Here is a 144,179-nt window from a genome sequence, read left to right as displayed (position 1 = left end):
GGTATGTTCTTGATGGGGAACTATAGAAATTAGTTCACGGTCGAACAGTTATAGGGTAGAACTGTCCCAAAAGTGTTCAAGGTTAGAATTTACAAAACTGTTCTGGGGTAGCACTGCTTCGCTCAGAATATGTCTTAAGGTGTTAGAAGAACTTTTCTCCAAACAGTTTGTTACCTTGATGTGTCTCTTCCAAACAAATTTACGAAATTTTAACATCGGTAAATTACTGTCGCCTCAATTTGTAACGGTAACTAAGTATGAAAACCATTAAAATGCAAAATAAAATGCACTTTATATGAATTCATAATCTGACGTCTATTTTAGAAATCGTTGTAATTTAGGATGGCAATTTTAAGCAACACACAAGAAACTTCTTTTTCTAAAAGCTATTATTCATTTAGTAAGCAGGAACGATAAAAAAAGAAACATTTTGAAGGTGATTTATTACTTTAACAATGTAATTCCTTGATTTTGAAATGTTGGGGTACATTATTTACCTGAAGTAAAATAACATATCCTTTCTGTGCGTAACCTTTACTTTTACAAAACCTGGAACATTTCAGTACATTATTATCTGTATCATTCTGCCAATGGTCTAATTGATGGAGGGTCTGAGGTGGTACAGCTACTTTATAACAACCTAAAATATGTCGACGAGATTATTAAACAAGAATTATTTAACAACCAATATATAAAGGCAGACTATATTAAATGAAATTTGTTGCAATAGCAATATACAAATCTATGTAAAGGCGAGAATTGTAAAAAACTTATTAGAAATTATAGAATGTATAATAATATTAACGGTACAAATTTTATTGCACAAGATACGTATGAATATACAAATAAATAAAAGATTTCGGAAACTAAAATACGCTTTTATGATTTAACAATTTTGTTAAATGGTTATTGATCTTTTTTAATTGTTGTAAATTCTCCAAATCATGTAAAAAACAAAAGGATAACAAAAATTCTGAACTTCAAGACATTCAAAAAGGGGAAGTTCAGTAAAACCAAATCAAACGCTATTAATCAACGGAACAAGTGAAAAACAACTGCCATATTCCTCATTTGGTACAGGTATTTTCCGAAGAAAATGGTTGGTTGAACCTTGTTTTATAGCTAGCTCAATAGAAACTCCGTTTAATTGCCGATAAAATTTGACAACAAATATATGCCAGACAATTACGCCAGAGATATAAAAAAATTGAATTTTATGTGTATTTTTAGGGAAACATTGGCTACCACCCGATAATCGGAATGAACACTTTTGCTATTTTTGCTATAAATACACTTTGGGCCGATCTTTGATAATTGCATTTTAAGAAGAAGTCCTACATCCTAACTTTGGTTTATTTCATTTAGGTTTGCAACGTCGCTTGGCAGTGTAATATGTGTGGAGGGTGTAACAAAGGGTTTTCAATAAAACATAAATTAGGAAGACATTTGCCTAAGCATATCTCTGTTCATTACACAATGGTGCTGAACTACACGAAATAACGACGTTTAATTTGATAACAAAAAGGATTTGAAAGCAACATAAAGATTTGCATATGTATATATAGGGTTTAACTTGTAAACTAAATAAACAAAATTAAAAAACAACTGAATAACACAGTCATGACTGATAAATGAAAAGATACCAATTGTAAATGAAGCGAATATCTGCTCAATCACAGCCTAGTTGTCTGAACAATTTAAAGAACCTTTGCTGTCGGTTTTGTTAGTTTTATTTTCCTTGACTTTCTTTAAACAAAATCTAAAATATCCCATAGCTATAGTCTGTTGTGCTTTTGTCTGAGGAGAAAGGTTATATTATAACTCTGACGAAGTTATATGAGAATTGAAAAAAAAACTGCAGTCTCATTGATTTTCACCCAGATTTCCTCTCATGAACAGACCACCAGCGAAGTCCATTTGTCTCATTTGATAGATTAACATAGAAGACGTATGTTATGTTCAGATAGTCTGAGGTGAAATTTGCCGTCTTAACATTTTCTTGAAGAAGAGGGACGAAAGGTACCAGAGGGACAGTCAAACTCATAGATCGAAAACAAACTGACAACGCCATGGCCAAAAATAAAAAGACAAACAGACAAATAATAGTATAGATGACACAACATAGAAAACTAAAGACTAAGCAACACGAACCCCACTAAAAATTGGGGGTGATCTCAGGTGCTCCGGAAGGGTAATCAGATCCTGCACCATATGTGTCTCTTGGTTTAATAGCTTCCTTTTGAACAGCAATCCTCTATCAAGGAAATCATGTTAGGAAATACAAGCCCGGGAATGTCGTATAAATTTGATGAGTGAAACATCTTTTCGTTATTGTAAAAACAAAAAAGTATGTTTTTCTACCCCAGGCATCGATAGCCATAGCTGTATTTGGCACAACTCTCTATGCTCTTCAAAGTTGTATTTTTTGTATTTTATTTTGTCTTTTATTTCTATTCGTCCGCCACTGATGTGTCTGATGCTAGCTACCAAATTATATAGTATCTTTGATGACTTTTTGGTGAGGTCAATGTATGTAACATAGATTCTGGTAAATGAATACGCTCGACCTGTAAAAGATTATTTAAGGGCCAATTTGTTTCAAATATTTCTTCCTGAATTTGGCGAAATAACGTGGAGTTATGATAGAACTTGTATTCTCTCTTTAGAATCGTGTGAAAAATATAAAGTGCATGTTCCGTAATTGACTCACTACAGTGTTCGCAATTACATTTACCGTAATATTCCATAACTGGTGACCGTACCACGCATGCGTTAATCCATAAAATTTGTGTTGCGTCTTCAGACTTTGTGTTGTTAATTTCAAGTCCCTTTAAATCTTTTTTTCGGCAATTGTGAGGTTGGCAGCTGTTAAAAAGACCTTTATCTGCAAGTTGGTAGCCAGAAGAACACAACGTATTAGTATTCTTAAATTCAGCAACACCCTTTGATAATGCTATAGCTACAATTTATAAATTAAATGAAGAAGAATGTAGTTCACAATATCTCGAATATATATGTCAATTAAATATAAAATCATACATGTTCAGTAAGTCTAGCATTTATATTCAGGTTTATTTAAAAGAATATTTAAAGACGGCAATTTAATGAATAGTAGATGCTGGGTACCGTGATTTTATTGATAAATGCAAGAATATGTTATTGAAATTCAAAATGACAATATTTTATCTAAGAATAAAAGATAATATGTATAGCTGTAAAATCAATGAAAATGTAGACATGAAAAGTTAATTGGCCAGAAAAAATACGAAGTTGAAGTGCATTGCGGAACCAAATTTCTGAAAGGTTTTGTCACAAATGTCCATGTTGATTTGAGAAAATAGCATTTAGATATTAGCTTTTTTGGCAAGCATGTATGACTGTATGATTTCTAAAATGAAACGTAATACTAAATAAAAATTATGTAAGAGGTAACAAGGAGTTCAAAATATTGAAGGGAAAAAAGCCTCGAGATTTGCATTTTTATCAATTTTTAAAACCTCTCAGGGCAACAGCTTGTATGCATAGTATAAAAAGCAACGTATTATGTCATATTTAGAAGCAATATTATATCTCACCTACACACGACACTCCGCATGCATTGTCATGCAAATTCCATGTATATTGAATTAAAATCTGGATCCGATTTCTAATTTGTATACATAATTAAAAGTTCAATCTACAAACATGTTTACTAAGTTTCAATGTTACATGGCCACTACAGGGTATACTACATTAAACCTAATCATGATAGAGGATAGATGACTGGATGAACAAAGAGATAGATACAAAGACAATAAAACATAATATCCCCTCCATTATCTTGATTGAACTCACCATATATACCAGGATAAAAATTGTGTACACCAGACGCGCGTTTCGTGTACAAAAGACTCATCAGTGACGCTCGAATAAAAAAAAGTCATAAAGGCCAAATAAAGCATAAAGTTGAAGAGCATTGTTGATCCTGAATTCAGAAAGGTCTTGCCAAATACAGCTAAGGTAATCTATTCCTGGGGTAGAAAATCCGTAGTTTTGTAGACAGTCAATTAATAATTAAGCCCATATAAATGATAATTCATGTCAACACAAAAGTGCTGACAAAGTGGGACATAGAAATAAAAAACAAAATTGAAGCTAACATACTTTACGCAGACGACCATAGACCTGAAATCTACACCAAATACTATAGCTTTTGATACAGCTAAAATACAAGATCTGTTATCAGTTATATATATAAAACATATTGTTTTCTTTTAAATACTGACAATATTCCTTCTTTTTTTAATTTTTTAGCCTTGAATAATTTCGAAACTCCTTTTAAAATATTTGTGTTTCCAACGCTCTTCAATGATTTGGTCTTCCAATTGTTCGTTGATTCAAGGGCCACTTTAGAGTCTGGCGTATGTATAAAACTTGGCAATTGTTTTGAATAGGCTTTATGATACATGTACTTCAACTGACAAAAAATGGCGCCAATTTGTGATTCTTGAACAATATGCAAATATTTGAAACAAAGTGTGGTATGCTACGCACAAATGAAGTATACGGCTTAAAGCAGGCTAAACGATTGGATGTGGAAAAGTCAACCAAAAAACTAGCACCTTCTAATTTATTTATTTGTCTTTTGCAATCATTGTCAGATGATTTCACTTTTTATAGGCTTAAACTTGCAATTTTTCTATATCAGATCGACAGAAACTACAAAATAGTACTGCACGTTTGAGCTGATTGGTTTGTACGTGTTTTTTGGGGTTTTTTTTCGGCAAGTTAAGTACTTTGAGCGTGTTTGTACAAACGACAGTAAAGTATTGATGAAATTTTTAAACACAAACATATCATATATGTGAACCAGTGTGTGATTTTGACCGTAACACATGCAAGGTGTCGGAGAAAAAAGATATTGAATACTTACATTTTATTTTCACTGAGTACAGAACAACAGTAACCAGTGTTTGCATTATGACGAATTTTTCGAACATGTTCTTTTGACAAATAATGTAAAGAAGTTAATATGCGTGCACTAAAATCAAATTACATCCCACTTCCGAGACAATTATAAGTTATATCACATTACTCAGGAAATAAGATATCCTATGTCATAAATTATACTTAAGTATTTTGTTTGAATAAAAAAGTAAACACGAATACACAGGGAAATTTCACTCACGTGAGTTTCACTTAAATTGAGATTCACGTAAATCTCACGTGAAATTTTCACCTCAAACAAGCTTATACGTGAAGCTCACGTAAATTGATTCAATTAAAATCATGCAAGATATCATTTTTTTTGTGAAATACACGTGAAATTCATGTACAGACCAAATCATGTGAAATTCACGTGCAAATTTTCACGGGAGTTTCACGTAAAAGCTGGTTTGATGTGAGTTTCACCTGCGATTCATTTGAAATTAACCTAGAAATTGTTGCCTGTGTATACATCCATATTCAATAGTTGACATACTGTTAATACCTATATTTGAACTAGGTTTGTAAAGAGAATTACTGGTTTCGGAAACAATGACGATTACATTGCTGTTGACAAATTCGATTTTTTATGCCCTTGTGATTAAAGAACTATACTTATGTCGATAGATATAGAAGATGTTTCAGATATTATCTGGCATGCCATATTTAATTGTGGGTGCGTTCGATTCATATGTATAAGACGCTCTCAGACGGCATCAGACAAAAAAAAACATTTTTCTTTTACATTGACAAATACAGATTGCCCCTTTATTCTGTTTTTAACCTAAACTTAACTTCCTTCTTGCAGAGATATTTCAGTTTCCTTTGCTTTATCAACAACAACAAAAACTGTTCACTCCCATGCCTTGTGTTCAAAGGTTGTATATCAACCGGATATTTTAATCAATTCCGATATAACCATGATAAAGATGCCTAGCATGTTAAATTATTGCAAATTGGTTGGGGTGACGATTTTGCTATACAGAAATGTTATGTTCTGATTTCACAAAAGAGAATTAGCTGGAATGTTGAAATCTTGCAAATCATATCAATACTCTACATAACCGGCAGAGTAAAACTTGAGAACACAACCGTTGTGAAATAAAACTCGACAAGTGTATGCAACTCAAGATAATTGCTTTGAAAACTATGTCCAATCTTAATGTAGTTTGTAATAAAAGGTATTACATCGCATCTGTAACTTAGTACTGAAAGTGTTATGTAGTAGTCTTAGCCGCTTTAGGTCTCATTTGAGAGCACCTGCGATAACCTCCAGATTTTGGCGAGGTTCGTGTCTTAGTTAGTATTTCATCTTTTGTTTTGTAGGCTGTTATTTGTCTTTTCATCTTTTTGAGTTTATTTGCCTTGATGTTGTTAGTATGTCTTCGTTTCTATGATTAGTTTATTCGAATCATGAGTTTACATTTAACTCTCAGACTGGTATCTTCTTTTTGTCTGTGGTATTGACATAAACATAGGACGATAAAAATATTCCGTCTTTATATAGGATTCATAAACATCACAAAAAAAATCTTTATTAAGATTATTATTACTATGCATAGCTGGTGCGTCTAGATGTGTTTACAGTAAAAGATAGCCATCAGAAATATAGTGATGGTGTATATTCAACCAATGGTGTAAGTCAGATACACATTCTTAATTTTTTTTTAAATCTACTCAACTACTCACAATGCTTGATCGACAGCACTTTTGGTGAATTCGACTGATTAATATTCCATTAGGCAGTTGAAATGTAAAGTAATTGTGAACCCCTACAGGCCAATTTGTATTTTTGTACTTATATGAAGCAGAATCTGTAATGACTCCCATCTATTTTTTGCTGGGCATTAAATAATGGACTTCATTAAAGATAACCGTTATATTTATTGTCATATAATCCACTCTATTAACACAAGGTAGCATGAATAACAAAGGTATGCTGGTGTTCAATGAATGATTACAAATGATGACAGGTGAGTATAATTCCAAAGTGAACGGTAAAAAGCTGAAAGAACAAATGAAAACACAATATAAAACCTATCAATCAAAACAATTTGCCAAAACATACAAAAATACAAAGTTGACTTATGCCACTAATTGTGTTCCATACATTCACATAAAAAATAAAAGCAATAATAATATATCAAGTTTGGTAACATAACTGTGGGTCAAAATTGGTGTGTACAGCTTTTAATGTGTTGAAAACTCTACAAGTATCAAAAATTATGTATGCAAATTATGACACAAACTGCTTTCCATACTTTAAAAATATCGAAATGAGGGGGGTGCTATGAATCATACAAAAATTACCAAAATGGGTATTTGAATATTTATAGAACATTTTTATAGTGTAATCTTGTCTCTGTGTGTTTACAAGTAATAACAAACGGTTGTGAAACAATAAAACAAATAATCTGGTGACGTGGCATATTTTGTCATCATTGCCATTTACCCTACGTTTTATACGTCATCAAAACACAATACATGTTATGTATGTTTACAATAAACAGTTCTTCAAATTGTCAATATGCTATAAACTTACACTGTGCCGGAATCTGGCAGATATGTCAATAAATGATGCTGAATTATTAACGTGATCATGTAAATAAGGGGAAATTACAAAAGAGGGGAAAGTAACGAAGAAGATAATAAATGTAAGTCAACTTTCGGAAACATCATGAAATATTTACGGACAAGTCAGTACACTCCCCGTCTGGCATGTTATTTATGCCACTACACTATTCACCAGTTCTTAGACAATAGCACAAGTTCTGTCACTGGTCTAACAAAGAAAGCTGGTTTGACACAGTCTTTGTCCACAGTACGCACTATACGAATTTCTACCTTACGTACTAAATTGTCAGCGCTAGGGAATGTTTTAGTGACTATTCCCATTGGCCAACTTAAGCGATTAACTTGATTGTCCTTGAGCAACACGACATCTCCTTCTTGAATGTTTTCTCTTTCTTGAGTCCATTTCTGTCGAGCTTGTAAAGTTTGCAAGTATTCCACTCGCCAACGTTTCCAGAAAACGTCCGAAAGGTATTGTACACGCTTCCACTGTACATAGTACATGTCTTTACAATCGAATGACACATCCTTTGGAATCAATACACTAGGCTTTTGAGTGATGATAAGATTAGGTGTGAGAGGTAATGGCTCATTTGCGTCCGTAGGTACGCATGTTAAAGGCCTGGAGTTAATTATTGCCGACACTTCCGCTAACAATGTTACTAACACTTCATGCGATAGTTCTTTTCCGGGAAGTTTTGATAACATGGAGTCCAGGATTGATCGCGTTGTTCTAATCATTCTTTCCCATATACCTCCCATATGAGATGAATGAGGTGAATTGAAATGCCACTCTATGCCATTATCATATAAATGTTCCTTAATAGGTCCATCTTCTACATTGATACTATCGATACCTAGTTGGTCAGTGGCTCCAACGAAATTAGTACCTCTGTCAGACCTGATAAGTTTTACTTCTCCTCGAATAGCTATGAATCGCTTGAAGGCGTTAATAAACGACGAGGAACTCATTTCCTCAACAACTTCAAGATGTACACCTCTCGTGACCATGCAAGTAAAGATGATTGCCCAACGTTTTGCATTTGCGACTCCACCTCTCGTACGTCGGCTAATGACAGACCAGGGTCCAAAGGTATCGATACCAATTGACGTGAATGGTGTTTCTGGAATCACACGGTCCTTAGGCAAGTCAGCCATTTTTTGTTGTTCGGTAGGTCTGCGAAGCTTACGGCAAGTTATACATTTGTGAATTAGTGAAGAAACTAGACGTTTTTCACCTACTATCCAGTATCCTTCTGTTCGTATTGCTCCCGATGTAAATTGTCTGCCTTGATGCTGTATCTTTTGATGAAAGAAACGAATGATCAAAGTTGCTATCCAATGTCTACTTGGTATTATAATCGGATTCCTTTCGTCTGGTTGTACATTTGACATTTTGATACGCCCACCAACACGCAGAATGCCTTCATTGTCGATAAATGGACTTAACTGCAACAATGCACTATGTCCACCGAGCGGCCTGCCATTTTTAATACAATCGATTTCATCTGAAAAGATTTCGTTATGCACCACTCCAACGACGAACTTCTCCGCATCCCTGAACCGACACCTAGTGTCTTTTGAGATTCTATTGGCAAGAAAGTTTTTTATCAGTGTAATTGATCTAACGAGTGACTTCCAGTTTCCAAATCTTTCGAATCGTTGTGATCCTAAGGAGAACTCCTCGAGACTCGTTGTTTTTCTACTTGTAATTTCAGGACGTATTTCGTTATCGGTGTCAGGATTAATGAGAGAAAAGCTTTCAAGAGTTTGATCGACATCATTTTTTATCACCGGACCAGATAGCCATATACTATTTTCTAATTTCGAAGGAATTATTGATCGAGTCCCCAGATCGGCTGGGTTGCCATCTGTGTGTACATAAGACCATTGCTCGGAATTTGACACTGTGTGAATTTTTGCAACACGGTTTGAAACATAATTGTAAAATCGTCGTGATGAATTGAAGATGTACCCTAGTACAACTTTACTATCGGTATAATACTGACAAAGGTATATCTAACTGGTCGGATAGTGTTTGTCCTATCTCTGTTGCTAGCAATGCCCCACATAGTTCTAAGCGTGGAATCGAATGGCCGTGATTGGGTGCAACCTTGGCCTTCCCCATAACGAAACCAAAATTCTTATTGTCATCTAGTTGTAAGTAACCAACTGCGGCTATTGCCTTCTCGGATGCGTCGGAATAAATGTGGATCTTCCTTATTTTCGCTGAGCTAAATGAAGTTGGTACAAACATCCGTTTAAATTTTACTTTTTCCAAATCGAAGAGTGACGTTCTCCAAGATTCCCACTCGTTGTAAATCTCTTCCGGTAATGGTTCATCCCACATGATATGTCCTGTCATAACTGACCTGAGCAGTAATTTTCCTTTAATAGTTACTGGCGCTAAGTATCCAAGTGGATCAAATATACTGTTTATTGTGGATAATAATCCTCGACGAGTATATGGTTTGATATCTCTATCGATGCAGTACATAAAAGTATCAATTTTCAGGTCCCAGTTCATACCGAGGCTATGTTGTACTGGCAGAATATCGGAACTAAGGTCGAGATCCTTAAGACCATTTGCAAGATCGTCATTGTCAAATGAATGCATAACTTCCTCAACATTTGAAGATATATTGTGCAGTCGAATGTTACCAATAGACTTTAAAGCTGACTTGGTTCTCTTCATGAGATAAATTGCTTCGGCGGTAGAAGGTTTTGAAGTTAACCCATCGTCAACGTAGAAGTCTCTAGTGACAAAATCAAGCATATCGGAGCCAAACTCATTTTCTCCTTCCATGGCAGTTTTTCTAAGTCCGTATGATGCAATAGCAGGGCTAGGACTATTGCCGAATACGTGCACACACATGCGATACACTGTTAGAGGCTTGTCAAAATCATTGTCGGTGTACCAGAAAAATCGTAGATAGTCTCTGTGTTTTTCATCCACTTTGAAACTGTAAAACATTTGTTCTATATCGCCCATAATGGCCACTTGCTCCCTTCGGAAGCGGAGCAAAACACCGATTAAATTATTCGTCAAATCTGGTCCACTAAGCAACACATTGTTGAGAGACACGCCATCAAATTGTGCAGAGGAATCAAACACAGCACGAAGTTTTCCAGGTTTCTTGGGGTGATAAACCCCGAATATAGGCAAATACCATTGTTCCTGATCATCGTTGATATGTGGGGCCTTCTCAGCATGACCCTTTTCTAGAATTGTGTTCATAAACGTGAAGAAATGTTCACGCTTCTGAAGATCTTTGCGAAGATTTGCATCTAGGCCTTTGGCTCTTTTCCATGCTAGATTCCTGTTATTTGGTAGAACTTGATGATCTTGTCGAAACGGTAGTGGGGCGGACCAATTACCACTTGAGTCCTTCCAAAAGTTTGTATCCATAGATTCAATAAATTCTCTGTCATCACGTGATAGTCCAGGTTTATCATCATCAAGACGGCGAATAAACACATCTTTTCCAATGTTGTCGTATGCAGTTTCATTAACTTCAAGTGTACGCACTTCATCAATTTTAAGTTCATTTGTACACGGTGGAAATATTGATATCCTATCCGAAGAAAGTAAGTATGTCTTTTTAACACGAGTTTCGTCTGGATGGTGTAGTTTTCCGAGACAAGTCTCGCCAATAACTGTCCATCCCAGAGGGAGTTTCTGTGCGTAAGGCGCATTCTCAGAGCCAATTCTTTGATCAAGCACATGATGAGCAGAGACGAGATCGCGTCCAATTAAGAGCAAGATTTTAGACTCTTCGTCAAGAGGTTCGATAAAGTCCACGAGATCATTGAGATGATGGTGAAACAAAACAACTTCCCGAGTCGGTATTTCGTCTTGAGAATCTGGAATGAGGTTACACTCTAAAATGTCAGGCACATGTAATTGAGTTTGTTTATCTATTGACTCGACGACTAGACCACTAAGCTTTCGACCAGATGCTTGAGATTTTCCGGAACATGTTGACAAGATAAAATCAGAGACACTCGTAGAACCAAAGTAATCGAAGAGTTCTGATTTTCCTAAAGTCCTATTCGATTGATCGTCCATCAAAGCATATACTTTTAGCCTTCTATCCGGATTGTCACTAAGATACACTTCTACTGGTATGATCTTTGCGCAAGATTTGCCACCAAATTTATCCATGCAAATTTGTGTGCAGGCTGATTTTATAGGAGTTTGAACTTGGTGTTCCTCATCAAAAAGCTCCCCGCCATGACCTGATGGCTCTGTAGATTGTTGCTCTCGGTTTTTTATGTGCAGTGCTGTAGGGTGATCTGTTTTTCCACAATCCCCACATTTTAATGCGTTAGGACAGTTCCGTTTAAAATGTGATATCGACAAGCAACACCCGAAACATAATTTGTTCAACTTTAAAAATTGCCTACGTTCTTGTATTGGCTTTGCTTTAAATGTTCTACAATCATTAAGTGTATGGTTTGTCCCATGAATCAAACATTTCTCACTCGGATCCACACTTTGATGCCTTCTCTCATTTTTTGTTTCAGCAAAGTCTGTTTTCCTGCTACGAACATCATTAAGTTTCCCTTTTGTTGTTGGTAGTTTATCCTTAAAACCAGTGTTTGCCTGTTGACTTTCATATAAAAAACTCGGATTGTTCTTTACTTTGCTTTGTTGCTGAATAAACTGAGCAAATACATGAAATGGCGGATGTATTGTTTTGTGTTTATCGTTATAATTGACGGCCATAGTAGTCCATCGTTCCTGAAGCTGATATGGAAGCTTAGCGACGATTGGCGTTACACCAATTGACGAGTCAAAATAGGAAAATATAACCTTGTAATTGTCATTTTCTTTCACAGATGATATTTCTGACAAGATGTCTGACAGATCATACAACTTAAAATAATCCTTGTTTGTAATGCGAGGAAAAGCTGCTAGCTTTGTCTTGAGTGCACTGTCTATAAGCTCTGGGCTACCATACCTTTCATTCAATCTCTCCCAGATTAGCTTCAGAGCTCTTGACGGATTGTTAGTGTTCGCAGCTTTGATACTTTGAACTTGTGTTTTAGAATTAGGACCAGTCCACTTTAACAAGAGGTCTATTTCCTCACTTGAATCTGCATCAATCTCTTTAACTATTTTCTTGAAACTGTCCTTTAAGGATGGATAATACTCGGGTTTATCATTGAAAATATTGAACCTTGACATTAAGAGATCACGTTTTAACAAGAAACGTGTGAAATCAGTAGCAAGAGTTCTATCACTCGGATTATCTGACACATGTGTCTCTGCACTACCATTTTTCCTGGGAATGAACGAGTTGGCATGTGGGTCTAATGTTCCACTGACATGTGTGTTTTCTTTTTCGATATGAATTGAACTAACTTGTTGCTGAACATGATTAATATATGCGGCAGTTTTTGATTTCGAATCAAGCGGTGGTTGATCAGGCAACACCTGTGACATATTTTCATCGCATTCATTTTGCAAGGCTTCAGCCTCTGCTTCAACTGCTGCTGCTTCCTTCTGTCGAGAAAGCAGGTCTAAATCGGCTTCAATGTCGGCTTTCTTGCGTTCGACTTTTGCTGATTCTATTGATTTTTTCTCTTCAAGAAGTGCCTTCTCCTTCAATAACAAAGTTTCTTTCTCTGCAAATTGAACTTTCACCTTTGCAGCTTCAGCTTTGGCCCTTGCTCTTACAAGAACTGATGAAGAGGAGGAACTATGTGTTTTTCTGGATGAGTGGCTTCTCCTAGAACTTTTGCTAGCTAAGGAATTTTCTCTCTCTATGGCACGTAACTCATTAATGAATGTGTTCATTCGTCTACTTTCTGTTTCCACAAAGTGTGTAAAATCTTGCATTTCACCTGATAGTTTATGAACCTCATTCATGCCTTCAGCAGTGTTATTCCTCGAAAGAAAATCTAAGTATTCTTTACAAATTGTGTCATAACGGACAGTTCCACTCATAAATTCTGTTTTTAGCTCCTGTAATGATGTTAATTCATTAGAATATGGCTCGATGTTTCTTGCTAAAAGCTGAAGGTCACTTTTAACGATTTGCATTTTTAACAGAAATTTTCTTTGTTTGTTTTCAAAAAGTTCTTTACCACTCTCGGTAAGTGTGCGTAATCTTTTATCTGTATCCGCAGTGTTGATCATCTCGGATGTAGTACTTGATGCAGAGTCAATATTGTTTTCTATACCAGCCATCTTGAATGCCAGGTAAGTTACATCACTAGCCAGGTAAATCTCCTAAGTCTTTTTACTGTAATGACTCCCATCTATTTTTTGCTGGGCATTAAATAATGGACTTCATTAAAGATAACCGTTATATTTATTGTCATATAATTCACTCTATTAACACAAGGTAGCATGAATAACAAAGGTATGCTGGTGTTCAATGAATGATTACAAATGATGACAGGTGAGTATAATTCCAAAGTGAACGGTAAAAAGCTGAAAGAACAAATGAAAACACAATATAAAACCTATCAATCAAAACAATTTGCCAAAACATACAAAAATACAAAGTTGACTTATGACACTAATTGTGTTCCATACATTCACATAAAAAATAAAAGCAATAATAATATATCAAGTTTGGTAACATAACTGTGGGTCAAAATTGGTGTGTACAGCTTTTAATGTGTTGAAAACTCTACAAGTATCAAAAATTATGTATGCAAATTATGACACAAACTGCTTTCCATACTTTAAAAATATCGAAATGAGGGGGGTGCTATGAATCATACAAAAATTACCAAAATGGATATTTGAATATTTATAGAACATTTTTATAGTGTAATCTTGTCTCTGTGTGTTTACAAGTAATAACAAACGGTTGTGAAACAATAAAACAAATAATCTGGTGACGTGGCATATTTTGTCATCATTGCCATTTACCCTACGTTTTATACGTCATCAAAACACAATACATGTTATGTATGTTTACAATAAACAGTTCTTCAAATTGTCAATATGCTATAAACTTACACTGTGCCGGAATCTGGCAGATATGTCAATAAATGATGCTGAATTATTAACGTGATCATGTAAATAAGGGGAAATTACAAAAGAGGGGAAAGTAACGAAGAAGATAATAAATGTAAGTCAACTTTCGGAAACATCATGAAATATTTACGGACAAGTCAGTACAGAATCCATTCATAAACTTCTCGAAGACAAAAAAAATGCATCTTGAAAAGTTACTTAAATTAGATTTCGTATTAGTTTATAATGTCCTATAACTAAAAAGAAAATGCGTCTTGAAAAGTTACTTAATTTAGATTTCGTATAAGTTGATAATGTCCTGTAACTTAATACCCAAAATTTCAGTGAATGCTTGCATCTTATATATCCTAGTTAATTTGATATTTAAGTATACTACCGAAACTAGCAGGTGTGCTTCATACACAGGCAATTTTTTCCAACGTGATTTTAACATGGGAATCACGTGATATTCACGTTGTCCACACCACGTGAGTAGAACGTGAAACGAGCAGAAACCTAATATTCACGTAATGAGCACAAACGTGATATAAACATTCATCACACGTGATATTCACGTTGTGTATAAAGCCACATGATATCAACGTGATAATACAACGTGATATTCACGTTAAATATAAAGTCGCGTGATATAAACGTGATAATACAACAAGCCATTTGTGTGAAGCAACCACTTGAAAAAATGAAATATTGTCCTTGTTACACTCATTGACATGATTATCAGCTACCCAATCTCTTTGGTCGGGGTGTTGTTTCTTTGACACATATTCCCCATTTCCATTCTCAATTTTATGAAACATTTCAAACCTTGTGAAATTAACACTATATTTTCACGTCAAAATCACGTTAAAAATTTTACATGTGATAATAACGTTACATTGAAACGTGAATATCACGTGAGCAGATTAAAACGTGATTATCACGTCAGAATATCATGTTTGTAAAATACACGTGATATAAACGTTTAACCGGTGTGATACACACGTTGGAAAAACGTAGTTCTCACGTGATGAGCACAAACGTTGAACACACGTTGGAAAAAATTGCTTGTGTATCTCGATATTTTCCTTGATATTGACACAGATAGACGACTTCATACTAGAATCTTTGACAAAATTGTTGATTTAAATTTTCTAATGTTCAACTTCCCATTTCACAAAAGAAACATGCTCTGTCCCATCGTATGGCGTATATATATAACGTCACAGTACCCAAATTGCACCTATTCAACAAAAATAGCTGCGAAAATCTTACAAGTTTTCTTTGAGACTAAATAATTTGTATTTTTATGATTTGACATTTTAGACGTCATTTTACATACTAGGTAACTATATTCAAATATACAAAAAACGTTCACAGTATATATTTCAACAGATGAAGCACTCGGAAAAAGTAAAATCTACTGAACGTCGCCATGCGACGTTCACAAAAAGTCATCTTTTAAAAATGAGCAAATTAAATATGTTACAAGCATCTATTTCTTAAAAAATGAATACCAAGCATGGAATAATGTCAAATTGTTCTAAATATTTGAAGAAATAAAACAAAACAACTGTTTTTCGATTTTTAAGGATGTGAATCAATGCATGGTTGCAATCTGGGTACTCTTCATTACAGAATCATGGATCGTTTGGAGGTCGGTTCAAACACATTTTTCTATGATTCACTATCGATTCAAAATTAAATTAGTGTAACTATACAGAAAATAAGGATACATCTACAAAATAAAAACAGAATGGTAACTTTTGTCTGGATCGTTAAAAAACGTAGGTGAAAAAAATGTCAAAATAGGTGCAATTTGGGTACCCTCACGTTACATACATTAACATGTTACGCTCGTTCGAGTTCACACGTTTCAGGGATGTGCTTTTGACACAAAAACTGATCCAACAGCGCTATGAGGAAAAACGACTGACATCGAACTGGTTAACCGATACAATGTGTTTGTTCCACAATGTATCTGTTTTAAATTGCATAACTATATTCAAAAAGAAATATTAATTCGTTCGTTATAAAATATCAAAATTAAGCATTTTACGAGTTATTAATTCATCATATAGACCTTGTGATTTTTTTATTTTCATCTTTCGTTAAGGTTATTTGCCGAATGCCGACATTTTAATTTTTTTTATATATTTTAGCGTTGGAATATGAATTCTCAGAAAAACTGCAAAATGATATTTCAGAAAACTTTCAAAGATGGAACCAATGAGAGTTGATACAATTCAAAATATTTCTGTTCCATTGAATTGTAATGTATTGCTCATGATATTCATTCATGTATGATGTTATCTACAGTTGTCATATTTTCATTTAAAATTAAAACATCTGTTATTTATAGTTCTTATATTTATTGTATAAGCTGTATCTGGCATGGATGTAAAATATCTGTTATCTTTTGTTACGCCTCATCAACACACATTTAAGTTTAACTGATATTATATTGAAATTTTAAATTGAGCAGTTTATTTCATATATTATAGTTACATAAGTTGTGATACCACCATTGATTTTCCCCTATTAGTATTTGTTAAATTTACACTTTTCAAAAAATTGTGCAGAATTTATCTTTGTTTCAAATTAAAAAATACTTGGCATGAGTAAAGTTTTTTCCTATCCAGTACTATAGACAAAATTTCACACAACATTTCATTGCATATAAGAAAATAACCATCACTGGAAGTTAACCAATCAAATTTTCACTCCTTACTTTCCTGTGTACAAGCTTTAATAATCATGTAACCTCAAGTTCCCAAAATATTCTATAGAAACACCAAATAAAAAATAATGGTGCTTTGAAACACCTAAGATATATGTTGATTACTCAGAAAGTTTTCACTGCAATGAAATGTAGGATTAATTTCCTACAACTGTAAAATTGAAGGGAATATTTTTTTCGACCCTTTTTCGTTTGCAACCGTATGTGACGTACTATGATTTGGTGGTATTACACCTAAAGAAAACTTTTTTGTTGAATAAACTGAATGTGATTTTTTTCCTTTGTAATACTGGTTATTTCAAGCATTACTGTCAAGTTTTGTCATAATCAGTTCAATAGTTTGAGAAAATTTTAGTATAATGTAAGACATCTACAGCGATTCGATCAAAACTTCGAAAAATCCAAATCAAGCCGCATCATGATAGAATATAGTGTGGACCAATAAATGATCAGATATTTATCTCATCTGCCTATAAACAGTTGAATATGATACAAAAGATGACTCTAGGATGATAAATACCACTAATGGACCTTTTTATCTTCATTATAAGGTCACTTTTGGTCCATTTATACCTCTCATTTCCTCAAAATTTCAACTTTTTAGGCCAATAAATCAAAATTTTGGGGTAAGTTTCTCTCATTTATGAAAGAAATGTGATAATAAATGATTAATTGAAGTATTCAAGCTGAAAGAACTATCCATATAAAAGTTTACTGACTCCACGGAGGTTTCAATAAGTCCTTACGTAAAACTTAAATTTACGCCGCGTTCCAGAGAGTGACATAAAAAGCTTCCCTTTTAGTGAATAATTTGTTGTTACTGCTTCAAAAATAATTTCCTTTAGTTATAACTATATATTTATTAAATATTACTTAGGAAAAAGTTTTCTATTATATCAAAATATAAGAAATAAGGAGAAAAAGTCAGAAAAAGCTCCCCAAAACACTGAGTATGACTTGCTCTGTCTACTGATATTCATGGTAGATTTTTGGCTTTTAACTATTAATGTAGTTGTCAGTAACTGCGAGTACTCTCAAATCGTACTTTCTTGTTGATTTGACCTGTTGATACTAATTGTAATGTTTTTTGTTATTTAATGTTTACTTATTCAGGGTTATATCTGGTCTATATACCAGCTTTGATAAGTGTTTGGTATTACTATAAATTTTCACTTCTTCGTACTTTGAACATCAAAATTATTTATTTTGTAAAAATATTTCCTTTCTCCATTTGAACTGTACACGTATACCTAACAACAAAATTATTTTCATTTACCTGTGTTTAAAGTTATTGCAAATGGCTGATATTTTTGTTCAAGCATATTATTTTTCTTAAATTGTTTAACATCTCACATCGGTATAACATGTTACTTTAATTATTCTTCCCTTAGTTTATTTATTTTGTATTTGCATTGTATCATAGATCAAATTTATTTGTTCAGTGTATGTTCACTGGTGTTAATATTCTTTTGATTGAGTTAAGCAATTTCAATTGATATTTTATAGTGTGTCTTTCTATGTTGTGATGTTACACTATTGTTTTAGATAAGGGTGATTGTTTGGTACCATTAAAACGTTTAAACCGGATGCAATTGTTTGCACCTGCCCTTAGTCAGGAATCTGATGTTCAGTAGTTGTCGTTTGTTTATGTGGTTCATAAGTGTTTTTCGTTTCTCGTTTTTTATATAGATTAGACCGTTGGTTTTCCCGTTTAAATGGTTTTACACTAGTAATTTTTGGAGCTCTTTATATCTTGCTGTTCGGTGTGAGCCAATGCTCCGTGTTGAAGACCGTACTTTGACCTATAATGGTTTACTTTTATAAATTTTGACTTGGATGGAGAGTTGTCTCATTGGCACTCATACCACATCTTCTTATATCTATATAGAGTCCTTTTTCTAGGCAATTTTCTCATAAAATGTGTTTTTGAGACTCAATCAACTCATTTTTGTATTATTTCACTTAAATAGCATGGAATTTTAACAAATGAGATAACACACATGGTCAAAGGTGCATGTGCAGCTTCCCATAAAAAATTGTGCAGAATTTATCTTTGTTTAAAATAAAGATATACTTGACATGAGTAAAGTTTTATCCGGTCCAGTACTATAGACAAAATTTCCCATCACATTTCATTTCATATATTAAGAAAATAATTATCACTGGAAGTTAACCAAAAATTTTCACCACTTATTTTCCTGGGTACAAACTTTAGTAAATCATGTAACCTCAAGTTTCCAAAATATTCTATAGAAACACCAAATAAAAAAATAATAGTGCTTTGAAACACCCAAGATATATGTTTATGACTCAAAAATGTTTTACTGCAATGAAATGTAGGATGAATTTCCTACAACTGTCAAATTCAAGGGAATATTTTTTCGACCCTTTTTCGTATTCAACCGGATGTGACGTACTATGATTTGGTGGTATTACATCATAAATTATTATCACGCAATTGCTTTTTCAGAGTTTTCCGTCCAATTGATAAATGTTGACCACTTATAACCAGGTTCTATTGATATATCACTAGTGATAAGATACATGTATGTCAGAATTAAATCAGTCCTAACACGACTTAAAATATTTTACTTAGTACAGGATATTCTCTTGAACTTCTACTAATCAAAAGTACTAAATAATGCTCATAAACATAAGAATGATATGCCATACTTATGAATGACTTTATCTTCATTGATTATTTTTAGTTTTGTTTGTCATATATTCTAATGTATTTATCTTTTATTTTTATTTTTTTGTGCAATCTTTCTTTGTGGTTTCAAGGATAGTACATACAAGCAATTAAAATCATTGATATTTGATGAGTAATGTTCTATATAATCAGGGTTTTCACTAGACGAGTGCGTGAGTTAAGATCTCCCATTATCAGTGTTTAACTACTGTTTAACTACTGTTCATCTTTGCCCTCTGTTTTTTTAACTTATGGGAAAGAAGATTTGTTATTGATATCAAATCAAAAACATGAAATATTAGTTTTAAGTAAGACAAAGGCGCATATCTTCAGTTTGATGTCTTAAGAGAGGGTCCGGTAAAACCAAGGTAAGTCTTGAGAGTGAAGATTAACGAGTTATTTCACACGTGAGATTATCACAATGCATTTCAATGGGAAATTCATTTATATCACCATCATCTATATAATAAAAGATTGTAAAAAACTTTAAACTGAATTGTTCAATTAGCCCATATGTGATTGTGTGTTTATAACTAAAATCATACAAACTCAGTCGTCAAAAATTGAGTTGACAACCCTTAATCAAAGTACTGAAGTACTGAACATCGGATGACCGCAGGTTCTTGTGGATGGTCAAAAGCACATGTCACAGAAACAGATCACATCTCTATACCTGAAACTGAGGTTAATTTACAGAGATTTTTTTTTCTTATACAAGTTCGTGCTTGGATGATGAATAAATGACAGGAAATTCAACCTCACCGTAATAACTATTATATTGTAGAGATACAAATCAGTATACCTTAGACTATTATACTAATATATTAATAGTTCCAGAGAATACACTGGTTTGTTGTTATATATTATATTAATATTACGGTTGCATGTCTATTTGTATATCATACTATTCTACTATTATTATAGTGTAATGCAAGTGCATGGTGGACACTCTTCTGTAAAAAAAATCAAAGTCTTAAAGGCTGTAAAAGCAATAGCTGCCATGTTAATGTTTTGTGGACTTTTATTTTTCATCCATATATATAAGAATTAAACCTGACAGGACAGGAGTGTTGACTAGTGAGAAGCAAGACGGTTTTAACTTTATATCAATATCAGACTTTAGCAGGAAATCATTTTAAATATGCTTTATATTTTACAAGGAGACATAAACATGTAAAAAATAAATATATATTTCAGCTTACTAAAAATATTTTCATAATGTTACTTTGACATCATTTCTTAAAACTAAGTCCCAAACATAATTGCTCAGTTGACATGTGTCATCCTCATGCAATACGAGATAACTATAATGCTGATGCAATCCCGAAAAGGGGGGTCATCACAAACAACATGACATTAAATTGTCATTATACGAACTAGAACAAACAGCTCTATGTTGCTTTGATATTTATCAATTTTTAGGAAACATGTGAAATAAATTTCAGGTCCATTTCATTATAGTGCCTAACAAGATTGTGTGAGGTAGACGAAATTGACCTTAAAACGATCGTATTGTCTTTTGAATGCCAAATATAGGCAGATCGGACATATAATGACTTTATCTAATGACTACATAAATTTGGGATATTATTATAATATTCTAATGAAACTGAAAATTGTATTTTTTTTTTAGGATAAACAACAATTTTACCTGGCGTAGCCGTTCATAAATGTTTTTCTGCATTTATCTTCGAAAAATGGCGTATTTAATGGAATAGAACGTTAATACAGTAAACTTTCTCTTTTTTCTCCGCAATAGGCTATCAAAAATAATTTATCTAATGTGTATGTGGAAAATTATGTAAAAAGATAAAAAGTGGCAATTGTTACCTTTCATACCTTAAGTTTCGTTCATCTGATTCTGACCAATGCTTATATACTAAATATCTATTTATATGCCGCTATTATTGTTGTTGTTACCAATTATGTAAATCAATTGTATCTGATTTTATGCCCTTTATGGGCCCTGTAATTTGGGAAATAAAAAAAAAATCTATTCATTGATAAAACGTAATATGGACTGGCCCAGTGTCCAGTTTGCAGGTCATTTAATTTTCTGTACACATTCATGCACGCTCTGATTTAATCAATATACTCGTACGAAAAAGCATGAACAGTTTGAAGGTAATCGAATAATAACTTAATCCAATCAAATTGCATAAGATTCAATAACAATGTCAAGTCCACATCATAATGAGTAATAGAGGTAAACTGGGTAGGGAGAAAATGACAGATATTTCAAGTTAATATTTATGCAATAACGAATTAAAATTTGTCAACCAAAAGTTTTGCTACAATTTCAAAAACATGTCGTTCTGTATGGGTATAGTTTTCGGATCTTTCATTAGCGTATTTAAGGCTATAAAAAGTTTGGGCTTCAAAAGTTCACACAATTATTGACTTTATACAGAAAATTCGTCCTTGTAAAACATTTAATAGTTCACAAATGATACGCGATTTTAAAGTAAAATTATTTCTTAAAACACTGCAAAAAATTTCATTCATATTGATAAAGTGGTATCGTCATAAAGTGCGTTGAAATGAACAGTGGTATAGCAAACATCGAATTCCCTCACAAAATGTTATCACACACTACAGTAAGGGGAGTCAGTTAAGTTTGTCTATTTTTAGATACTAGTATTGCTATATAATTTTAACATTTGCCTTGGCAGGGCACCTATTGACTAGAAATCGTTAGGTTGTAAAATTTTTATTTATTCATATTGGTGAATCAAAGTGCCGTAATTTGTAACGTGTGAATAATATTATTTTTTTTTTTGTATTAATATCTTTTAAAATATCATCAAAGACATTATAAACTTTTATTATATTCACTTTAACTAACTAATTTAATTTTAAAATTATATTTTTCATATCGTAAATATAAAAATATCCGCTTTTTCGGTTAAGTATTTAAAATTTTAATACTCATTCGATAAGTGGAGTGCTCCGATAAAACGGAGGAATATACCAGAACAGAACAGATACTATACAGGTAATCTTTTGACACTACGTATACAACCTGTGTGACCTGTGTAGTGATTTTGATTTTACGATAAATTCATGAATGAACGATAATTTTATGAATGAACATGAGCACCTGACATCTTTCTTAAACACCTATTAAACATATAAAACCGTATTTAGTAAGGAGATAATTCAGTCAAATTTTCAGTACTAAATCAACAACTGAAATGATTCCATTTTTTGATGAAACATCGTACGAACGGAGAACGGAATCGCAGGTATAAAAATGCACTTTTTTCCCTTGTAATGACCGCGGATCTATAATTTTTATAGATCGGTTGAAATCCCAAAACTAATTTGCATAATGGAAATTTAGGCGATAGCAATACATCGGAGTTACCTCAAGGTCATCCTCTGTAAAAATTCATTAAAATTCAAAACTGGATTCCAACAGGCCGAATTAGGAATCTAGCAAAGTGGTTACTTCAACAAAATCCTCTTGGTATTTCCTTCTATCGCAATACGTTTATATATTTGATTTTAAAACAAAAATGCTGCTTTTTTCATCTTTAAACACACAATGTCTCTGAAAACACATCATACAAAATCGGTTTCTTTTAACAAAAAGCTGTTAAAGCAAATAACAAATTCATATATTGCATGGTATATTCCCATTTCTAATTTGACGTTCTTCAATCGCGTTGAGTACACTGCCATGGTAAAATACGAATATATTGTATGTTAGCTGATTGGCAACGTCATAATTTGTTTGAGCTGTTCCGATAATACTCCCACATCATATGTTTTATTATGAATAAGCTACCCGAGGTAAGTCGGTGTAAATGACGTCATTGAACGATGGCGTAAGAATATATACATCTTACGGGAAAATAGAAATAAGAAGATGTGGTATGAGTGCCAATGATACAATGCACGATTGTGAAACTGAAAGTCATCAAAGCAAGGAAACATTAACAAACAATGATAACATTTGTTAAAAACCATTTTTTTTATAATAAAAGTCAGATAATCATTTAATTTTGTCCAAACATATCTAAGTATGTTACTGTAAATAGTTTAATAATGTGACTAGTGTAGTTTTGTTTGTCATTTACGTCAATATTAATAATGTATTTAATTATGGAAACGGTAAATGTTTCCCTTCACCTAGAGCGCTTCGATCCAAAAGAATTGCCGTACTTGTCCTATTAGAATAGAAATTATTCATGGAGGCTTTAATTTATCTTGATTTTACCACGGTTTTGTCCTTTATATCGATATTTTACCACTCGCTTTCGCTCGCGGTAAAATATTTAGCACAATGGGCCAACTTGTGGTAAAATCAGTATAAATTTAAGGCCACATGAATTATTTCTTAAATTCAGAAGATGAAGGTGCTTTGTATTAAACTGATTGTTAGAAAAAAACCTAAAATGGCAATATTCATAACTTTAACAAAATTGTCTTGGTATCTCAATAAGTTTATACTTGTTACTAATATTAAAATGATTATGGTCTAATTATTAAAACACCTTTTTTCTTTGAATGTATCAGATACGACATTTTTCTTATTCAAAGCAAGCTAGTAGAATAATTACCACCTTGACATATTTCATCGTATATATGCATCTGATCGCTGTCATTTAAGATAAATCGTCACTTTCACTCCTATATGAATTAAATTTCTAAAGAAACTTGTTTAAAATTCAATTAATAATTATTCATTTAAATCACCGTGTGCTAACTATGTTATATGTGTCTGATTCGGGCCGTTTTTTAATCTCTTGGTCGTGTGTTGTATCATACACATCGACAGCACGCGAGGAGTCATAGAGATTTCCAATGTTTTCCTGACGCCTGTCATTTGTTATGCTGACGTCATATTCAACATCCGCATGACCAAACACGTCATACACAGGGCTTGAAGTCTTCGAGGCAAATTTCTCATGTGTATCACCTAAGTGGTTATAAACACCCTCTTCGGTGACGTTAACTAATGAATGTGTCTCTTTAGAAGTAGTCGGCACAGTTGGTTCTGAATAGTACCCGGGTCGTTTCTGTGAAGTCTTTGGTATCTTTGATTTACTGAAAACAAAATAAAATATCTGATTGTTAACTAATAATAAAAAATGTTGGGTTCATGTTGCTCAGTCTTTAGTTTTCTTAACTTGGATGTGTTTTGTATATTGTTGTTTATTTTTTTTTTTTTTTTTTTTTTTTTTTCGTTTTCGCTTTTTGCCATGGCGTTGTGAGTTTATTTTCGCCTTATTAGTTTGATTGTCCCCTTGTTTTCTTTCGCTTCTCAGATCCTGCTCCATATGTGGCACCCGTTTCTCATAAACCGAGATAAAATGACAATGCCATTGCATATATTGAAACATGACGAAAATACTAACAAGTTCAAAATAGTACTTAGAAAACTAATGACTGAGCAACATGAACCCCACACAAACATGGGGGTGAACTAAGGTTATATTAGAATATTCAAATCATGAAGATGTAAAATTGAAAGATTTATTTTCTTAATGTCATTAGAAGAGTAAGAAGACACGATTTCCCATCGTAAACTAAATACCACTAAATGTACAAGTCTCTCTTGGTTATAATAACTCACTGATATATACATATGGGTTTAGCCTTTTTCAACTGATTTTTATAGCTTGTTTTTATGTTGTGCTGTTACACCACTGTCCCAGGTTAGGGGAAGGTTGAGCGCTCACAAACATGTTTAACCCCGCCACATTCTTTATGTGCCTGTCCCAAGTCAGGAGCCTGCAGATCAGTAGTTGTCGTTGGTTCATGTCTGTCATATTTGTTCATCGTAAAAAAAATTTTTTTATAGATTAGATTGTTGGTTTTCTCAATTGAATTGTTTCAAATTTTTCATGTCGGGGCCTTTTATAGCCGACTATACGGTATGGTTGCCTATAATTGCTTACATCCACTTTATTTAAACTTTGGTGGATAGTTGTCTCATTGGCAATCATACCTCATCTCCTTATTCTTACATGATTTAGTTCAGCCATTTTAAGATAAAACACTTTCCACAAAAGGTTTTTTAGAAAAGAGAAGACACTGCATGTGCATCTAATATTTTAAATTGACGGGGGAAAAACAATGTCGATACTGTTTGTTTAACATTGAATTACTTGAAATACTAAGGTTCTTCTTTGTCCATACTCTTCAACTTCGTCTTGCGTCACATATTACAATAGAAAATTAAAGGAGGTCTGGTATGATAGCCAATGAGACACTAACCACCAGAGTATAAATGAAATGGATGTAAGCAGTTATAGGCAACTGTACAGCCTTCATCAATGAAAGAAAAACCAATACCGGCTATAGAAGGCCCCGACATGACAAATGTGTAACAATCCAAAAAAGAAAAACAAGTCTAATCTATAAAAAAATCATTTTACGATGAGCAAATATGACAGACATGTTGTCTGTTCTATGGTCGGGTTGTTGTCTCTTTGACACATTCCCCATTTCCATTCTCAATTTTATGAAACAATGACATTTACTGAACTACAGGCTCCAAACTCTGGACAGGCACATACAGAATGTGGTGGGGTTACATTGTAATCATGTTTGTGAGCGCCCAACCCTACCCTAACCTTGGACAGTGTTGAAACAGGACAACATCAGAACAAACTGTTAAAATAATATGCAATTGGCTAAACTAAAAAAATCTGAACAAGACACAAAATATACAAACCAAAATAGTAGGGTGCCCAATGTCCAAAAAGTCCTCTAGTTAACGAGTTTAAGTTAACGGATAACACACAGCTGATTTTTTTGCACATTATAGGAAAATCATTATATTTTACAATCATGATTGTCGTCGTAAGTTCCCGTGGTCACGATTTTCTAAATTTCGTGTTTTTACAGGGTACCACCAGATACCGTATTGTACGGGGAATCTTCAACATGAAAAATAAAATTATTGCCTTCTTTGTTGATACTTAAAACAATACCTATAATATAGTTTATATATTATTTATATCATTCAACGAAATCGGAAAGTATTTAAGTGATTTTGATATAAGTATTTCAGCATTTTAGTAAGAGTAAAATTTTACCCGAAATTTACCCTATTTTCATCGAAAGCAAAATTATTACGTGTATCATCACAATATTTTTTACTCTGATTTAAGCAATAAGGCACAGTGCATGTGTGTGCCAAATTGCATCCGTGAAATAAAAATCGTTTTGAAGAAATTAGCAATTAAAACCACAAATTAAGTCAACATTTTGGTATTGATTAAACACGGATTATCTCGTGCCATTAATCATTTTGTTGCTTACACTATTGGGTCGTTAACAAGGACAGAGGTCACTCAAAACATTTGTCTCTTTTGCTTGTTGTGTGGTTGATTTATTTGTTGTGAATAGCCAGCTAACTTTGTAGATTGCCACTTTGTTCGGAGAAATCTGTTTTGTGTCTGTTTTTCAAAACTTTAAACTTTTTACTGAATAAATTTTTTGTTATAATTGTAGTATAAGAATCAAATCGGTCGGTTTTGCTTCACACCCGGAATATGGCACATCAAAACTCTTGCATGATTTTTTCGACCTAAATCCCTCTCGGTGGGAACGACAACAAATATATACCACCGTTCGTGCAACAACAAAAAACCAGATACAACAGACAGCAACCAACGACAACCACCTAATTGCAGGCTCCTGATTTTGGACAGACATATACAGAATTTGGAGGGGTTAAACATGTTTGTGATCCTTCAACCCTCCCCTGACCTAGACAATGGTATAACAGCACAGCATAAGAAAAATCTGCTGAAAAACAGTTTGAAATGGCTTGACTTATCAAATCGGCATGAAGCACAAAAACAACTAACATGAAGACAAAAAACACAAAGTTCCGATATAATAGTACTCGCCGTTAGGGTAGAACATTTTATATTCTGAAGAAAGAGATGGGGCTGGCGGCACGAAAATTTATTTTCACTTTTGTACACATTCATAATTTATTCTCAACTATACTGCATTTCATGTTGAAGAGTGTTCATTCTCATCCTGTCTTGTGCAAAGTCAATTATTTCAGTCCATACTAGGCCAAGTAATTCATTTTCAAAATCCTCATTCCCTCCCTGTTTTCGAAATCAAATGGGTGTTCCCTTACTGAAAACAAATGAAAGGACGTCATCAATAGTCTGAGAAAAGTATGATCATAAACATCATTACCGTAAAAACTAGCTTTTGTTATAAATCAGACCGTTAGTTTTTTTTTCAAATGAATTCTTTCATTTTTTTTCATAACTGGCCTTTTTATAGCCGACCATACGGTATGAGTTTTTCACATTGTCGAAGGTCGTACGGTTGCCTATAATTGTTTGCTTCCACATCTCCTATTTTTTATATTATACAAAAAGTATTACATAAAATTAACACTATCAATGCTCCATGTAAAGGAGGTAAGGTCAGATGAACTCTCCCACAAAATCATGTACATCTTGTAACCATTCCATACACCAAATATATTTAACCCACTACTATCTAAGACTGTACTTAACCTTATTCACTGATCCGTGAAATAAGGTCGAGGTCAGGTGAATCATGTCTGACGGTCATGTCGACCTTGCAAGGATACCGTATATTAGTAACCAAATATAGTTATCCTAGAACTCATGATAATTGAGACATTCACATGACGAAAAAAGCTATACAGTTTTTTAGCAGTCACTTAACCATGAATATGAGGTCAAGGATAATGATTATATGACGAAAACTTCGTAACACAATGTATCTATATACAAAGTATGAATCATCCAGTTCCTCTGCCCTCTGAAATATAAAGCTATACAAATAGTTTACGGTGTTGCCGCCACAACCATCAGATTGTATTCTGTATGCCTCGTATTCTGCTACTTGCGTGCGATTTATAAAAGAACAACTGAAATTAGCTCTCTTACCTAAACCTAGTCGGTGGGCTTTTAACTTAACAGTAGACAATGAAACGTAATAGCTACTACTAGCTTCGGCAATTTTTCTATGTTGTTTCGCTCTTATTAAAATTCTGATCTTTATTAACTCGCGTGCTCTTTTATATAAGCTCAAATGAGGATAACGAAATCAGTGATCAATATTTTGATTAGATTGATGTTGTTTACAAGTGTTTGTAAAATACATCGATGCTGTACAAAACTTTCTTTTTGTAGATAATCTTTAACTGAATGTCAATTATAGGCCAATTTATGTTCGATAAGTCATGTACATTACACTTGATATAAGTGTGTAAGATGGAGTGATTAGCCTGCTGTTTCTAATTCTCATTTTGTTTTCATAACTTGTAACATAAACCCTCCCCCTTTTTCACCGTTTGCATTTTTTTTTATTTCTGTAAAGCAAATATATACTCAGACCTGCTAATTCAATCAATTCTGCGTTAATATACATCAGTTTTGGAACTATATACTATTTGATGAGCTTCCACGTTCACCAAAAGAAAATTGGATATTTACCCAGAAAATCATGACGAATACCTTCTATCAAAAGACGAAAAAAATAACATTTTTTTTTTACATTTTGGGGGAGCAACTTATAAATGTTAATATCTAAAAAACATCTCTAAAGATCACTTGTATCGAATCTTATGTAAAAATTCCGATTTTGGAACTTTTAAAAGGTCAAGGTCACTGTTATTTAACAGCTGAATGAAAATTGTAAATGTGCACCCTATAAGTACAAATGTCAATCTCGAACCAATTTTGGCAATAAAATTATCAAATTAGTCCTAAATATAGAAACTATAGTTATAATCCTTTGAATTTTTTGAATTTATTTTGCTATAAACGCAAATATGTAGGGGTGGCCAGCTGTCTATACGTGACTCTACGTTTTCCTTGAAATTTTAGATTTGACCTTTGACCCAAATTTAAGAAAATCGTGACCATTGTAGACAACGACGACATTAATATTTCGACGAGGCTTGTTCTCCTCTTTCTAATGATATAAAATATAGCCGTGTGTTATTCCGTTAACCCAAATCGATCAAATTTGTTGACTGGACACCCTACTATCATTAGTTACATGTAATTATACATAATTTTTCTGTTAACATGAGTTTCATCTATTCATTCATAGTTTCATCTTTACATGTATTTTAATGTTATATTGATAAAATAATCAGCATCTTATTTAATATGATATAATGCTAACTGTACTGCCAGACATTCATCAAATAATACTTACTGTCGTAGTATAGCCACTATAACAATAATTGCAAATACAACTAATAATCCTAGAATACCACCAACTGATCCATATAAAATATCATCTGGAATGCACAAATGATTGTTTTTGGTACAAAATTTAAACATTGTGCGCATTATAGAATGAATATTCGATATACAAAAATCACAAAAGAAATATGATCATTTAACACAAATAAAGACAGACGCTACTTTTGTGAATAATAAGTGAAGGAACAAAAATTGTAATGGATTCATCATTTTTTCTAATAAAAATCTTATTTGTATATGACGTAAATCGATTGCGCAATTTTATGTCACAATATAAATTATTTGTTGATGAAAAATAGCAGTAGTGCCTGGTTAGTTCAATACTTACTTGTATTGCTAGCTTCGTCTTTGAGCACTGAAAAATGTAATATTAAGAATGCAATCTAGGATAATGACGATGTAATATGCTATATGAACAATTGTCAATATGTTGCTCTTCCTGTCAATTTCAATATAATATTGTTAATTTAGAGAAGCTGGTTCAGTAACTATGGTGAGGCAAGCAGTTTCTAATCTTCTACAATAATTAGTTGTTTGTCTTTGTTATAATTAGATCTTAAAATTCGAAAACAACACAAACCAAGGAAAACATTTAATGAAAATTGAGACTTTTTTCATACACACACTTTAGTTAATGCATTTACCATATCCTTCTTAGATGAAAATATTATAGAGTACAAATAAATTTCCAACCAACAAGAACTTGTCATATACTATATTGCATATAAGGCTTTTGTTTTACTAAATAACATGTCATGATCATCTTCCTATTCGATTCCATGATGTCTTCTTATATAGATTTATTCAGAAACATTCAGACAGGTACATTTATATTTGTAAAAACATACAATATAACTAATTATGACAGACTTTAGGCTAAGCACAGTAGGTATAGTGTCCGACTGGGATCCTGTTTTTTCGAGTGATTAGATCAACTTTTTCGAATGTGAAAAATCTAAACAAACAGACTTCTTTTCTTTGCAAGACCTGAAATAGATGCTTAAACTTAATACTGTAAACCAACTTATTTTCGCGAGCGATTTATTTTCGCGACTTTCGCGATAAGAAAAATAACGCAAATATAAATAGTCGCGAATATGTAAAACTTGGATTTTTCCTTATTTATCTGCAACTAGTAAATTTCAGAATCGCGAAATTAAATCGCCGCGAAATGGCTAGAAAGGGCTAAACGCGAAATAAGTTATCCGCGAAAAAAAGTTGGTTTACAGTATACAAGATCATACAAGATAAGTTGGTATTGATGATGAAAAGAAATCATCACCCATACATTATTTTGTGTTCTAAAAGTTTAATTTAGCTGTACAATGCTTTTATTCCAAAATATAGAATAAAGCTATTTTTATACACGTACCAAATGAATGCAAATGTCATTGGAAATGTATATTTGGAATCTAAATATCCTTAGATATACAGACATTTTACAATAATTCTTGTTATTTGATTGAGAAGGACATTTTTAGTATACATTCATTTCTATATGTCTGTGTTTTTTCGAGAGCAGGATTTTGAGTGCGGTCCAGGTTTTGATCGAGTGATTAAACAAAATTACAATGGCTTAAAATTTTATATGTCAGTGCGATTACGTTTTAAAAAACAATGAAAAGGTTCAAATAAAGTTCTTTTCAAAGCACGAAACCAATGCATTTAACTAGTTTGGTAATACTGTAGTACGTAACACGTACAATTGTAAAAAGCATCGTATATTTGTATTATTGTTTGCCACATCTTATAAATTTCATGGACACCGGCATTGTTATATTTGGGTAGATCAAACATGTTCAAGCCCATGTAAATATGGTGGAACTATCCAACAAGTCAACGCCTAGGTACACATGTTGTATCGATCCAAACATACGTATATCGATGTCAATTCAACCAAATATAGATATCATACAGTAAATATACGTGTTGTAAACAATATAAATGTGAGCACAGACATATATATAATGAAAAGGAGACGTGAGACAACTATCCACAAGAGTTCAAATGACGAAGATAAAAGTAGATATAAGTTACTGTGAACCAACGACAACCACTGAATTACAGGCGCTTGACTTGGGACAGGCATATAAAGATTGTTACGGGGTTTAACATGTGTATAAGCCCTTAACCCTCCCCCATAACTTTGGACAGTGGTGTTACAGCACAAAATAAGAACAAACTGTAAAATTCAGTTACAAATGGCTTTACTCAATAGATCGGTACGAAGCACAAACAAAACAACTAACATAAAAACAATAGATACAAAGTATCGATATAAGAGTACTCGCAGTTACTGAAAGGTAGTTCAAAGCCAGTCACAACTAATAAATAAATCATGTTTTCCAAGACTAAAGTATCAAGCAGTACAATGTTGGATTGACAAGAACGTACATTGGATGTGATATATGGGTGTCTGTATTTTTTAACAGAAAATACATTCTAAATGTTTCATTTATTATTTGTCTTGATGATAAATTTTTGTATCGTTCTATGAATGGAAAACAAGAACAATTTTCAAATGCTACCACTGTGATGAGCAGTACGACTAAGCGTATGTTGATATACTTGGTAACTCAGCAATAAAACACCATGATAGCTTCCTTTCAATCAGTTAGCAGATGAGTGCTTTTAAAAATGAAAAATACGGATCTCTATCTAGACATAACAATTACCAATGTATGTCTACGGAACTCTGCGAAAGACATGAATCAGATACACGAGTTTTACGTTATTGTATACAAATTTGTCTTATAATTATTTCAAAAAGGATCATATTAAAGCTTATAGATTATTTATTTCATTGTTTATTATATATTCCATTCAATTAAAAATTTATTCAATTGGGGTGGGGGTGGGGGGTATGGCGAATTTATTCAATCGGAAATAGTACAGGGGCGGATTAAGTGAATTTTTGGGGGAAGGGGCTCTTGGCCTGTCCCAGGCCTCTCTTAGTAGAATATTTGTGGTATATTGCATTTTACTGAATTTATAACTTATGTCCATTTGTTTTCTTAACCCTATTTTTAAAACTGCAGGTTTCGCCACTGTAATATATATAAATCATAAACTATTATTTACTGTAAAAAATATAAAGATTATGAGTCCCCTGTTCTCGGTTCTAAAGACAGTTTTACAAATAATCCAGAAATTTCTAATATATCTAAGTACTGCAAGGTTATGGTTAAACGTTTTCAGAACAGAAAATTATCATTAAATTGAAAAGGGTTAAATTTGATCAACATAGTAATATGTTTTGTTACTTATTAGAAATATATAGTATTGCCCTTCAATAAATTACAGTTACAAACTAGAAAAAGTTAGTTTTCAAGCTCAAGAATGCCTTCTTTCTTATTCACATTTTCTCTGAAAAACCTGGACCATTTGTTTAAAACCCGGACGTTTTAAATGTTGTTCTCGAAAAAACACGGACAATGTAAAGCACTGAATGTTTAGTGAACTACAAGGAAATTGTGCGTCCTTTGTGCTCAAAACATGTTTAGTATTTTGAATAAGATGAACAGTCATGAATAAAACTATTATATACGCGCAAATAGGAGTAAATTGATCTGATCGCATGTAATATCAGTCGAAATAAGTTGACTGATTCACTCGAAAAAAAACACGATCTCCGCTGGACACTATACCTACAGTGTAAGGTTGCAATCATTTAAGCCCTATCCTTCTTTCAACGATTTTTTTTACATGTATATTCTGAGAAATATCTACTATAGTAATTTTATTTCTACTATCAGACACTGTAATTCTATTTGTCCCACTAGTAATTAATGTTGAAATGAGATGAAACAAAGGCGTTGGTGAGATTTCCTGATATGGTAAGGGGATAGTTAATCTTTGACTCTTCACACTTGACTTCGTTGTGTAAATAGTTTTTTTTCGCATGTTATGAAGTGGAGACACATTTTTTGTCGGAATTTTTTTTTTAAATTCGATAATAACCTCTTCATAGATATCAGACTTGACATTGAGTACGCCATACGTGCGTTCGTCTACAAAAGACACACCAGTGAAGCTCGAATATAAAATTCGTTAAATGTATGCACATTCTTTATCTCATAAGGTTAGCGAATTAATCTTACCACATATAGGTTGCAGTTTGTCAGTACAATTACCAGCTTTAAGTTTATATACAGTTCCCCACACCTCTATTCTTAGACAGAGTTCTGGATTGGACTTTTTATTAACTGAAGTATATGATAATAGCATTTTATAATTGTGACCGCAATTACTGAAGTCAAGTACTTAACCTACATATATGAAACCATACTATAATATATGTGGTTGGACTTTTTATACTGCAGCGCCGTAAGCAAGAGTTTGAGCAAGACTATCACAGACTATCGAATTTGTTGAAGACATACAAAAAATGCATACATATGCAGAGTATTTTTTACACTGTTAAACTAAATAAGAAAGTATGGTAACTGATCGTTTTCAGTTATCTTAACAATTTGAGATTCATTTAGTAAAATGGAATTATCTCCATCTCTTGATATGTTTTAAAATTAGGGTCTCTCGCATGAATGGCTCTGTTTTCGTGATTAATAGATATAAGAAGATGTGGTATGAGTGCCAATGAGACAACTCTCCATCCAAGTCAACATTTATAAAAGTAAACCAATATAGGTCAAAGTACCGTCTTCAACACGGAGCCTTGGCTCACACCGAACAGCAAGCTATAAAGGGCCCCCAAAATTACTAGTGTAAAACCATTCAAACGGGAAAACCAACGGTCTAATCTATATAAAAACGAGAAACGAGAAACACTTATGAACCACATCAACAAACGACAACTACTGAACATCAGATTCCTAAGCTTAGGTTTTCCTAATGTTATTTTTTTTTTTAATTTTTACTTTTAATTTTGTTTGGTGTTTTTGGGCACTTTGCATTTGGCTTTCGATTTTTAAATGTATTGGCCTAGAAAATCACCGAAGAGACATCAATCATCGAATGCTTATCTGATAAAGTAAAATTGGTACTGTTTATCTTATTGTCCATTGAAAATGATGTGCTATCGTTTAATATCTGATTAACTCTCTGATTGTCATGTGACAATATGATTGAATATCTCTTTTGGTTTACATGGCTTATTTTTATCAGTGCCTTATGGCCGTCCTTTTATTTTGAAGTTAAGCATTTCTATTTCTGTATATGAACGCTATCGTTTCGCAACATAAAAAAAGGATTCGTTCTTTTAATTTCTTAATCATGTTCATGGTCTTACGACATATTTTTTTTCTCTGTTTCATTTGTTATTATAATAATTAACACTGTTGTCATTATCATATATTTATTAAAAGTATAAATTCATTAGTCATTCGTGAAAAGGATATTTAGGTGGATTAGTTTATCTAATAAGATGTTATTTTTTCAAACGTATTTTGGGCCCGGTTGCTTGTAAAATAACAGAATTATAGATATCTGCATCGATATGTTTTACTAACCCGATAAAAAGCTAAAACTAGCAATTTTAAAAAAAGACTCGAGGATCTTCATAAAATATTTTACTTGAGGAATGTCTTTCCAGAAAAACTGTTTAAATTTAAAATGAAGTATATTTGATATTTATACATGTTATAAGAAACTTTGTTTTCAAATGTCAATTTATATTATTGCTGGTCAAATAATGTAATTAGTGTTATCTATCTTATCAAAGGTAACTACTCGAGTCCTCGCAAACTCAACCGAGCTGAGTAATTACCTGGAAACAGTAAATAGACATCAGTTCAGCTTAGTATAGATTAGATCATACTTGGTCATGTTTTAAGAATATTTGAAGCCCGAGGCGTAGCCGAGGGTATTAAGTGTTCATAAAACATGACCAGGTATTGTCTGACCAATTTAGAACATATTCACACTTTCGAGTGACATAACAGCCTCTCTCATTTGTAATAATCAAACCTTAATATAAGTTCCACTTTAAGTGTTAACATGAATAGTAAAAGGGATGTAAATCATATTCCATGGTCAGATGGAATATATAACTATGATATAGCTTTGTGATAACAACAAAGGATAAATTATTCAAAATTGAGATTTCTTCTGTTTCAGGTACAAGTTAATACTTATATATCTAAATATATAAGTTAATACTTATAAAATTGAGAATGGAAATGGGGAATGTGTCAAAGAGACAACAACCCGACCACAGAACAGACAACAGCAGAAGGCCACCAACAGGTCTTCAATGCAGCGAGAAATTCCCGCACCCGGAGGCGTCCTTCAGCTGGCCCCTAAACAAATATATATACTAGTTCAGTGATAATGAACGCCATACTAAACTCCAAATTGTACACAAGAAACTAAAATTAAAAATAATACAAGACTAACAAAGGCTAGAGGCTCCTGACTTGGGACAGGCGCAAAAATGCGGCGGGGTTAAACATGTTTATGAGATCTCAACCCTCCCCCTATACCTCTAGCCAATGTAGAAAAGTAAACGCATAACAATACGCACATTAAAATTCAGTTCAAGAGAAGTCCGAGTCTGATGTCAGAAGATGTAACCAAAGAAAATAAACAAAATGACAATAATACATAAATAACAACAGACTACTAGCAGTTAACTGACATGCCAGCTCCAGACTTCAATTAAACTGATTGAAAGATTATGTCTTCATCATATGAATATCAGGCCCAATCCTTCCCGTTAGGGGTTTAGTATCATACCATCATAACATATATGAGAAGAACATAACCCGTGTCATGCCAACAACTGGTTTTTAAATAAATGTGTTTAGTGCCGATGCAAAGATATATATCTAAACTTCCTTCATTTTAAAAATCACACAATGTCATATAAATCAGCTTTTTTAAATTTTTATAGTTTTTGATAATGACAAAACTTCATCAAACAGTGCATGGAAGGCCATGTACTATAAAAAATAGAAGGGAAAATACTGATTTTCCCTTGGACGAGAAAGGGTGAGTATGTTCGTTCTAACATAAATAGTATTATAAGTTTCATTAATGACAAGCCTTCCCAAGTTAAAAAAAAATATATTTTTTGAATTATCAACATGATCAAAGTAGTAAGTGTAAGAATATTAGATTTATTGATTTGGTATAAAGACCGACGAGTGCACATCTAAAAGTTAAGAGAATAAATCATGTAACATTATTTCGGTAATATGACAAACCAATATAACAATTATAGATTGTTTCTGCTGTGAAAATAGTTAATATTTTGTTGTAATAATATTGTGTTTGAAATGAGATGTATGTGCGAAAATGCTAAATGTCATGTCAACTGAATAAAGTTTCACACTAACAAATGTCATTTGGTGAGGGCTTGCGTTTTAATATAATGCAGACAAAATAATTCTTTGAAACTCACACATTGTTCTTCAAAAAAATTTAATGAGCATTCCATGGTACATGTAGTTATAAATAATATTTACGTAAATAAAGTCAATTAACAGTTTAAACATATTTTAATGGTGACGATCAATTTGATGGCATGACTAAAATTTATTGACACTCACAATTTTCCCATGTGATAACCTCTGCTGAATGATACCCATTCCAATAACCATCTGTCGTACAAGCATGTGTTCCTATGGTTGATGAAAGAACTTTATCTTCATTTATACAGGCGATCTGGGAATCAAACCAAGAATACTCACAGCTAGTGCAATTTAGGTCTACAAATAAACGATTCTAAAACTGATAACATTCGACAAAAAGAGATAGAAGATTACAAGAGGCAATACAAATGTATAAGTTCAATAAAACAGACAACACAATTAATTAAAAGAAAAAATAGCGAAAATACAAACAACATAAACAAAACACTACACGGAAACCTGTAGACTGAGCAACACGAACCCCAACAAAACACTACACGGAAACCTGTAGACTGAGCAACACGAACCCAACAAAAAACAAGACAAACAACATAAACAAAACACTACACGGAAACCTGTAGACTGAGCAACACGAACCCCAACAAAACACTACACGGAAACCTGTAGACTGAGCAACACGAACCCAACAAAAAACAAGACAAACAACATAAACAAAACACTACACGGAAACCTGTAGACTGAGCAACACGAACCCAACAAAAAACAAGAAAACAACATAAACAAAACACTACACGGAAACCTGTAGACTGAGCAACACGAACCCAACAAAAAACAAGACAAACAACATAAACAAAACACTACACGGAAACCTGTAGACTGAGCAACACGAACACCAACAAAAAACAAGACAAACAACATAAACAAAACACTACACGCAAACCTGTAGACTGAGCAACACGAACACCAACAAAAAACAAGACAAACAACATAAACAAAACACTACACGGAAACCTGTAGACTGAGCAACACGAACATAACAAAAAACAAGACAAACAACATAAACAAAACACTACACGGAAACCTGTAGACTGAGCAACACAAACCCCAACCACTACACGGAAACCTGTAAACTGAGCAACACGAACCCCAACAAAAAACAAGACAAACAACATAAACAAAACACTACACGGAAACCTGAAGACTGAGCAACACGAACCCAACAAAAAACAAGACAAACAATATAAACAAAACACTACACGGAAACCTGTAGACTGAGCAACACGAACCCAACAAAAAACAAGACAAACAACATAAACAAAACACTACACGGAAACCTGTAGACTGAGCAACACGAACCCCAACAAAAAAAAAGACAAACAACATAAACAAAACACTACACGGAAACCTGTAGACTGAGCAACACGAACACCAACAAAAAACAAGACAAACAACATTAACAAAAAACTACACGGAAACCTGTAGACTGAGCAACACGAACCCCAACCACTACATGGAAACCTGTAGACTGAGCAACACGAACCCCAACCACTACACGGAAACCTGTAGACTGAGCAACACGAACCCCAACAAAAAACAAGACAAACAACATAAACAAAACACTACAAGGAAACCTATAGACTGAGCAACACGAACCCAACAAAAAACAAGACAAACAACATAAACAAAACACTACACGGAAACCTGTAGACTGAGCAACACGAACCCAACAAAAAACAAGACAAACAACATAAACAAAACACTACACGGAAACCTGTAGACTGAGCAACACGAACCCCAACAAAACACTACACGGAAACCTGTAGACTGAGCAACGCGAACCCCATCAAAAAACAAGACAAACAACATAAACAAAACACTACACGGAAACCTGTAGACTGAGCAACACGAACACCAACAAAAAACAAGACAAACAACATAAACAAAACACTACACGGAAACCTGTAGACTGAGCACATGAACCCCAACAAAACACTACACGGAAACCTGTAGACTGAGCAACACGAACACCAACAAAAAACAAGACAAACAACATAAACAAAACACTACACGGAAACCTGTAGACTGAGCAACACGAACCCAACAAAAAACAAGACAAACAACATAAACAAAACACTACACGGAAACCTGTAGACTGAGCAACACGAACACCAACAAAAAACAAGACAAACAACTTAAACAAAACACTACACGGAAACCTGTAGACTGAGCAACACGAACCCAACAAAAAACAAGAAAACAACATAAACAAAACACTACACGGAAACCTGTAGACTGAGCAACACGAACACCAACAAAAAACAAGACAAACAACATAAACAAAACACTACACGAAAACCTGTAGACTGAGCAACACGAATCCCAACAAAACACTACACGGAAACCTGTAGACTGAGCAACACGAACCCAACAAAAAACAAGACAAACAACATAAACAAAACACTACACGGAAACCTGTAGACTGAGCAACACGAACCCCAACAAAACACTACACGGAAACCTGTAGACTGAGCAACACGAACCCCAACAAAACACTACACGGAAACCTGTAGACTGAGCAACACGAACCCCAACAAAACACTACACGGAAACCTGTAGACTGAGCAACACGAACCCAACAAAAAACGGGGGTGGACTCAGGTGATCGAAACGAAAACGAAAGTAGTTCTTATGCAACTGGTGTCATCCGTGTTATTACTTATATCAAGTGAGTAGTCGCATTCGACAATCGGTGAAAAGAAAACAGGATATAAATATAACATAGAATATAACTGTATATTTTACATTCATTGGATACACATTTTAATTGAAATTGATTAACATTTAAATGCATGATCTCAGAAAGTAGTGTAAAGTCAAAATCAAAACAATATCGGGTAAACATAATAATAGGGAAAAAAGTAGTAGTAGATTTTCCCGGCTTTAGGTTTGTCCTTTTGTGTACTCAAGGCAGATGAAGAACTTTGGAGCGCTGTGATTGGATGTAATGGTATAAAGAATAATACAGTGCTAATACCACACATAACTGATTTGTCCAGGTTTTTTGACGAGTGCAAGATATTCACCACTATGCATGCAATAACCCTTTTATTGAAAAGCGAAATTTAAAATATATTTTTGTCACTTATGATGTCAGTAATTGGAAGCTAAACGTGTTAATGCAATTTCAATATGATAGAATATTGTACCCTAATTTTTCGTTACGTTCTGTGTGAAATATAGTATAACGGTGTCTTTTTGTAATGTTAAGTTGTTTAGAAACATTTGTTTTTTTATGAAATAACTTCGCTTGAACTTTGAATCAAAGAAATAAATTTCCTGGCGATTTGCATTTCTCTAATTCTTAGCCGATTTATTCTTTCCCTGACCGGTTGATTATTTTTACTAGATCAACGTGTGGTTCGTTTAATCATCTCAGTTTTTCATTGGTCAAAATTGAATTCTGACGTCAAATTTTCTTGCTTTCTTCTGAATTTTCTATTGCGATGTCACGAAAAAAAGGCGACCATGTCTGATGACGTTACAAAGAAAGAACACAATCATCCTTTTGCAGATCATTGGAAAATAATTCACTTCAACATAGAACAACGACTACCAGAGATTCGCAAATAGTCAATACTGTAAGAAATTGTATCTTAAGGATGTTCGCTTCTTTTGTTTTTGAATTTTTGTCAGATATTCTGAATCCTCTGGTTTTATCCATGTAGTACCATTAGAACAATTTGCCCGCTAACTCTCTCTTTTCTTTACATATTATTACTACATATAGTTTAAAAAGCCATATTTGGAAATCCGATAAGATCCTTGTTATTTTTTCATAGTTTTTGAAAGAAACTGGTGACAATGTTAAATATATGAAAAATCTAGAGAGAATCATTTCCCGCCAAATTTTCAATGACTTAAATATCGAAAACAAGCACATGGACCCTTCATTTTTCTTTTCTTTTTTAGTTCTTTTATTTATATACTATCATTGTATAACATTTTTTTAAAAAGCTTGTTATTTTAAAAAAGAGAAGCGAACATCCTTAACCAAGAAAAAGTGATTTGCATCTTACAAATTTCGTATTTTCATGTAGATGATGTATGTATCATTATGTGGGCACTTTTTAAGCAGTTTCCTGCATTTGCGGAGAAATCCTTTTCGGTATTGTTTTTCTCTTCCGGTCTCATTTATCACGGGACGTTGCGTTAAATATAGAAAAGAGCATCATATTGATTCCCACAATTTGTTTTTGTTTTTGATTACAGAAAGAATATTAGCAGTTAAACAATTAAAATTAGTTCCTAACATTTTAAAATGAGTCTAGAGCTTATTCAATGGAGAGGCGAAAGATACCAAAGGGACATTCAAACTCATTAGTTGAAAATAAATTGACAACGCCATGGCTTAAAAATAAAAAGACCAACAGACAAACAATAGTACACAAAACACAACATAGAAAACTAAAGACTGAGCAACACGAACCCCAGCAAAAACTGGGGTGATCTCACTTTAGGACTATCTAAATCAGAAATACTTTGCATACGATTTTATAACAAACAAAATGTGTTCTCTTTGGAAACCAAATCAATCAGTCAGATTTCAGTATCTGATAAGAATAACAAGCCGACTTTGAATCTTCGTCAAATGATTACATTTTTATTTGAATAACATCTTAATAATATGAAGAAAAAAACCGTTACCTGATGATAGCGTTTCTTTGTTTGAATTGAAAATGACGTTATAACTTGATAACTTATTAAAAAGCCCTAAATACAGGACCGAAATCGGAAACGTTTCCGTATTTCCGTTTCTGTTTCAACAGAAGTGAAAATATGCTGGGATGCATTGTAATTATAATGTTGCGGACTTAATCGTTTTTCACAGATAACACCTGCCTCATATTATGATAAAACTGACTCACCTGTTTCATTGACGTCTGCACACACAGCCTTGTTTTCTTTATAGCAGAAATTGTAAACGAGGTTTCCATTCCTAGTTGTTCCACAAGTCTTTCCGATGTCATTTTTGAACTGGTCATTTGTCTTGTCAGCTGGACAACAAACATTAACATACTAGTATTGAAGCAATCTTATCTTAAAACAAACCGAATATTTAAACTTTTAGGATTATCTAAATCGGGGATACTTTGCATGACAGTTTCAAAGTAATATTAATGAATGAACACTAGAAAATACATACTGTTTTTCTTAACAATCTACGGCAAACTCCGAAACAGTGGTAACATTGCTTTGCTTAGTCAAAGTATCGTAGCAGAGACGACGTAACCACTGTTTCGGAGTTTGAAGATCAGGATTACAGTCTTAAGAAGTGGTTCACTATCAAATCGATTTTTAAAAAACCGACTATAGGTTGCAATTCTGTAAATACAGACAATGCAATTTCCCATAGGAACTCCCTTTGCGGCTAAAACTGTGACACTTTTACTATGAAGTTTCGTGAAAAATAATATTCCAGAACGGAAAGTTTATATGCACTACTATTTTATTCAAAGGTCAAAATATAGGGCTGTGCGGCATATTTTCAACATTTATATGCCCTGAACTTCTAAGAGTTTAAACTTATAATAAAATTCTATACTACCCTTACCTCCATTTTTGGACCTCCTAAGAATTAAAATTTAGCCGCTACCATGTTTTTCTATACTGGTTACATTCCCAAGTGATGTCTCTATGAGATGAAACACAGAGATCATCAATGGGAACCAGTACGTTAACAAATTAACATACCTATGAATATTAAATATCTCCCCAAAAGAGGCGTGGTTTGAGAAACAGCTGTATTTACAAAGTGCAACCTATACAAACATTTATTCAAATAGAAAACTCTCTAAAAACACTTTTTCTCACAACAATACTTATTTATCAGAATTATAGCCTTAAAGAAATCACTGCATATACTCTAAGTCTCCTTTTACAGTACATTTTATACCCCTACCCCTGTTTCAATTTTTTTAAGATTTTGAAAACAAGACTCTAATTATTGCCAGCTTACCCTATGTGCATGTTTTCTGACATGAACTGTCTAAAACCTGTTTGAAACTATTCTGATAACAAATTGAAAGCATTTTAGAATACTATAAATGTATTGTTTAGTAGTTAAGCATTCCAACATTCAAGATTATACAAAGTATCCAATCCTGCCTGTGTCTCCAGTCCACATCTTACTGTATGCCTATTTGTCAATGAAAGTTCACAATTTCTGCCTCAAATGGTCAGTTTAGAATTCTTGTCACAACAGTATCATCCCTAACCATATATCTAACATAAGTTAGTTAATATATGTCCTAGAAGTGTTTAAACAAAGCCATATTTGCAAAAGTTGTATTTATGAAGATATCAGTCTGGTGCATAAATTCACTAAAAGTTTGATTGAAATGACTGCTTACATCTGATTTTTGCATAACTTCCTAGCACAGTTATTGTTTACTTTATAAAAGACCTTTAAAATAAAAAAATCATAGCATTTACAAGTTAAATTATCTGTTTTATGACTCAGGGGTAGGCATTTTTCTCTGTGTTTTGCCCCTGGGGCCTCACATTTCCTAATTTTTTCCCCTGTTTCTAGCAATGTGGAATATTTACTACATATTTAGGATAGAACACACTATTGTAAGTTTTACTGAGGTCTTTTTGTTATTCTAGCTTGTACTTTTTTATGCCGCAGTCACAAAAAAGCACATTTAGGCGTTACGGCTTACTTTTGGGTTATCGACAGGACAAAAACACCCCACCAGAAATATTTAGGAAGGATCAATGAGTTGCAATTACTGCAAAGAGTAAATATAAGCACTTCTAAACAATTTAAATTACAAATAGGCATATATTATGAATTTATTTTGAATTCAGGGCTTTAAGTAAACCATGCATACTGTAAACTGTGAATTTATGCTGAGTCATCATAGTTAAGGCCCAGGATTTTCTCAATCTTCATGAAATATTTATAAAACTTCATATTTGAGTTAAATTCTTTAAAATCTCTGAGATAAACCAGATTTTGTGAAATTCTGTATGTTCTATTTTTTAACCCTATATACAAACATTTATTCAAATAGAAAACTCTCTAAAAACACTTTTTCTCACAACAATACTTATTTATCAGAATTATAGCCTTAAAGAAATCACTGCATATACTCTAAGTCTCCTTTTACAGTACATTTTATACCCCTACCCCTGTTTCAATTTTTTTAAGATTTTGAAAACAAGACTCTAATTATTGCCAGCTTACCCTATGTGCATGTTTTCTGACATGAACTGTCTAAAACCTGTTTGAAACTATTCTGATAACAAATTGAAAGCATTTTAGAATACTATAAATGTATTGTTTAGTAGTTAAGCATTCCAACATTCAAGATTACACAAAGTATCCAATCCTGCCTGTGTCTCCAGTCCACATCTTACTGTATGCCTATTTGTCAATGAAAGTTCACAATTTCTGCCTCAAATGGTCAGTTTAGAATTCTTGTCACAACAGTATCATCCCTAACCATATATCTAACATAAGTTAGTTAATATATGTCCTAGAAGTGTTTAAACAAAGCCATATTTGCAAAAGTTGTATTTATGAAGATATCAGTCTGGTGCATAAATTCACTAAAAGTTTGATTGAAATGACTGCTTACATCTGATTTTTGCATAACTTCCTAGCACAGTTATTGTTTACTTTATAAAAGACCTTTAAAATAAAAAAATCATAGCATTTACAAGTTAAATTATCTGTTTTATGACTCAGGGGTAGGCATTTTTCTCTGTGTTTTGCCCCTGGGGCCTCACATTTCCTAATTTTTTCCCCTGTTTCTAGCAATGTGGAATATTTACTACATATTTAGGATAGAACACACTATTGTAAGTTTTACTGAGGTCATTTTGTAATTCTAGCTTGTACTTTTTTATGCCGCAGTCACAAAAAAGCACATTTAGGCGTTACGGCTTACTTTTGGGTTATCGACAGGACAAAAACACCCCACCAGAAATATTTAGGAAGGATCAATGAGTTGCAATTACTGCAAAGAGTAAATATAAGCACTTCTAAACAATTTAAATTACAAATAGGCATATATTATGAATTTATTTTGAATTCAGGGCTTTAAGTTAACCATGCATACTGTAAACTGTGAATTTATGCTGAGTCATCATAGTTAAGGCCCAGGATTTTCTCAATCTTCATGAAATATTTATAAAACTTCATATTTGAGTTAAATTCTTTAAAATCTCTGAGATAAACCAGATTTTGTGAAATTCTGTATGTTCTATTTTTTAACCCTATATACAAACATTTATTCAAATAGAAAACTCTCTAAAAACACTTTTTCTCACAACAATACTTATTTATCAGAATTATAGCCTTAAAGAAATCACTGCATATACTCTAAGTCTCCTTTTACAGTACATTTTATACCCCTACCCCTGTTTCAATTTTTTTAAGATTTTGAAAACAAGACTCTAATTATTGCCAGCTTACCCTATGTGCATGTTTTCTGACATGAACTGTCTAAAACCTGTTTGAAACTATTCTGATAACAAATTGAAAGCATTTTAGAATACTATAAATGTATTGTTTAGTAGTTAAGCATTCCAACATTCAAGATTACACAAAGTATCCAATCCTGCCTGTGTCTCCAGTCCACATCTTACTGTATGCCTATTTGTCAATGAAAGTTCACAATTTCTGCCTCAAATGGTCAGTTTAGAATTCTTGTCACAACAGTATCATCCCTAACCATATATCTAACATAAGTTAGTTAATATATGTCCTAGAAGTGTTTAAACAAAGCCATATTTGCAAAAGTTGTATTTATGAAGATATCAGTCTGGTGCATAAATTCACTAAAAGTTTGATTGAAATGACTGCTTACATCTGATTTTTGCATAACTTCCTAGCACAGTTATTGTTTACTTTATAAAAGACCTTTAAAATAAAAAAATCATAGCATTTACAAGTTAAATTATCTGTTTTATGACTCAGGGGTAGGCATTTTTCTCTGTGTTTTGCCCCTGGGGCCTCACATTTCCTAATTTTTTCCCCTGTTTCTAGCAATGTGGAATATTTACTACATATTTAGGATAGAACACACTATTGTAAGTTTTACTGAGGTCTTTTTGTAATTCTAGCTTGTACTTTTTTATGCCGCAGTCACAAAAAAGCACATTTAGGCGTTACGGCTTACTTTTGGGTTATCGACAGGACAAAAACACCCCACCAGAAATATTTAGGAAGGATCAATGAGTTGCAATTACTGCAAAGAGTAAATATAAGCACTTCTAAACAATTTAAATTACAAATAGGCATATATTATGAATTTATTTTGAATTCAGGGCTTTAAGTAAACCATGCATACTGTAAACTGTGAATTTATGCTGAGTCATCATAGTTAAGGCCCAGGATTTTCTCAATCTTCATGAAATATTTATAAAACTTCATATTTGAGTTAAATTCTTTAAAATCTCTGAGATAAACCAGATTTTGTGAAATTCTGTATGTTCTATTTTTTAACCCTATATACAAACATTTATTCAAATAGAAAACTCTCTAAAAACACTTTTTCTCACAACAATACTTATTTATCAGAATTATAGCCTTAAAGAAATCACTGCATATACTCTAAGTCTCCTTTTACAGTACATTTTATACCCCTACCCCTGTTTCAATTTTTTTAAGATTTTGAAAACAAGACTCTAATTATTGCCAGCTTACCCTATGTGCATGTTTTCTGACATGAACTGTCTAAAACCTGTTTGAAACTATTCTGATAACAAATTGAAAGCATTTTAGAATACTATAAATGTATTGTTTAGTAGTTAAGCATTCCAACATTCAAGATTACACAAAGTATCCAATCCTGCCTGTGTCTCCAGTCCACATCTTACTGTATGCCTATTTGTCAATGAAAGTTCACAATTTCTGCCTCAAATGGTCAGTTTAGAATTCTTGTCACAACAGTATCATCCCTAACCATATATCTAACATAAGTTAGTTAATATATGTCCTAGAAGTGTTTAAACAAAGCCATATTTGCAAAAGTTGTATTTATGAAGATATCAGTCTGGTGCATAAATTCACTAAAAGTTTGATTGAAATGACTGCTTACATCTGATTTTTGCATAACTTCCTAGCACAGTTATTGTTTACTTTATAAAAGACCTTTAAAATAAAAAAATCATAGCATTTACAAGTTAAATTATCTGTTTTATGACTCAGGGGTAGGCATTTTTCTCTGTGTTTTGCCCCTGGGGCCTCACATTTCCTAATTTTTTCCCCTGTTTCTAGCAATGTGGAATATTTACTACATATTTAGGATAGAACACACTATTGTAAGTTTTACTGAGGTCATTTTGTAATTCTAGCTTGTACTTTTTTATGCCGCAGTCACAAAAAAGCACATTTAGGCGTTACGGCTTACTTTTGGGTTATCGACAGGACAAAAACACCCCACCAGAAATATTTAGGAAGGATCAATGAGTTGCAATTACTGCAAAGAGTAAATATAAGCACTTCTAAACAATTTAAATTACAAATAGGCATATATTATGAATTTATTTTGAATTCAGGGCTTTAAGTAAACCATGCATACTGTAAACTGTGAATTTATGCTGAGTCATCATAGTTAAGGCCCAGGATTTTCTCAATCTTCATGAAATATTTATAAAACTTCATATTTGAGTTAAATTCTTTAAAATCTCTGAGATAAACCAGATTTTGTGAAATTCTGTATGTTCTATTTTTTAACCCTATATACAAACATTTATTCAAATAGAAAACTCTCTAAAAACACTTTTTCTCACAACAATACTTATTTATCAGAATTATAGCCTTAAAGAAATCACTGCATATACTCTAAGTCTCCTTTTACAGTACATTTTATACCCCTACCCCTGTTTCAATTTTTTTAAGATTTTGAAAACAAGACTCTAATTATTGCCAGCTTACCCTATGTGCATGTTTTCTGACATGAACTGTCTAAAACCTGTTTGAAACTATTCTGATAACAAATTGAAAGCATTTTAGAATACTATAAATGTATTGTTTAGTAGTTAAGCATTCCAACATTCAAGATTACACAAAGTATCCAATCCTGCCTGTGTCTCCAGTCCACATCTTACTGTATGCCTATTTGTCAATGAAAGTTCACAATTTCTGCCTCAAATGGTCAGTTTAGAATTCTTGTCACAACAGTATCATCCCTAACCATATATCTAACATAAGTTAGTTAATATATGTCCTAGAAGTGTTTAAACAAAGCCATATTTGCAAAAGTTGTATTTATGAAGATATCAGTCTGGTGCATAAATTCACTAAAAGTTTGATTGAAATGACTGCTTACATCTGATTTTTGCATAACTTCCTAGCACAGTTATTGTTTACTTTATAAAAGACCTTTAAAATAAAAAAATCATAGCATTTACAAGTTAAATTATCTGTTTTATGACTCAGGGGTAGGCATTTTTCTCTGTGTTTTGCCCCTGGGGCCTCACATTTCCTAATTTTTTCCCCTGTTTCTAGCAATGTGGAATATTTACTACATATTTAGGATAGAACACACTATTGTAAGTTTTACTGAGGTCTTTTTGTAATTCTAGCTTGTACTTTTTTATGCCGCAGTCACAAAAAAGCACATTTAGGCGTTACGGCTTACTTTTGGGTTATCGACAGGACAAAAACACCCCACCAGAAATATTTAGGAAGGATCAATGAGTTGCAATTACTGCGAAGAGTAAATATAAGCACTTCTAAACAATTTAAATTACAAATAGGCATATATTATGAATTTATTTTGAATTCAGGGCTTTAAGTAAACCATGCATACTGTAAACTGTGAATTTATGCTGAGTCATCATAGTTAAGGCCCAGGATTTTCTCAATCTTCATGAAATATTTATAAAACTTCATATTTGAGTTAAATTCTTTAAAATCTCTGAGATAAACCAGATTTTGTGAAATTCTGTATGTTCTATTTTTTAACCCTATATACAAACATTTATTCAAATAGAAAACTCTCTAAAAACACTTTTTCTCACAACAATACTTATTTATCAGAATTATAGCCTTAAAGAAATCACTGCATATACTCTAAGTCTCCTTTTACAGTACATTTTATACCCCTACCCCTGTTTCAATTTTTTTAAGATTTTGAAAACAAGACTCTAATTATTGCCAGCTTACCCTATGTGCATGTTTTCTGACATGAACTGTCTAAAACCTGTTTGAAACTATTCTGATAACAAATTGAAAGCATTTTAGAATACTATAAATGTATTGTTTAGTAGTTAAGCATTCCAACATTCAAGATTACACAAAGTATCCAATCCTGCCTGTGTCTCCAGTCCACATCTTACTGTATGCCTATTTGTCAATGAAAGTTCACAATTTCTGCCTCAAATGGTCAGTTTAGAATTCTTGTCACAACAGTATCATCCCTAACCATATATCTAACATAAGTTAGTTAATATATGTCCTAGAAGTGTTTAAACAAAGCCATATTTGCAAAAGTTGTATTTATGAAGATATCAGTCTGGTGCATAAATTCACTAAAAGTTTGATTGAAATGACTGCTTACATCTGATTTTTGCATAACTTCCTAGCACAGTTATTGTTTACTTTATAAAAGACCTTTAAAATAAAAAAATCATAGCATTTACAAGTTAAATTATCTTTTTTATGACTCAGGGGTAGGCATTTTTCTCTGTGTTTTGCCCCTGGGGCCTCACATTTCCTAATTTTTTCCCCTGTTTCTAGCAATGTGGAATATTTACTACATATTTAGGATAGAACACACTATTGTAAGTTTTACTGAGGTCTTTTTGTAATTCTAGCTTGTACTTTTTTATGCCGCAGTCACAAAAAAGCACATTTAGGCGTTACGGCTTACTTTTGGGTTATCGACAGGACAAAAACACCCCACCAGAAATATTTAGGAAGGATCAATGAGTTGCAATTACTGCGAAGAGTAAATATAAGCACTTCTAAACAATTTAAATTACAAATAGGCATATATTATGAATTTATTTTGAATTCAGGGCTTTAAGTAAACCATGCATACTGTAAACTGTGAATTTATGCTGAGTCATCATAGTTAAGGCCCAGGATTTTCTCAATCTTCATGAAATATTTATAAAACTTCATATTTGAGTTAAATTCTTTAAAATCTCTGAGATAAACCAGATTTTGTGAAATTCTGTATGTTCTATTTTTTAACCCTATATACAAACATTTATTCAAATAGAAAACTCTCTAAAAACACTTTTTCTCACAACAATACTTATTTATCAGAATTATAGCCTTAAAGAAATCACTGCATATACTCTAAGTCTCCTTTTACAGTACATTTTATACCCCTACCCCTGTTTCAATTTTTTTAAGATTTTGAAAACAAGACTCTAATTATTGCCAGCTTACCCTATGTGCATGTTTTCTGACATGAACTGTCTAAAACCTGTTTGAAACTATTCTGATAACAAATTGAAAGCATTTTAGAATACTATAAATGTATTGTTTAGTAGTTAAGCATTCCAACATTCAAGATTACACAAAGTATCCAATCCTGCCTGTGTCTCCAGTCCACATCTTACTGTATGCCTATTTGTCAATGAAAGTTCACAATTTCTGCCTCAAATGGTCAGTTTAGAATTCTTGTCACAACAGTATCATCCCTAACCATATATCTAACATAAGTTAGTTAATATATGTCCTAGAAGTGTTTAAACAAAGCCATATTTGCAAAAGTTGTATTTATGAAGATATCAGTCTGGTGCATAAATTCACTAAAAGTTTGATTGAAATGACTGCTTACATCTGATTTTTGCATAACTTCCTAGCACAGTTATTGTTTACTTTATAAAAGACCTTTAAAATAAAAAAATCATAGCATTTACAAGTTAAATTATCTGTTTTATGACTCAGGGGTAGGCATTTTTCTCTGTGTTTTGCCCCTGGGGCCTCACATTTCCTAATTTTTTCCCCTGTTTCTAGCAATGTGGATTATTTACTACATATTTAGGATAGAACACACTATTGTAAGTTTTACTGAGGTCTTTTTGTAATTCTAGCTTGTACTTTTTTATGCCGCAGTCACAAAAAAGCACATTTAGGCGTTACGGCTTACTTTTGGGTTATCGACAGGACAAAAACACCCCACCAGAAATATTTAGGAAGGATCAATGAGTTGCAATTACTGCGAAGAGTAAATATAAGCACTTCTAAACAATTTAAATTACAAATAGGCATATATTATGAATTTATTTTGAATTCAGGGCTTTAAGTAAACCATGCATACTGTAAACTGTGAATTTATGCTGAGTCATCATAGTTAAGGCCCAGGATTTTCTCAATCTTCATGAAATATTTATAAAACTTCATATTTGAGTTAAATTCTTTAAAATCTCTGAGATAAACCAGATTTTGTGAAATTCTGTATGTTCTATTTTTTAACCCTATATACAAACATTTATTCAAATAGAAAACTCTCTAAAAACACTTTTTCTCACAACAATACTTATTTATCAGAATTATAGCCTTAAAGAAATCACTGCATATACTCTAAGTCTCCTTTTACAGTACATTTTATACCCCTACCCCTGTTTCAATTTTTTTAAGATTTTGAAAACAAGACTCTAATTATTGCCAGCTTACCCTATGTGCATGTTTTCTGACATGAACTGTCTAAAACCTGTTTGAAACTATTCTGATAACAAATTGAAAGCATTTTAGAATACTATAAATGTATTGTTTAGTAGTTAAGCATTCCAACATTCAAGATTACACAAAGTATCCAATCCTGCCTGTGTCTCCAGTCCACATCTTACTGTATGCCTATTTGTCAATGAAAGTTCACAATTTCTGCCTCAAATGGTCAGTTTAGAATTCTTGTCACAACAGTATCATCCCTAACCATATATCTAACATAAGTTAGTTAATATATGTCCTAGAAGTGTTTAAACAAAGCCATATTTGCAAAAGTTGTATTTATGAAGATATCAGTCTGGTGCATAAATTCACTAAAAGTTTGATTGAAATGACTGCTTACATCTGATTTTTGCATAACTTCCTAGCACAGTTATTGTTTACTTTATAAAAGACCTTTAAAATAAAAAAATCATAGCATTTACAAGTTAAATTATCTGTTTTATGACTCAGGGGTAGGCATTTTTCTCTGTGTTTTGCCCCTGGGGCCTCACATTTCCTAATTTTTTCCCCTGTTTCTAGCAATGTGGAATATTTACTACATATTTAGGATAGAACACACTATTGTAAGTTTTACTGAGGTCTTTTTGTAATTCTAGCTTGTACTTTTTTATGCCGCAGTCACAAAAAAGCACATTTAGGCGTTACGGCTTACTTTTGGGTTATCGACAGGACAAAAACACCCCACCAGAAATATTTAGGAAGGATCAATGAGTTGCAATTACTGCGAAGAGTAAATATAAGCACTTCTAAACAATTTAAATTACAAATAGGCATATATTATGAATTTATTTTGAATTCAGGGCTTTAAGTAAACCATGCATACTGTAAACTGTGAATTTATGCTGAGTCGTCATAGTTAAGGCCCAGGATTTTCTCAATCTTCATGAAATATTTATAAAACTTCATATTTGAGTTAAATTCTTTAAAATCTCTGAGATAAACCAGATTTTGTGAAATTCTGTATGTTCTATTTTTTAACCCTATATACAAACATTTATTCAAATAGAAAACTCTCTAAAAACACTTTTTCTCACAACAATACTTATTTATCAGAATTATAGCCTTAAAGAAATCACTGCATATACTCTAAGTCTCCTTTTACAGTACATTTTATACCCCTACCCCTGTTTCAATTTTTTTAAGATTTTGAAAACAAGACTCTAATTATTGCCAGCTTACCCTATGTGCATGTTTTCTGACATGAACTGTCTAAAACCTGTTTGAAACTATTCTGATAACAAATTGAAAGCATTTTAGAATACTATAAATGTATTGTTTAGTAGTTAAGCATTCCAACATTCAAGATTACACAAAGTATCCAATCCTGCCTGTGTCTCCAGTCCACATCTTACTGTATGCCTATTTGTCAATGAAAGTTCACAATTTCTGCCTAAAATGGTCAGTTTAGAATTCTTGTCACAACAGTATCATCCCTAACCATATATCTAACATAAGTTAGTTAATATATGTCCTAGAAGTGTTTAAACAAAGCCATATTTGCAAAAGTTGTATTTATGAAGATATCAGTCTGGTGCATAAATTCACTAAAAGTTTGATTGAAATGACTGCTTACATCTGATTTTTGCATAACTTCCTAGCACAGTTATTGTTTACTTTATAAAAGACCTTTAAAATAAAAAAATCATAGCATTTACAAGTTAAATTATCTGTTTTATGACTCAGGGGTAGGCATTTTTCTCTGTGTTTTGCCCCTGGGGCCTCACATTTCCTAATTTTTTCCCCTGTTTCTAGCAATGTGGAATATTTACTACATATTTAGGATAGAACACACTATTGTAAGTTTTACTGAGGTCTTTTTGTAATTCTAGCTTGTACTTTTTTATGCCGCAGTCACAAAAAAGCACATTTAGGCGTTACGGCTTACTTTTGGGTTATCGACAGGACAAAAACACCCCACCAGAAATATTTAGGAAGGATCAATGAGTTGCAATTACTGCGAAGAGTAAATATAAGCACTTCTAAACAATTTAAATTACAAATAGGCATATAATATGAATTTATTTTGAATTCAGGGCTTTAAGTAAACCATGCATACTGTAAACTGTGAATTTATGCTGAGTCATCATAGTTAAGGCCCAGGATTTTCTCAATCTTCATGAAATATTTATAAAACTTCATATTTGAGTTAAATTCTTTAAAATCTCTGAGATAAACCAGATTTTGTGAAATTCTGTATGTTCTATTTTTTAACCCTATATACAAACATTTATTCAAATAGAAAACTCTCTAAAAACACTTTTTCTCACAACAATACTTATTTATCAGAATTATAGCCTTAAAGAAATCACTGCATATACTCTAAGTCTCCTTTTACAGTACATTTTATACCCCTACCCCTGTTTCAATTTTTTTAAGATTTTGAAAACAAGACTCTAATTATTGCCAGCTTACCCTATGTGCATGTTTTCTGACATGAACTGTCTAAAACCTGTTTGAAACTATTCTGATAACAAATTGAAAGCATTTTAGAATACTATAAATGTATTGTTTAGTAGTTAAGCATTCCAACATTCAAGATTACACAAAGTATCCAATCCTGCCTGTGTCTCCAGTCCACATCTTACTGTATGCCTATTTGTCAATGAAAGTTCACAATTTCTGCCTCAAATGGTCAGTTTAGAATTCTTGTCACAACAGTATCATCCCTAACCATATATCTAACATAAGTTAGTTAATATATGTCCTAGAAGTGTTTAAACAAAGCCATATTTGCAAAAGTTGTATTTATGAAGATATCAGTCTGGTGCATAAATTCACTAAAAGTTTGATTGAAATGACTGCTTACATCTGATTTTTGCATAACTTCCTAGCACAGTTATTGTTTACTTTATAAAAGACCTTTAAAATAAAAAAATCATAGCATTTACAAGTTAAATTATCTGTTTTATGACTCAGGGGTAGGCATTTTTCTCTGTGTTTTGCCCCTGGGGCCTCACATTTCCTAATTTTTTCCCCTGTTTCTAGCAATGTGGAATATTTACTACATATTTAGGATAGAACACACTATTGTAAGTTTTACTGAGGTCTTTTTGTAATTCTAGCTTGTACTTTTTTATGCCGCAGTCACAAAAAACCACATTTAGGCGTTACGGCTTACTTTTGGGTTATCGACAGGACAAAAACACCCCACCAGAAATATTTAGGAAGGATCAATGAGTTGCAATTACTGCGAAGAGTAAATATAAGCACTTCTAAACAATTTAAATTACAAATAGGCATATATTATGAATTTATTTTGAATTCAGGGCTTTAAGTAAACCATGCATACTGTAAACTGTGAATTTATGCTGAGTCGTCATAGTTAAGACCCAGGATTTTCTCAATCTTCATGAAATATTTATAAAACTTCATATTTGAGTTAAATTCTTTAAAATCTCTGAGATAAACCAGATTTTGTGAAATTCTGTATGTTCTATTTTTTAACCCTATATACAAACATTTATTCAAATAGAAAACTCTCTAAAAACACTTTTTCTCACAACAATACTTGTTTATCAGAATTATAGCCTTAAAGAAATCACTGCATATACTCTAAGTCTCCTTTTACAGTACATTTTATACCCCTACCCCTGTTTCAATTTTTTTAAGATTTTGAAAACAAGACTCTAATTATTGCCAGCTTACCCTATGTGCATGTTTTCTGACATGAACTGTCTAAAACCTGTTTGAAACTATTCTGATAACAAATTGAAAGCATTTTAGAATACTATAAATGTATTGTTTAGTAGTTAAGCATTCCAACATTCAAGATTACACAAAGTATCCAATCCTGCCTGTGTCTCCAGTCCACATCTTACTGTATGCCTATTTGTCAATGAAAGTTCACAATTTCTGCCTCAAATGGTCAGTTTAGAATTCTTGTCACAACAGTATCATCCCTAACCATATATCTAACATAAGTTAGTTAATATATGTCCTAGAAGTGTTTAAACAAAGCCATATTTGCAAAAGTTGTATTTATGAAGATATCAGTCTGGTGCATAAATTCACTAAAAGTTTGATTGAAATGACTGCTTACATCTGATTTTTGCATAACTTCCTAGCACAGTTATTGTTTACTTTATAAAAGACCTTTAAAATAAAAAAATCATAGCATTTACAAGTTAAATTATCTGTTTTATGACTCAGGGGTAGGCATTTTTCTCTGTGTTTTGCCCCTGGGGCCTCACATTTCCTAATTTTTTCCCCTGTTTCTAGCAATGTGGAATATTTACTACATATTTAGGATAGAACACACTATTGTAAGTTTTACTGAGGTCTTTTTGTAATTCTAGCTTGTACTTTTTTATGCCGCAGTCACAAAAAAGCACATTTAGGCGTTACGGCTTACTTTTGGGTTATCGACAGGACAAAAACACCCCACCAGAAATATTTAGGAAGGATCAATGAGTTGCAATTACTGCGAAGAGTAAATATAAGCACTTCTAAACAATTTAAATTACAAATAGGCATATATTATGAATTTATTTTGAATTCAGGGCTTTAAGTAAACCATGCATACTGTAAACTGTGAATTTATGCTGAGTCATCATAGTTAAGGCCCAGGATTTTCTCAATCTTCATGAAATATTTATAAAACTTCATATTTGAGTTAAATTCTTTAAAATCTCTGAGATAAACCAGATTTTGTGAAATTCTGTATGTTCTATTTTTTAACCCTATATACAAACATTTATTCAAATAGAAAACTCTCTAAAAACACTTTTTCTCACAACAATACTTATTTATCAGAATTATAGCCTTAAAGAAATCACTGCATATACTCTAAGTCTCCTTTTACAGTACATTTTATACCCCTACCCCTGTTTCAATTTTTTTAAGATTTTGAAAACAAGACTCTAATTATTGCCAGCTTACCCTATGTGCATGTTTTCTGACATGAACTGTCTAAAACCTGTTTGAAACTGTTCTGATAACAAATTGAAAGCATTTTAGAATACTATAAATGTATTGTTTAGTAGTTAAGCATTCCAACATTCAAGATTACACAAAGTATCCAATCCTGCCTGTGTCTCCAGTCCACATCTTACTGTATGCCTATTTGTCAATGAAAGTTCACAATTTCTGCCTCAAATGGTCAGTTTAGAATTCTTGTCACAACAGTATCATCCCTAACCATATATCTAACATAAGTTAGTTAATATATGTCCTAGAAGTGTTTAAACAAAGCCATATTTGCAAAAGTTGTATTTATGAAGATATCAGTCTGGTGCATAAATTCACTAAAAGTTTGATTGAAATGACTGCTTACATCTGATTTTTGCATAACTTCCTAGCACAGTTATTGTTTACTTTATAAAAGACCTTTAAAATAAAAAAATCATAGCATTTACAAGTTAAATTATCTGTTTTATGACTCAGGGGTAGGCATTTTTCTCTGTGTTTTGCCCCTGGGGCCTCACATTTCCTAATTTTTTCCCCTGTTTCTAGCAATGTGGAATATTTACTACATATTTAGGATAGAACACACTATTGTAAGTTTTACTGAGGTCTTTTTGTAATTCTAGCTTGTACTTTTTTATGCCGCAGTCACAAAAAAGCACATTTAGGCGTTACGGCTTACTTTTGGGTTATCGACAGGACAAAAACACCCCACCAGAAATATTTAGGAAGGATCAATGAGTTGCAATTACTGCGAAGAGTAAATATAAGCACTTCTAAACAATTTAAATTACAAATAGGCATATATTATGAATTTATTTTGAATTCAGGGCTTTAAGTAAACCATGCATACTGTAAACTGTGAATTTATGCTGAGTCGTCATAGTTAAGGCCCAGGATTTTCTCAATCTTCATGAAATATTTATAAAACTTCATATTTGAGTTAAATTCTTTAAAATCTCTGAGATAAACCAGATTTTGTGAAATTCTGTATGTTCTATTTTTTAACCCTATATACAAACATTTATTCAAATAGAAAACTCTCTAAAAACACTTTTTCTCACAACAATACTTGTTTATCAGAATTATAGCCTTAAAGAAATCACTGCATATACTCTAAGTCTCCTTTTACAGTACATTTTATACCCCTACCCCTGTTTCAATTTTTTTAAGATTTTGAAAACAAGACTCTAATTATTGCCAGCTTACCCTATGTGCATGTTTTCTGACATGAACTGTCTAAAACCTGTTTGAAACTATTCTGATAACAAATTGAAAGCATTTTAGAATACTATAAATGTATTGTTTAGTAGTTAAGCATTCCAACATTCAAGATTACACAAAGTATCCAATCCTGCCTGTGTCTCCAGTCCACATCTTACTGTATGCCTATTTGTCAATGAAAGTTCACAATTTCTGCCTCAAATGGTCAGTTTAGAATTCTTGTCACAACAGTATCATCCCTAACCATATATCTAACATAAGTTAGTTAATATATGTCCTAGAAGTGTTTAAACAAAGCCATATTTGCAAAAGTTGTATTTATGAAGATATCAGTCTGGTGCATAAATTCACTAAAAGTTTGATTGAAATGACTGCTTACATCTGATTTTTGCATAACTTCCTAGCACAGTTATTGTTTACTTTATAAAAGACCTTTAAAATAAAAAAATCATAGCATTTACAAGTTAAATTATCTGTTTTATGACTCAGGGGTAGGCATTTTTCTCTGTGTTTTGCCCCTGGGGCCTCACATTTCCTAATTTTTTCCCCTGTTTCTAGCAATGTGGAATATTTACTACATATTTAGGATAGAACACACTATTGTAAGTTTTACTGAGGTCTTTTTGTAATTCTAGCTTGTACTTTTTTATGCCGCAGTCACAAAAAAGCACATTTAGGCGTTACGGCTTACTTTTGGGTTATCGACAGGACAAAAACACCCCACCAGAAATATTTAGGAAGGATCAATGAGTTGCAATTACTGCGAAGAGTAAATATAAGCACTTCTAAACAATTTAAATTACAAATAGGCATATATTATGAATTTATTTTGAATTCAGGGCTTTAAGTAAACCATGCATACTGTAAACTGTGAATTTATGCTGAGTCGTCATAGTTAAGGCCCAGGATTTTCTCAATCTTCATGAAATATTTATAAAACTTCATATTTGAGTTAAATTCTTTAAAATCTCTGAGATAAACCAGATTTTGTGAAATTCTGTATGTTCTATTTTTTAACCCTATATACAAACATTTATTCAAATAGAAAACTCTCTAAAAACACTTTTTCTCACAACAATACTTGTTTATCAGAATTATAGCCTTAAAGAAATCACTGCATATACTCTAAGTCTCCTTTTACAGTACATTTTATACCCCTACCCCTGTTTCAATTTTTTTAAGATTTTGAAAACAAGACTCTAATTATTGCCAGCTTACCCTATGTGCATGTTTTCTGACATGAACTGTCTAAAACCTGTTTGAAACTATTCTGATAACAAATTGAAAGCATTTTAGAATACTATAAATGTATTGTTTAGTAGTTAAGCATTCCAACATTCAAGATTACACAAAGTATCCAATCCTGCCTGTGTCTCCAGTCCACATCTTACTGTATGCCTATTTGTCAATGAAAGTTCACAATTTCTGCCTCAAATGGTCAGTTTAGAATTCTTGTCACAACAGTATCATCCCTAACCATATATCTAACATAAGTTAGTTAATATATGTCCTAGAAGTGTTTAAACAAAGCCATATTTGCAAAAGTTGTATTTATGAAGATATCAGTCTGGTGCATAAATTCACTAAAAGTTTGATTGAAATGACTGCTTACATCTGATTTTTGCATAACTTCCTAGCACAGTTATTGTTTACTTTATAAAAGACCTTTAAAATAAAAAAATCATAGCATTTACAAGTTAAATTATCTGTTTTATGACTCAGGGGTAGGCATTTTTCTCTGTGTTTTGCCCCTGGGGCCTCACATTTCCTAATTTTTTCCCCTGTTTCTAGCAATGTGGAATATTTACTACATATTTAGGATAGAACACACTATTGTAAGTTTTACTGAGGTCTTTTTGTAATTCTAGCTTGTACTTTTTTATGCCGCAGTCACAAAAAAGCACATTTAGGCGTTACGGCTTACTTTTGGGTTATCGACAGGACAAAAACACCCCACCAGAAATATTTAGGAAGGATCAATGAGTTGCAATTACTGCGAAGAGTAAATATAAGCACTTCTAAACAATTTAAATTACAAATAGGCATATATTATGAATTTATTTTGAATTCAGGGCTTTAAGTAAACCATGCATACTGTAAACTGTGAATTTATGCTGAGTCGTCATAGTTAAGGCCCAGGATTTTCTCAATCTTCATGAAATATTTATAAAACTTCATATTTGAGTTAAATTCTTTAAAATCTCTGAGATAAACAAGATTTTGTGAAATTCTGTATGTTCTATTTTTTAACCCTATATACAAACATTTATTCAAATAGAAAACTCTCTAAAAACACTTTTTCTCACAACAATACTTGTTTATCAGAATTATAGCCTTAAAGAAATCACTGCATATACTCTAAGTCTCCTTTTACAGTACATTTTATACCCCTACCCCTGTTTCAATTTTTTTAAGATTTTGAAAACAAGACTCTAATTATTGCCAGCTTACCCTATGTGCATGTTTTCTGACATGAACTGTCTAAAACCTGTTTGAAACTATTCTGATAACAAATTGAAAGCATTTTAGAATACTATAAATGTATTGTTTAGTAGTTAAGCATTCCAACATTCAAGATTACACAAAGTATCCAATCCTGCCTGTGTCTCCAGTCCACATCTTACTGTATGCCTATTTGTCAATGAAAGTTCACAATTTCTGCCTCAAATGGTCAGTTTAGAATTCTTGTCACAACAGTATCATCCCTAACCATATATCTAACATAAGTTAGTTAATATATGTCCTAGAAGTGTTTAAACAAAGCCATATTTGCAAAAGTTGTATTTATGAAGATATCAGTCTGGTGCATAAATTCACTAAAAGTTTGATTGAAATGACTGCTTACATCTGATTTTTGCATAACTTCCTAGCACAGTTATTGTTTACTTTATAAAAGACCTTTAAAATAAAAAAAATCATAGCATTTACAAGTTAAATTATCTGTTTTATGACTCAGGGGTAGGCATTTTTCTCTGTGTTTTGCCCCTGGGGCCTCACATTTCCTAATTTTTTCCCCTGTTTCTAGCAATGTGGAATATTTACTACATATTTAGGATAGAACACACTATTGTAAGTTTTACTGAGGTCTTTTTGTAATTCTAGCTTGTACTTTTTTATGCCGCAGTCACAAAAAAGCACATTTAGGCGTTACGGCTTACTTTTGGGTTATCGACAGGACAAAAACACCCCACCAGAAATATTTAGGAAGGATCAATGAGTTGCAATTACTGCGAAGAGTAAATATAAGCACTTCTAAACAATTTAAATTACAAATAGGCATATATTATGAATTTATTTTGAATTCAGGGCTTTAAGTAAACCATGCATACTGTAAACTGTGAATTTATGCTGAGTCGTCATAGTTAAGGCCCAGGATTTTCTCAATCTTCATGAAATATTTATAAAACTTCATATTTGAGTTAAATTCTTTAAAATCTCTGAGATAAACAAGATTTTGTGAAATTCTGTATGTTCTATTTTTTAACCCTATATACAAACATTTATTCAAATAGAAAACTCTCTAAAACACTTTTTCTCACAACAATACTTATTTATCAGAATTATAGCCTTAAAGAAATCACTGCATATACTCTAAGTCTCCTTTTACAGTACATTTTATACCCCTACCCCTGTTTCAATTTTTTTAAGATTTTGAAAACAAGACTCTAATTATTGCCAGCTTACCCTATGTGCATGTTTTCTGACATGAACTGTCTAAAACCTGTTTGAAACTATTCTGATAACAAATTGAAAGCATTTTAGAATACTATAAATGTATTGTTTAGTAGTTAAGCATTCCAACATTCAAGATTACACAAAGTATCCAATCCTGCCTGTGTCTCCAGTCCACATCTTACTGTATGCCTATTTGTCAATGAAAGTTCACAATTTCTGCCTCAAATGGTCAGTTTAGAATTCTTGTCACAACAGTATCATCCCTAACCATATATCTAACATAAGTTAGTTAATATATGTCCTAGAAGTGTTTAAACAAAGCCATATTTGCAAAAGTTGTATTTATGAAGATATCAGTCTGGTGCATAAATTCACTAAAAGTTTGATTGAAATGACTGCTTACATCTGATTTTTGCATAACTTCCTAGCACAGTTATTGTTTACTTTATAAAAGACCTTTAAAATAAAAAAAATCATAGCATTTACAAGTTAAATTATCTGTTTTATGACTCAGGGGTAGGCATTTTTCTCTGTGTTTTGCCCCTGGGGCCTCACATTTCCTAATTTTTTCCCCTGTTTCTAGCAATGTGGAATATTTACTACATATTTAGGATAGAACACACTATTGTAAGTTTTACTGAGGTCTTTTTGTAATTCTAGCTTGTACTTTTTTATGCCGCAGTCACAAAAAAGCACATTTAGGCGTTACGGCTTACTTTTGGGTTATCGACAGGACAAAAACACCCCACCAGAAATATTTAGGAAGGATCAATGAGTTGCAATTACTGCGAAGAGTAAATATAAGCACTTCTAAACAATTTAAATTACAAATAGGCATATATTATGAATTTATTTTGAATTCAGGGCTTTAAGTAAACCATGCATACTGTAAACTGTGAATTTATGCTGAGTCATCATAGTTAAGGCCCAGGATTTTCTCAATCTTCATGAAATATTTATAAAACTTCATATTTGAGTTAAATTCTTTAAAATCTCTGAGATAAACCAGATTTTGTGAAATTCTGTATGTTCTATTTTTTAACCCTATATACAAACATTTATTCAAATAGAAAACTCTCTAAAAACACTTTTTCTCACAACAATACTTATTTATCAGAATTATAGCCTTAAAGAAATCACTGCATATACTCTAAGTCTCCTTTTACAGTACATTTTATACCCCTACCCCTGTTTCAATTTTTTTAAGATTTTGAAAACAAGACTCTAATTATTGCCAGCTTACCCTATGTGCATGTTTTCTGACATGAACTGTCTAAAACCTGTTTGAAACTATTCTGATAACAAATTGAAAGCATTTTAGAATACTATAAATGTATTGTTTAGTAGTTAAGCATTCCAACATTCAAGATTACACAAAGTATCCAATCCTGCCTGTGTCTCCAGTCCACATCTTACTGTATGCCTTTTTTCAATGAAAGTTCACAATTTCTGCCTCAAATGGTCAGTTTAGAATTCTTGTCACAACAGTATCATCCCTAACCATATATCTAACATAAGTTAGTTAATATATGTCCTAGAAGTGTTTAAACAAAGCCATATTTGCAAAAGTTGTATTTATGAAGATATCAGTCTGGTGCATAAATTCACTAAAAGTTTGATTGAAATGACTGCTTACATCTGATTTTTGCATAACTTCCTAGCACAGTTATTGTTTACTTTATAAAAGACCTTTAAAATAAAAAAATCATAGCATTTACAAGTTAAATTATCTGTTTTATGACTCAGGGGTAGGCATTTTTCTCTGTGTTTTGCCCCTGGGGCCTCACATTTCCTAATTTTTTCCCCTGTTTCTAGCAATGTGGAATATTTACTACATATTTAGGATAGAACACACTATTGTAAGTTTTACTGAGGTCTTTTTGTAATTCTAGCTTGTACTTTTTTATGCCGCAGTCACAAAAAAGCACATTTAGGCGTTACGGCTTACTTTTGGGTTATCGACAGGACAAAAACACCCCACCAGAAATATTTAGGAAGGATCAATGAGTTGCAATTACTGCGAAGAGTAAATATAAGCACTTCTAAACAATTTAAATTACAAATAGGCATATATTATGAATTTATTTTGAATTCAGGGCTTTAAGTAAACCATGCATACTGTAAACTGTGAATTTATGCTGAGTCATCATAGTTTAAGGCCCAGGATTTTCTCAATCTTCATGAAATATTTATAAAACTTCATATTTGAGTTAAATTCTTTAAAATCTCTGAGATAAACCAGATTTTGTGAAATTCTGTATGTTCTATTTTTTAACCCTATATACAAACATTTATTCAAATAGAAAACTCTCTAAAAACACTTTTTCTCACAACAATACTTATTTATCAGAATTATAGCCTTAAAGAAATCACTGCATATACTCTAAGTCTCCTTTTACAGTACATTTTATACCCCTACCCCTGTTTCAATTTTTTTAAGATTTTGAAAACAAGACTCTAATTATTGCCAGCTTACCCTATGTGCATGTTTTCTGACATGAACTGTCTAAAACCTGTTTGAAACTATTCTGATAACAAATTGAAAGCATTTTAGAATACTATAAATGTATTGTTTAGTAGTTAAGCATTCCAACATTCAAGATTACACAAAGTATCCAATCCTGCCTGTGTCTCCAGTCCACATCTTACTGTATGCCTATTTGTCAATGAAAGTTCACAATTTCTGCCTCAAATGGTCAGTTTAGAATTCTTGTCACAACAGTATCATCCCTAACCATATATCTAACATAAGTTAGTTAATATATGTCCTAGAAGTGTTTAAACAAAGCCATATTTGCAAAAGTTGTATTTATGAAGATATCAGTCTGGTGCATAAATTCACTAAAAGTTTGATTGAAATGACTGCTTACATCTGATTTTTGCATAACTTCCTAGCACAGTTATTGTTTACTTTATAAAAGACCTTTAAAATAAAAAAATCATAGCATTTACAAGTTAAATTATCTGTTTTATGACTCAGGGGTAGGCATTTTTCTCTGTGTTTTGCCCCTGGGGCCTCACATTTCCTAATTTTTTCCCCTGTTTCTAGCAATGTGGAATATTTACTACATATTTAGGATAGAACACACTATTGTAAGTTTTACTGAGGTCTTTTTGTAATTCTAGCTTGTACTTTTTTATGCCGCAGTCACAAAAAAGCACATTTAGGCGTTACGGCTTACTTTTGGGTTATCGACAGGACAAAAACACCCCACCAGAAATATTTAGGAAGGATCAATGAGTTGCAATTACTGCGAAGAGTAAATATAAGCACATCTAAACAATTTAAATTACAAATAGGCATATATTATGAATTTATTTTGAATTCAGGGCTTTAAGTAAACCATGCATACTGTAAACTGTGAATTTATGCTGAGTCATCATAGTTAAGGCCCAGGATTTTCTCAATCTTCATGAAATATTTATAAAACTTCATATTTGAGTTAAATTCTTTAAAATCTCTGAGATAAACCAGATTTTGTGAAATTCTGTATGTTCTATTTTTTAACCCTATATACAAACATTTATTCAAATAGAAAACTCTCTAAAAACACTTTTTCTCACAACAATACTTATTTATCAGAATTATAGCCTTAAAGAAATCACTGCATATACTCTAAGTCTCCTTTTACAGTACATTTTATACCCCTACCCCTGTTTCAATTTTTTTAAGATTTTGAAAACAAGACTCTAATTATTGCCAGCTTACCCTATGTGCATGTTTTCTGACATGAACTGTCTAAAACCTGTTTGAAACTATTCTGATAACAAATTGAAAGCATTTTAGAATACTATAAATGTATTGTTTAGTAGTTAAGCATTCCAACATTCAAGATTACACAAAGTATCCAATCCTGCCTGTGTCTCCAGTCCACATCTTACTGTATGCCTATTTGTCAATGAAAGTTCACAATTTCTGCCTCAAATGGTCAGTTTAGAATTCTTGTCACAACAGTATCATCCCTAACCATATATCTAACATAAGTTAGTTAATATATGTCCTAGAAGTGTTTAAACAAAGCCATATTTGCAAAAGTTGTATTTATGAAGATATCAGTCTGGTGCATAAATTCACTAAAAGTTTGATTGAAATGACTGCTTACATCTGATTTTTGCATAACTTCCTAGCACAGTTATTGTTTACTTTATAAAAGACCTTTAAAATAAAAAAATCATAGCATTTACAAGTTAAATTATCTGTTTTATGACTCAGGGGTAGGCATTTTTCTCTGTGTTTTGCCCCTGGGGCCTCACATTTCCTAATTTTTTCCCCTGTTTCTAGCAATGTGGAATATTTACTACATATTTAGGATAGAACACACTATTGTAAGTTTTACTGAGGTCTTTTTGTAATTCTAGCTTGTACTTTTTTATGCCGCAGTCACAAAAAAGCACATTTAGGCGTTACGGCTTACTTTTGGGTTATCGACAGGACAAAAACACCCCACCAGAAATATTTAGGAAGGATCAATGAGTTGCAATTACTGCGAAGAGTAAATATAAGCACATCTAAACAATTTAAATTACAAATAGGCATATATTATGAATTTATTTTGAATTCAGGGCTTTAAGTAAACCATGCATACTGTAAACTGTGAATTTATGCTGAGTCATCATAGTTTAAGGCCCAGGATTTTCTCAATCTTCATGAAATATTTATAAAACTTCATATTTGAGTTAAATTCTTTAAAATCTCTGAGATAAACCAGATTTTGTGAAATTCTGTATGTTCTATTTTTTAACCCTATATACAAACATTTATTCAAATAGAAAACTCTCTAAAAACACTTTTTCTCACAACAATACTTATTTATCAGAATTATAGCCTTAAAGAAATCACTGCATATACTCTAAGTCTCCTTTTACAGTACATTTTATACCCCTACCCCTGTTTCAATTTTTTTAAGATTTTGAAAACAAGACTCTAATTATTGCCAGCTTACCCTATGTGCATGTTTTCTGACATGAACTGTCTAAAACCTGTTTGAAACTATTCTGATAACAAATTGAAAGCATTTTAGAATACTATAAATGTATTGTTTAGTAGTTAAGCATTCCAACATTCAAGATTACACAAAGTATCCAATCCTGCCTGTGTCTCCAGTCCACATCTTACTGTATGCCTATTTGTCAATGAAAGTTCACAATTTCTGCCTCAAATGGTCAGTTTAGAATTCTTGTCACAACAGTATCATCCCTAACCATATATCTAACATAAGTTAGTTAATATATGTCCTAGAAGTGTTTAAACAAAGCCATATTTGCAAAAGTTGTATTTATGAAGATATCAGTCTGGTGCATAAATTCACTAAAAGTTTGATTGAAATGACTGCTTACATCTGATTTTTGCATAACTTCCTAGCACAGTTATTGTTTACTTTATAAAAGACCTTTAAAATAAAAAAATCATAGCATTTACAAGTTAAATTATCTGTTTTATGACTCAGGGGTAGGCATTTTTCTCTGTGTTTTGCCCCTGGGGCCTCACATTTCCTAATTTTTTCCCCTGTTTCTAGCAATGTGGAATATTTACTACATATTTAGGATAGAACACACTATTGTAAGTTTTACTGAGGTCTTTTTGTAATTCTAGCTTGTACTTTTTTATGCCGCAGTCACAAAAAAGCACATTTAGGCGTTACGGCTTACTTTTGGGTTATCGACAGGACAAAAACACCCCACCAGAAATATTTAGGAAGGATCAATGAGTTGCAATTACTGCGAAGAGTAAATATAAGCACTTCTAAACAATTTAAATTACAAATAGGCATATATTATGAATTTATTTTGAATTCAGGGCTTTAAGTAAACCATGCATACTGTAAACTGTGAATTTATGCTGAGTCATCATAGTTAAGGCCCAGGATTTTCTCAATCTTCATGAAATATTTATAAAACTTCATATTTGAGTTAAATTCTTTAAAATCTCTGAGATAAACCAGATTTTGTGAAATTCTGTATGTTCTATTTTTTAACCCTATATACAAACATTTATTCAAATAGAAAACTCTCTAAAAACACTTTTTCTCACAACAATACTTATTTATCAGAATTATAGCCTTAAAGAAATCACTGCATATACTCTAAGTCTCCTTTTACAGTACATTTTATACCCCTACCCCTGTTTCAATTTTTTTAAGATTTTGAAAACAAGACTCTAATTATTGCCAGCTTACCCTATGTGCATGTTTTCTGACATGAACTGTCTAAAACCTGTTTGAAACTATTCTGATAACAAATTGAAAGCATTTTAGAATACTATAAATGTATTGTTTAGTAGTTAAGCATTCCAACATTCAAGATTACACAAAGTATCCAATCCTGCCTGTGTCTCCAGTCCACATCTTACTGTATGCCTATTTGTCAATGAAAGTTCACAATTTCTGCCTCAAATGGTCAGTTTAGAATTCTTGTCACAACAGTATCATCCCTAACCATATATCTAACATAAGTTAGTTAATATATGTCCTAGAAGTGTTTAAACAAAGCCATATTTGCAAAAGTTGTATTTATGAAGATATCAGTCTGGTGCATAAATTCACTAAAAGTTTGATTGAAATGACTGCTTACATCTGATTTTTGCATAACTTCCTAGCACAGTTATTGTTTACTTTATAAAAGACCTTTAAAATAAAAAAATCATAGCATTTACAAGTTAAATTATCTGTTTTATGACTCAGGGGTAGGCATTTTTCTCTGTGTTTTGCCCCTGGGGCCTCACATTTCCTAATTTTTTCCCCTGTTTCTAGCAATGTGGAATATTTACTACATATTTAGGATAGAACACACTATTGTAAGTTTTACTGAGGTCTTTTTGTAATTCTAGCTTGTACTTTTTTATGCCGCAGTCACAAAAAAGCACATTTAGGCGTTACGGCTTACTTTTGGGTTATCGACAGGACAAAAACACCCCACCAGAAATATTTAGGAAGGATCAATGAGTTGCAATTACTGCGAAGAGTAAATATAAGCACTTCTAAACAATTTAAATTACAAATAGGCATATATTATGAATTTATTTTGAATTCAGGGCTTTAAGTAAACCATGCATACTGTAAACTGTGAATTTATGCTGAGTCATCATAGTTAAGGCCCAGGATTTTCTCAATCTTCATGAAATATTTATAAAACTTCATATTTGAGTTAAATTCTTTAAAATCTCTGAGATAAACCAGATTTTGTGAAATTCTGTATGTTCTATTTTTTAACCCTATATACAAACATTTATTCAAATAGAAAACTCTCTAAAAACACTTTTTCTCACAACAATACTTATTTATCAGAATTATAGCCTTAAAGAAATCACTGCATATACTCTAAGTCTCCTTTTACAGTACATTTTATACCCCTACCCCTGTTTCAATTTTTTTAAGATTTTGAAAACAAGACTCTAATTATTGCCAGCTTACCCTATGTGCATGTTTTCTGACATGAACTGTCTAAAACCTGTTTGAAACTATTCTGATAACAAATTGAAAGCATTTTAGAATACTATAAATGTATTGTTTAGTAGTTAAGCATTCCAACATTCAAGATTACACAAAGTATCCAATCCTGCCTGTGTCTCCAGTCCACATCTTACTGTATGCCTATTTGTCAATGAAAGTTCACAATTTCTGCCTCAAATGGTCAGTTTAGAATTCTTGTCACAACAGTATCATCCCTAACCATATATCTAACATAAGTTAGTTAATATATGTCCTAGAAGTGTTTAAACAAAGCCATATTTGCAAAAGTTGTATTTATGAAGATATCAGTCTGGTGCATAAATTCACTAAAAGTTTGATTGAAATGACTGCTTACATCTGATTTTTGCATAACTTCCTAGCACAGTTATTGTTTACTTTATAAAAGACCTTTAAAATAAAAAAATCATAGCATTTACAAGTTAAATTATCTGTTTTATGACTCAGGGGTAGGCATTTTTCTCTGTGTTTTGCCCCTGGGGCCTCACATTTCCTAATTTTTTCCCCTGTTTCTAGCAATGTGGAATATTTACTACATATTTAGGATAGAACACACTATTGTAAGTTTTACTGAGGTCTTTTTGTAATTCTAGCTTGTACTTTTTTATGCCGCAGTCACAAAAAAGCACATTTAGGCGTTACGGCTTACTTTTGGGTTATCGACAGGACAAAAACACCCCACCAGAAATATTTAGGAAGGATCAATGAGTTGCAATTACTGCGAAGAGTAAATATAAGCACTTCTAAACAATTTAAATTACAAATAGGCATATATTATGAATTTATTTTGAATTCAGGGCTTTAAGTAAACCATGCATACTGTAAACTGTGAATTTATGCTGAGTCATCATAGTTAAGGCCCAGGATTTTCTCAATCTTCATGAAATATTTATAAAACTTCATATTTGAGTTAAATTCTTTAAAATCTCTGAGATAAACCAGATTTTGTGAAATTCTGTATGTTCTATTTTTTAACCCTATATACAAACATTTATTCAAATAGAAAACTCTCTAAAAACACTTTTTCTCACAACAATACTTATTTATCAGAATTATAGCCTTAAAGAAATCACTGCATATACTCTAAGTCTCCTTTTACAGTACATTTTATACCCCTACCCCTGTTTCAATTTTTTTAAGATTTTGAAAACAAGACTCTAATTATTGCCAGCTTACCCTATGTGCATGTTTTCTGACATGAACTGTCTAAAACCTGTTTGAAACTATTCTGATAACAAATTGAAAGCATTTTAGAATACTATAAATGTATTGTTTAGTAGTTAAGCATTCCAACATTCAAGATTATACAAAGTATCCAATCCTGCCTGTGTCTCCAGTCCACATCTTACTGTATGCCTATTTGTCAATGAAAGTTCACAATTTCTGCCTCAAATGGTCAGTTTAGAATTCTTGTCACAACAGTATCATCCCTAACCATATATCTAACATAAGTTAGTTAATATATGTCCTAGAAGTGTTTAAACAAAGCCATATTTGCAAAAGTTGTATTTATGAAGTTATCAGTCTGGTGCATAAATTCACTAAAAGTTTGATTGAAATGACTGCTTACATCTGATTTTTGCATAACTTCCTAGCACAGTTATTGTTTACTTTATAAAAGACCTTTAAAATAAAAAAATCATAGCATTTACAAGTTAAATTATCTGTTTTATGACTCAGGGGTAGGCATTTTTCTCTGTGTTTTGCCCCTGGGGCCTCACATTTCCTAATTTTTTCCCCTGTTTCTAGCAATGTGGAATATTTACTACATATTTAGGATAGAACACACTATTGTAAGTTTTACTGAGGTCTTTTTGTAATTCTAGCTTGTACTTTTTTATGCCGCAGTCACAAAAAAGCACATTTAGGCGTTACGGCTTACTTTTGGGTTATCGACAGGACAAAAACACCCCACCAGAAATATTTAGGAAGGATCAATGAGTTGCAATTACTGCGAAGAGTAAATATAAGCACTTCTAAACAATTTAAATTACAAATAGGCATATATTATGAATTTATTTTGAATTCAGGGCTTTAAGTAAACCATGCATACTGTAAACTGTGAATTTATGCTGAGTCATCATAGTTAAGGCCCAGGATTTTCTCAATCTTCATGAAATATTTATAAAACTTCATATTTGAGTTAAATTCTTTAAAATCTCTGAGATAAACCAGATTTTGTGAAATTCTGTATGTTCTATTTTTTAACCCTATATACAAACATTTATTCAAATAGAAAACTCTCTAAAAACACTTTTTCTCACAACAATACTTATTTATCAGAATTATAGCCTTAAAGAAATCACTGCATATACTCTAAGTCTCCTTTTACAGTACATTTTATACCCCTACCCCTGTTTCAATTTTTTTAAGATTTTGAAAACAAGACTCTAATTATTGCCAGCTTACCCTATGTGCATGTTTTCTGACATGAACTGTCTAAAACCTGTTTGAAACTATTCTGATAACAAATTGAAAGCATTTTAGAATACTATAAATGTATTGTTTAGTAGTTAAGCATTCCAACATTCAAGATTACACAAAGTATCCAATCCTGCCTGTGTCTCCAGTCCACATCTTACTGTATGCCTATTTGTCAATGAAAGTTCACAATTTCTGCCTCAAATGGTCAGTTTAGAATTCTTGTCACAACAGTATCATCCCTAACCATATATCTAACATAAGTTAGTTAATATATGTCCTAGAAGTGTTTAAACAAAGCCATATTTGCAAAAGTTGTATTTATGAAGATATCAGTCTGGTGCATAAATTCACTAAAAGTTTGATTGAAATGACTGCTTACATCTGATTTTTGCATAACTTCCTAGCACAGTTATTGTTTACTTTATAAAAGACCTTTAAAATAAAAAAATCATAGCATTTACAAGTTAAATTATCTGTTTTATGACTCAGGGGTAGGCATTTTTCTCTGTGTTTTGCCCCTGGGGCCTCACATTTCCTAATTTTTTCCCCTGTTTCTAGCAATGTGGAATATTTACTACATATTTAGGATAGAACACACTATTGTAAGTTTTACTGAGGTCTTTTTGTAATTCTAGCTTGTACTTTTTTATGCCGCAGTCACAAAAAAGCACATTTAGGCGTTACGGCTTACTTTTTGGGTTATCGACAGGACAAAAACACCCCACCAGAAATATTTAGGAAGGATCAATGAGTTGCAATTACTGCGAAGAGTAAATATAAGCACTTCTAAACAATTTAAATTACAAATAGGCATATATTATGAATTTATTTTGAATTCAGGGCTTTAAGTAAACCATGCATACTGTAAACTGTGAATTTATGCTGAGTCATCATAGTTAAGGCCCAGGATTTTCTCAATCTTCATGAAATATTTATAAAACTTCATATTTGAGTTAAATTCTTTAAAATCTCTGAGATAAACCAGATTTTGTGAAATTCTGTATGTTCTATTTTTTAACCCTATATACAAACATTTATTCAAATAGAAAACTCTCTAAAAACACTTTTTCTCACAACAATACTTATTTATCAGAATTATAGCCTTAAAGAAATCACTGCATATACTCTAAGTCTCCTTTTACAGTACATTTTATACCCCTACCCCTGTTTCAATTTTTTTAAGATTTTGAAAACAAGACTCTAATTATTGCCAGCTTACCCTATGTGCATGTTTTCTGACATGAACTGTCTAAAACCTGTTTGAAACTATTCTGATAACAAATTGAAAGCATTTTAGAATACTATAAATGTATTGTTTAGTAGTTAAGCATTCCAACATTCAAGATTATACAAAGTATCCAATCCTGCCTGTGTCTCCAGTCCACATCTTACTGTATGCCTATTTGTCAATGAAAGTTCACAATTTCTGCCTCAAATGGTCAGTTTAGAATTCTTGTCACAACAGTATCATCCCTAACCATATATCTAACATAAGTTAGTTAATATATGTCCTAGAAGTGTTTAAACAAAGCCATATTTGCAAAAGTTGTATTTATGAAGTTATCAGTCTGGTGCATAAATTCACTAAAAGTTTGATTGAAATGACTGCTTACATCTGATTTTTGCATAACTTCCTAGCACAGTTATTGTTTACTTTATAAAAGACCTTTAAAATAAAAAAATCATAGCATTTACAAGTTAAATTATCTGTTTTATGACTCAGGGGTAGGCATTTTTCTCTGTGTTTTGCCCCTGGGGCCTCACATTTCCTAATTTGTTCCCCTGTTTCTAGCAATGTGGAATATTTACTACATATTTAGGATAGAACACACTATTGTAAGTTTTACTGAGGTCTTTTTGTAATTCTAGCTTGTACTTTTTTATGCCGCAGTCACAAAAAAGCACATTTAGGCGTTACGGCTTACTTTTGGGTTATCGACAGGACAAAAACACCCCACCAGAAATATTTAGGAAGGATCAATGAGTTGCAATTACTGCGAAGAGTAAATATAAGCACTTCTAAACAATTTAAATTACAAATAGGCATATATTATGAATTTATTTTGAATTCAGGGCTTTAAGTAAACCATGCATACTGTAAACTGTGAATTTATGCTGAGTCATCATAGTTAAGGCCCAGGATTTTCTCAATCTTCATGAAATATTTATAAAACTTCATATTTGAGTTAAATTCTTTAAAATCTCTGAGATAAACCAGATTTTGTGAAATTCTGTATGTTCTATTTTTTAACCCTATATACAAACATTTATTCAAATAGAAAACTCTCTAAAAACACTTTTTCTCACAACAATACTTATTTATCAGAATTATAGCCTTAAAGAAATCACTGCATATACTCTAAGTCTCCTTTTACAGTACATTTTATACCCCTACCCCTGTTTCAATTTTTTTAAGATTTTGAAAACAAGACTCTTATTATTGCCAGCTTACCCTATGTGCATGTTTTCTGACATGAACTGTCTAAAACCTGTTTGAAACTATTCTGATAACAAATTGAAAGCATTTTAGAATACTATAAATGTATTGTTTAGTAGTTAAGCATTCCAACATTCAAGATTACACAAAGTATCCAATCCTGCCTGTGTCTCCAGTCCACATCTTACTGTATGCCTATTTGTCAATGAAAGTTCACAATTTCTGCCTCAAATGGTCAGTTTAGAATTCTTGTCACAACAGTATCATCCCTAACCATATATCTAACATAAGTTAGTTAATATATGTCCTAGAAGTGTTTAAACAAAGCCATATTTGCAAAAGTTGTATTTATGAAGTTATCAGTCTGGTGCATAAATTCACTAAAAGTTTGATTGAAATGACTGCTTACATCTGATTTTTGCATAACTTCCTAGCACAGTTATTGTTTACTTTATAAAAGACCTTTAAAATAAAAAAATCATAGCATTTACAAGTTAAATTATCTGTTTTATGACTCAGGGGTAGGCATTTTTCTCTGTGTTTTGCCCCTGGGGCCTCACATTTCCTAATTTTTTCCCCTGTTTCTAGCAATGTGGAATATTTACTACATATTTAGGATAGAACACACTATTGTAAGTTTTACTGAGGTCTTTTTGTAATTCTAGCTTGTACTTTTTTATGCCGCAGTCACAAAAAAGCACATTTAGGCGTTACGGCTTACTTTTGGGTTATCGACAGGACAAAAACACCCCACCAGAAATATTTAGGAAGGATCAATGAGTTGCAATTACTGCGAAGAGTAAATATAAGCACTTCTAAACAATTTAAATTACAAATAGGCATATATTATGAATTTATTTTGAATTCAGGGCTTTAAGTAAACCATGCATACTGTAAACTGTGAATTTATGCTGAGTCATCATAGTTAAGGCCCAGGATTTTCTCAATCTTCATGAAATATTTATAAAACTTCATATTTGAGTTAAATTCTTTAAAATCTCTGAGATAAACCAGATTTTGTGAAATTCTGTATGTTCTATTTTTTAACCCTATATACAAACATTTATTCAAATAGAAAACTCTCTAAAAACACTTTTTCTCACAACAATACTTATTTATCAGAATTATAGCCTTAAAGAAATCACTGCATATACTCTAAGTCTCCTTTTACAGTACATTTTATACCCCTACCCCTGTTTCAATTTTTTTAAGATTTTGAAAACAAGACTCTAATTATTGCCAGCTTACCCTATGTGCATGTTTTCTGACATGAACTGTCTAAAACCTGTTTGAAACTATTCTGATAACAAATTGAAAGCATTTTAGAATACTATAAATGTATTGTTTAGTAGTTAAGCATTCCAACATTCAAGATTACACAAAGTATCCAATCCTGCCTGTGTCTCCAGTCCACATCTTACTGTATGCCTATTTGTCAATGAAAGTTCACAATTTCTGCCTCAAATGGTCAGTTTAGAATTCTTGTCACAACAGTATCATCCCTAACCATATATCTAACATAAGTTAGTTAATATATGTCCTAGAAGTGTTTAAACAAAGCCATATTTGCAAAAGTTGTATTTATGAAGATATCAGTCTGGTGCATAAATTCACTAAAAGTTTGATTGAAATGACTGCTTACATCTGATTTTTGCATAACTTCCTAGCACAGTTATTGTTTACTTTATAAAAGACCTTTAAAATAAAAAAATCATAGCATTTACAAGTTAAATTATCTGTTTTATGACTCAGGGGTAGGCATTTTTCTCTGTGTTTTGCCCCTGGGGCCTCACATTTCCTAATTTTTTCCCCTGTTTCTAGCAATGTGGAATATTTACTACATATTTAGGATAGAACACACTATTGTAAGTTTTACTGAGGTCTTTTTGTAATTCTAGCTTGTACTTTTTTATGCCGCAGTCACAAAAAAGCACATTTAGGCGTTACGGCTTACTTTTGGGTTATCGACAGGACAAAAACACCCCACCAGAAATATTTAGGAAGGATCAATGAGTTGCAATTACTGCGAAGAGTAAATATAAGCACTTCTAAACAATTTAAATTACAAATAGGCATATATTATGAATTTATTTTGAATTCAGGGCTTTAAGTAAACCATGCATACTGTAAACTGTGAATTTATGCTGAGTCATCATAGTTAAGGCCCAGGATTTTCTCAATCTTCATGAAATATTTATAAAACTTCATATTTGAGTTAAATTCTTTAAAATCTCTGAGATAAACCAGATTTTGTGAAATTCTGTATGTTCTATTTTTTAACCCTATATACAAACATTTATTCAAATAGAAAACTCTCTAAAAACACTTTTTCTCACAACAATACTTATTTATCAGAATTATAGCCTTAAAGAAATCACTGCATATACTCTAAGTCTCCTTTTACAGTACATTTTATACCCCTACTCCTGTTTCAATTTTTTTAAGATTTTGAAAACAAGACTCTAATTATTGCCAGCTTACCCTATGTGCATGTTTTCTGACATGAACTGTCTAAAACCTGTTTGAAACTATTCTGATAACAAATTGAAAGCATTTTAGAATACTATAAATGTATTGTTTAGTAGTTAAGCATTCCAACATTCAAGATTACACAAAGTATCCAATCCTGCCTGTGTCTCCAGTCCACATCTTACTGTATGCCTATTTGTCAATGAAAGTTCACAATTTCTGCCTCAAATGGTCAGTTTAGAATTCTTGTCACAACAGTATCATCCCTAACCATATATCTAACATAAGTTAGTTAATATATGTCCTAGAAGTGTTTAAACAAAGCCATATTTGCAAAAGTTGTATTTATGAAGATATCAGTCTGGTGCATAAATTCACTAAAAGTTTGATTGAAATGACTGCTTACATCTGATTTTTGCATAACTTCCTAGCACAGTTATTGTTTACTTTATAAAAGACCTTTAAAATAAAAAAATCATAGCATTTACAAGTTAAATTATCTGTTTTATGACTCAGGGGTAGGCATTTTTCTCTGTGTTTTGCCCCTGGGGCCTCACATTTCCTAATTTTTTCCCCTGTTTCTAGCAATGTGGAATATTTACTACATATTTAGGATAGAACACACTATTGTAAGTTTTACTGAGGTCTTTTTGTAATTCTAGCTTGTACTTTTTTATGCCGCAGTCACAAAAAAGCACATTTAGGCGTTACGGCTTACTTTTGGGTTATCGACAGGACAAAAACACCCCACCAGAAATATTTAGGAAGGATCAATGAGTTGCAATTACTGCGAAGAGTAAATATAAGCACTTCTAAACAATTTAAATTACAAATAGGCATATATTATGAATTTATTTTGAATTCAGGGCTTTAAGTAAACCATGCATACTGTAAACTGTGAATTTATGCTGAGTCATCATAGTTAAGGCCCAGGATTTTCTCAATCTTCATGAAATATTTATAAAACTTCATATTTGAGTTAAATTCTTTAAAATCTCTGAGATAAACCAGATTTTGTGAAATTCTGTATGTTCTATTTTTTAACCCTATATACAAACATTTATTCAAATAGAAAACTCTCTAAAAACACTTTTTCTCACAACAATACTTATTTATCAGAATTATAGCCTTAAAGAAATCACTGCATATACTCTAAGTCTCCTTTTACAGTACATTTTATACCCCTACCCCTGTTTCAATTTTTTTAAGATTTTGAAAACAAGACTCTAATTATTGCCAGCTTACCCTATGTGCATGTTTTCTGACATGAACTGTCTAAAACCTGTTTGAAACTATTCTGATAACAAATTGAAAGCATTTTAGAATACTATAAATGTATTGTTTAGTAGTTAAGCATTCCAACATTCAAGATTACACAAAGTATCCAATCCTGCCTGTGTCTCCAGTCCACATCTTACTGTATGCTTATTTGTCAATGAAAGTTCACAATTTCTGCCTCAAATGGTCAGTTTAGAATTCTTGTCACAACAGTATCATCCCTAACCATATATCTAACATAAGTTAGTTAATATATGTCCTAGAAGTGTTTAAACAAAGCCATATTTGCAAAAGTTGTATTTATGAAGATATCAGTCTGGTGCATAAATTCACTAAAAGTTTGATTGAAATGACTGCTTACATCTGATTTTTGCATAACTTCCTAGCACAGTTATTGTTTACTTTATAAAAGACCTTTAAAATAAAAAAATCATAGCATTTACAAGTTAAATTATCTGTTTTATGACTCAGGGGTAGGCATTTTTCTCTGTGTTTTGCCCCTGGGGCCTCACATTTCCTAATTTTTTCCCCTGTTTCTAGCAATGTGGAATATTTACTACATATTTAGGATAGAACACACTATTGTAAGTTTTACTGAGGTCTTTTTGTAATTCTAGCTTGTACTTTTTTATGCCGCAGTCACAAAAAAGCCCATTTAGGCGTTACGGCTTACTTTTGGGTTATCGACAGGACAAAAACACCCCACCAGAAATATTTAGGAAGGATCAATGAGTTGCAATTACTGCGAAGAGTAAATATAAGCACTTCTAAACAATTTAAATTACAAATAGGCATATATTATGAATTTATTTTGAATTCAGGGCTTTAAGTAAACCATGCATACTGTAAACTGTGAATTTATGCTGAGTCATCATAGTTAAGGCCCAGGATTTTCTCAATCTTCATGAAATATTTATAAAACTTCATATTTGAGTTAAATTCTTTAAAATCTCTGAGATAAACCAGATTTTGTGAAATTCTGTATGTTCTATTTTTTAACCCTATATACAAACATTTATTCAAATAGAAAACTCTCTAAAAACACTTTTTCTCACAACAATACTTATTTATCAGAATTATAGCCTTAAAGAAATCACTGCATATACTCTAAGTCTCCTTTTACAGTACATTTTATACCCCTACCCCTGTTTCAATTTTTTTAAGATTTTGAAAACAAGACTCTAATTATTGCCAGCTTACCCTATGTGCATGTTTTCTGACATGAACTGTCTAAAACCTGTTTGAAACTATTCTGATAACAAATTGAAAGCATTTTAGAATACTATAAATGTATTGTTTAGTAGTTAAGCATTCCAACATTCAAGATTACACAAAGTATCCAATCCTGCCTGTGTCTCCAGTCCACATCTTACTGTATGCCTATTTGTCAATGAAAGTTCACAATTTCTGCCTCAAATGGTCAGTTTAGAATTCTTGTCACAACAGTATCATCCCTAACCATATATCTAACATAAGTTAGTTAATATATGTCCTAGAAGTGTTTAAACAAAGCCATATTTGCAAAAGTTGTATTTATGAAGATATCAGTCTGGTGCATAAATTCACTAAAAGTTTGATTGAAATGACTGCTTACATCTGATTTTTGCATAACTTCCTAGCACAGTTATTGTTTACTTTATAAAAGACCTTTAAAATAAAAAAATCATAGCATTTACAAGTTAAATTATCTGTTTTATGACTCAGGGGTAGGCATTTTTCTCTGTGTTTTGCCCCTGGGGCCTCACATTTCCTAATTTTTTCCCCTGTTTCTAGCAATGTGGAATATTTACTACATATTTAGGATAGAACACACTATTGTAAGTTTTACTGAGGTCTTTTTGTAATTCTAGCTTGTACTTTTTTATGCCGCAGTCACAAAAAAGCACATTTAGGCGTTACGGCTTACTTTTGGGTTATCGACAGGACAAAAACACCCCACCAGAAATATTTAGGAAGGATCAATGAGTTGCAATTACTGCGAAGAGTAAATATAAGCACTTCTAAACAATTTAAATTACAAATAGGCATATATTATGAATTTATTTTGAATTCAGGGCTTTAAGTAAACCATGCATACTGTAAACTGTGAATTTATGCTGAGTCATCATAGTTAAGGCCCAGGATTTTCTCAATCTTCATGAAATATTTATAAAACTTCATATTTGAGTTAAATTCTTTAAAATCTCTGAGATAAACCAGATTTTGTGAAATTCTGTATGTTCTATTTTTTAACCCTATATACAAACATTTTATTCAAATAGAAAACTCTCTAAAAACACTTTTTCTCACAACAATACTTATTTATCAGAATTATAGCCTTAAAGAAATCACTGCATATACTCTAAGTCTCCTTTTACAGTACATTTTATACCCCTACCCCTGTTTCAATTTTTTTAAGATTTGAAAACAAGACTCTAATTATTGCCAGCTTACCCTATGTGCATGTTTTCTGACATGAACTGTCTAAAACCTGTTTGAAACTATTCTGATAACAAATTGAAAGCATTTTAGAATACTATAAATGTATTGTTTAGTAGTTAAGCATTCCAACATTCAAGATTACACAAAGTATCCAATCCTGCCTGTGTCTCCAGTCCACATCTTACTGTATGCCTATTTGTCAATGAAAGTTCACAATTTCTGCCTCAAATGGTCAGTTTAGAATTCTTGTCACAACAGTATCATCCCTAACCATATATCTAACATAAGTTAGTTAATATATGTCCTAGAAGTGTTTAAACAAAGCCATATTTGCAAAAGTTGTATTTATGAAGATATCAGTCTGGTGCATAAATTCACTAAAAGTTTGATTGAAATGACTGCTTACATCTGATTTTTGCATAACTTCCTAGCAACAGTTATTGTTTACTTTATAAAAGACCTTTAAAATAAAAAAATCATAGCATTTACAAGTTAAATTATCTGTTTTATGACTCAGGGGTAGGCATTTTTCTCTGTGTTTTGCCCCTGGGGCCTCACATTCCTAATTTTTTTCCCCTGTTTCTAGCAATGTGGAATATTTACTACATATTTAGGATAGAACACACTATTGTAAGTTTTACTGAGGTCTTTTTGTAATTCTAGCTTGTACTTTTTTATGCCGCAGTCACAAAAAAGCACATTTAGGCGTTACGGCTTACTTTTGGGTTATCGACAGGACAAAAACACCCCACCAGAAATATTTAGGAAGGATCAATGAGTTGCAATTACTGCGAAGAGTAAATATAAGCACTTCTAAACAATTTAAATTACAAATAGGCATATATTATGAATTTATTTTGAATTCAGGGCTTTAAGTAAACCATGCATACTGTAAACTGTGAATTTATGCTGAGTCATCATAGTTAAGGCCCAGGATTTTCTCAATCTTCATGAAATATTTATAAAACTTCATATTTGAGTTAAATTCTTTAAAATCTCTGAGATAAACCAGATTTTGTGAAATTCTGTATGTTCTATTTTTTAACCCTATATACAAACATTTATTCAAATAGAAAACTCTCTAAAAACACTTTTTCTCACAACAATACTTATTTATCAGAATTATAGCCTTAAAGAAATCACTGCATATACTCTAAGTCTCCTTTTACAGTACATTTTATACCCCTACCCCCTGTTTCAATTTTTTTAAGATTTTGAAAACAAGACTCTAATTATTGCCAGCTTACCCTATGTGCATGTTTTCTGACATGAACTGTCTAAAACCTGTTTGAAACTATTCTGATAACAAATTGAAAGCATTTTAGAATACTATAAATGTATTGTTTAGTAGTTAAGCATTCCAACATTCAAGATTACACAAAGTATCCAATCCTGCCTGTGTCTCCAGTCCACATCTTACTGTATGCCTATTTGTCAATGAAAGTTCACAATTTCTGCCTCAAATGGTCAGTTTAGAATTCTTGTCACAACAGTATCATCCCTAACCATATATCTAACATAAGTTAGTTAATATATGTCCTAGAAGTGTTTAAACAAAGCCATATTTGCAAAAGTTGTATTTATGAAGATATCAGTCTGGTGCATAAATTCACTAAAAGTTTGATTGAAATGACTGCTTACATCTGATTTTTGCATAACTTCCTAGCACAGTTATTGTTTACTTTATAAAAGACCTTTAAAATAAAAAAATCATAGCATTTACAAGTTAAATTATCTGTTTTATGACTCAGGGGTAGGCATTTTTCTCTGTGTTTTGCCCCTGGGGCCTCACATTTCCTAATTTTTTCCCCTGTTTCTAGCAATGTGGAATATTTACTACATATTTAGGATAGAACACACTATTGTAAGTTTTACTGAGGTCTTTTTGTAATTCTAGCTTGTACTTTTTTATGCCGCAGTCACAAAAAAGCCCATTTAGGCGTTACGGCTTACTTTTGGGTTATCGACAGGACAAAAACACCCCACCAGAAATATTTAGGAAGGATCAATGAGTTGCAATTACTGCGAAGAGTAAATATAAGCACTTCTAAACAATTTAAATTACAAATAGGCATATATTATGAATTTATTTTGAATTCAGGGCTTTAAGTAAACCATGCATACTGTAAACTGTGAATTTATGCTGAGTCATCATAGTTAAGGCCCAGGATTTTCTCAATCTTCATGAAATATTTATAAAACTTCATATTTGAGTTAAATTCTTTAAAATCTCTGAGATAAACCAGATTTTGTGAAATTCTGTATGTTCTATTTTTTAACCCTATATACAAACATTTATTCAAATAGAAAACTCTCTAAAAACACTTTTTCTCACAACAATACTTATTTATCAGAATTATAGCCTTAAAGAAATCACTGCATATACTCTAAGTCTCCTTTTACAGTACATTTTATACCCCTACCCCCTGTTTCAATTTTTTTAAGATTTTGAAAACAAGACTCTAATTATTGCCAGCTTACCCTATGTGCATGTTTTCTGACATGAACTGTCTAAAACCTGTTTGAAACTATTCTGATAACAAATTGAAAGCATTTTAGAATACTATAAATGTATTGTTTAGTAGTTAAGCATTCCAACATTCAAGATTACACAAAGTATCCAATCCTGCCTGTGTCTCCAGTCCACATCTTACTGTATGCCTATTTGTCAATGAAAGTTCACAATTTCTGCCTCAAATGGTCAGTTTAGAATTCTTGTCACAACAGTATCATCCCTAACCATATATCTAACATAAGTTAGTTAATATATGTCCTAGAAGTGTTTAAACAAAGCCATATTTGCAAAAGTTGTATTTATGAAGATATCAGTCTGGTGCATAAATTCACTAAAAGTTTGATTGAAATGACTGCTTACATCTGATTTTTGCATAACTTCCTAGCACAGTTATTGTTTACTTTATAAAAGACCTTTAAAATAAAAAAATCATAGCATTTACAAGTTAAATTATCTGTTTTATGACTCAGGGGTAGGCATTTTTCTCTGTGTTTTGCCCCTGGGGCCTCACATTTCCTAATTTTTTCACCCTGTTTCTAGCAATGTGGAATATTTACTACATATTTAGGATAGAACACACTATTGTAAGTTTTACTGAGGTCTTTTTGTAATTCTAGCTTGTACTTTTTTATGCCGCAGTCACAAAAAAGCACATTTAGGCGTTACGGCTTACTTTTGGGTTATCGACAGGACAAAAACACCCCACCAGAAATATTTAGGAAGGATCAATGAGTTGCAATTACTGCGAAGAGTAAATATAAGCACTTCTAAACAATTTAAATTACAAATAGGCATATATTATGAATTTATTTTGAATTCAGGGCTTTAAGTAAACCATGCATACTGTAAACTGTGAATTTATGCTGAGTCATCATAGTTAAGGCCCAGGATTTTCTCAATCTTCATGAAATATTTATAAAACTTCATATTTGAGTTAAATTCTTTAAAATCTCTGAGATAAACCAGATTTTGTAAAATTCTGTATGTTCTATTTTTTAACCCTATATACAAACATTTATTCAAATAGAAAACTCTCTAAAAACACTTTTTCTCACAACAATACTTATTTATCAGAATTATAGCCTTAAAGAAATCACTGCATATACTCTAAGTCTCCTTTTACAGTACATTTTATACCCCTACCCCTGTTTCAATTTTTTTAAGATTTTGAAAACAAGACTCTAATTATTGCCAGCTTACCCTATGTGCATGTTTTCTGACATGAACTGTCTAAAACCTGTTTGAAACTATTCTGATAACAAATTGAAAGCATTTTAGAATACTATAAATGTATTGTTTAGTAGTTAAGCATTCCAACATTCAAGATTACACAAAGTATCCAATCCTGCCTGTGTCTCCAGTCCACATCTTACTGTATGCCTATTTGTCAATGAAAGTTCACAATTTCTGCCTCAAATGGTCAGTTTAGAATTCTTGTCACAACAGTATCATCCCTAACCATATATCTAACATAAGTTAGTTAATATATGTCCTAGAAGTGTTTAAACAAAGCCATATTTGCAAAAGTTGTATTTATGAAGATATCAGTCTGGTGCATAAATTCACTAAAAGTTTGATTGAAATGACTGCTTACATCTGATTTTTGCATAACTTTCTAGCAAAGTTATTGTTTACTTTATAAAAGACCTTTAAAATAAAAAAATCATAGCATTTACAAGTTAAATTATCTGTTTTATGACTCAGGGGTAGGCATTTTTCTCTGTGTTTTGCCCCTGGGGCCTCACATTTCCTAATTTTTTCCCCTGTTTCTAGCAATGTGGAATATTTACTACATATTTAGGATAGAACACACTATTGTAAGTTTTACTGAGGTCTTTTTGTAATTCTAGCTTGTAGTTTTTTATGCCGCAGTCACAAAAAACCACATTTAGGCGTTACGGCTTACTTTTGGGTTATCGACAGGACAAAAACACCCCACCAGAAATATTTAGGAAGGATCAATGAGTTGCAATTACTGCGAAGAGTAAATATAAGCACTTCTAAACAATTTAAATTACAAATAGGCATATATTATGAATTTATTTTGAATTCAGGGCTTTAAGTAAACCATGCATACTGTAAACTGTGAATTTATGCTGAGTCATCATAGTTAAGGCCCAGGATTTTCTCAATCTTCATGAAATATTTATAAAACTTCATATTTGAGTTAAATTCTTTAAAATCTCTGAGATAAACCAGATTTTGTGAAATTCTGTATGTTCTATTTTTTAACCCTATATACAAACATTTATTCAAATAGAAAACTCTCTAAAAACACTTTTTCTCACAACAATACTTATTTATCAGAATTATAGCCTTAAAGAAATCACTGCATATACTCTAAGTCTCCTTTTACAGTACATTTTATACCCCTACCCCTGTTTCAATTTTTTTAAGATTTTGAAAACAAGACTCTAATTATTGCCAGCTTACCCTATGTGCATGTTTTCTGACATGAACTGTCTAAAACCTGTTTGAAACTATTCTGATAACAAATTGAAAGCATTTTAGAATACTATAAATGTATTGTTTAGTAGTTAAGCATTCCAACATTCAAGATTACACAAAGTATCCAATCCTGCCTGTGTCTCCAGTCCACATCTTACTGTATGCCTATTTGTCAATGAAAGTTCACAATTTCTGCCTCAAATGGTCAGTTTAGAATTCTTGTCACAACAGTATCATCCCTAACCATATATCTAACATAAGTTAGTTAATATATGTCCTAGAAGTGTTTAAACAAAGCCATATTTGCAAAAGTTGTATTTATGAAGATATCAGTCTGGCGCATAAATTCACTAAAAGTTTGATTGAAATGACTGCTTACATCTGATTTTTGCATAACTTCCTAGCACAGTTATTGTTTACTTTATAAAAGACCTTTAAAATAAAAAAATCATAGCATTTACAAGTTAAATTATCTGTTTTATGACTCAGGGGTAGGCATTTTTCTCTGTGTTTTGCCCCTGGGGCCTCACATTTCCTAATTTTTTCCCCTGTTTCTAGCAATGTGGAATATTTACTACATATTTAGGATAGAACACACTATTGTAAGTTTTACTGAGGTCTTTTTGTAATTCTAGCTTGTACTTTTTTATGCCGCAGTCACAAAAAAGCACATTTAGGCGTTACGGCTTACTTTTGGGTTATTGACAGGACAAAAACACCCCACCAGAAATATTTAGGAAGGATCAATGAGTTGCAATTACTGCGAAGAGTAAATATAAGCACTTCTAAACAATTAAAATTACAAATAGGCATATATTATGAATTTATTTTGAATTCAGGGCTTTAAGTAAACCATGCATACTGTAAACTGTGAATTTATGCTGAGTCATCATAGTTAAGGCCCAGGATTTTCTCAATCTTCATGAAATATTTATAAAACTTCATATTTGAGTTAAATTCTTTAAAATCTCTGAGATAAACCAGATTTTGTGAAATTCTGTATGTTCTATTTTTTAACCGTATATACAAACATTTATTCAAATAGAAAACTCTCTAAAAACACTTTTTCTCACAACAATACTTATTTATCAGAATTATAGCCTTAAAGAAATCACTGCATATACTCTAAGTCTCCTTTTACAGTACATTTTATACCCCTACCCCTGTTTCAATTTTTTTAAGATTTTGAAAACAAGACTCTAATTATTGCCAGCTTACCCTATGTGCATGTTTTCTGACATGAACTGTCTAAAACCTGTTTGAAACTATTCTGATAACAAATTGAAAGCATTTTAGAATACTATAAATGTATTGTTTAGTAGTTAAGCATTCCAACATTCAAGATTACACAAAGTATCCAATCCTGCCTGTGTCTCCAGTCCACATCTTACTGTATGCCTATTTGTCAATGAAAGTTCACAATTTCTGCCTCAAATGGTCAGTTTAGAATTCTTGTCACAACAGTATCATCCCTAACCATATATCTAACATAAGTTAGTTAATATATGTCCTAGAAGTGTTTAAACAAAGCCATATTTGCAAAAGTTGTATTTATGAAGATATCAGTCTGGTGCATAAATTCACTAAAAGTTTGATTGAAATGACTGCTTACATCTGATTTTTGCATAACTTCCTAGCACAGTTATTGTTTACTTTATAAAAGACCTTTAAAATAAAAAAATCATAGCATTTACAAGTTAAATTATCTGTTTTATGACTCAGGGGTAGGCATTTTTCTCTGTGTTTTGCCCCTGGGGCCTCACATTTCCTAATTTTTCCCCCTGTTTCTAGCAATGTGGAATATTTACTACATATTTAGGATAGAACACACTATTGTAAGTTTTACTGAGGTCTTTTTGTAATTCTAGCTTGTACTTTTTTATGCCGCAGTCACAAAAAAGCACATTTAGGCGTTACGGCTTACTTTTGGGTTATCGACAGGACAAAAACACCCCACCAGAAATATTTAGGAAGGATCAATGAGTTGCAATTACTGCGAAGAGTAAATATAAGCACTTCTAAACAATTTAAATTACAAATAGGCATATATTATGAATTTATTTTGAATTCAGGGCTTTAAGTAAACCATGCATACTGTAAACTGTGAATTTATGCTGAGTCATCATAGTTAAGGCCCAGGATTTTCTCAATCTTCATGAAATATTTATAAAACTTCATATTTGAGTTAAATTCTTTAAAATCTCTGAGATAAACCAGATTTTGTGAAATTCTGTATGTTCTATTTTTTAACCCTATATACAAACATTTATTCAAATAGAAAACTCTCTAAAAACACTTTTTCTCACAACAATACTTATTTATCAGAATTATAGCCTTAAAGAAATCACTGCATATACTCTAAGTCTCCTTTTACAGTACATTTTATACCCCTACCCCTGTTTCAATTTTTTTAAGATTTTGAAAACAAGACTCTAATTATTGCCAGCTTACCCTATGTGCATGTTTTCTGACATGAACTGTCTAAAACCTGTTTGAAACTATTCTGATAACAAATTGAAAGCATTTTAGAATACTATAAATGTATTGTTTAGTAGTTAAGCATTCCAACATTCAAGATTACACAAAGTATCCAATCCTGCCTGTGTCTCCAGTCCACATCTTACTGTATGCCTATTTGTCAATGAAAGTTCACAATTTCTGCCTCAAATGGTCAGTTTAGAATTCTTGTCACAACAGTATCATCCCTAACCATATATCTAACATAAGTTAGTTAATATATGTCCTAGAAGTGTTTAAACAAAGCCATATTTGCAAAAGTTGTATTTATGAAGATATCAGTCTGGTGCATAAATTCACTAAAAGTTTGATTGAAATGACTGCTTACATCTGATTTTTGCATAACTTCCTAGCACAGTTATTGTTTACTTTATAAAAGACCTTTAAAATAAAAAAATCATAGCATTTACAAGTTAAATTATCTGTTTTATGACTCAGGGGTAGGCATTTTTCTCTGTGTTTTGCCCCTGGGGCCTCACATTTCCTAATTTTTTCCCCTGTTTCTAGCAATGTGGAATATTTACTACATATTTAGGATAGAACACACTATTGTAAGTTTTACTGAGGTCTTTTTGTAATTCTAGCTTGTACTTTTTTATGCCGCAGTCACAAAAAAGCACATTTAGGCGTTACGGCTTACTTTTGGGTTATCGACAGGACAAAAACACCCCACCAGAAATATTTAGGAAGGATCAATGAGTTGCAATTACTGCGAAGAGTAAATATAAGCACTTCTAAACAATTTAAATTACAAATAGGCATATATTATGAATTTATTTTGAATTCAGGGCTTTAAGTAAACCATGCATACTGTAAACTGTGAATTTATGCTGAGTCATCATAGTTAAGGCCCAGGATTTTCTCAATCTTCATGAAATATTTATAAAACTTCATATTTGAGTTAAATTCTTTAAAATCTCTGAGATAAACCAGATTTTGTGAAATTCTGTATGTTCTATTTTTTAACCCTATATACAAACATTTATTCAAATAGAAAACTCTCTAAAAACACTTTTTCTCACAACAATACTTATTTATCAGAATTATAGCCTTAAAGAAATCACTGCATATACTCTAAGTCTCCTTTTACAGTACATTTTATACCCCTACCCCTGTTTCAATTTTTTTAAGATTTTGAAAACAAGACTCTAATTATTGCCAGCTTACCCTATGTGCATGTTTTCTGACATGAACTGTCTAAAACCTGTTTGAAACTATTCTGATAACAAATTGAAAGCATTTTAGAATACTATAAATGTATTGTTTAGTAGTTAAGCATTCCAACATTCAAGATTACACAAAGTATCCAATCCTGCCTGTGTCTCCAGTCCACATCTTACTGTATGCCTATTTGTCAATGAAAGTTCACAATTTCTGCCTCAAATGGTCAGTTTAGAATTCTTGTCACAACAGTATCATCCCTAACCATATATCTAACATAAGTTAGTTAATATATGTCCTAGAAGTGTTTAAACAAAGCCATATTTGCAAAAGTTGTATTTATGAAGATATCAGTCTGGTGCATAAATTCACTAAAAGTTTGATTGAAATGACTGCTTACATCTGATTTTTGCATAACTTCCTAGCACAGTTATTGTTTACTTTATAAAAGACCTTTAAAATAAAAAAATCATAGCATTTACAAGTTAAATTATCTGTTTTATGACTCAGGGGTAGGCATTTTTCTCTGTGTTTTGCCCCTGGGGCCTCACATTTCCTAATTTTTTCCCCTGTTTCTAGCAATGTGGAATATTTACTACATATTTAGGATAGAACACACTATTGTAAGTTTTACTGAGGTCTTTTTGTAATTCTAGCTTGTACTTTTTTATGCCGCAGTCACAAAAAAGCACATTTAGGCGTTACGGCTTACTTTTGGGTTATCGACAGGACAAAAACACCCCACCAGAAATATTTAGGAAGTATCAATGAGTTGCAATTACTGCGAAGAGTAAATATAAGCACTTCTAAACAATTTAAATTACAAATAGGCATATATTATGAATTTATTTTGAATTCAGGGCTTTAAGTAAACCATGCATACTGTAAACTGTGAATTTATGCTGAGTCATCATAGTTAAGGCCCAGGATTTTCTCAATCTTCATGAAATATTTATAAAACTTCATATTTGAGTTAAATTCTTTAAAATCTCTGAGATAAACCAGATTTTGTGAAATTCTGTATGTTCTATTTTTTAACCCTATATACAAACATTTATTCAAATAGAAAACTCTCTAAAAACACTTTTTCTCACAACAATACTTATTTATCAGAATTATAGCCTTAAAGAAATCACTGCATATACTCTAAGTCTCCTTTTACAGTACATTTTATACCCCTACCCCTGTTTCAATTTTTTTAAGATTTTGAAAACAAGACTCTAATTATTGCCAGCTTACCCTATGTGCATGTTTTCTGACATGAACTGTCTAAAACCTGTTTGAAACTATTTTGATAACAAATTGAAAGCATTTTAGAATACTATAAATGTATTGTTTAGTAGTTAAGCATTCCAACATTCAAGATTACACAAAGTATCCAATCCTGCCTGTGTCTCCAGTCCACATCTTACTGTATGCCTATTTGTCAATGAAAGTTCACAATTTCTGCCTCAAATGGTCAGTTTAGAATTCTTGTCACAACAGTATCATCCCTAACCATATATCTAACATAAGTTAGTTAATATATGTCCTAGAAGTGTTTAAACAAAGCCATATTTGCAAAAGTTGTATTTATGAAGATATCAGTCTGGTGCATAAATTCACTAAAAGTTTGATTGAAATGACTGCTTACATCTGATTTTTGCATAACTTCCTAGCACAGTTATTGTTTACTTTATAAAAGACCTTTAAAATAAAAAAATCATAGCATTTACAAGTTAAATTATCTGTTTTATGACTCAGGGGTAGGCATTTTTCTCTGTGTTTTGCCCCTGGGGCCTCACATTTCCTAATTTTTTCCCCTGTTTCTAGCAATGTGGAATATTTACTACATATTTAGGATAGAACACACTATTGTAAGTTTTACTGAGGTCTTTTTGTAATTCTAGCTTGTACTTTTTTATGCCGCAGTCACAAAAAAGCACATTTAGGCGTTACGGCTTACTTTTGGGTTATCGACAGGACAAAAACACCCCACCAGAAATATTTAGGAAGGACCAATGAGTTGCAATTACTGCGAAGAGTAAATATAAGCAATTCTAAACAATTTAAATTACAAATAGGCATATATTATGAATTTATTTTGAATTCAGGGCTTTAAGTAAACCATGCATACTGTAAACTGTGAATTTATGCTGAGTCATCATAGTTAAGGCCCAGGATTTTCTCAATCTTCATGAAATATTTATAAAACTTCATATTTGAGTTAAATTCTTTAAAATCTCTGAGATAAACCAGATTTTGTGAAATTCTGTATGTTCTATTTTTTAACCCTATATACAAACATTTATTCAAATAGAAAACTCTCTAAAAACACTTTTTCTCACAACAATACTTATTTATCAGAATTATAGCCTTAAAGAAATCACTGCATATACTCTAAGTCTCCTTTTACAGTACATTTTATACCCCTACCCCTGTTTCAATTTTTTTAAGATTTTGAAAACAAGACTCTAATTATTGCCAGCTTACCCTATGTGCATGTTTTCTGACATGAACTGTCTAAAACCTGTTTGAAACTATTCTGATAACAAATTGAAAGCATTTTAGAATACTATAAATGTATTGTTTAGTAGTTAAGCATTCCAACATTCAAGATTACACAAAGTATCCAATCCTGCCTGTGTCTCCAGTCCACATCTTACTGTATGCCTATTTGTCAATGAAAGTTCACAATTTCTGCCTCAAATGGTCAGTTTAGAATTCTTGTCACAACAGTATCATCCCTAACCATATATCTAACATAAGTTAGTTAATATATGTCCTAGAAGTGTTTAAACAAAGCCATATTTGCAAAAGTTGTATTTATGAAGATATCAGTCTGGTGCATAAATTCACTAAAAGTTTGATTGAAATGACTGCTTACATCTGATTTTTGCATAACTTCCTAGCACAGTTATTGTTTACTTTATAAAAGACCTTTAAAATAAAAAAATCATAGCATTTACAAGTTAAATTATCTGTTTTATGACTCAGGGGTAGGCATTTTTCTCTGTGTTTTGCCCCTGGGGCCTCACATTTCCTAATTTTTTCCCCTGTTTCTAGCAATGTGGAATATTTACTACATATTTAGGATAGAACACACTATTGTAAGTTTTACTGAGGTCTTTTTGTAATTCTAGCTTGTACTTTTTTATGCCGCAGTCACAAAAAAGCACATTTAGGCGTTACGGCTTACTTTTGGGTTATCGACAGGACAAAAACACCCCACCAGAAATATTTAGGAAGGATCAATGAGTTGCAATTACTGCGAAGAGTAAATATAAGCACTTCTAAACAATTTAAATTACAAATAGGCATATATTATGAATTTATTTTGAATTCAGGGCTTTAAGTAAACCATGCATACTGTAAACTGTGAATTTATGCTGAGTCATCATAGTTAAGGCCCAGGATTTTCTCAATCTTCATGAAATATTTATAAAACTTCATATTTGAGTTAAATTCTTTAAAATCTCTGAGATAAACCAGATTTTGTGAAATTCTGTATGTTCTATTTTTTAACCCTATATACAAACATTTATTCAAATAGAAAACTCTCTAAAAACACTTTTTCTCACAACAATACTTATTTATCAGAATTATAGCCTTAAAGAAATCACTGCATATACTCTAAGTCTCCTTTTACAGTACATTTTATACCCCTACCCCTGTTTCAATTTTTTTAAGATTTTGAAAACAAGACTCTAATTATTGCCAGCTTACCCTATGTGCATGTTTTCTGACATGAACTGTCTAAAACCTGTTTGAAACTATTCTGATAACAAATTGAAAGCATTTTAGAATACTATAAATGTATTGTTTAGTAGTTAAGCATTCCAACATTCAAGATTACACAAAGTATCCAATCCTGCCTGTGTCTCCAGTCCACATCTTACTGTATGCCTATTTGTCAATGAAAGTTCACAATTTCTGCCTCAAATGGTCAGTTTAGAATTCTTGTCACAACAGTATCATCCCTAACCATATATCTAACATAAGTTAGTTAATATATGTCCTAGAAGTGTTTAAACAAAGCCATATTTGCAAAAGTTGTATTTATGAAGATATCAGTCTGGTGCATAAATTCACTAAAAGTTTGATTGAAATGACTGCTTACATCTGATTTTTGCATAACTTCCTAGCACAGTTATTGTTTACTTTATAAAAGACCTTTAAAATAAAAAAATCATAGCATTTACAAGTTAAATTATCTGTTTTATGACTCAGGGGTAGGCATTTTTCTCTGTGTTTTGCCCCTGGGGCCTCACATTTCCTAATTTTTTCCCCTGTTTCTAGCAATGTGGAATATTTACTACATATTTAGGATAGAACACACTATTGTAAGTTTTACTGAGGTCTTTTTGTAATTCTAGCTTGTACTTTTTTATGCCGCAGTCACAAAAAAGCACATTTAGGCGTTACGGCTTACTTTTGGGTTATCGACAGGACAAAAACACCCCACCAGAAATATTTAGGAAGGATCAATGAGTTGCAATTACTGCGAAGAGTAAACAATTTAAATTACAAATAGGCATATATTATGAATTTATTTTGAATTCAGGGCTTTAAGTAAACCATGCATACTGTAAACTGTGAATTTATGCTGAGTCATCATAGTTAAGGCCCAGGATTTTCTCAATCTTCATGAAATATTTATAAAACTTCATATTTGAGTTAAAATCTCTGAGATAAACCAGATTTTGTGAAATTCTGTATGTTCTATTTTTTAACCCTATATAGGTTGCAATTCTGTAAATACAGACAATGCAATTTCCCATAGGAACTCCCTTTGCGGCTAAAACTGTGACACTTTTACTATGAAGTTTCGTGAAAAATAATATCCCAGAACGGAAAGTTTATATGCACTACTATTTTATTCAAAGGTCTAAATATAGGGCTGTGCGGCATATTTTCAACATTTATATGCCCTGAACTTCTAAGAGTTTAAACTTATAATAAAATTCTATACTACCCTTACCTCCATTTTTGGACCTCCTAAGAATTAAAATTTAGCCGCTACCATGTTTTTCTATACTGGTTACATTCCCAAGTGATGTCTCTATGAGATGAAACACAGAGATCATCAATGGGAACCAGTACGTTAACAAATTAACATACCTATGAATATTAAATATCTCCCCAAAAGAGGCGTGGTTTGAGAAACAGCTGTATTTACAAAGTGCAACCTATAACTTCATTCACACATCAAAGCTTCAATGTCGTAATAACCAGTCTAAATTGGACATAACCCTGTCCTCAACTTTATTAAATCGGCACGTGTGCAATTGTGATCAAGTACTGATTAAATACGGTTAGATTTAAATATAAATCTCAGAATTGTCAAGGTATAGTTAACGTTCACTACATTTTCAATACCGTCTAGCGCAGTTTAATCGAAATGAAATTGACTATACTAATCGCGAAAAGTGTAGAAAGGTTGATAAATATACAAACTGTGATGGTTTTTGTTACGAATGAATCCCTAGTGCCTAGTGGTTAATTTACAGTCAAGTCATCACACTCTTCCTCTAATTAAGGATCAATTTCATTTCGTGATTAATTAATATTTTGGTAAAGTTTTACTAGTTATTACTATTTGTTAATTCTTAAAGTACCAATCCTTGACAGGACATTTTATATGTACAAATATTGCAATCGTATCAAATGGGAAATGTTTTACAGACCACCTGTTAACATATACAGTCCGCCAAAAGTTAAGCACCACCTAAATATAACTGGCAATATTTTTTTAACTATTGCGAAAAAAATATTTATGTTTGGTATTATGAATTGCCTATAACATACACTAAGAAAATTCATTGCGACAAAAAAAATAAAATTCCGATAAACCCGTCAAGCAACTTTTATTAAAGGTCATCTGCACTTTTACAAATACACTGTTTCGATGCCTTTACATCATCTTCCTACTTTCACGCGTACAGGTGAAATTTGACCTTTACCAAGTCACTGTAAAATATGGCAAGGCGTAAGTTATCTGTGACTGAACGTTGACAAGCAATTGACATGCCACATGGCGTTAGGAGCACTAGGAGCATAGGTGACCATTTCAATGTTAATCACACCGTCATTGTCAGATTTTTTACAACGTCATGTTGACACAGGAACTGTAAATGATAGACCAAGGTCCGGAAGACCCCGTTTTTACTACCTATTGTGATGACAGACTGCTTATTGGTCCTGCTAAAGCCAACCCATATACTCCTGTCCCACAGCCTAGACACCACTGGGCTCTAGGTGATCGTGCTAGCGTTCGAACATTGGTCCGTCGACTTCATAGAGTGTACCTAAGAGCACGTCGTGTTGTCAAGAGACCTTCCCTATCAGCCAGGCACCATATAATCAGGTTTCAAAAGGCTAATGACCATCGACGCTGGAACAGGAGAAGCTGGAAAAATTTTCAATGTTCAGATGAGATTCGGTTACTGTAACGACCAATAGACGGTAGAATACGAGTTTGGCGGGGAAATAAAACAGCCTTTGACCAAAATAACAGTTGCCCAACGACTGCATTCGATGCTGGTGGTGTTACAGTATTGGGTTGCTTCTCATACTGTTGTAAGCTGGGTATGCACATTTTGCAGAGTAACATGAACAGATAGACATACAGGGATTTGGTGCATAGAAACATTGTAGTCCCTCATTTTGATAATCCCCCACTTTCGTCAATACCCTTGTACATGGACGACATCGCTAGACCACACAGGGTAAGGATTATTACCGAGTACAAAAAGCAAGAAGCCATTGACACTATCTTTTACCCTATCGAACATGTATGGGATGCCATTGGCAGAAATCTTAATCGCGGGATCCACCTGTGCAAAATCTTGGCGATTTAAGAGGAGCAATTGTTGATGAATGGAATAAATTTGCTTAACTAAAGTTCATAAGGTTTGCACAGAGTGTGAGACGCCGTGTTATGGAACTGTACCGGAAGAGAGGTGGTAACACGTGCTATTGACTCAAATATTGACATCAAATTTGCCGAACACACCAAAGATTATTTGTAGAGACTTTTTAATGATATTGGGTGATTAATTGTTGTAAAAAAATTAAATCACAGTGAAACTTAAATTCCGTTTCTGATTTGTGTAATTTTCACTATTTCTATGAACGCGAAATTCAAATGCATAGAACCTGCACAAGTGACCAAACTTAGGTTTATGGTTTGTTTATGGTATATGTTAGAAAAATTGCTACATGAATATTTTCTCTTTTTCGAGGATTAACTGATTTTTTTAAATGAAAAAAATTCGATGCAATGAAAATAGGTGGTGCTTAACTTTTGGCGGACTGTATATAAACCGGTTTACCTTCTTATGATAAAAGAACGTTTATTCTAAACATACCCGCTTGGATCATATATGCACTGAACAAAGTAAAGTTGCTTGTTCGTTCCCCTCCACAGAAGTCTTCATTATTTCCAGGACAAACATTTTTGCAATTGCTGACTGGTAATTGCGAGCTTCTGGTAATCGTTGTATATTTCTTATATGGCACACACAGACATTCTACATTCTAAAATATTAAATAGAAGAAAATCTTTACTATGTCAGGTTCGTTTCTTTGTGTTCACAACTGTAAATTCTTATGTACATGTACATTCATGTCGATAATGGAAATTGTAAAATTTGCCAAAAATTTAATCAATTGATTGCTGCTGTGAGAATAAATATGGGCCTCTTTGTCCCTTTTTCACATTTTCACCACATATTGGAAAAAAGCCTTGCTAAAGTGCGACGTCCGTTTAGCTGTGCGAGATTATAAATAAGTAAGCAGACATGTCAAGTCGGAAAGAGGACATTTAACCAGTGCATCGTGTATTTCAGTTACCAAGTTTTTTAAAGAACCCTTGCAATTTTTTTTGAGGTGGCAGAATGTCTGCCCCTTTTCAACACATTTTCAGGGCAGTCTAAATTTCTTGCCTTCCATATTAGTCTCCTTATTCGGTCATGTTGGTGAAACCTTCCTATCGTATTATTTGATTATGTGTTTTTGTCCTGAATACACATGACATTTTTGCCACTGAAAAAAAGGTAAAATCACAAAAATACTGAACTCCGAGGAAAATTCAAAAAGGAAAGTCCCCAATCAAATGGCAAAATCAAAAAAACAAACACATCAAACGAATGGATAACAACTGTCATATTCCTGACTTGGTACAGGCATTTTCTTATGTTGAAAATGGTGGATTGAACCTAGTTTTATAGCTAGCTAAACCTGTCACTTGTATGACAGTCTCATCAAATTCCATTATATTGACAACGATGAGTGAACAAAACAAACAGACACTATAGGTAAAAATGTCAAAAATAGGGGTACAGCAGTCAACATTGTGTTATCATCTTAATCACTATAAAACAAACAAGAAGACCTGTTGGTGACCTTCTGCTGTTGTCTGTTCTATGGTCGGGTTGTTGCCTCTTTGACACATTCCCCATTGCCATTCTCAATTTTAAATGTAACGAAGAAGCACAAAAAGGCATATATCAAATTTAAAATCCTCATTTTGCTTATATTATACGATTTTATATATCTATGTAAAATCCACCCATAAAGGATGGAAGGTTTTAAGTACTGGCGTGAACTTAAGGTAAGTAGCAATCAATCAATATACCTATCTTGTTTATATCCAAAACGATAATGTCCGTAAACTATACATTTCCTGATAATTTCAGTCATTTTAATATATGCATTGTGATTTTGACCTTTGACCTAAAGAGCCCATACAATCTATAATAGAGATATTTTAATCCCAATGAGAATTTTCGAGCTTCAGATTGGATAACATCTTTTAAAATCTGAAAGGAACTCTCAGGAAAGACTGTTCTAGAACACTCTGAGAACAGTTCTCCTGAAACCTTTACAACAGTTCCTACCAGAAGCTGGTTTACCTAAGAACAGGTTTGGACAGTTCTATCCTCGAACAGGTTTATGCAGTTTTTACCTCGAACAGCTTTTGGAGATTTCTAACCTCGAACAGTTACAACAAAAATGTATCGTGGATAGTTCTTACTTTCGACAGATTCTGACTGTATTACCTTAGAACAGTTTTGGACAGTTATAAGCGTGGACAAATTCTGACTGTTATACCATAAAACAGTTTTGGACAGTTCTAACCGTGGATAGATTCTGACTGTTTACCCTAAAACAGTTGTGGACAGTTCTAAGCTTGGACTGTTCTGACTGTTTACCCTATAACAGTTTTGGACAGTTCTAACCGTAGACAGATTCGGACTATTTACTCTATAGCAGTTTGAGACAGTTCTAATTGTGGACAGATTCTGACTATTTACCCAATAACAGTTTAGGACAGTTCTAACCGTGGACTGATTCTGACTCTTTTATCTCAGCACCTAAATGTTGCTGTTCATGACAATATTAAAAATCTATCATGTTTTAGTTAAATTATGTAATATATGTGATTAAATATATATCTGATATGCAATATATAGTTTGTCTCTTAATACATGTAATAAGTTATCTCCTAGAACCATCAACGATCTGGATATCCCAATTTCTGCTAATGGATATCGGAATTCTGATTTGTATTGGATTTCAATTGTCGGAATTCTGATTTGCTGTTTGATTTTAATTTCCGTATTCTTATTTGTCTTGGATTTTGATTATCGGAATTCTGATTTGTATTGAATTTTAATTATCGAGATTCTGATTTGTATTGGATTTTCATTGTCGGAATTTTGATTTGTATTGGATTATAATTATCGGAATTCTGATTTGTATTGGATTTTTATTGTCGGAATTCTGATTTTTTATTGGATTTCAATTGCCGGGATTCTGATTTGTATTGTATTTTAATTATCGGAATTCTGATTTGTATTGGATTTTATTTGTCGGAATTCTATCTGCTTTGTATTGGATTTTCTTTGTCGGAATTTTGATTTGTATTGGATTTTGATTGTCGGAATTCTGATTGGTGATGGATTTTAATTGTCGGGATTCTGATTTGTTTTGGATTTTAATTGTCGGAATACTGATTTGTATTGGATTTTAATTATCAAGATTCTGATTTGTATTGGATTTTAATTGTCGGAATTCTGATTTGTATTGAATTTTAATTTTCAGAATTTAGATTTGTATCAATTGGACCAAAATATATCGGAATTCCACTTTCTACTAGAGTATATTGAAAGTCCAATTTGATTTATGCATCTAACTGTATTCCAATTTGTTCTGTAATAAATACAAAAAATGGAAAAAAAAACTCTGATCCGATTGGACAGTTCTAACCGTGGACTGATTCTGACTCTTTTACCTCAGCACCTAACTGTTACTGTTGATGAAAATATTAAAAATCTATCATGTTTTAGTCAAATTATGTAACATATGTGAATAATCATATATCTCATATTCAATATATAGTTTGTCTCTTAACACATGTAATAAGTTATCTTCTAGTACAATTCAGGATCTGGATATCCCAATTTCTGCCAATGGATATCAAATTCTGATTTGTATTGGATTTTAATTGTCGGAATTCTGATTTGTAAGAAATATTTAATGTCGGAATTCTAATTTGTATTGGATTTTCATTGTCGGAATATGATTTGTATTGGATTTAAATTATCGGGATTCTGATTTGTATTGGATCTTAATTATCGGAATTCTGATTTGTATTGATTTTAATTATCGGAATTCTGATTTGTATTGGATCTTAATTATCGGAATTCTGATTTGTATTGGATTTTAATTGCCAGGATTCTGATTTGTATTGGATCTTTATTATCGCGATTCTGATTTGTTTTGGATTTTAATTGTCGGATTTCTAATTGCTTTGTTTGGAATTTTAATTGCCGGGATTCTGATTTGTATTGGATTTTAATTTTCGGGATTCTGATTTGTTTTGGATTTTTAATGTCGGAATTCTAATTGCTTTGTCATGTTTCTAATGGTTTTTCATTGTCGGAATATGATTTTTATTGGATTTTAATTATCGGGATTCTGATTTGTATTGGATTTTAATTATCGGGATTCTGATTTGTATTGGATTTTAATTTTCAGAATTTTGATTTGTATTAATTGGACTTAAATATATCAGAATTCCACTTTCTACTAGGATGCATTGAAATTCCGTTTTGATTTCTGGATCCAACTAAATTCCAATTTGTTCTGTAATATAATAAAAAAATATGGAAAAAAAACTCTGATCCGAAAACGCTTTTCGGAATTATCTGATTACGTTTGATTTTAAGCATCCAGCTTACCTAAAGAACTGCCAAGTTTTAAGTCTATCGACGTATCAATATCAATACTCAGAACTAACAAAGTACAAATAAGAGATTTTATCATTGACTTAGCATAGTTGTGATATTCTTCTTTATATCCATGCATTTTTACCCACCAGTTTCTTAGACTTACGTTCATAAATATGAAGCTTCCAGGAGTTAGGGAAGGACACTTATGGGAACACGAAAATACTGAGTTATCAGACATGTTAAATTGTCCACGATGGGTTTTGTTTACGGCAGCTGTTTTTATATAGTAACAACCTGAAACGAAACAACACAGTATTATACATGTAGCTTGTTAAATTTCAGATAGAAATGCCACCTTGAATATCTACTCTCAATTTTTTTAAATTATTTTTTACCTTATTGAAATATTAACCATGCACAAATGTATATAGCAGACATTGCGACACATTGTCTATAAACCTATCTATTTTATAAGACTGACCCTTAACTTCTTGATGTCTTGTGGTTATTTTCGTAGATAGATTTAGTTGTTGTCAAATAGAGTTTTACTCCCATACCCATGTACTCATATACATAATTCATGTAGTAAAATATACACTAGGTGTATCATATGAAGTAATCGCTCAGTTCTTTTCCATCATATCAGGTTTGAAAGAAAAATTGCTTACCGTTTTTACGAAGAGAAATAATAATTTATGATTAAGTGATTTGGATAAAATTGTATACTAGTAAGTATCATGTGACCCATGCTTACGTTAAGCTAAACATACTCTAGTTCAAAACAAAATCCTTAAATTAGGTCCAAAAATTAGTTCATTAGCTTACATATACAAACGCTGAAAAAAAACTCAAAAACGACAAGCAAACATAGATTTTCTAGGTACATGTAGGTTCGTTTGACACTATAGAAATGAAACGCAGGAAAGTTCTGTTAAAAGTTAAATAGGAAACACAATCAAAGAAAAAGGAGATAAAAAAAGATTCAACGTTTTACCAAAAAATAAAAAAAAAAGAGACACAAATCCCAACAAAAATCAAGAGAAAGTAACCTTTATAAATGTATAGTTCATTATCCTTTTTTCATAAGTTCAAAGTATTTTAGAGCATAATATATTGTTAAGACACTTGTCTAACGTTGAAACCCGTATTATTACATGTTAATGTCCTTCCCCAGTTTTCTATCGATAGGTTGGGTCTTTTATTCCCGAATCTCTCCTATTCATCAATTAAAAAAAACAGTAAATAAACCGTCTAAGAGAGTTCCATCATTAGCCTCAGCACATCATATAGTTTTAAACATTTTAATTACCTAATTATCAAATCGATCTAGTACCAATTGAATATCTACTTAGTGGAAGACCTGGGATATGGGAGACAACTCTTATATAGGTATTGAAATTCATTTGTGCGTTTTAACCTAGCAGTAATTGAAATAGTGATCAAGCGTTTATGTTGTTTACATTTGGTTATGAGGATGATTAAGGAGCATCTAAGAAAATTGTACACTGTTCACACCACCACATTTGTTTTTAAATTAAAAAATCAAAAGCAGATAAGGATAGAAGTTCGAAAATTAACATTCATACATGGAATGCGTTAAAATCAAATATGTACTAAGGAGTTTTTGGAATGACTCTTGACATTATTTAGATAAAATCTTGGAATGAAAAAAATGTATTGAATGATAAAGTTACAATTTTTCAGAGCTAAACAATTGGTTGATAAGATGTACTTAACTCTATGTCTTTGGTTTTCAAATACAAACAGCAATATTGTAGAATATATGATCTTAACAGCTATCCTATATGTAGTACAATATAATGCTAATAGATAATCTACATAAGCAGAATACTGTCAAAACATTGAATTTATCGTCTGTTAATAGGGCATTTCATAGTCTTGGGGAGAGAAACCAACATGCTCATAGTTGAAGGCCGTACGGTGACCCATAGTTGCTAGTTTTTACGTTGTTTTTTTGGTCTCTGGAGGAGAGTTGTCTCGTTGGCAATCATACCACATCTTCTTATGTTTATTCCAACGTCCGACCATATCGTAAAAGTATGCGTAAAAGGATATACAAAATCACCAACTACATATACCATGCGACGAATAAACAACATATTGGCAATAAGTTTTACAAAATACGTTAATACGTGCGACGAATGCCTAGTGTTAGCCATGGCTCAAACCTGTCATTATTTGCCAGTTATGTCAAAACTTATTACCGATGCTGCATTTTAATTATCATTATTTTACCTTCGTAAACTACAACAGGTGACCTCTGCACAATACCATTTATCCAGTATTCAACCTTGTTTGTTAATATATTTGCTATTTTATCTATAGCATTTGAGGTATTACAGGTACTGGGTTGACAGTGTTTGAAAATTGCTGAACCGCCAAATCCTTCTTTGCAAGATTTGAAGGATTCTAGCCATGTTGTCTTCTCGGAGTGTGCAATCAATGAATCTAAAAAGTAATTATCATTCTGTACATTTTTTGAAACACAATTTTTAGAATTAGTGAAGTATATTTTTTGAGACATTCATAACTTGAGATTGCATTGCTTTACTGTGGATAGAAATTTGAAAATCTAACCAATGATTTGGTTTTTTTTTTCTTTTAGCCTATTATACACATTATATAGGCTATCCAAGTGATCTTTGAAAATAACTCGAAGCACGAGGGGAATACATTTCTTAAGGATGTTCGCTCCTCTTGTTTTGAATTTTTTGCCAGATTTTCGGATTCCTCTGGTTTTATTCATGTTTTGACATTAAATTTTTTTTCCACTAACCCCTAGTTTTCTTTTCAGTATTTTATTACATATAGTTATACAAGTCATATTTGAAAATCTTACAAAATCCTTGTTATTTTTTCATAGTTTTTAAAAAAGAAAAGCGGACAATGTTAAAAATATGAAAAATCTAGAGAGAATCATTTCCCGCCAAATTTTCAGTGGCTTATATCTCGAAAACAAGCACACGGACCCTTCATTTTTTCGTGCTTTTTTAGTTCCTTCATTTATATACTTTCATTTTATAACAGTCTTTTAAACGTCTTGTTATTTTGAAACAGAGTAGCGAACATCCTTAACATAAAAATGTTATTATAGCAAATTTCAAGAAAACAATATCCATATGTTCATGCCATTTCAACATGTACAACATGACTGGCTACTGGGTGGACAATCTTATTATCTGATCACTTGTAGAACTGTTCTACAATATACGAAAGAACTGTCAGTCTCTTCTAGAACAGAACTAATACTCATTTCTATGTAAAACTGATCAACCGTGTTTAAAAGAGGGGCGAAAGATACCTAAGGGACATTCAAACTCATAGATCGAAAATAAACTGACAACGCCATGGCTAAAAAATAAAAAGACAAACAGACAAATAATAGTAGATGACACATGGAAAACTAAAGACTAAGCAACACGAACCCCACCAAAAACTGGGGGTGATCTCAGGTGCTCCGGAAGGGTAAGCAGATCCTGCTCCACATGTGGCACCCGTCGTGTTGCTCATGTTATTACAAATCCGGTAAATAGTCTAATCCGGTAGGTCACATTCGTCATTAAGGTGAGAACTGTCAGAAACTTCGACTTTCAGGATGAAAACAACTTAAAAATAACTCCAGCAGACATAGTCCGGTGGGTATGTTAAACCTGAATCCGATTCCCACGGAGTATAATTCCTCCGTGGGAATCGGATCAAGATAGTACTTATGGACACAATCATCTCATGTTGAACTTCAAAATCACTATTTGCGAGATTATGTTTATGATTACCTCGGGAACATCATACCCGGTGTATAGTCAGGATCACTTCTAACATGTCTTAAAACCTGTCAGAAATCTTACATTGAACTATATTTAGCAGTAAAACTTGTTCTAGGGGAAAACTGTCAGAACTTGCTCTTACCAATTGGTAGAACTTTCCAAAACTTTTTCTACGGGAGAACTGCCAGTCTGTTTAAGGACAGAATTCATCATGTTTAGGGTCATTTTTTTCAAATATAAGGTGTTCGAAGGGAGAACTGTCAGAAATAATTTAATGGTAGAACAACTGATGCCAGACTTTTGATGGTGTCAGAACTGTTCTGAAGACGGTTGAAAAACGTTCGGACAGTCCTGTTATATTTTAAGTCAAGTAAGAACTGATCCCATATTAAGGGTCTGCATAATCGGTCGACTCTGGGGAAGTATACATGTAGTTCCTTAATCTGCCATCGAAACAGTTGGACTGACATATATATCATACTGATAGATTTTAAGACAGGTTATAGCTGATTCCTTCTTAATCTCAAAGAGTTGTTACAGTTGTTCTTAAAAAAGCAAAGAGAAGTTTGCCTGTCAACTACACCATACATCGGTTAGAACGTCCTCCACAAATTCCGTATAGAAAAAAATATTATCAAAATCTACTCTATGTTTTAATAAAATTTCAGTCGAGATAATTAATACCACGTTGTGATGACACTTCTGTTTTTTTTTAAGGAATAAAGTCAGACGTAGTTAATTTCTAATAATAGTGTACACTTTGTCATATGAGCTTGTAATCTTTACGTAGACACGGGAGGCGTGGGGGGAGGGGGGGGAGATCTCAACACTATAATTTTGATACAGTCGTCCAGCTGGGATTTAAAAAACCACCACCACCCATTCAACCCGCTGTGCATTTATTGAAATTATGTGAAAATTCCGAGCCATATATATATTTGAATTCAAAATCCTAACCCATTCATTTATTTCTTAGTTACCACATAAAACATCTGTGACAAATAATATAGTCTAATATAGTACAAATATCTAATCGGAAGATGTCAATTTATGACCCATTGATATATTTACCGTGGTGAAATTGCACCCCATTAATATATTTAATATATATAAATAAGTGACACATTCAAGGGGCATGTCTGCCTATACTTATCATATAGGAAACCGCCTCCCCTTCCCCCTCCCAACCACAGATTACAAGTGGCCAAGTTATAAATAGAAATTATTTGTTGACAAAATAATACACAGTAATAATTTATATTTCACTTACCTGTTGATGCATCTCTGGTCACAAGAAAAAGTATTAAATGTAAAATGTATACACAACTCATTTTAAGTTTAAATGAAAGTTATCATATTGATCATCACATGCGATGTATATAGTGATAGTTTGGAAACACACGCTAACACATTGTATCTATATATGTACATGTATATTTAACTTGTCAGAATTCCTGAGTGTCTTATTTCTGACTGATCAGGAAGTGGTTGAAAAGCACTTTAAATTACGTATCGAGAATAGATGATAAATAAGTGTTCATAGGAAATCAAATTTACTCTAAATTATCTACGTGAAATATCCTCTATACTATACAATGACTGACCTAAATTTCTCACAAATGAAACATACAAATCTTTAATTCAAATACGTTTAAAGTTTGCGTTGAACAGCAATATTTAGTGAGAGCCATCAAATAAGATTATTCAATTAATAACAAGCCGAGTGCAGAAATTGGGTCAAAACCCTTGTTTAAGACAGTACAGACACACCATGACCATGATAACGCACATTTGTTATTCTGACCAAAACTTGAAGGTAAATCACCATCCTACTAAAAAAAAAGAAAATTGATTCGGGACGAAAAATTTACAAATTAAAACGCTAAGACTACTAAATTTATAAATAATTATTTAATAACAGATTTGGGTTATAGTATGTACATAATATGTAGAGGTGACAGCACATTCATGTAAAAAAAAGGAACAAAAAAGCAATTAAGAACAAGTATTTACAGTATATTTTACATAAAAGTTACTAATGAAAAGGGTAGCATCGTGCCATATAAACTTCTCAGAGGTAATAACTTTGACAAACATTGCTTATGCCTTGGCATTCGGTGAGGGAATTTCCAACGTTAAAGCAAATGACATTGGTCCAAGGGTAGTCCATTCATTACGATAATGTGTAATTATTTCAAAAAATTTATTACATTATTTCATTAAAAATACCAAGACATTTTGACAAATGAGTGCGCTTAAGATAATCATCTATATCAACAATAACACAATAAATCACCATAGCGTTTACAAAAGATAACTATGCCCCGTCGAGGATAAAAAAAAAAGACACATGAATATCTTAAAACAAATAAAAATTCTTAATTTAGATCTAATTCGAAATAACAAAATGAAAATAACATGCATTTTCCGTGTGAAGTGCTTTTCTGGATTAACCTTCATCAGGTAAATCTAAAATGTCGGTGTCAATTCACGTTCTAAATAAATATTTCTGAGAGCTATCATTTACTGTAGAAAGAATGGTGGTAATAACTGTAGAAAGATGTTTGGTGTAAACATATTTTATTAATAAAATTCAAGTTAAATAATGTACACAATTTGGCATTAACATACTAATACAATTGAATAATTAATAGGATCCGGAAACAAGCTGTTAACTTATATTAATCCAAATAATAAGAAAGATGTTTAGTCGAATATCTTGACGACCCGGCTATATGTCGTTCTTTAAAAAGATTCTCTGAAGTTTAGGTATAAAGGCGGGATATATTGATGTTAATAACAACGGACAACACCACTGATTAGTTGTTCCCTAAAATATCCTTTTGCGTGAATGGTGTAAGGGTGTGTATAGGATTCCCTGTTGTTTTTTTTTTTATGTGAATCCAAGTGTTTTAGTAAGTGTAATATATTCCAAATAATGATTTTTGCTTATACGAACAATTTTGTTAAAGGCTGTGTCTACTGGAACAACATCTCATTTGTCTTGGTGAGACGATAAAGCATCCAAAACCTCAGATTTCTTGAAAGGGTTAGGAACCCGTATGCTTATTGTATATTTTGAATGCGTCTCTGAATGCATGACCAAACAGCTTTGATAAATTCCGAAAAAGTGTCCAGTATTGGTTCACCTGGCTTCTGCTTCAATAATTTTCTGGCATAGTTCTCAACTGCATCTTGATTAAGATCTTCTTCCAGTTGGCAAGTTGTGGAATTGGATATATCTGGCCTTTGATTAACAACTCTCTTAAGTTGTTTGATTTTAAGACAGGTCTCCAGTAAGAACGTGACTATTGGGGCTATATTTGTATGGGGATGATGAGCAATCGGGAAGTTTAGATTTTACATCCTTGAGGGGGAAATATTCTATAACCCTCTTGTGGTTACAAAATCTTGCATTCAATAGGTTTGGTTTTAATATATGAAATTACAGGTGTAGTTTTATCTTTAAAGCAATCAGGTATTGTTTTCTGCACTCATTTTTTATGCAAATTATTTTGTTAATAATAATAGCATCTTAAACCTTAAAAGAGAATGCTTCATTTGCAAAACATGGTTTCGTCGTGTTTGAAGGTAGTTTTATGGGTTAGAATAGTTAGTGATTATATTAGCATTGTCCTTTACCATTGAAACCAATATGCAAATAGGAGAATTTGAATCAATAACGGAAATTTTGGGGGCCTCTTTAAGATAGTGAATGGAGCTTTTATATTGGTATATAAAACTGATAAACTCAAATGCAGTGAATTCCCAAATCTTTCGGAACATAAGAAAGTAAACAATTCATAGACACAGTGCAAACTGCAAATGGTGACAATTTTCGATTACCTGGGATAAAAAAACATATCTGCACCATTGAATCCGTGTGGCTGTTCCTAATTCTCGAATCCAGAAATCTTCTCTTTGTAAGCAATATATATTTCTCAATACGGGGTCACTTGTTGAATGATATATTTTTTTCTATAATCTTGAATTTCATAGAAAAATTGGAATGATCGGAATGTTTACAGTGTTTATAAAGAAGTTTATTGTTATCGGGATCATTTGCATAAGACTGGTATTCATTCATTCTTTCGTTAAGTCTTTATAGTGTATCGTAAACAAAATCTTAAGAAATACAATCAGATTCCCAAGATTATGTGTATTGTAACGTTTGGTAGTTACGTTACTGAACAGGTATCAGTTATGAGTATACCACAGGTTTTATAGTTTATATGATTACATTTAGAAATAAACATTGCTGCGAGTTGTACTTAAAGTCTTATATATATGAAAGTGGTATAACACAGATCCGAATATAATAGAATTTGTCTTAATTTTTGTAGTACAAAATGGAATCTGAAGCCTAAACAAAGGTCGGTTTCGTGCCAACATTTAATGTGATTTAAGAACACCTATTTCATCCAAATTTGTTGTGTTCTTGTCTGCTATGATTAGTTTTCATTCACTGTTTTGGTATATAGTATGCAGTTGGATTTCTTGTTTGAATTGTTTCATATTTGGTCATGCTTGGCCTTAATACTTATCATGCCGAGTGATGTTTTTTTCCGCATTGTTGAAGGCCGTAAGATGACCTATAGTTGTTTACGTCCTATTCCCTATTCATTTTGTCTCTGGTTGATTCACTGGCATTTATACGGCATTTCGTTAATTCAATACGCATATGTATTTAGGCTCATTGAATCACTTTCAGATTCTTGCAGTTCTTTTAGTCTACAACTTTAAATCTATTTACAAAATTACATTGCAACCAATGGTATAACGTTGATTAGTTGCTTTTATCAAACTGGTGGTTAAACTGGTGTTTTTTATTATCAAAAAGATAAAAATCAAACTAAAACAAAGGAAATATAGTGAACAGCAAAAGGAGACTCAGTAGTAAACATTTTCTGCTACAATGTACGCGCCTAACATTCGAATCCAAAAAAATGTTTATGATTTTCGGGAAAAAAACAGCATTTTTTGCAGTATGTTTATCTAATTCTTAATAAATTCTTGGGGATTTGTTCATTAAAATTGCTACAAATAATCTCCATACATAATCAAGCCAAATGTCATTTTTAGAAATAATCGTTTCAAGCTAAAGATTAAAAATCAGTTGAAAAATGCAACTTTAAGCAATATTTCATAGTTTGACGTCGCGAAAAGAAAAAGTTAGTGACGTCGTTATCTCCCCTGTAACTATATCACATGCCCTTAAAACCAACTATTTACCACTGGACGTTAAACAACCAATAATCAATCAATCTTAAAACCCACTCGGCTAAATAAAGGCGGCTCAGACAAGCATTCTGGTATCTTCAGATTTAAAACGTGAAAACATGTCTTTCGTTAGTTGAGAAAATGCAGACACATCGTATCTATCAACCAATATATAAAGATGACCGTAAAACGTGTTGAGATTTGATATTAGTCGAGGAAGAAATTATTGTATACTTAAATTTGAGTTCAACCGAGTACAGTACAACTAAAACCATTGTTTTTGCAGGAATCGTAAGGAATATTCGTCTACTAAAATTAAGTTGCATCCTTATTCTGAGAAACAGTTATAAGTTGTACAACATTACGTAGGAAATAAGAAGGTGTTACACATTATACTTAAGTTTATCTTGTTTGAATGAAAATTAAACACGACTATAATTGTATAGTCATAGTTAACCTACTGTAACTGGAGACTAAATATTGTTTAATAAATACAGCACTACAATATTCGTATTAAATAAAGACATATATTCTAATTGTATAATGATATGGTTATACAGATAACATTGACTTCGGCTTCCTTATGCTAGCCTTTTTTTTTGTGTGTATTTGATTTTTATTCACACATATTCAAATCTAAATATTAAATTTTACGATGCCAATTGTATTGCACCAGATGCATATAACGACTTTAAATGTTAGTGAAGTTCAATGAAGTTAGAGAGCAAATTATGTGATAATCAAAAACCTATACAAACATTGAAGAGCTATTGTTAAGCAGTTACGTCATTGATAAAGATACATCTATCTGCTTTTTTTACTAAATAAATATAAATTTCAAATTAATGTTGCCAACAAAAGTTGTTGATATTTATTTGTTTTTTCTCAATTGAAAGACAGCTTTACTTTGAGCTTTGCACAAGCCTACGTCTGTCTGCATTGCTTATTATTTCTGTTTTCTCTTTTTATGTTGATTTTCTTCTCTCTTTTTTTGTTGTTGTAATTTTCAGTTACTGCCAGCATTATTTTATGCGATTTTATAAAAGATCCCCGGAGAAGCAAAACATTAAATACTTTACTGCGTAATGGTTAACGTATTTTTCATTTGTCTACAGGAAATGGATCAAGTATGATATTTAATTGATTTTCAGTTAATTTTTCTTCAAGTAACAACTTAAATCTCAAACTAAATTATTATACGACTGTCTGATAAGTATAATAATAAAATTATGCCGCTTATCCGGATGCTTCAGTTTTATTATTTTGCTTGGTAATGTGGTTTGTGAAAAGTGCGTATCTGATCTGAGTTGACTGCATGTTTTACAATGTAACTTTGGTCATAAATCAATTCGTTACCTATTGAGTTCAAAAAACTTTTTGCTTTTACATAATTGTGCTAATATTTGCATTCTTCACTCTGATGATTGTTTTATGAATTTTTGAAACAACCGTTTGAGATACAAATGTTTATTTAAATATCAAGAGGGATGTCGAAGTATAAAAAACAGTTTTACAACACCACATTTAAACGTTTCTTTTCAATTCATCGGCTGCCTGTTTAAGGAAGGTATCTATGACACAGTTTGAAAACTTCAGCCACTACGTGAGTATAGCCATGTCTATTACAGAGAGAGAGGATCATATGTTGACCTACGTTTTCTGGACTTATGGTGATACTCAGTTGCAATGTAATTGATGTATACCCAACATATATGGAAAAGCAAAAATAAAGTTCAATTTCTACAGTCGTGTTTTAGCTCTCCTGGACCAAAGGGTAAAGTGAGCTTTTACCATCACTTGGCGTCCGTCGTCCGTTATCTTTTACAAAAAATATTCTCCTCGGAAACTACTGGGCCAAATTTAACCAAACTTGACCACAATCATCATTGGGGTCTCTACTTTTTAAAATGTGTCCGATGACCCTATTTCCCAATCAAAATAGCTAAAAAGAGAACATTGGGGTAAAATGAAGTTTTGTCTATTTTCATGTAAAAATTCTATATAAAATATAGAAATTCTTACGGGGACTGAAATGTTCCTTATGTTGAGATCTACCTTTTTACATTAAAACTGTCGGACGACCTTATTATAGGAGTTATTGCCCTTAAATGACGAAATTTACCTTTTTTCGAAAACTATGATAGTTAGATAGAAACACTAAACGGCAAAAATGATCGGCAACATCGACAGTGGGCTCCTTATTGGAGTTCTTGCTCTTTAATGACTTTTTCACCAATTTTTTGGCGTTTTTTTTATTAATATCTTAAAAACTATAAAAGATAGACACTTTAAAAAAGCAAAAATGATCATCAAGACAGTGTTTATCATATTTGTTTTTCGTTCATTATTTTGTACGTAAATCAGGCCGTTAGTTTTCTCGTTTGAATTTGTCATTTCGGGGCCTTTTATAGCTGACTATGCTGTATGGGTTTTACTCGTTGTTGAAGGCCGTACGGTGACCTATAGTTGTTAATTTCTGTGTCATTTGGTCTCTTGTGGAGAGTTATCTCATTGACAATCATATCAGATCTTCTTATTTTTATAAGCACTACAAAAAAGTTAAATGTTGCCGAAATTGTTAGTAGACACTTTATAGGAGTGATTGTCCTCAAATGACGATTTTTCACCCTATAGTGTTTTGGGCAAAATCTAAAGAAGATAGAGAGAAACGGTAAACAGAAAAAAAGATCAGCAATACAAGATCAACAAAAAAAAAGATTGTTGCCATGAATTCTATACAATGTTGGAGAGTATACATATTTAATAAATGACCTAGGTGAGCGACACAGGCTCTTTAGATGCTCTAGTTACTCATTTGTAACCAAAGGTGTTGTTGATAATCTTTCTTTAAAGTTGCTGATATGAAACAATACAAAACATGAATTCAGGAACAAGTTTATTATGTCCATGAGCATTGAAAAAAATTCAGCAAAGATACCAGGCTTATATTCAATACGTACGTTTCGTGAAGATATATTATAAAAAAAAACATGACTTTATATATATTATCTATCTGATTGGTCATAAGCATTGAATATATCTGTAGCTGTAAAAAAATATTATACCTCTTTTTACTTCTGGAATAATTAAAATGTGTAATTTCAGCTATTTTCTGGGAGATTATTCGTTTTTCGTCCTCTGATAAGCTAACTAGAGGCTCTAAAGAGTCTGTGTCACTCACCTTGGTATATGTGCATATTCAACAAAGGTCACTCTCTGACATTGTAGACGTGAAAAGAATTCATTCGCTGTGACCTATAATGGTTTACTTTTATAAATTTTGACTTGGATGGAGAGTTGTCTCATTGGCACTCATACCACATCTTCTTATATCTATGACAAAAATCTCTGTTTTGTTGATCTTGTATTGCTGATCATTTAGTCTGTTTAGTTTCCCGCTATCTTCTTTAGTTTTTGCACAAAACACAAAAGAGGGTAAACAAATCCTCATTTTAGGGCAATCACTCCTATAAAGAGTGACAGTCTACTACCTATATTGGCAATAATTTGACTTGTTGGTAGATCTTGCCTTGCTGATAATTTTTGTGATTTAAAGTATCTTTTTATATATAATTATAATGTTTATCATATAAGGTAAAACGCGAAAAAAAATTAGTAAAAATCGTCATTAAAAGGCAATGGCTCAAATAAGGAGTCGTCAGATGATTTCCTTCATATTGTCTTAATTGTAGATCTTGTCTTTTTATCTATTATAATTTTTAAGATGTAAGGCAAAAACGCAAAAAAATGTTAAAAATCGTCATCAAAGGGCAATAAATCTAATAAGGAGTCGACTGACGATTTCGACAATGAGACTTATTTGTAGAATTTGTCTTGCTGATCATTTTTGCAATTCAAAGTTTCTCTCTATCTATTACAGTTTTCAATAGACAAAAATGAAAAAAATGGTAAAATTTGTCATTCAAGGACAATAACTCTTATAAGAAGTCGTCTGAAGGTTTTGACGTTTGTGAACAATTGGTAGAGCACATTATTTTTAAAATTTTTCCTCCTGTCGGATTTATAACGGTTTCAAAATAATAGACAAAACTTGCATTTTACCCCTATGTTCTATTTTTAGCCATGTCGGTCATCTTGGTTTGCATGCGGGGTCATCGGACACATTTTTAAACGAGATACCCCAATGATAATTTTGGCCAAATTTGGTAAAATTTGACCCAGTAGTTTCAGAGGAGAAGATTTTTTTAAAAGTTGACAGACGACGATTGACGACGGACGACAAGTGATCAGAAAAGCTCAATTGGACCTGTGGGCCAGGTGAGCCAAACATTATATTTAATAATCTATTTAGTCTGTAAGCGAGATGACTAATTTAAACATCATTGTTTAACAACGTCGTGTAACAAATAAACTAAGCTTTCAGATAACGTGTTTTCGAAGACAAATTATCTTGAACGCGTATACGGCACGTGCTAGGCGTACCAAATTATAAGCCTGGTATCTTCAATGAGTTTTGAACACAACAACTAACTCCGTAAAATAACCATTAATAATTATAATTAAAAAAAAATACACCAAAATTGTATATCATGATCAAATATTTCTTACACACTTAAGTATTTCACCTATTTAGAAATACATACTCACGCATAACATTTTGGTTGCAATAAGGCACAACAATGAAATACAACAACGGAGTTGTTGGTTGGATAATACATATGTAGTACTCTTGATATGCTATTGTGACTTTTTTTAGCTCTGTCTCACAGACAGAGAATATTTATATGAGATCATTCAAAATAAAAAGAGATATAAGCTGAGTCGTTAGAAAAGTCGATTATAACACAATGTATCATCAACAGTTAAATATTAAACATTTACGGTCTAGAGTGGAGATTAAGGTGGTACCTAACACTACAGGGAGATAACTCTGTAAAAATCAACTAAACGTTTTAATTACGTTGTATTGTTAAGGTAATATTAAGATTCTCAATGATCAAAATTAGTGTTTGTCAAACTGCTATATAACCAATGAAATTTTTCTGATAAAGTGGTTGGTTCAAATTTTTTGAAATTTTTATATTTTTGTCAAAGGGTCAAAGTAAACATTTTGTCAAAATTTTATGAAAATTAAACGAGCCAAATTAATATTAGTCAAGGTGTTGGGTACCACCTTAATCGTATCAAACCTTGTGGAGTGGGACAAAACATATTTCTACAGTCATGTCTTCCTAATCGGATATGCCAATGTTATTATTTTGTCTTCCATCACCGAACGCTACTGCCTGATATATAATTAGTCTGGTGGTGTTAGCGTTAACCTTGTTACATCGGACGGACAGAATATTGTATCAAAAAAACGTTATGCGAATAATAGGACATTGTTTTCATTTTTATAGATTTGATTTCAACAAATTCGTTTTAGTATTCCGTTCTGCTAGAGTATAATATTATATATTTGTTTCTAAATGGGTTTTTTTCTAATCCTTTAAAATACTCTTTTCCTCGAAATGCACGTAACATAAAATCTTTTTTCTGATTTACAGCAAGAAAGCAGAAAATCACAAAAATTGACAAACTCATGGTCTATGAATTAAGTTCTATATATTGCGGATCAAATTGACAGTTGTCTGTATTTGTTCTAAAAATAGGAATTATATATTTGATAACCTTTTGTTATAAAATTGATTTAATAACGAATCACTGTGTGCTAACGATATTATATGTTTGTGATTCAGGTCTGATTTTGATATTTTGATCGTGTGTTGTGTCATAAACATCGACGACACGCGATGAGTCGTACATATCCCCAATGTTATCGCGGCTCCTGTTACTTGCCAGACTGACATCATATTCAACGTCCGTATGACCGAATTCGTCATAAACAGAGCTCGAAGGTTTCGGGTCAAGTGTCTCCTCTGTATCACCCAAGTGGTTATAGACACCGTCTTCGGTGACGTTTTCTAGTGGATGTCTCTCTTTCGAAGTAGGCGGCAGATTTGGCTCCGAATAGTACTCATGTTTTCTTTGTGGGGTTTTAGAAATATTTAATTTACTGAAAATCAGAAAATATCAGAATTTTAGCTGATCACTGAGAATAAGAATACGATGATATAGATTTTTTTTAAGGTGGTACCTAACACTACAGGGAGATAACTCTGTAAAAATCAGCTAAACGTTTTAATCACGTTGTATTGTTAAGAAAATATTAAGCTTCTCAATGATCAAAATAAGTGTTTGTCAAACTGCTATATAACCAATGAAATTTTTCTGATAAAGTGGTTGGTTCAAATTTTTTGAAATTTTTATATTTTTGTCAAAGGGTCAAAGTAAACATTTTGTCAAAATTTTATGAAAATTAAACGAGCCAAATTAATATTAGTCAAGGTGTTGGGTACCACCTTAAATTTAAAAAAAAATTGCTCCTGTTTTAACAGAAACAAAAGAAAACTCGGAGTAATCGTGCTTAGAAATTCGTCTCAAGTGTGGAGGATCGTGAGTTAAAACCATTATCACACTAAACAAAAAATGCTGCTCGAGTAGGCAAACAAACTTTTTAAAGTTATGTTCTTAAAACAATGTTTATGTGTTACCTTTTTGATTCGAGCGTCAATGATTAGTCATTTATAGATTAAACCAGCGACTGGCGTACAAAACTTTAATCCTGGTATCTACGATGATTTTATTTATTATCCTTAACTTATCAAAAATATTAAAACAACACGTTATAACTTTGATGCGTCCGAAGCGCTTTTCTGGATTTACCTTCATCAGGAACGCTCAAAGCCGAATATTTGAAAGTCAAGGATGTATAAGAACCGACAAAGTGTTTAACCGTGAGCAATACAAAAGAAAATCTTATTTAAGCACAAATAAACATATTAAAACGACGACCTGTGAGCTGTTAATGACTGCATAAACACTGCCAGAGTCTAACAAAATGTCCAATGACGGTCGTATGTTGCACATCACCAGATATTCTTATTTTATTCTTATTTAGACAAATAATTTAAAAATGTGTCAAGTTTGACCGTTTTGCAGATAATTCCTACGTTCATTGAGCAGTATGTTTCTCATTCACATTGGTATACATGTCTGTATTGCCACTACAATATCTTAATCAAGTAGCACACTGGGTACACTTAACAGTATTTACTTTTGCAAGTATAATCAGCCAATTTAGGTGGAAGCATGTTCATTGCACAAACTGTAGTTTGAATGTGCTGATTAATCTGCTGTCAACGCTAAAGGAGACTCTTTTTATGTACAGTGTAACAACCAAGTGAAATTTCAAATGTAAATTCAGGGCGCAATACTGCTCAGTTGAAAATGTCAGACACAATGTATTCGAATATCCGAGGATAAAATTTGCACTCAAGTACTAGAAGTTTTGAATTTTTTGTTTTTTCATTTATGAAAAAATGTGGTAACGAGATGGTATGATGATCTGTATGCTAATTCAATCAGATTACTAAATAAACATAAATGGTACTCGGTCGGAGTGTATGTATGTGGACCATGTGTTGTTCGCTGCTGTTTGTGTGTTCATAGTACGTCTTTTTGGAGGAATCGGGCGCTAATGATTGGTGTTGTATGTTACCATTATTGTGTAGCTACTTATATACAATAATAATTATGCTAACATAATAAAATATTACTTACTGTCGAAGTATTAACAAAATAACTATTGCAACAATTAATAACACTCCTAACAATGCACTAACTGATCCAAATAAAATTGCATCTACAATCAAAATAAATATTGTTTTTTTTTCATTCAAAATTTAAACCCCAAACAATCTGTCAAACAATATAACAAAGTGTATAATTCTCTAATCATACAATTCATAGTAGGATATCACGCAAAATAACAGAATATTTAGACAGTAATGTTCCTATGGTTCCTTCTTACCTTCTTACGGTGTGTATACTTCTCAACTCGGTTTTTATGTCCGTGTCTGTAGGAATGCTTTATATTTCCATGGACGTGATCTAACTCCGTCTTATGAATTTTCTTAAGTCCATAGATTACTTAACTTTAAAACTTTTACTAAATCCTTTCTTAGATACAGACATTTGGTTTTAAAGTTTGGTTGAACCATCTAAAAATCTTACAACAAATAGGATGTCACATCTTGAATTTTACGATGGTGTATTGCATAGGGCCTGTAAATTTACATTACTCACTGATCTTTGGAACGAACTTAATCTTAATGATTATAAATTTAAATCGTAGCTAGATCTTTGGATATTGTTTTATCGGTTCTAACATTGATTTCGGTTTTTGATTAATTGAAATACAACTAGTATGTATTCTTGTACAGTTATGAAAACTTACAGTTCTATATCATGTTCTTACTTTGTACTTTATTACACACGACAATGCTTTCTCAGACTGTTCATGACGTCTTTACCTCAATCCGTTAGATATGCACTGACTGATACTTTAATCATGTATAACATGATTAATTTATTATTTATAATTGTCTTCGAACTACCTTTCAGTAACTTTGAGTATTCTTTGATCGGTACTTGTTTTTTTGTCTTTATGTTAGTTGTTTTTGTGCTTCGTGCCAATATTATGAGTCATGCTATTTTCAACTGTCTAAAACAGTTGTCTGTGCTGTTATAATATTGTCCCAGGTCATAGGGGGCTGAATGTTGACAAACATGACGATCCCCGCCAAATTCTTTATGTGTCTTCTCAAGTCAGGAGCCTGTAATTCAGTGGTTGTCATTGGTTGCCGACTGTCATATCACTCCCCCCCCCCCCCCCCCCCCCCCATTATTGTGTTGTTATAATTTAGGCCGTTCGTTTTCGCGTTTAAATTGGTTCACCGGCATGTTGTCATGTCATGTCTATAATAGCTGAATACTATACTATGGGATTTGTTCATTGTTGAATCCGTACGTTTATCTATAGTTACTAACATCCACGTAATGTGCACTCTGCTGGATAGTTGTCTCTTTGGCCACATTTCCTTATTTGTGTAATGTGTACAAAATTACATATATCGTATGAGCACAACGTCGTAATAACTACTTTTGAACAAAACTAAATCTTCTGCGGGACGACTTACAGATCATAAAACATAATGCAGCCGACCACTGCTACCGCAGTGGAACAAACAAAAATTATTTTTGCAAAAAATCGTAATGGATTAAAACTTTTTTCAATTTATATGATTATGTATATATACATGATATATATGTTATTTTTACAAGAAGATGTTTTGTTAGGCGTTTATAGTTGATGAACAATAAATAAATGTTCGGTAATTTCATTATTACTTACTTTTTCTATCGTGATTATTAGCAGCGTCTTTTAACACTGAAAAAGAGAAATATTATAAAAGCATATGTAAAAGGCTTATGTCCATATTTCATTGAAATAATAATCAATATGGAATTGTTTACTTTGATTTACAATTCATTTAAGAATCAAAAGGTACCAAAATGCATTACCCCTTTGTAGACGAAATACTTACAACACTAAGGCAAACAAAAAAGCAAGAAGACAAAATTGACATTTGTAACAAGATATAATACAAATAATCATCTAAAAGTTTAACAAGTTGTTCACAATATGAAAGTAAGTTTAAAAATTGTTTCGAGTTTGTTTAAAAACTACGAGAGCCACTTTCGGACCTCTAAAAATAAACAGATCATATTTTGGAGGGTCCTTAATGGGTACTCCGTCATATACATAGTTATCTCCTTCATGACTTTAATATTCCACAACTGATTCCGACTTACTGGGGAACAAACACATTACAGATGATACGTATCAAAAAGAAAGAAATCCGTTTTTCAAATGAAGTCCAACCGGCTAAAATAAATAATGAAATAAATATAGATGATACAGTTTGATGATTTATGTTACTAGTAATTCATTAATTATTATAAACAAGATAAGGCAAAATTATACATTAGAAACTGAGGTACGTGTACTGCACATGGAAATCAGCATGCTGGCGTGTTACGGTTCTAGCGTAATTTATTTTATACATATTGTACTTAATCTGAGAATTTCTTAGGTTTAATTTGATCTTTGATTTTTTAACTTGTCTGCTCCAACACCATTGTTCTTTAGCTCGCAAACCTAGTAGCTTTTTTTTTTGCTTTCCAATATTTTGATTTTGCTTACTGGATGAAGAGTATTCTAGAAAATAAAATTTGTGCTCTTGAAAATAATTTTTATAGTTTAACCCTACTGTACCAGTACCGCTACTCTGTACAATGAGTCACCTGTCCTGAAACCAGTGTTTTGAAACTGTCATGACTTAAAGAATACATTGTATGTCTTTCAGTAAGTTCTTCTGGTAGATTGATCTAGACGGTTTGGAATATTATGATCGGGCCCTTTCATCTGTATGCACCTAACTTTATATAATATTAACTTTCCAAAAAAATGATATTGACCACCGCTGATGAAGGTTGTTCTGGAAACACGTGAAGTAAGTTCGCATGCAAATTTGTATTATAATGTTGGTTGCTTGGTGGTAATTTATTATAATGTCGATAAACATTATTTTTTTTTATCTTATGCATATTATAAGTTTTCAAAATTTAAATCTTACCGCATAATGGTTGCAATTTACCGCTGCAATCGCCAACTTTCATTATTGATTTATTTACCGATATCTCTAACCTTAGACAATAACCAACGGATTCAGCATTCAGCTCTTTATCTGAAGTATATACATTTCAAAATTGTATGTATATGTATATCTTTGTCCTCACGGTTACTAGCTCAATTCAATGATTCTGTTGATATGAAAACATACCTTCATACATCTAAATATGAGTGGCTGTAATTTATATACAGTTTCATACAGCAACGTAATAGAGTACAAGACGACATGATCTTGGCTCAATACAAATTTAAGAGAACTTCTTTGCATAAAACAAAACATAATGTGTGACATATGACAATTACTGGTGAGGATCTGGACAGGCTTATGAAATGGCGGCGGGGTTAAACTATATATTCTTTTATTATCTTTTGATTGCTTGCAATGATTCAGCTTTCACCAAGTCGTACATGAAATGAATGTCTATGTCAATTATGCTTATTCAATCCTATTTGATCAATCGCTCATTTGATCCTTTTGCTGGTTAAACTAAAATATCTTGATAGAAACATCCATGTAAGGTCACAATACCGAACACCATAAGTTTAACTCTAGCAAGCAGCAGCTAATTGACACAGATGTGGTTCTGGGAGAAATTCATCTTCACAAAACTTAAAATAAGTTTTATTTACACTCCATCACCCCAATGCCAAGAATTCAGTGGATTAATGAAAAGGCGTGATTATCATGTTTAAAAGAAATGTTTTTGTCAATGCGGTGTAAAAAATAGAAATCTGTCTGTTAATGTATGGTAATGTCCCTATGCTTCACAAATTGCAATCCATTTCTAGTAAATGTGATCTTGACCTTAAACGTATTGAGCTAATAAAAACATCAATAGGGATCTCCATCCTCTTATATGTGACGACATATCTTTTATATGTAAGTTTGTTCCAATCCTTGTCAAAGTCCTTTACCGCATTTTTTTTTTCTCTCTTTTTTTGCACTTAGGCTAAACTATTTTTAGTAACAATGACCTTGATTTTGGCTGTAAAACATAAGCTGAGTGTCAATTAATAAAACACAAATGCGCAAGTTGTCGCAACTCACCTTGGTTTAGTTTCCTCGATAACTACAAAACCTCTTACGTTGAAAAATTACTTTCATATCGTCTTAAGAAATTAATGAGTTTTTTTTTTGTTTTTTTTTCTCGATTTTTCAAGAGCTTTTGACAAGGATTGGCATTAATGGCTCTTACACAAAATGAAAGCCTACGGAGTATTAGGTAATTTACATAACTGGTTCAATACATGTAGTATCGAAGCGATAGAAAAAAAAAGATGTGAAAAGTAAATCTTCCAGTTGGAGTACCACAAAGGATCAGTACTTGAGCTTTTGTTATTTCTAACAAAACATAAATGACATTTCTAAACAGTTTACATCTTTGTCCAGACTCTACGCAAATGACAACTCCTTAAATTACTCGAGGCACGATGAAGAAAAGACCAAATATGTTGCTGTTCGTTACTGGAGGGAGCTTGACGAATGGTGAAGTTAAATGATAAGGAAATTCCTGTTACAAAATTGTACAAAATTGCAAGAAAATCTCGAAGTAAATTTTCTGCTGGGTGGAAATGCCTTGTTGACAACCTGATATTCATTAAGTACCAACTTTGTAAATCTTATAAAATCTTTATCTAGTATTTATAAGATCATCTTTTGAATATGCAAGTGAGGTTTGGGATAATTGATGGATATGCTAAAAAATTGGAAGATTTACAACTTGAAGCGGCTAGAATAGTTACTAATTTGCTAATTTCAACTAGAAAGGAAAGGTTTGGTGGGATTTTTTAGCTGACAGGAGGAAAAGACGAACATGACAAAATACCTTTTTTATAGTAGTCAACATTTACGAACACCGGACTGTCTATGTAATATAACTCCATCTTATGTATACAGAGCACAACCGTATATTCTTTGAGAAACGGCAGTGTTATTATTATTCCTCTATATATATTTTTCAATAACAAAAGAATGTTCTGTAACGTCATCCATAAGACTTTAAAATGATACTGATTTGTCGTTTCGAAAAGCAGAATCCATTTCTTAAATCAAAAGCCAATTAAAAAGATTAAATGTTTTAGATAAAATAGTAACAAAGTACAGTGTTTATGGATCGCGGAAAATGAATATTATTTTGATTCAATATCAATACGGTTCTCATCTTTTCTTGAATTATGACTTGTTTGAATTCAATAAAATTTCTGACCCATCTTGCTTATGTTGATGAAACATTGAGAATGTACACCACTGCATCTTCTAATACCATGTACATGTATACACAAACCAAAGATTGATTCATTGATTGGTTTTTAATGCCACTTTCAGCACTACTGTACTATTTTTTGGCAATTAGTTTATATTGGTGGAGGAAGCCCGGGTGCCCGGAGAGAACCACCGACCTTTGGCAAAAAAACTGACATCCTAATCAATTAATATTGGAGTCGAGTGCATCTGCGCGTGCGTGATTCGAACTCGCACCCTAAGTGTTGACAAGCTCGTGATACATTAGTTGGACTACTTAGACCACTCGGCACAAACCATAGAGAAGTATGTGTCAACATCAGGCATCGGGTAATGCAAATTTGTAACTGTAATGGTATGGTAATACATTACATTTTCAAAGTAATTGCATGAAATGTGTAATGCAGCATTTTCTTGCATTACATGTAAGTGTAATTTAATGCATTACTTTAGCAAAAAGTTGTGTTATTTCATGCATTACATTCCATTACATGACAATACTTTTTTCACATACTATATATCTTTAACAAAATGTTGGAGATTCAATTAGAGCAGAACTGATTTTCTATTTTCTATTTATTTTTCACACTTTAGATAAATCACTAGAGGGAATTTGGAGATTAAGCCTTGCCCCAGGTAGAACTTGAAAAAAATTGGTTAATCTATACTTTAGTGAAAAATGATCATTTTGCAGTAGAATTTGTTATATTTAAGAGACATGCCGAATTCTCTAGATCATTTTGACTTTCCTAGAAATATTGATGATAAGAATACAAAGTTCAAGGCAAAATGCAAACACTGCTTTTCTGTTATATCTGGCAGTCTAAGGATAACATCAAATTTTGTAACTCATCTTAAGGTAAGACTTTCAATCATTAAGATATTGTATTATTATGTCTTAAATATTTCACACATATATATTTAAAAAATAAAAATAAAGTGGTATCAATACTAGAATGAACAAATTACAATTCTAAATGAATAACACAACACTGTATATCAGATTGAGTTCTTTTCATTTATTTCATACATTTTCCTGCATAAAAAATTGATATTTGAAAAGCATTACTGTAAAAGTGTTCAATTGTTGTCAAAAGATCAATGAATACCTTGTCATGATTAAATAACAGATAAGTGAACATTGTCGTAAAATACTAATTAGTTTGTTTTACAATCAATCTTTTCACCATTTTGACACTTGGTCATAAATTAAGCTCTATGTTTATTATATAATGAGGAAAGAAATTCTCAGTAAATATTTTGATTGAAATTTAAAAAAAAATGTATATTTATAAAAGTAAAGTTAACATTAATTTTAAAATAAGAATTAAACATCATCTCTGTAATTTCTTTTTAGAGAAAACACAGAGACGTATACCTTGAAACATTAAAACCAAAGATAGAAGAGTAATCCACTTATACAGTTTTTGTGAAACAGTCTGTTCAGTATAGCCGGCAAAGTGTTCAGGCTTGATAGAATGCCCATGAAGGATAAAACCTTCGGAATCCTTATGATGTTAAAATGTAATAGTCGTATTGAATAGACTTTTTACATGTATACTTAAATTCAATAAATGGAACAGTTACTGCATATGCTAGAATCTTTTGTGACTTCATGTTGTTTTTCAAAATGTTTGATTTTTCTTTTCACTTGATAATAAAATTTACAAATGTAATGTGTAATTTAATGCATTACTGTGCAAAAGTAATTGGAATTTAATGCATTACTTTGATAAATGTATGTAATTGTAATTGTAATTCAATGCATGGTTTTGTCAAAGTAATTGTAATATAATGCATTACATTGCAATGTAACAGATGAATCGCTGGTCGTCATGTTGAATGTTTCTGACATCTGGTAATCCAAACCGATCATTTGAACAAAACGTCCAGATACATAAATATGAATTGTATTTTAATTTATCAAAAATACTAATAAATTTCATGGCACATGAAACTAAATAGTGTATTTGCAGTCCATACTGAGCGTCAGTCTGATATACTGCATGCTTATATTAATATTATATTTATTTTTGTAATATATACAAGAACACACCCGCGACATCCGGGGTCCATGACTGAATTAAAGTGCCTTATTTTATAACAAATTTCACGGTACCATTTGTTCTGCACCAGATGCGCATTTCGACAATAGACGGCAGTGATGCTCGAGGCCAAAATATTTGAAAATCCAAAGCTTATTAAAAAGATGAAGAGCTATAATCCAAAAAGGTCAAAAAAGTATAGCCAAAGCCGGGAAAGGAATCGGAGATTTGCATGAGGGAGATATATTCCTTAATTCAAAATAATTTCCAACATGTTTAACAGCAAATTTTAATAACAAAAAAAATCCGTATTTGCAAGCCAGTACCGAAGTACTAGCTACTGGGCTTGTGATACCCTCGAGGACCAACAGTCCATCAGCAGAGGCATCGACCAAGTGGTAGTAATAACATTAACGGTACCAATTTTTCTGCACCAGATGCGCATTTCGACAATAAATGTCTCTTCTGTGATGCTCGAGTCCAAAATATTTGAAAATCCAAAGCTTATTAAAAAGATAAAGAGCTATAATCCAAAAAGGTCAAAAGAATATAGCCAGAATATAAGTAAGGCAAGGAATCAGAACTTTGCATGAGGGAGATATATTCTTTAAATCAAAATAATTTCTAACATTTTGTTATAGCACATTTAATAACAAAAATAAAATCCGTATTTTCATGCCAGTACGGAGTACTGGCTACTGGGCTGGTGATACCCTCGGGGACTAACAGTCCACCAGCAGATGCATCGCCCAATTGGTAGTAGTAACATAAACGATTCGATTTTTTCTGCAAATGATGAGCATTTCGACAATAGATGTCTCTTCAGTGATGCTCGAGTCCAAAATATTTGAAAACCCAAAGCTTATCAAAAAGATGAAGAGCTATAATCCAAAAAGGTCAAAAAGTATAGCCAATGCCGGGAAAGGAATCAGAGCTTTACATGAGGGACATATATTCCTTAATTCAAAATTATTCTAACATTTTGTAACAGCAAATTTTAGTAACAAAAAAATCCGTATTTTAATGCCAGTACCGAAGTAATGGCTACTGGGTTGGCGATACCCTCGGGGACTAACAGTCCACCAGCAGATGCCTCGACTCAGTGGTAGTAATAACATTAACGGTACCAGTGTTTCTGCACCAGATGCGCATTCCAACAATAGATGTCTCTTTAGTGATGCTTGAGGCCAAAATATTTGAAAATCCAAAGCTTCGACCCGGAACTTATTAATTATTGGTCATATTAAAAAAGTGATCTCTATAAAAAAAAAAAAGGATCAACAATTTTGATATTATAGTTTGCAGGAGCTTTTGCTCTTATGAATGGTAGGTATGAGTCCATGCATATTCCAACGTTATAAGTTAATACAGGTCTGACTAATGAATCAAATAAACTAAATGCCACTTTGTTTGGCACTTTACCAATAGCTGAAAATCGAGAATATAAAGCAAATATAATCTTCCTAGCTTTCTTGACTAGATCATTAATGCTAGAATTAGGATTACCATTTCTTCTAAGAACAGACCCAATAAATTTATAGTCTATAACATTATCAATAAATTGGGTTTTATATCTAATAAATGAGTTTCTACTTTGCAGTCTGTAACTACAATAAAACTAATAAAAATAACATTTAAAACATTTGTTGCGTCAGAATCACTTTTTTGGATTTAAACATTGCCTGAAGAAGTAGGGACTACTGAACTGATCATACCCTCGAGGACTATCAGTACATTAACATCGGTATCGACCCAGTATTAAAACAAAATTAATTTATGCATTTGTTGCGCTCAAAGCGCCTTTCTTGATTTACCTTCATCAGTAACACCTAAACGCAAACATTTGAAATCAATTGATGTTAAAGTTAATGAATTGTCAAATCTGCAAACGGTAATCTGGAATACTATAACCCATAAAGGATCATTTGAAGGCAATAATAAAAACTAATTGCTACTAACCATTTTCCCATGTAATTCCCTCTGAGAAATAACTGCCAATCCAATAAACCTCATTTTCTTTCCTACAACTATCATTTCCTACATGTGAATGTAGTACTTTTCCTTTCTCTATACAATTTATCTGAGAATCAAACCAGGAATACTCGGCTGTAGTACAAGAAACGTCTACAAATAAACAATTGTTACACTCAGTCTTAAAACAAACAACATGATAATGATGAACTATACCTTTATTTTAGAATATGGTACAAGAAACGTCTGCAAATAAACAATTGTTACACTCAGTCTTAAAACGTTCTACATGATAATGATGAACTATACCTTTATTTTAGAATATGGTACAAGAAACGTCTGCAAATAAACAATTGTTACACTCAGTCTTAAAACGTTCCACATGATAATGATGAACTATACCTTTATTTTAAAATATGGTACAAGAAACGTCTGCAAATAAACAATTGTTACACTCAGTCTTAAAACGTTCCACATAATAATGATGAACTATACCTTTATTTTAGAATATGGTACAAGAAACGTCTGCAAATAAACAATTGTTACACTCAGTCTTAAAACGTTCTACATGATAATGATGAACTATACCTTTATTTTAGAATATGGTACAAGAAACGTCTGCAAATAAACAATTGTTACACTCAGTCTTAAAACGTTCCACATGATAATGATGAACTATACCTTTATTTTAAAATATGGTACAAGAAACGTCTGCAAATAAACAATTGTTACACTCAGTCTTAAAACGTTCCACATAATAATGATGAACTATACCTTTATTTTAGAATATGGTACAAGAAACGTCTGCAAATAAACAATTGTTACACTCAGTCTTTAAACGTTCCACATGATAATGATGAACTTTGCATTTATTTTAGAATATGGGGTATCCATCCATTGAATAGCAATGGTCAATTTGATTAAAACTGAATAGAAGAGATCGATAAATAGCAGAAAATCAAAATAATAATGATATTGGATATAAGTCATAGAAGTAATGCATAGTCTTTAACGGACACAGTCAGTGTGTCATCTCTTTTACCTTATTTTCTGTTCACCCTGTTGGTACAGTTTGGGTCAGTTATAACCTTTTTTTAGAAATGTCAGAAACATCTGTCATAGAAATAGTCTAATCAATTCTATTCTATAACTGTTAACGATGTAAATGTCAGAATCAGTTCTAGGTTAGATTTGTCAGTATCTGTTCTAGGGTAGAACAATTGTACATGATTTAAACTAGATCTGCTTTCCGATTGTGTATACAACAGGGGCATTTATCAGGATTTTTCCTGTAAGTCATCTCCTAGTTAAATTTAGGATTAAAAAGTGAAAATAATTACCGTCTTGGGTGTATTTTATTTCTCAATGTTTATAACATTTTTTAATCAAATTTTAGAATATTTTTTATCTGAATATAATGACGCTCCAGCAGTGATGAAATACACATTGTCAACTAATATAATCGAAACTATATTATCAAAATATACTAGTAATTCTTTAGAAAAACAACTACAAAGGTCATTGAGCTGTTTATTACCTGTAAATAATTTACAGAGTGACCATATCATTTCCTGGGATGTGTTTTCACTTTACCTGACACTATCTTATGTGGATTGAACAAAATATGCATCGATTAATAAATAGCAAAAAAATGAATGAATTAATGAATGAATAAATGAATGAATGAACGAACGAACGAACGAACGAACGAACGAATGAAAGAAAGAAAGAAAGAAAGAAAATGAATTAAATGAATAACTATTAAAATAGAGCTGTCTAGAGATAGAACTGCCAGGATATGTTCTATGTTAGAACTATCAAAATCAGTTCTATGGTATTCTAGAACCGTCAGAATCATTTCGAAGGTAGAATAGTGTACAAAATTGAAACTAATTACCCTAGAAATAATTTTATCAGAAAACTGTTCTAACGTTGTCAGGAGAACTGACCTACAGACTGTCATACTAGATGATGATAATGATGGATGGCTGCTTAACTTTCAGCGGCAAATTAATATTTGCATATTCAGACCGAGAACATATTAATGTTATATGAATATTAATCCTGCTTTGTACTAGACCGACACGCTGAGCCAGATTTATAACGTGCTAGTTCACAAGGTAACAGTCCGCAGGAAGACACGTCATCTTACCCGGACACAATATTCTGATTCCGAGCCGACCAGTCTTTGCTCTTATTCTTTAATGCCGCGTGCTAAGCGGAGAAGCAGCAAATACCAATTTTAAAATCTTTGGTTTGATCCGGCCGGGGTTCGAACCCACGACCTCCCGCACTCGAGTCGAACACGCTACCACGAGACCACTAGATACTAGAACAGTTCTAACCGATATAAAGAAAGGTTAGAACTAACCCAAACTATAGGCTTGATTTAAAACACACGTTCGTTCGAATCAGCAAAAGCACATTACAGTAAGTTATATCAAGTTGTAGTCTGTAAAGATTGTGGATTAATAAACTAACAATTTTAAATATTATAATGTTGTTTGCAACTTTGAGTGAATATCAAATTGTTGCCGTCAAAACAGTCATGTTGCATTATGATGAACCACATGATGTTTTGTTATAACCTTACAACAAAATTATTTTTATTGACCTGTGTACGTATATTTTATTTGGCGGCATTTTGTTTAAGGTTATGGTTCTCTTTCTGATATTGTTTTACATCTCACCCCCCCCCCCCCTTTTTTTATATTAATTTTGTATTTACATTGTGTCATAGATCAAATTTATCAGTTCAGTGGATGTTCACTTGTTTTTGTTAGTATGTCTTTTGATTGAGTTAAGCCATTTCAGTTGACATTTTATAGTGTGTCTTTCTATGTTGTGATGTTACACTATTGTTTCATGTTAAAGGTGAAGGTTGACGCCTATTAAAACATTAAAACCTGCTGCATTTGTTTGCACCTGTCATAAGTCAGGAACCTGATGTTCAGTGGTTGTCGTTTGTTGATGTGGTTCATAAGTGTTTCTTGTTTCTCGTTTTTTGTTTCTTGCTGTTCGGTGTGAGCCAAGGCTCCGTGTTGAAGGCCGTACTTTGACCTATAATGGTTTACTTTTACAAATTGTGACTTGGATTGAGAATTGTCTCATTGGCACTCATACCACACCTTCTTATATCTATTTGTCGTATATAATAATATTTACTATACCTTATACCATGATCCGTAGGCATACAAGAAAAGACATATATAGACGTAGTAAAAACAGCAGAGTTTGTGTCAAGTAAAAATTAACCTTATGGTTTTTTTCTTCGTTCCAATAATTTATTTATAATTGTATTTTTAGGTGAATAGGTTAATTTTCAAACATAAAATTAAGATATTTGTTACAAACTTGTTTTACTCAGTATAATTTACTTTTTGTGATTATTTCGTTAATAAGTACGGGCAATTTAGCGATGATCAATACTTTTTTTGCAATATGTTGCATATGTTTATCTGTGTGTAGTCTTGTTAACCCAATAATCTAGTTGTTCGTTGCACTGCTATGTGTAATAGCTCTTGGTACGATAAAACTATCTCACCTGTTCCATTGGGATTTGCACACACAGCCCGTCTCTTTTTATGGCAATAGTCATAATTCGGTTCCTCAATTCTACCACATGTCGTTCCAATTAACGGAAATTTTGGTTTTTCAACTTGACAGAAAAATAATAAGTAACCTGTTCAAACAATTTTATAAATGCTACCTTTTATATGAACGAAAGAAATTAAAATAAGCCGGAAGATTAAATAAGTTAAGAAGCACTTGCTTGAAGATATTAAAAAAAACGTTCACAAACAGCCTGTGCACAGGAATAGTCAATCGATACTGTTACAATTTATTTATAAAAAGAGGCCACTTATCATATACATACATTGTAGATTCAACTTTATTCAAAATTATCTGCAGCAATTCCTATATATATAATGTAAATTGATGCGACTGTCATACAAGTGAGAGGTTTAGCTAGCTATAAAACCAGGTTCAATTCACCATTTTCTACATAAGAAAATGCCTTTACCAAGTCAGGAATATGACAGTTGTTATCCATTTGTTTGATGTGTTTGAGCTTTTGATTTTGTCATTTGATTAGAGACTTTCCTTTTTGAATTTTCCTCGGAGTTCAGAATTTTTGTGATTTTACTTTTCTCCTAACGCCTCAAAACTGTCAGTTAAGGGCAATAACTCAGTGTCAATGTATATTTTCAGTCAGTGTCAATATACCTGATTTTATCATATATCCACTAAACAAAGTAAAGTCGTTAGTTCCTATTCCACCACATAAATCTGTATTACTACCAGGACAGACAGCTTTGCATTTTGATAGTGATGTTCGCGTTTCACTTATTGGTAAATTTTGATACTTTTCATTTGGTACACATAGACATGTTTCATTCTGTGGAAATAGAAAAGACATATTGCTCAGTATAATGTTTTAATATATTGAATTCGTCATTATGTTATCCTTAGAATTGAACAAGTACATTTTCACAGAAAAAAACACATTCAGTTAAAATGAAACTGAGCAAACAAAAGTATCAGCTAATATGGTAATAATATTTTGCCCACAGTTGTTGTCAAGACTTTAATGCAGACTTAATGAATACAATTTTTTTACTAATTTATTTCATAGATAAAAAGGATTTGGTTTTGAAGTGTGACTGTACCTGTAGAATTCTGATAAAAATGAGATATCAAATCCCAATTTTTACGGTAACGTTGTATATAAATACTGTAAAAGAGTGGCGAAAGATACCAAAGGGACATTCAAACTCATAAGTCGAAAATAAACTGACAACACCATGGCTAAAAAAGAAAGAGACAAACAGACAAACAAAAGTACACATAACACAACATAGAAAACTAAAGACTAAGCATTACGAACCCCACCAAAAACTGGGGGTGATCTCAGGTGCTCCGGATGGAAGGGTAAGCAGATCCTGGTCCACATGTTGCCCTGTCGTATTGCTCATGTTAGTACAAACCCGGTAATACTTCTTATTCGGTAGGTCAGATTCGGGGAAAAGGGGACTGGATTGTAGTTACGACAATTGGAACATATCCGCTATCATCTGTGAAACGGATATTCCATAACGGTCAACCAACTCGTGATGGCGTCCGTAAAATTTACGAAGGGGTGATTTCAACTTCACCACTTGGAATTCTTGGTTGAATAGCTTCCTTGTTAGCAGCAACCCTATATCAAGGAAATCATGATAGGAAATACAAGCCCGGGAATATCGTATCAACTGGGAGATATATACTCCGTATGCAGGCGCTGCTGGAATGTTGCTACATAGAAATGGAAAGTTCACAATCGGGAAGCTGAAATCATCTCTTTTGTCGTAAAGTTTTGTTTTCAACTGACACTCCTTGTCAATTTCTAGATGCAAGTCAAGATATGAGGCAGACTTAAATGTATCTGTTATATCCTTTATCTCAAGTTCGATGGGATAGATGCGTTCAACATAGTCATCAAATTTTGAATTGTTAAGTGAAGTTGTAAAGGTAGATACGATCCATGTGAACTCAGTGAATCTTTGAACATCTTTGATTATCAATTCAAAACTGACCAATTTTAAGACCGCAGTAAAATGATTTTGTTTTATCGGTACCAACACTGATTTTGTTTTTGTTAAACTAAAACTTAACTTATATAAACAAAAGGAAATGTGGTATGATTTCCAATGTGAGCTCAAATGAAGTGGTTGTAAGCAAATATAAGCCACCGTACGTCCTTCACCAATAAGAAAAATCCATACCGTATAGTCGGCTATAAAAATCCACAACATGAAAAATGTGAAACAATTCAAGCTAGAAAACTAGCGGTCAAATGTATAACAAAACAGTTGACGAAAAGCAAATATGCCTGACATACATGAACCAAATTCAACCACTGATAAAATCCTTATTGGTGTGTGACGGGATTGCTTCCCTTGAATAGTAAATACTTAGACAGTCGTTAGCGGTTGAGCTAAGGATACTTCCTTAGCTAAACCGCTTATGGCTTCTTTAGCTCAGTCGGTATAGTGCTGTCTTGGGTTCGAGTCCCGGTGGAGACAAGCAATTTTGTAATGAAATTCATGCTGTTCGGTTACATTGGCGCCCAACTAAAAAGCCCACGGTGGTTAGAGAGGATTTCTAGCTAGGGTATGTGTTGTGAGAGTCATAATGGTATGATGACTCTTGAGGTGGGGGAAGTGTGACGGGATTGCTTCCCTTCATTAGTAGATACTTAGTCAGCAGTAAGCTTTGAAGAAAATACTTTCAGAGATCAGATTTAAATTCCTCTTTGCAATTTTGTAAGCTCTGTATTTATTTAATTATTATTTGGAAGGGTAAGTAGGGTTTATTTGTGACTAAGATACTTATATGAGTAGATGAACATGTTTAAAAAAGGATATTTTATTGAGAAATTAATCTGATAACTATATACATAAAGTCTTTCTTAATTAATAGTTGTATAATTGTGTGGCAGTGCTCCTGGCCCTTTGACTCATAAAGACATGTACATCATGTAGTACATGCATTATGGAAAAAAGGGCAGTGGAATTTTCAAAGAACTTAATGTATACAGACAAATTATCTATACTTCTAAAATAACAAGGTCCAATTTGTTAGCCGGTCTGACGTAAAAACAACGAATCAAAGAATTCAACTTTACATAACTAGTATAGGACAATGTTGATTAAAAATTACATCATTCCTGGTCCTTTTATTTTCCACATAATTAATATTACCGATAAGTAACAAGTTCAGGGTCGAATCCGATACCGATACCAATAGTACTGTATATGTCACCTGTGCACGAGTCACCTATCTGTACGTGTTACCTAATCGGTACTTTCCGCGTCTGTCAGGCACACCACCAAAAGATGTATTTTTTTTATTTGCTATTACACGGGTCATAATTATACCTGAACTTCGTCATTATTGACACTACTAAATTCAATCATTGTCACATGTAGTTTCCGGTTTTAGTAAAAAAAAAACACAAAAAAAACAAACAAACACACACACACAGGATGGGTTCAAACAGAGAGATTTTGAAAGCAGAGAAAACTATGCACCTTATAATGAGCACGACTTTATCAGATAACAAAACGAATACTAAAAATCCAGGTTAAAAATAAGGCGCAGGTACTTTCCAATTTGTTAGCCGGCATGACGTAAGTTTACACGACAAATCAAAGAATTCAACTTTATATATACCTAATACATTGTAATATAGGGCAATGATGTTGATTGAAAATTACACCTTTCCATGCCCTTTTCTTTTACACATAATTAATATTACCAATAACGAACAAGTTCCGAGGCGACGGGTTCAAATAGAAAGATTTTGAAAGCAAAGAAAACTGTGCACCTTATTATCAGCATGACTATATTCTGAATCAGATGACAATACGAATACTTAAAATCCAGGCTAAAAATTAGGCGTAGGTACTTTAATTCAGTCACGGACCCGCAATGTCGCGGGAATGTATTAGTTATTTTTTATTATTGTGACAAATTATATAATATGAACCAAAGTTTTCAGATATGTCTATAAACCAAAGTTACATAATGTTTCAAAGTTTATATACTATATGTCCATTATAATATCTAACGCTTTTTAATTGAACTGTCGAAAACACTATACATGAGTTCAAGGGACGGATCTAGAGATTTTTAAGGGTGGGTTGGGGGGAGAGGGCGTAATTGCCAAACACGTTTTAATACCGCCGATCGGAGCAAGGCAAATTATTGTTAGACGATTCTATGTCAAAAAATTATGGGTTTTTTTCGATCAAAGGGGGTGTGGTGTACGCTCCTTAGGCCCACTTAAATCGGCCATTCTTCACATTTTCATTTCCCGATCAAGAATTGAATGACAACTGTATGTTTTATCATCACATGTGCTGCACGTTGAAAGGATGAGAACTATTTTTTTTAGAAATATAACACTGCGAGAGGGGAGAAATAAGGAAATTCTTTTTTGACATACCATTTTAAACAACACTTTTCTTTAACAATTCACACTGAAGAAGCATTAAGGAGTATATTTTTTGTGAAGAAAAACAATGTTTATATGATTTACCTCCCTTTAAAACTTACTACTTTAAAATAATCAAAATATATAATATCCTTTCATGCGTAAAACAACAAATATATGTATCATAAGGTGTCAAACGTTTATTTATTATCTTGCACACCATACTTTGATTACTAAAATAAACCCTTCGTCCTATTAAAACTAAGTGAAATCCACTGTAACAGTTACAGAAAGTGAATGATTCACTCATACAGATTTGTCCGACAAGAAAAAGATTAAAGTATGAGTGCAATGTTCCATTCTTGTAGCCTAGAAATATTGTTTCTTTTTACGAACTATTTTACATGCCGAGAATATGGAAAGCTATTAAACTCAATATTACACAAATTAGCTTTAGAAGTTGATTCCATAACAGATCATACAACAATGAGTATTGCCAAGATTAGAATAATTACTTTTTTTCATAATCATTTACGACTTTTCTTTTTACATGAATACGTGTACTAGTATTTAAAATAAAAATAAGGGTCAACAGTCCCTTTGGGAACAATCTCTGTTTGCGAACATACCCTGGTACGAACATGTTATGTGGGCGAACGGATTCGATACCTTACACTTGTTTACCTTAAAGTCTTAAATCCTGCAGCACGATGGTTATCTATGTGTAAAGCATACATTTGTGTAGATAGTATTTTCTTTACATTCTTCAACAGAAAATCAAATTGTAAAAGTCATGGAATAATGTCTTCGACTGCTAAATTTAGTTTAGAACCGATATTGTAGTGGTTTATAAAGTTAACTCTAATGCGATTTAATGAATTTTGAGTCGTATACCCATTTTGGGTTAATAGACATATCTGAAAACTTACTGTTATCGGAGTGGCTGATAGCGAGTGACTGCTAGCTTGAGTCTAGAGTCTAGGTCTCCAGTTGTTCATGTATGACGAACATTAAGACCGGTGCCTGTTCAATTGATATAAGAAACAATAGTTTACTGACTTTTTATTTTTGCACCCCCCAAAAAAAACCAACGAAACTTGCACTTTTAATTGCAGTTCTTCATATAAATTCCTAAATGAGAGCTTCAACATGGAACAAAAGTTTATACCCCACATGCATACGTTTAATCTTTATTTCCATGCGTTTAACTTACCAGTTTCGTTGACTTACATTCAAAAATATATAGTCTCCATTCTTTACCTGACACTTATAAGAACAGGTGAAAACCGAGTTATCAGACAGTTGGAAAAGTTTATCCTCTGTAATTAATTGATTATATTTGTAGTAACAACCTGAAATCATAAATTAAAATTTAGTTTTCGTCCTTTAAGGTCATACATGTATCATTTTCCTCCAAACTATTGTCTGAAACACTTTGAACTAAACTTTACATTAATCATGATTGTTGGTAAATCATGTTTTTGACGTGTGATACAATTTTCACTTATTTTGAAGCTGAATATATTATCAGTGTTCTTTTTCTTTGGGTTATATTGCTGGTGCCTGCTTGCAGTATCCTTTTTGTAAGGCATTTCTTATAAATTTCCAGTGATTTTAATTGTGTACTGCCCAGATATCGCGTTTGAGAACATTGATTAAGTTAACTTATAATATAAATATGAAGATGTGGTATAAGTGCCAATGAGACATCTCTCCATCCAAGTCACAATGTATAAAAAGTTAACAATTGTAGGTCAAAGTACGGCCTTCAACACGGAGCTTTGGCTCACACCGAACAGCAAGCTATAAAGGGCCCTAAAATGACTAGTGTAAAACAATTCAAATAGGTAAACCAACGGTCTAATCTATATAAAAAACGAGAAACGAGAAACACCTATGAACCACGCCAACAAACGACAACCACTGAACAACAGGCTCCTGACTTAGGACAGGTACATAAAAATGCAGCGGGTTTAAACTAGTTTGTTGGCGCCAAACCCTCCCCCTTACCTGGGACAGTGGTATAACGGCACAACATAAGAACGAACTATATGAGTCGGTTTTACTTTCAATTGTTTGATAGCTTTTGTATCAATGTTTTTATGAATAAAAATGAATTGCCAGGAAAATAAAAAAAAACAAAACTGGAGCTGCTATAGAGAAAAACATTATACTTTTTACCTCAAGTAAAGTATAAGACAAATGGATTTATCACTTCAGGAAACATTAACATACTCATGAATATCAAAACGTTGAATGACTTATGAGACGCTGATTGTTATAATTGAACACATTATAATGTCATTTTAATTAAGACCACCTCGTTGGTCTCGTAGAATCGTGATCGACTCATGCAAGCGTCGTGGGTTAGATGTCCATGCAGTCAAAACTAACACTTTAAAATAAATGCTTGCTGCCTCTTTATTGAGAACGAGTATTTAGGATTAAGAACAAAAACTGGTCAGCTCGAAATTCGAATGTGTCCTGTAGACTTTTACTTTGTGAACTAGCAAGTTTGAACTCTGGCTCAGCGTGTTGGTCTAGTACAAAGCAGGGTTTATATGGATGAATTCACCACTGGACGTTTCATAGCAATTCACCATATCATTTTATTAAACAGGTGTATCCTAAAAACTTATCTTTGTATACATCGGTAATGATCATTATGTTTATTTTTTCAGGAGCGTCAGAATAACGGAAAATGGGGTCGTACACTGATCGGTCAACTTTTATATGTTATTCTTATGTTGTTTGTTACTTATACACCACTGTTCCAGGTTAAAGGAGGTTTTAACGATAAAAAAAATGTTATAACCCACCACATTCTTTATGCGCCTGCCTATCGCCAGAATATTGTCCGTAGTTGGTTGCTGTTTTCGTTAATTGCTGTTGTTTGAATCATATCTTTGGTGTTTTTTTTTATTGAAATGTTTTACATTTTGTCATGTTTGTTTTGTCATGTTTGTTTGGTTTTTAATTTTATGTTATACATGTAGTGGGGGTTTTACTCATTGTTGAAGACTGTATTATGGCCTGTATTTCGTTTACATCTATGTCTTTTGGCCTTTGAAGATAGTTGTTTCATTTGCAATCATAACACAATTCCTAATTGCCTTCATTTTGTATAGAAATAGTAATAGACATTTTTTAATCGACCAATCATGGACCCTTGCATGTTTTAAATCTCATACAATGATTACTCAATGATTTTTTTATTACAATAAAATAATAAAATACAACATATGCACAGAACAATCAGAACAGCAAATTAACAGACTGTGGTAATATTTTCCTGAGGTTGATACTATCCTTAGCTCTGGCAATACAACAGGTTTTTAAACATGCAATATGCAAGTGCTAAACACGGGCTACTTTGTGAAAGGTACAAAATAACATTCCAACAAAGCTAATGAAAGGTATCAACTAGAATTCTCAGCTAGTCCAATATATAATACTAGATTTTTCTTTCACAAACGTATAATGCTTGATTTTTTTAAATCAATATGACGGCAAGTATAAAAACCTTAGACGTCCCATTTGTCCTGATCTCAACCGTTTTATGCATAAATAGGGACCTTAAATGTATTTTGCTTCTTTACAGAAAGAAGGAAACGTTTCAATGTTATGTACAGTAACTGGTTGTCGTGATTTCCGTTGACATGTCCGTTGTAACCTCATAATTACAATGAGTACAAAACAATTATAGACCACTTTCTAGTTCGTTGCATTTCCGTCAAAAACTTGGGTTTTAGTGAACATCATTTGTGCGTTTAGGGGCATCGTCATTTCCTTTCCATGTTGAGCGAGCGGTTGAAAAAATATAATGCTATATTGCACGAATTATTCGGCAAATCAAATTCTTATTTAATTGATAATCAGCACTGCTGTCATTAGGGAAATGTGATTAAGTACCAACGGAACAACAATTATTTCTAGTTTATTCTGCATAATGACGATCACGAAGACGCTTGATGAACTTTAATGGCGGTCCCCTCTATCGGGTAAATGACGTCATAACGGCGCGCATACATTGACGAACTTTTCCGGTAAAAACATACCTCGAAATTGGTCTATTGCTTAAATTTAGACAGCGCAGCTTCATTTGACATTGTTCTTCACAATATTTCTCTATCACAGCAAAAGTCATAATGTAATAAGGTTTGATTTAATTAGGTGATGATTCTAACTAAACTTAAAATAATAATAAGATATATTGAAAGTCCCAATCTGAACACTTCAATCCCTTTTTTTGTTAAGAAAACTATAACGCATGTATGTTCTTTCTAGCGAGAAAACAAACTGAAAGATGAGATCTTGTACTACTCCGTTTATGGCGACAAAAGCCTCACACTATTATTTTAACAAACATCCATCAGATGAAATAATATCCTGATGCTAACGTCTCGAAATTAAAACGAGTTCGTTTAATTCATGAAAAAGTAATACTTTCAACAGCGAATCATATAACGATATAAGTGTCAGAACGGAACTCATATATATACTCTTGTATAGCTGCCAAAGACTGCCTGAAGGTATTAAAGGTTAGAACTGTGTCATACACTGCGACATTCAAGATGAAAGCAATCAAAAATAACTCCATACACAGTCGGGATCAAAGACAAACCAAAAGGATAACAGGAATTACCAATAATATTAGACAGTATATTATTCCGAAACAAGCACCAACATCGGACCACATCGAAAAAATACACGAAAAAAATAGACAATCACCAACAACAACACATATACTATACGACGTAGAAATAACCCTTTAAGTTTTATAAACTGGACCCCTGTTGTGTTCACTTATCGCTACATTAACACAGGTACGGCCTTAATCCCGCGGTCAGCTTTCGGTCTACGTGATTTAATAATTTAGACGAAACTAGTGCATCATGTGATGTGTTTATTATGTATTATACCATGGAAGTACTGACAGGAACTCAAACGACAAGTTAGCACATTCCTATCCCTACTGAGTACTCAAGGAAATGAAAGATACCGGCTCAGTTTGTCAAGAATATGATAACACGCTCGTGCATTTATCTGCGCGCTCTGCCATCATGGAGTTAATTAACAGATACTTATTTAATTTGCGGCATCGCAGTTTTAACATTTGAGGTCAAGTTGGAAAAAGTTCCTGTCAATATAATTTGTCAATTTCGTAGCGAATCGTTGAATTTTCAAGACTTGTCCAATTAATGCCAAGGTGACAATGGCTCCACTCCGTGCCTTTGGTGCGGAGATTTAGATGGAATGGCGGATCAGTTTATAAGTTTTACAACAAAAGATAGGCCAACCTGTCAGTTAAATGTGTACGGGTGACGAATGTCTGGTCATAGTCATCACTCTAACATTATTTTCCAGTGATATTAAAACTTATTGTCCATGCTTCAGTTTGATTATCATGATCTTACCTTCGTAAACTACAACAGGTGACCTCTGCACAAAACCATTTATCCAGTATTCAACCTTGTTTGTTGATATATTTACTATTTTACCTATAGCATTTGAGGCATTACAGGTACTAGGCTGACAGTGTTTGAAAACTGCTGAACCGCCAAATCCTTCTTTGCAAGATTTGAAAGATTCTAGCCATGTTGTCTTCTCGGAGTGTGCAATCAGAGAGTCTAAAAAGTAATTACCATTATTCAAAGATCAATCTAATAAAAAGTTCCGTAAACATCAAACTTAGCAACCAGTGATGTTGAAGCAAAACTTTAGATAGTTGTGTCCGTAAGATACATTTGATGCCCCCGCAAGTTATGATATATTCCATTATGTTTGACAAAAATTATTTGAATATCCAAAAATTTAATACACAAACGTTGAAGAGCTGATAAAACCACACAAGACCAAAAGTAAAGCCAAACACAGACCAGGAATCAAACTATGCACGAGGGAGACACATGTACATCAATTTATGCACGAGGGAGACACATGTACATCAATTTATGCACGAGGGAGACACATGTACATCAATTTATGCACGAGGGAGATACATGTACATCAATTTATGCACGAGGGAGATACATGTACATCAATTTAAAAATTGTATAACAGCACATGTCAATAAAAAAAACTATCAATATTTACGTTCCATTACCAAAGCACTGGCGAGTACGTTGGCGGGAAAATTATACTCTGCTCTTTGGTAGAACTGTTCTACGATAGAACTGTAAGTCTATTACAGAACAGAACTCATATATACTCTTGTATAGCTGCCCAAAACTGTCCAAAGGAATTAAAGGTTAGAACTATGTCATACACTGCGACATTCAAGATGAAAACACATTATAAATATCTCCACACACAGTCGAGATCATACCAAATCTTCCTTCAAAATTGTCAAATATTAATCTGTCATTGAAGTATTTAAACGTAGAACTGGCCTAGGGTAGAACTGTAGAAATTTTTCTCTTACCAATGGGTAGACCTTTCTATAATGTATGTACAGGAGAATTGTCACAGGAAAAAACTCATTGTCATTTAAGGCAGATTTTATAAGTGATCCTAACTGTATCCCCAAAGATTTGTTGCAGGTGTTCTTAACGAATAGAGATTTAGTATTTCCACTACACAGTGCATCGACGTTTGAACGTCCACAAACTCCGTATTGAAAAAAAGAAGTATCAAGATCTTCTCTCTATATATATAATATGTTGATAAAATTAAATCAAAATGATTTATACCACATTGTGGTGGAACTCTTGGATCCATCCTTTGAAAGGAAAAAAATGTAAGGCTTAAAATCACGGGATTTGAATCTCAACATACATATTTTGGACTGACGTTCAGCTGTGATTTCATCAACAATCACTTCCTCCCCCATCCCGCTATGCCTTTTAGAAATTTTGTGAAAATCCAGACTAATATATATATTTCAATTCAAAATCCTAATCTATTGATATATTTCTCAGTTACCATATAAACAATCTGTGATAACTAATAGAGTTAAAAGGATTATTTCATAAGTTAGTCTTATAAAAGTATGCACCGATATCTAATCGAAAGATGAAAACTTATGACTCATTGATATATCACTATAAAAATAAGGAGATGTGGTATGATTGCCAACGAGACAACTTCGTTCATTTTTTGTACATAAATTGGGCCGTTAGTTTTCTCGTTTGAATTGTTTAACATTGTCATTTCGGGGCCTTTTATAGCTGACTGTGTGGTACGGGCTTTGATCATTGTTGAAGGCCGTACGGTGACCTATAGTTGTTAATTTCTGTGTCATTTGGTCTCTTGTGGAGAGTTGTCTCATTGGCAATCATACCACATCTTCTTTTTTATATATTCACCAAAGTTCAAATAAACAAGATGTAAGCAATTATAGGCAACCGTATGGCCTTCAACAATGAGAAAACCCCATTCCGCATAGTCGACTATAAAAGGTCCCGACATGAAAAATGTGGTACAATTCAATTGATAAAACTAACGGCCTAATTTATAACAAAACAGTTTACGATAAACAAGTATGACAGACGTCAACCAACGACAACCACTGAACTACAGGCTCCTGACTTGGGACAGGCACATAAAGAATGTGGCGGGGTTATATTTACTTTCAAGTTGGTGAAATTGCTCCCCATTGATATATTAAATAAGTAGTGACCCATCAACACGTCTGTGTATACCTTCAAATAGATAAAGGAAAACTACCCCCCAAATCACCACGCCCCCCAAATCACCACGACCACCATTACCACCACAGCCACCACCCGTTGCACAAAGATTACACAAACTTAAAATGACCTAGTATATAAATAGAAATTATTTGTTGACAAAATTATACACAGTAACAATATATTATACTAACCTGTTGATGCATCTCTGGTCATAAGAAAAAGTATTAAATGTAAAATACATGTATATTCACTATTATTCATTTTAGTTTAAAGAAAGTTTATCATATTAATCATCACATGCGCTGTATTTAGTAAACGTTTGGAAACACACGCTCACACATTGTATCTATATATATTATGTACATGTATTATTTAAGTTGTCACAATTCTTAAGTGTTAAATTGACTGCATCAGGAAAAGATTTAAAAAGCACTTTAAATTACGAATTCGGGATAGATCGATGACAAAGATAAAGTATCCGTAGGAAATCAAACATAACTAATAAATTATGAACAATTGAAATCCTCCATATTAAACTGGTCTTAATGTCTCACCGGCGAATGAAACAAATATTTAAATTCAAATATGTTCAAAAGTGGCATTGAAAAGCAATATCTAGTGATAGCCATCAAATAAAAATTTTGTTTTCCTACTATTAACCAGCTGACTGCAAAACCTTTATTTAAAATTGTTCATATCATAACGGACATGTATTTTTGTGACCAAAACTTCATGGTTGATTATCCTAAATAAAAATCTGATTTTGACAAAAATTTGACCCGTCGGACATAAAGTGCGCCAGAAAATCACATGTAAACATGTCCATATTACCAGACTATTTGCTGGTTGTCAGACGAAGATTCAAGTCGGTATAAAGTTTAACAATTTATATAAACAATTAAAAACCAATTGTTCAAAGAACAATTGAAGGTCTTTCCACATCAATTTTCTAAATAATTGATGAGAAGATAATTCTGGTTTACTCAAAGCTACTATTGGCGTCCAATCATAGGTTTCTTCAAACTGATTCAATAAACATGGTTTCTATAGACTTTTGCCTGAAATAAGGGAGATAATTGTCAACATCTGGTTAGAAAATGTCACTTCCGGTCTCATATGATAGCTTTATTTACACTGATTCCAAAAATATATGGTTTATATATACTTTTGCCTGTAAAAAGGGAGATAAATGGCTACTTCCGGTTTAGAAAATGTCACTTCCGGTCTCATATGATAGATTTATTTACACTGATTCCAAAAATATATGGTTTATATATACTTTTGCCTGTAAAAAGGGAGATAATAGGCTACTTCCGGTTTAGAAAATGTCACTTTCGGTCTCATATGATAGCTTTATTTACACTGATTCCAAAAATATATGGTTTATATATACTTTTGCCTGTAAAAAGGGAGATAATATGCTACTTTCGGTTTATAAAATATCACTTCCGGTCTCAAATGATAGATTAATGTATGACCATTCAAAAAATATATGGTTTCTATGTATTTCTACATGAAATAAGTGCAAAAATGACTACTTCCGGTTCACTCAAGGTCACTTCCGGTTGACATTTTTCAAAGTCATATGTCACCCAACATTTTGCAAAAGATCTTATGGCTTTATCATGTACCAATATGAAGTAATAATCAATTTACCTTAAAATAAAACATTTCAGGGGCAATAACTCCAATAAGATGTCGCTGGATTGTCTCAGACCAAATGTATCATATCTTCATCACAATATAACAAACATTTTGCACTTGTCCTTTAATATATAACATTAAAAATATCTGAGAAAATGCAAAAACAAGCAAAAGACAAAATTCAGAACATGACTTTGACCTTTGACCTTGACCTCATTTTCGAAGTTAAGATCCAAGGACCTTAAATAAAAAGACTATAGGTTTATACGGCTTACAGTTTATGAGTAACAAAAACATAACGACAAATTTATTTGATAAAGGTAGATAACTCCTATAAAATTTCATCGAATCGCTTCGATCCAAATTAGCCAAAAATTCCTGAGGATGTAACGAACAATTTGTAAAAAGAATTTTGTCGATATCTTTTTTTGTTACGAAGGAGATGCACACAGATAATAAACAGTGAATAGGGAGATAACTCTTACAAAGAAAATGGTTCGGCTTAGCAGGGTGAATTTAAAAGCGCATAAACTATACGATACAATATGAGAAATATCTAAGCGACATATTGCGAAACAAACATTTATCGCAAGAACAAAATTTGGCGGAAGAAATAAGAAAAAAAATAATAATAATAATAATAATAATAATCAGAACAAATACAATAGGTCTTTCCACAGAAAAGTGGAAAGACCTAATTAAACAAGA

General features: G+C 32.4%; 1 protein-coding gene across 4 annotated transcripts; it reads right to left on the bottom strand.

The window, feature by feature from the left end:
- Nucleotides 1-23,884: 23,884 nt before the first annotated feature.
- On the bottom strand, nucleotides 23,885-142,102 carry LOC127708172 (uncharacterized). Of its 4 annotated transcripts, none has more exons than XM_052213017.1 (10): nucleotides 142,019-142,102; nucleotides 139,611-139,823; nucleotides 100,519-100,649; nucleotides 96,489-96,657; nucleotides 42,427-42,555; nucleotides 37,679-37,837; nucleotides 34,271-34,375; nucleotides 30,499-30,525; nucleotides 30,121-30,205; nucleotides 23,885-24,993 (listed from the first exon to the last, which is right to left on the bottom strand). In XM_052213017.1, the coding sequence occupies exons 1-10, from the start codon at nucleotides 142,086-142,088 to the stop codon at nucleotides 24,639-24,641; spliced, it is 1,443 nt and encodes a 480-aa protein (XP_052068977.1). In that variant the 5' UTR covers nucleotides 142,089-142,102; the 3' UTR covers nucleotides 23,885-24,638. The 4 variants fall into 4 exon arrangements, with proteins under 4 accessions (XP_052068977.1, XP_052068976.1, XP_052068978.1 ...); XM_052213016.1 differs by lacking the exon at nucleotides 139,611-139,823 and adding an exon at nucleotides 102,612-102,824 and having other exon boundaries at nucleotides 23,886-24,993; nucleotides 142,019-142,099; XM_052213018.1 differs by lacking the exons at nucleotides 139,611-139,823; nucleotides 142,019-142,102 and adding exons at nucleotides 102,612-102,824; nucleotides 105,411-105,598 and having other exon boundaries at nucleotides 23,886-24,993.
- Nucleotides 142,103-144,179: the final 2,077 nt, after the last annotated feature.

The sequence above is a fragment of the Mytilus californianus genome, unplaced genomic scaffold (genome assembly GCF_021869535.1).
Source record: "Mytilus californianus isolate M0D057914Y unplaced genomic scaffold, xbMytCali1.0.p SCAF_7, whole genome shotgun sequence".
In the NCBI taxonomy this organism is placed as follows: Eukaryota; Metazoa; Mollusca; class Bivalvia; order Mytilida; family Mytilidae; genus Mytilus; species Mytilus californianus.
This window is presented reverse-complemented; position numbering and strand designations above follow the sequence as displayed.

Coding starts and splice junctions, on each gene's coding strand:
- LOC127708172 (XM_052213017.1), bottom strand. CDS start 142,088: ATGAATAATAGTGAATATACATGTATTTTACATTTAATACTTTTTCTT. Junction 96,658..100,518: donor GAAGCTTCATATTTATGAAC/GTAAGTCTAAGA, acceptor TTAATATTTTAG/AATGTAGAATGTCTGTGTGT. Junction 37,838..42,426: donor TGCAGACGTCAATGAAACAG/GTGAGTCAGTTT, acceptor GTTTATTTGTAG/ACCTAAATTGCACTAGCTGT.